Source organism: Phyllostomus hastatus, unplaced genomic scaffold (genome assembly GCF_019186645.2).
Source record: "Phyllostomus hastatus isolate PE091 unplaced genomic scaffold, TTU_PhHast_1.1 phas_contig_150, whole genome shotgun sequence".
In the NCBI taxonomy this organism is placed as follows: Eukaryota; Metazoa; Chordata; class Mammalia; order Chiroptera; family Phyllostomidae; genus Phyllostomus; species Phyllostomus hastatus.
The window spans coordinates 31,201,103-31,343,197 of record NW_025333611.1 but is presented as its reverse complement, the minus strand read 5'-3'; the positions used below and the strand labels follow the sequence as shown (position 1 = coordinate 31,343,197).

At 48.5% G+C, this 142,095-nt stretch overlaps 2 protein-coding genes and 1 long non-coding RNA gene across 5 annotated transcripts; 2 read left to right on the top strand and 1 right to left on the bottom strand.

The window, feature by feature from the left end:
* Positions 1-3,566: 3,566 nt before the first annotated feature.
* Positions 3,567-12,330, bottom strand: LECT2 (leukocyte cell derived chemotaxin 2). Its single transcript, XM_045828949.1, has 4 exons — positions 12,123-12,330; positions 10,603-10,699; positions 8,948-9,093; positions 3,567-3,934 (listed from the first exon to the last, which is right to left on the bottom strand). The coding sequence occupies exons 1-4, from the start codon at positions 12,166-12,168 to the stop codon at positions 3,768-3,770; spliced, it is 456 nt and encodes a 151-aa protein (XP_045684905.1). The 5' UTR covers positions 12,169-12,330; the 3' UTR covers positions 3,567-3,767.
* A 61,770-nt stretch (positions 12,331-74,100) lies between these two features.
* On the top strand, positions 74,101-107,494 carry TGFBI (transforming growth factor beta induced). The gene is made up of 17 exons (XM_045828831.1): positions 74,101-74,300; positions 78,698-78,796; positions 90,097-90,161; positions 91,396-91,556; positions 91,871-92,035; positions 92,271-92,417; positions 94,365-94,506; positions 96,949-97,161; positions 97,974-98,111; positions 98,685-98,830; positions 99,604-99,740; positions 100,521-100,651; positions 102,928-103,052; positions 104,242-104,344; positions 105,171-105,250; positions 106,288-106,312; positions 106,866-107,494. The coding sequence occupies exons 1-17, from the start codon at positions 74,167-74,169 to the stop codon at positions 106,904-106,906; spliced, it is 2,052 nt and encodes a 683-aa protein (XP_045684787.1). The 5' UTR covers positions 74,101-74,166; the 3' UTR covers positions 106,907-107,494.
* Positions 107,495-114,512: 7,018 nt separating this feature from the next.
* On the top strand, positions 114,513-134,146 carry LOC123812530. 3 transcript variants are annotated; one of them, XR_006784614.1, is made up of 3 exons: positions 114,513-114,809; positions 133,315-133,464; positions 133,813-134,146. It is a non-coding gene; the product is annotated as an uncharacterized LOC123812530 (long non-coding RNA). The 3 variants fall into 3 exon arrangements; XR_006784615.1 differs by lacking the exon at positions 114,513-114,809 and adding an exon at positions 116,067-116,108; XR_006784613.1 differs by lacking the exon at positions 114,513-114,809 and adding an exon at positions 130,977-131,094.
* The last annotated feature ends 7,949 nt before the right edge of the window (positions 134,147-142,095 follow it).

Below are 142,095 nucleotides of genomic sequence, written 5' to 3'. Positions count from 1 at the left end.
GTCTAAACCTCTCAAAACAGTGTGTAGTACATTAGTACACACTAAATAAATGCCAGTGGAGCTGATATTACTGGTTGAAAAAAAAACAATTTCTTAAAGACAGTTAATACTATTGCAGATTATATCAGCTGTACCTTAAGATTTCTCTATTCTCCTAGAGTGCAGAAGCAGCAAATGACAGGGAACTTAGGGTCTGACTGGAATAACAGGACTACCAGACAGAAAGGAAGTGGTATAACTGAGATGGAGGGGTCGGACTGCTTGGAGATCAGAGTAATTAATGGTGGAAAAACTGAAGACAGAAACCTCCAGTCGCACCTGGTATTAAAGTGCATATACCTGAGTGGTAAGGTGATAGAATGCCAGTGGTGCTTGCACTGGAGGACAACAAAGCAAAACAGAAAGGGACTAGAAGAGGGGGTAGGTCAAGGGGGAGTTAATTCCTGCAGCCCACCAGCATAGAGAAATAATGACAGTGAGTGGCCTCTTTTACATCGAAGGAGAAATTGCTGCTCTAAATAGTGGTCTTTAGTAGTCAAACCTAGTGAACCAAGCATTATGATTAATAATTCTCAGAAAAAAAGTTAGACTAAAACTCATCAGCTCAATTAAATGAGACCGTGGTTGATCTTACTGGATTGATAAATTGAAGAACAAACAAAAACAAGATGAGGAAATATGAAGTATTCTTGATGTTTCATTTAATGAAAGTGTCTCCATTTACTGTGGAAGTCCATGGAAAGCACTGTTTCCCTAAGAGTCAAGGATTCTAGGTAAATGAAAGAATTTGCTATTAGATGGATTTTGAGCTTTAGGCTTTTAAAAGTATGTTCTGTAAGCAAACTTGTTCATGTTAAATTTGTGGTTTTGCATGTGTTGAAGAGTTCTGGAAAAGTTAGGATAATTTTGTTAGACAACATGTAAGTGGAGAGAATGGGAGAAAAGGTTCTATTGTAGGTATACTGAAGACACACAAAAATAGGATTCTCAAGTTTTTGTTTTTTCTTCCTTAAGAACCTTCCTGGGCTCATTTGTATTGTACTAAATACTAGGGAGATGGACAGATATCAACGCATTGCTGTTGATATGCCACTAATGTGATAAATGTCACAAGGATATAAGAATTCTTCCCTATGTAGACCTAGCCCTAAGTTGGCCGCTTAACTTTTATTTCATAAAGTTAACTTTATTCATAAAGTTACTTTCCTACAGAAAACTAAAAAAAAGTTTCCAAAATAAAAACTGATTTTGTTCATATTATTTACAGTCAGTGAGACTAATACCTGATACCACATTTTTAAGTATGTATTATAACCACTTTCACTAAGGAAAAATAAGTTACTCAGTACTGTTACTTCTCTGTCATTTGAACCTTAGCAATACTTTAAGCTGAACATTTTGACATTCAAACCTAAAAGGAAACTAAAAAAAACAAAAACAAAAAAAAACTCTGATATAATTCACCAGAGGGCGCTGTATTCTAGTTCTTTCTGAGAAAGAAGTCCTTTAGTCTAAAGTTTGCATTTCCATTCAACAGATGTGAGAGTTCTTGTGGAATGCTAGGCAGAAGGAAACATTCTTGCTCTACCTTGGGGAAGCTCTCCATTCCAGGTAATGAGTCTGGTTTTTAAAACAGTCACTTCAAGAGGTTGATTATTTAGAAGACGATGCACATATTTCATTGTTGAAACATTTTAGAGCTCTTTAAAAATTGCCTTTAAAGTCTGTGTTATTTCCTTTTTTGTGTTTTCAAGGGACACAGCCTGTGCCCCTTGAAAACAATGTAATTTTTGGAAATAATCTAAAGTTACTTGGCACTGAGGAGATGAAAAGATAGATTATCAAACCAGATAGTGCTGGTTGTAGTTTTTTTTTTTTTTATAACCAAAACTCCTTAATTTGCTAGCCTTGTATAAGACTTTATAATGTAGTAGAGAACAGTATCTAACTGGGTATGAGGAACTACTAATTGTGTTGTATAGACTCTAAACTATCTGAGAACCATCATTACCTCTCTTTTCTGGCCACCTACCTGCAAGTCCTATTACATCTGTAACATATACATCTGTAACATGCACAGTGGTACCTCAGTACTGGTCAGCTTCAGACCTCATCAAACCCTGTACTCATCAAAAATTGAGGAGAAAAAATGTTTCAGCACTCGGCACTTGCTCACCACTTGCACTTGCTAGAACTTGTATGAGTCATGATGCCAACCTGCAAAAGAAAATGTTTCACCAGTCCTCGCTTGCTCACCATTCATCAGAAGGAATTAATGACAAGTACCAAGGTGCCACTGTAATTCATAATGATTAATACGTAGGAAATCACCTCCTAACTGTAAAACTACAGCGTTGATAACTTAAATTTGAGCGGTCCTTTCCTATCAAGTCTTGAGGTTACTAGTGTTTATTATTTGTTTGATTTTCTTTTTATATATTTTCATCACATACTTATGTGTTCCTAAAGATTATGTTTTGGCTTTAATTGTTTTAACTTTTTAAAAAGTATCATGCTATATTTGATCTTTTGGACTGTTTTTTACTCAATATTGCTATGATTGATTCATTGTGTTATGTTAGCTAAGAATTATTTATTATGAGTGCTATGTAATATTCCATTCTATAACCACAATTTATTTGTCCATCTCACTGCTGATGGTCATTTAAGTTGTTCCAGGTTTTGCCCTGACGAATAATGATGTCATAAATATTCTTATACTATGTCTTAGTGTACAACTGTAGCCACTTCTCACCAGTAGTAAAGTTCAATGAGTCACATTTTCCTCTAACAACTGCACTAAGAATGGAGTCATCCTGCTGCAGTTTTCTGCATTCCAGAAGGATTTAAGCAAAAGTTTATGAAGGAAGTTTCCAGAATGATGAATTCAGCTTACTCATTTCTTACTGACTGACTAAAATCTAGGGAGCCGTATTATTTCTGGTCCTTTGAACATTTGCATGGTTTTATTTCACACTGGTACCTGTTGGAAAGAATAATATAGATATAGAGGGTTGTGCAGAAATAGGTAGCTAGTATATGGCTGCATGAGACTGACTGACTTGGTTCCATGAGATTTTTCAGGTTAGGATAGACCTCTTTCCTTTCTAGTACCCCTTGTCATGCAATCATACTGAAATCTAGAATATTTCATATTTTTTAGACTACAGTTGTTCATTACCTAGAAGACCTACCACTTACATGCAATGTGGTTTGTGTAAATATAAAGACATGGAAATTCTATTTTGTCCATGCAAGCAGCTCATGATCCAACCAATTTGACAAACCTAAGGAAATTGCTGAAATTCTCCAAAAGCTTAACTCAAAAGGAGCCTCCAATTTATTCAGTCAATATTTATTAAGTGCGTATATGTGTCCAATATTGTACAACCCTCTATTCTTACACCATGAAAATAGTTTCAGGCTTTTTTTTAAGCAGAAATCTAATTTTAGAATCATTAAAAATGCAGTCTGAACCAGCTTTAATTTATATGTTTATTTATTCTATGTATTTAGGACTAAGAAATCTTAAAAAGAAAAATCACACCATCCCAGATATCATCGGTTACAGAAAGATAAGCAAGCCCTGAGAAATTAGTTGACATGCAAAAACATGAAAGTGGCAGTGGGTTGAAATCCACATACTGTTTTCTTCCATGCATTTATTCTGTTTCTATTCGAGCATGAATTTCTTGAAAAGCAGGATATGCATTCAGGTTCTAAGAAGATGGCTTTCTATGTAGAAGGTCTAGTCATTTGTCTTCCATTTATAGGTGCACGGTGGGATCACTCAAGTCACAGTTTTCAATGTGTACATGGGACTGGATGCCAGGATAAACTTTCTGCAAGGGCAATAGAGTTCCCAGTTTCTCTCCTTTCTTGATAGAACCTTTATATTTAGTTGGCTTAATGTGGAACATTTTAATACAGAAGCCTAAAAGAAAAGAAGAAGTAAAATTATTTACTATCTGAATTTTAATAGTCTTCAGTCAGAAATTTAAAAAAATAACTGAAATGAAGAAAAAAAACCAAAAAGAGTTGATTGAACTCATTGAGGGAAGAGTAAGATGACAAAATCATGCCAGGAATAAAGACAAAAATTACAAGATGCCCAAGAAAGAATAGATTTAAATGAAAATTAATAAAGATATTAAACAATAGCAGAAATACACTAGGTACCTGAGAAAATTGACCTAGAACAATGTCAACTCTAAGACACATTCTAATTAAACTATTGGACTTTAAAGACCAGGAAAAATGGAAATAACTGGCATGAGAATACAAATATTTCTAAATACCAAAAGGAAAAAAATTAAAGACCCAGCAAATAGAGTAATCAAGTTAATATAATACTATAATTATAATATGACAGTGTTGGGACCAAATACATGTTATATCTATAAATGTTAACTCATCTATTAAATAGATTTTCTTACTAACTTGAAAAGGAAAACTCAGTTCTATACTGTATAGAAGAAAAAACCACAATCATTAAAAAAGGCTAAAAATTAAGATCTGGACAAATATTTGCCAAGGAAATGGAAGCCAAAAAGAAAGCAAGAGTTAGGGTCCTGTTACCAGAGATTGGAATTCAGGCCAGAAAGCACTGAAACAAGACAAAGGAGGACAATTAACGTGCTGAATCCAGTGAAGATGCAACAGTGTCAATTACCCATGTGCTAAATAACACGGAAACCATCTGTACAAAACAGAGACTTCAGGAGGTACAAGGAGAAATAGATGGAAAGCCGGTAGTCATAGAAGACTTCAACACATGTCTGCCATTGCAGACACTGCAAGTGGACAGAAAACATAAGTAAGGCTGTACACATGTGGCTCGTCAGCACTTAAAATGCAGCTAATCTGAGGTAGATGTGCTCTAAGTACAAGGTACACGCTGGATTTTGAAGACAGTACCCAAACTTGGTAAAATAATAATCTTTATAGTAATTGCATTTTGAAATGAAAATATTCTGGAGATAGTGGGTTAAGTAAAATATATTATTAAAATTAATTTCACATGTTTCTTTTTACTTTATGTGACTCCTAGAAAATTTAAAATAACTTCTGTGGCTTTTATTATATTCCTATTGTATAGTACTGCCATAGAAGATCTAAGCAAAATTAATTAGTAAGTTGTGTCTTTTGTACCTACAGGGTCTGGCACAAATAACATCTCTTTTTTATTACAAAATCATAAGCATGTAATTCTGTAACATAACAATATCACACTCAAGCACAACATATAAAATGTTAGGTGAAATGTTCAAATTAACACTGTAAATTATTACACCCATATTATTAGCCCACCAACCATACTAAAGCAAGCATTACTTCTGCCAGACTCTATACATAAACAGAATATATGCAAGACATCTACATTGAAAACAATGCAAGACCTAAATACATGGAGGATATTATATATTCATTGACTAGAGTATTCAGTACTTTTAAGATAGCAGTTCTTTTCAATATGATGCATATAATCAATGAAAATCCAGTCAAAGTCCCAGCAGGCTTTCCAGTGGAAATTGACAAACTGATTCTATAATTGGAAATGCAAATGACCAAGCATTGCCAAGGCAACCTGAAAGATCAAAGTTGGAAGATTTATACTGTCAGATATCAAGATATATTTTAAAGCTGTAGTAGTTAAGTCAGTGTGGTATTTGTGAAAGATTGACACATGATTGATGGGGAGATGAGAAATTGAGCCATGTATATTCACACCCTCATTTATGATAAAAGATACTGAAATGTAGGGGAAAAAATGGTCTTGTCAAGTTAATGGTACTGAGTCAATTAGACATCAGTATGAAGAAAAATTTGACCCCATCTCAAATTTTATAAATCTAAATCTATAAAATCAAATTATATCTAAATATGAAGGATGAAGCAATGAAGCTTGTTGATGAGAACATAGAATATCTTTATGGCTTCAGGGTAGAAATATGTGTTAACAATAAAGGAAAATATTACTAAATTGGGCTGCATTAAAAACAAGAATTTTTGTTTATTGAAAGAAACATTAAGAAAGTAAAGAACACCCTCTCCAGGTATCTCAGTTGGTTGGAATGTCGTCCCATACACCAAAAGGTTGCAGGTTCGATCCCCAGTCGGGGTACATACCTAGGTTACAAGTTCAGTCCCCAGTTGGGGTACATACAGGAGGCAACCAATCAATGTTTCTCTCACATTGATATTTCTCTCTTTCTCTGTCTCTCTCTGTCTGTCTGTCTGTCTTTAAAAATCAGTAAACATATCCTCTTGTGAGGATTTAAAAAAATGAAAACTCAAAGTGGGAGAAAATATTTACAATACATATATCTGACAAAGGACTCATATCCAGAAGACAGTGTGTTGGCCAAAAAGTCCATTTAGTTTTTTCTGTAAAGTAAAAGACATGGTTTTCATTTTCACCAATAACTCTATTGATCTGGATATTTTGGGTATGTTAGCTGTCTCCTGTTGTTGGCTTCTAGTAAGTAGAAGCCGGGGATGCTGCCAAACATCTTCCAATCCATAAGACAGCCCCACAGCAAAGAATTATCTGGCCAAATGTCAATAATACCGAGAAACTTCACACCCCTTTTGACACTGAAGGTGCTGTTCAATCAGTCACAGCACCTTCTCCATACACTGCACAGATCTTTTTGCATTTCAGTTGTATTTTTACCTTTCTTGGAATAATAAAGCATAATACACCAAAAATGTTGCTTATCTTCTTCTATCTTCAATATTAAAATGGTTGCACAAAAATTCACCAACTTTGATAAGTTTTTTTAAAATGACAACTGATATGACAGCTTTCACAACACAATCTAACAAAATTGTTTCAAATAAAGTTAAAGACAACTAAGTACTACTAGAGCCATTGTATGGAAAAAAACTAAATGTACTTTTTGGTCACCTAGTACAAAAAAACTCCTACATACCAATAAGAAAAAGGCTGGCAAGAAAGACAGGGTAAAATACTTGGATAGGCACCTCACAAAAGGCAGTATCTATGTTATCAATAAATATGAAAGGATGCTCAATTGTATTAGCCATTAGGGAAATGCAAGTTAAAGCTAAATGAGATATTACTACACACCCATCAGAATGGTTGAAATGAGAAAGGTAGATAAGTAACACCAAGTACTCTGAGGCAACTGGGATTTTTATACACCCTTATGAGGAGTATAAGTTGATACTACTACTTTGGGAAACTGTGCCAGTGTCTATAATACTAAAATTGAAGGTACGCTTACGCCAAGTGATCCAGCACTTACTCTCCTACAGCACACTGCCAGTTGCTGAGTATATTGATTCTAATTATGCAACTGGGAAAACTATAATACCACAGGGTGGATTTGTGGAGGCACTGGGCCCACTGTAAGAAGGACCCTGGTGAAAGACTGTACTGATTGCCTGAGCCTAGAAGCCCCTAGTCTGACTGGTCTTTTTAGTCTCCAGGAATTAGTATCAGTTTTGAGTAAGTGTCCACTAATCTCTGAAAAGCCTAATTCTTCTTCCCCAATGTACAGTCATTCTGCTAGATGGCTGAAGGTCCCTTTGGGGATAACTAGAAGTCAGGTTTACAGTATAAATTTTTGGCTTTGTGACTCTCTTTCTTAAAGAGAGTCAGCCTCCCTTTCATTCAAGGGGCTCTGGGACTGAACTGGCTCAAGTCTGGGAATTGGGGTGGGGTGGTTTGGAACCCGTAATTGTGATGATGTCAGAATTCTGTTCATCAAACCTATAGTGTTTCCATTATACAAATCAAACAAGGTTTTAGTAGGCCTCCCGTCTCTTTCATTCTAGGGTCACCATAATTAACTGGACAATGCCACAGATCTGTGTGCTTCACATGAAGCTTATTACTGCTTCATCTCTGCTGCCTGTTAGGTAACCATGCCAACCTTGGCTTTGGCTACTAACTGGACTCCATTCAATGGCAGCATCTTGTCATTCAGGCCTAAGCTACCTCATAGCTCCTCACGGATGTGGGCTCTCTCACAAAGTGCTTGCTTGGTGAAGGGATTGTCCTCTGGACTCACTCCCAACAGAAATGCATATTTATGTTCATTAAAAGACATGTGCAAGAAAGTTCATAGCATTTTCATAATCACGTAAAGCTGGGTGCTACCTCAATGTCCATCTAAAGAATGATTGTATAGATGAAAATATATGCATGTAATGGAACACTATAAAGCAATAAGAATTAAGGAGCTAAAATAACATGAAAAATATGGGTGAATCTCACAAACACGATGTGGAGTGAAAGAAATTGCATGCTGTTTAATTCTATTTATACTGTCTTCAAAAACAGGCAAAACTATGTTGGGAAAGTGATTGCACTTGCTGAATAATGACTAAAAGGTGGCACAAAGGGTCCCTTGGGTGCTGCTTTCTCTTGATTGGAGTACTGGTTACATGGGTGTATTTACTTTACAAAAGTTCACAGAGCTATATAATGCTTTGTGCACTTTTCTGTGTGTATATTTCAAACAAATTAAAACAACCAAACAACAAGTCCAGTACCTAAAGTACCAGAAGACCCAACTTTACCTAGAATATAGAGGCCTTTGTAAATATTTCAGTTAATTCTTGCAGAAAGGCCAACATTTTCCAATGTGGGATTCTGGTAAATCTGTTCATGATAGTTAATATTTGCTGAAAGTGGTTTTGTTTATAGATTGTTCAGCAAAACCACTTGGGCCACAGGAAGAAAGCTCCCAGGCAGCTGGAGAGTTAGGAGGAGTGTGTGCATAAAGAAGGTGATTCCACGGAAACCAGGGGAACATCTTTGGAAATGCATTAGCTGTTTTAGTTGGGGACCCTATGTCCTTTATGTTATGGGTTTTGTCATTGTGAAGGAGGTATGGAACTTCTGTTATGGAGCATGCAACAAACATCAAGCATCCGTATGTGTCCCATACATATAAAAGTACACACTAGCTCTTACCTCTTCCAGATATCCGAACACCATTGTTGATGGCATTTTTGGTTTTATAAGGTTTCTCCTGGCCCATGATCATTCCGGTGAAAGGTGCATACACAGTAGATCCATCAGCACACAAGACATCCACACCCTGGTGAGGCCTATGATTTCTAGGATGTAGATAAGAATGAACGGACTGAGGAACTTCCCTGGGAGTGCTGTTGCCCAGCAGTGTGGCGTCAGCCCTCTGTCCTCAGACTAGGGTATCAGAAAATTGAAGCTGCTAGAACATGTGGGGATGTCCCAGGTTTTCTCACTCCATTTTGTCCATCTTTAACCTCCTCTCCCGAAGGTAGTAATAACCATGTTGTAAAGATTAAAGCATTTAAGATAGTATTTGGCACTTGGGAAGCCTTGAAAAATATCAGTTATTATTTTTATATTGCATTTTGGGGGAATGAGGCAATCCATATAAGTAAATTTTGTAGACCACTTAGGAAAGTCTTTTTATGGGAGTCTATCATAAAAGAATCTTATGTTACCCTACGTCTTATTTTTCCCTCAGTGATCCAGAAGTTATTATAAACATCATTTATTGTATATGCTATTTTAATGTAGTGAGTGATACTGCGTGGGCTCATTAAAGTATATATGGCACAAACACAGCATGTTTCTAGATTGTGAGGCTTCTTGAGGTTGTCTCTAATAATCCTCGCTGTTGCCACTGTGCCCACTCTTACTTACCAGCCTGTTCTCCTTTCTAATAGGCTACCACCCGAAAAATCACATTCACCAGCTTGTTCAATTATGTAAGCAACACTGAGCAGGTTCCAAGTGAAGAGCCAGTAATTTATTGTATAAGTCAAGTGCATAAACTTTAGGGTATGAACTAATTGAGTCTTAATACTGGCAATTCAGAGGTCATTTTTCCTTATTTCCCATCTCTTAGGTATATCTCCTATATGCCTAAGTGCTCATGATCGTGTACACTTGAGGTGTTTGAGGTTACTTTGTAAGTAGTATCTGTGTAAGTGAGAGTTCCACTATAATTAGGATGGAGATCAATAATGCAATTGGACACACAGCTATTTCATCAGAGAGTGGTATTCCCAACGTGATACTGTATGTTACTGAAAATTCACAAGTGTGTCTCTCATTGTCTGGAAGAAATTGCCTGCTCAGGGCCAGCCTCTGGTGGTCAGCTCCCAGAGCCTGCGTCAGTAACAGTGGTTTGATGGAAAGAAGATCCTAAAGCCCGAATCTTAGTCCAGCTTTCACCACTTCCAGTTGTTTGGCAGGACCCTTAGCCCTTTGGTACCTCCATTCAAGTGCCTCATCTATAAAATGAGGTAGTAATGTTTGATTTTCACCTTGGAAAAACCTGGTGAACAAGTCACTGGGTGAAAACATTTGAGGGAAAACAGTGTGTTTGTTCCTCTTCCTCTTTTCCTTATTCCATGCTGCTTCCACTTCTGAGCCCCTAGTTGAAGCAGAGTTCTTGGAAGTTAAAGACAAGAACTTGCTCCAGAGACAATAATGTAACTGGTTCCATCCCCGAGTTTTCCTGCTGTCAGAGGGAGACGATCACGAGCACTTTGAGGAAACGTAGGGCAAGGGCACTAAGCGAAGAGGTTAAAAGCCCTAAGAGCTTGTGGTTATTGGTGAAACCCCATACATACCTTTGAGCAGTGTACTGGCCACAGCCATGGCTGTCACACGTCCTAATCTCATTGGAAGACTTGCCAGCACATATATTAGCCCATGGTCCAGCCAGTGCTAAAAAAGGAGAAACATGGGAAGCAGATTCCTGACCTCACATAGTTCTAGTCTCCATTTGCCTTGTAAGTCTTTCAGTGGATTCTGAAAACCTTGTTTTCACTACAGTCTTCCCCTAACTTTATGTAGTTTATGGTAAGATCTTCCTTAACTCCTGATTCAGATGTAAAGTTGGCTTTTTCCATGGCCACAGAAGTCCATTTTATGACATGTAAAGTATTTGTGTGTTTATAAGTATTAGCCTCCATCATTATACTTTCAGATTATCTACCAATAAATGGCATAAATTGTGTTTTCCAGGTTTTCTTTGTTCATTGTTTGGCATGGGGTTAAGAAAAATAAACAGCAGAGCTCAAAGAAATAACTTCAGGAATTCTGAAGTAACACTGAAATGTGTTCCCTTATTGTTAGTCCTAGTAGTCAAATCTAAGAAAATATTTGCATCAAAGTAAAAACAAACTTCAAACTAGCAAAGTTTATTCAACACTAAATAAATCTCTTTAATATTTGCAAACATGGAAGAGGGAGATTCTTAGAAATAGGGACATATGAAACCAATTTAGCTTAGAGTGGAGTGAGAAGATGGGGAAGACGGTAGAAAATTATATTAAGAACTGAAGCAGTAAAACATGGAGGAGGGGACTGGCTCTCTCTGTATTTTGTGCACATTTTGTTTTGAGTGCAACTTTAATATAGTAAGCACTTGATAAATGCTCAGTTGAATTCAATTTCTAGGATTTCCAATGTTAATGTTCACAGAGATGTGCAGTTTGCAAATTCATTCTTTCACATGAAAACTAACAAAAACAAGCAAAAACAAGTACCTGTTCATTTGATCACTGATTTTATTTAGCAATATTTTACTATTAATGTATGTGCTAGGAAGAGAAGGTACAGAATATGGCCATTATGTATATTCCTTAATATTCTTTCAAAAATCTTCTACCTTGAAGTCAACACCTTGATCGAGATACAGTGCCATCACTTTTGCCACTAATACTTATCCTTGGGAACTGAGGCATATGCCAGACAATATGTTACTTGATTGACTTTCCTCTCACGCTGTGACTAGTGAGGGAACATTCCCTTTGTCCTAGTCCACACCAGGCTCTATATTGGGAATTTTCTAAATCATATTCTTACTCAAACTTTTTGTTTTCTAATTATGGTCCAGTTAAGTTCTAGACCAAGAATGAAAGACTTGTCTTAAAGTCCTCCCATCCCCCTTTATGTTTCTCATTAGAGACCCAGAACATTCAGGTGGAAATCACTGAGGACCACCATCCCCACTCTTTTTACTCCATTTTTAATAACCAAGTGCACAAGTTTCTGTTGTGATTGTGCTATTAACAACTTTTAAATCTGTCCTTGAAATCAGCTTTGAGAACTTAGCCAAGATTCTAAAATTGTATCTTTGACTTACCAGTTGAAATCAAAACGGCCAAAAGGAGGACTCTTGAGGAAAACATTTGGCTTTTATTTCTGTGATGTTTCTTCCTCTGATAATTATAATTGCTCCACACTCTCTTTGAAGAATGTTCAAGTCTGAGTAAATATTTTCTAGCTATTTAGCCCCAGAATTCTGCATCTGTCATTTCCTTAATATGAGACAAGAAATATGAGGCTGGAGCACGTCAAATTCTAATATTCTATGGATAGCTATTTGGTTTCCATGTAGGACCTATATAAAAGCTTTTGAGCTGAAAAAGCCAATTTTATTGGAGATGCTGACTAAACATTAACAGAAAGTGATAAGACTGGGTGAAGAGTGACTGTCGTCAGGGCTGTGGCTTCGTGAATAACTGCAGATATAACACAAATACACAAATATGCACAGACTAACGTTAGGATAATAGTTACCTCAGAGCAGGGAAGAAAACAATTGTAGGGGGATGTGCAGGGTGCTTAAATTCTAAAATACTTTATAAAAAGGAAAAGATCAGAAGCAAATATAAAAATACTAATTATTAATTACTGGAGGTGGATACACGAGTACTTGTTATATTGTTCTCTGAACTTTTCTGTATATTTCTAACATGTATTAGCATCTTCTTTGTTTTATAATTAATAGCAGATGAAGCCCTGGAATTTTCTGTGCAAACAGCCCCATTTAAGTCGTTCATCAGTAGCTGTGGGAGACTGACATTGTGTCCCCTACTCCTACCCCTCCCTGCGCCCACACCCTTGCCATGTCTCCCAGAGGCAAAGGGACTCTCTCAGCCTTTGATTTGTGGTTCAGTTATATGATGCACTTTGGCCAATACAGCGAGGCAGACATGACAGTGTATCCATACAGCCTGACCCCTAAGGGGCCTTATGTCTTTCCACTTACCTTGTGTTCTGCCATCTCCATGAGGAGAACATTCCCAGACTAACCTACTGGCCCAGGGAGAGAGTGACAGTCGCGTGGAGCAGACTCACCCGACCTAGCCAGGCCTCCCTAGCTGAAGCCAGCCTAGCAGAGCACATCTCTTAACTTACGTTAGAAAATCCCCAGCTCTCAGAATTACTGAATACAATAAACTCCATTGTGTTTAAGGAAATATTAAGGGAATGAAAGCAAATGTAAGCTAGCTAACTGAACATTGGCTGTGGTTGAGGCTGGCTTATGTCCATTTTGAAGTGGCATCCAGGGCCCGAGGCACTGTCCTAGTTCTCTGTGTGTAATCGGTGATTGTGAGGAATGTCCAGATGATTGCTGCATGTTAGAGATCTTCTGATGGGAAACCCTGGGCTGTCAATAGATGTCTCTGAATGAGACCTTTATCCTCTCTGAGCTCTACTTCCTCATAAGTAAATATATGTGGATGTACAGTTATTTGTGGGGTTACAGTTACTGAAGGGCATTTAACTTTTGCAAGATATCCTCAACTATCAGCATTATAAGTTGACCTCATTTCTCCTCATGTCTTTTGTTTTGACCATTTTATTTTTCTTAGCACTTTTGCCAAAGATAGAGCCTGGAGGAGGCAGAGAGATTCAAATTCGCTGTAATTCAAGTCCAATGGCAGTGGTGATAAAAACTGTGTTACCTACATGGAGACTAAAAGTTACTTGCCTCTTTCAGCACATCATTCTCATCTCTCTTTAGAAAAACTTGAGTTAAATTATTGCAGTAGAGCTCACCCAATTGCCAGGTTTGGCTTTCTCCCCCATCTTACCTCTGGTTCTCTGTACCTGTGTCTTCTACTTCCCACGAGGTAGGCAATGAGCTCATGTTGACATATGAAAGTGAGAAGGCTGGCCATATTCTAGGAATTCATGCACAAATTGATTTTTATGTGTTAATATCTTGTGTTTGTCTTGGTCCATTCAGACTATTACAAAATGCCATTAACTGGGTGGTTTATAAACTAAAGAAATTTATATCTTACCATTCTGAAGGCTGGGAGTCTAAGATCAGGCCGTCAGCACGGTCAGGTTCCTGTGAGGGCTCTTAGCCAGGTTGCAGACTGCCCACTTCTCCTCCACACGTGGCGAAGGAGGCGACGGAACTCTGGGGTCTCTTTTGCAAGGGCACTAATCACATTCACAAGGGATCCACACTTATTACCTAAAGCATGTCCCAAAGGCCCCACCTGCTAGTACCATCACATTGGCATTGGGATTTCAACATATGGTTTTGGGGAGGGACAGAAATATTCAGACCATAACAGTGTTGGTTAATATTAAATCACATACAGAAAACAATGGAGAGAAACTATTTCATAGAGAGGGCAAAATCGTAAATTTGGACGTGACCTCCTAGCATAGAGTCTTATTCTCCCCCCGGTTAAAAATACAAATTTACAGGAAAACATTGTTAGAGATGTGATAACATTTGAGTTAGCTGGAAGAAGAAAAGGCTGGGGAACCCTGCCAGTGTACCTGGCTATACACATATTGTATGGAATATACAGTATATCATTTGGGGCCATTGAATTTGTGTAGCTAACTAGTCTTAACTTTTCTTGAGTCTAAAAACAGGTTCAAGATTAGTTAAACTACTGCTACCATTTATATGCTACAAGTTCAAGAGCATGGCCTCAGCATAAGGAATATAAGATAAAGAAAAATTAGTCTCAATACTGAGATGGTGAGAAAGCTTCTGAGGCCAAACTCCAATACAAAGCCTTGATAAGTGTTCACAGAATTGATCTGAACCAAACTATAACCCCACCAATGAGGAAATAGCCTCCTTGCTTTCCACTTTAATAGAGGTGGACAAGCTCCAAAACTTAGCGTGTGTTAGAATGAGGACTAGCAAGTTCCTAGACTTTTGGTAGTGTTAGTGGCTCCTACCCGTAAGCACAGCATGGGGCGGCCCTTCCTGAAAGTCAGTCATTGGTAGCATTTTTCTGTTAAAATCAGAGCTCATGTTTGTTTTGTCTGGCTGTTTTCATTTAGTGAGGGCAGTGAACTCATGAGACTGGTGTCATAATGGTGACCTCTGCATGGGCTAGTTCCCTCTTCCTGTCCTAGCACCCCAGGCAGAGCCCTTAACCCTGGCCTAACATCTCATGGATGGAGATGGCAGGGGCTTATCCACTGAGGGGCTGAAGTGGAGCACATACAGGAATCGGAACAAGTGTATTCCTACTCTTGAGCTGATATCTTCCTTCTCATCTACTAGGAAGTGGAATCAGACATAAGCCTTAGTCTGTTTCCACTGTCTGGTGGCTGGAATAGGTACATGAAGCCCTGAGAGGATCTCATTAAAGATGGCCTTGTTTGTGGGCAAATTCCGGCAGCCCGTGTATTATGCTTGTATGTGGGATGTGTACTTCAAAGGGACTCTGCGTTCTGTGTTCTGATTCTGAGCCCCGTGCTCTACTGTAGATAAACGTGAAAGATGTTTACACCCCTGGCATGCACAGGCAGACATCCTTCCTTGCCAATTTTCTCTTCTCCGACTTCTCTCTGATAAGCTATAAGCCAAAGTAAACACTTGATTGTCTGCTCTTAAGGCTAATTGTGTTTTTGTTGGTAATTTCCTTATTGGTTTTTAAGAAGTAGTTATATCATTGTTCTGATTATATAAGTAACACCTTCTTCTTGCAAAAATTACTCAAACTTCAAAAACTATTAAAACCAATTTCTCAGACAGTTGGGGTATATGTATTTCTCTATTTTTATCTAGTGTCTCTTGTCAGGAAAACATCAATGTTCTATTACATAGGTACTATCTTCAGCCAAGTGTCACCCTCAAAGTTACATGCAAAACCAAGGGTTTTAATAGAACACTAAATAGCAGAAGAGTTCAAGTGCTGGGTATGTCCAAGGGCTGCCATTTGGGTAAAGTGTAAATGAAACCCTTTTGGTTTTCCCAGCCGTAGGAAACATGAGTGAGAGGGCATGGGAATTCTTTTTTGGTCTCTTGGATCTTTGTGTGGATCTGCAGTGTAACGGCCTTTGTGAAAGGCATCAGGCCACTGTGCTTTGCAGAGGGGTGGCCTGGGTGACCTGACCAAGTACACGGGCTCCCTGCCTCTCTCTTCCTCCTGTGCTTCAGTGGAAGGAATCTGCCTGGAAACACCAGGCTCTGTCAAGCTGCTGATTTATTAACCAAATGCATTCAGACACCGGGGCAACACCCGGAACAGCTCTATGGAAGTCGGCCTCATAATGATGACAGTGAAGAAGGCTTAAATACACAAGTTTTGGCTGGTGGAAGCCATGGTTTAATGGTGAGTCTCCAGTAGGTATCTTCCATGATTTGGAAATGCTAAGTAAACATTTAAATCACATATTCTACCTGCCCTAACCCCCACCCAAGTCCTCTGTGTTGACAGAGAATGGAAATAATTACAAGTATGAGTCATTAGTCACTGCTTTGGAATATGAAATAAGCAAGGGAATGGGATTTGATTACAAAACTAATTTTAATATGAAGAATTGTTTTTAAGTTTTCTAAGGTATGGGATCATTGACTGATCCTAGAAGACAGGAACCTAAAGAGGCATTTTCTAATAAGCCATTTCCTTTTTCATCGATGGAATAATGGAGGGGACAGACTGTGGTCCTTACAATGGGAGTATTAGGTTTGATTTGTTTTAAATTAGGTTGTAAATTACTGAGGTATAAGGCTCTCTTTTTTAGAGGACACACAGTGCAACTTCGTGTCATGTCTAACGCAGCACTGCAAGGTCAGAGGGGTGTGGCCAGGGCTTTTCTGGCTGGAGGCCCGTGAGGAAGCGTCATCTAAGTCAGGGTGGCAGATGGGCGGTGCACATACTATCCTTTCCTCCCTGTGTCCAGGGAGAAGGTCCTTGTCGAGCATGCTGTTCTGCCACCCCACACTCAGACGTGTCCTCATGATCTTGCGCATCCTAGAATCTTTCCCAGTTGTTGGTGTACGGAAATGAGCATATGGATTAAAATCTACTTGTCATACTTAATTGAGGTGAATTTACCTTAATCCAGAGTCCAGTCTTTAGTTGTTGTTGTTTTTTGTTTTTTGTTTGTTTGTTTGTTTGTTTTGTTTTTAGTGTCCTAGACTCAGAATCAGGGAGAGTGATTCAAGTTTATCAAGTTACTAAAAGCCAAATAAATAAACAGAGGTAGAGAGAGAGATAATAGGTGAGAAAGAGAGAAGAGAAGAAAGAAAACTGATTTTCAGTGGACATGATTCCTCTCTAGTGAGGGGATGTGATCCCTTGTTGTTAGAACCCTTGGAGAAGTGGCTTAATGTATGTGGAATGAAAGCAAAAAGAGATGAACAATTTTCAGGACATTTCCAACCAACTGTGTGACCCAGCCTGACGTCTCCCTTTCCCACAATAAAACAGACCAGAAAATGTTTCCCGGTTGAGTGACCCCAAATGGGCCCCTGGACCTTGATTGCCCTTCTGGCTCCCCAGGCTCATGTTTTTCAACCGAGAGTACTGGAGGTAGGCCAGGTAACATAAAACGCCCCAGAATAAACGTGGTGAGAAGGTGTCAGTGTTTCTTTAGGACTTGGAAGTGAAGGAACCGTTATATATGTTAATTGTGTGTGTTTCTTACATCTGCTAACATAATCATTTTTTAAACTGAAATTTAATTCAAGTACCATAAAATTCACTCTTTTAAGTATATGATTCAGTGGTTTTTTAGTATAGTAAAAAAATAATGCAATCATTACCACTATTTAATTCCAGAACATTTTCATCACCCTAAGTTGAAAACCATACCCATTAACAGTCGCTCACCATTCCCTCCTTCTCCCAGGTGCTGGCAACTATTAATCTACTTTTTTTCTCTATGGATTTGCTTATTCTGGACATTTCATATAAATGAAATCATACAATAATGGCCTTTTGTGTCTGGCTTCTTCCACTTAGCATAATATTTTCAAGGGTCACCCATGTGGTAATGTCTAGGAGTGCCTTGTTCCTTTTTATGAGTGGATGATGTTTCACTGAGTGAATATACTACATTCGGTTTACCCATTCATCAGCAGATGAACAGTTGGATGATCTCCACCTTTGGCTGTTAACTTTCATGCACAAGTTTTTGTGCAGACATATGTTTTCAGTTCTCTTGGGTATACATTTAGGAGTGGAATTGGTGGGTCCTAGGCTAACTGTGTTTAACTTTCTGAGGAACTGTTAAATTGTTTTCTAAAGTGGCTGCATCAGTTTACATTCCCACCAGCAATGTATGAGTTCCAATTTCTCCAAGTTCTCACCAATGCTTGTTATTATCTGTCTTTTTAATTACAGCTATCATATGGATATAAAGTGGTATCTCATTGTGGTTTTGATTTGAATTTCTCTCAACTTCTTTTCTTGTACTTACTGCCCACTTGTCTATCTGCTTTGGAAAAATGTCCCTATAGATCCTTTGCCCAGTTTTTAATTGTATTACTTATCTTTTTTATTGTTGAGTTGTGAAAGTTCTTTATAGATTCTGGGTACTAGATTTTTGTGAGATGTGTGACTTGCTGTATTCTGTCCCATTATGTGGGTTGTCTTTTCACTTTCTTGATAGTGTCCTTTGAAGCATGGAAGTTTTTAATTTACATGAAGTTTAACTTATCTGTTTTCCCTTTTGGCTCCTTGTGCTTTAGGTGTCATATCTAAGAAGCCATTGTCTAATCCCAGGTCGCGAAGATTTAAACCTCTTTTTTTTTTCAAAGAATTAAAATATTATCTCTTGCATTTAGGTCTTTGATTCATCTTGAGTTAGTTTTTGTATATGTTGTGAAACAGAGGGTCCAAATTAATTTTTTGTATGTAGATATCGTTTTCCCTTTTTCATTCGTTAAAGATTATTATTTCCCATATTTAATTTTCTTGGCACTCTTGTCAAAATTGAATCGACCGATCTATTTCAATTCTGGACTCTCAGCTCTCTTTCATAGATACATCTATCCTATGCCAATAGCATACGAACCTGATTACTGTAACTTTATAGTAAATTTTGATATCAAGAAGTTTGAATCTTCCAACTTTTTCTTCTTTTTCAAAATTGTTTTTAGTTATTCTGGATCCTTTGCATTTCCATATGAATTTTAAAACCAGCTTTCCATTTTCTGAGAAAAAGCTGAAAGGCACCTGGAATTTTAATAAAGATTGAGTTGAACCTGTAAATCAGTTTGGAGATTATCACCATCTTAACAATATTAAATCTTCCAGTCCTGAGCATGGTATGTGTTTTTATTTGTTTAGGTTCATTTTAATTTCTTCCATGAAGTTTTATAGTTTTTAGGGTACAAATCTTTTACTTAATTTCTTAAATGTATTACTAAGTCTTTTATTCTTTTTGATGCTGTTATAAATGGAATTGTTTCTTTAATTTCATTTCTAGAAATGAAAAGTATTAACTCTAATAGTTTTGATTGACTCCCTGCAATTTTTATTATGTAAGGTTGTGTCATCTGCAAATAGGTTTTTCATTCTTCAATTTCTCTATTACTCTCTTTTTCTGTGTTCAGTGAATTGTTCAAATATGTTCATTTTCTAATGTACTTTTAATTTCTTTTACTACATACATTTTAGTTATTTTCTTAATGCTTGTCCTGGTGATTACAACTTAACTTACAATAATCTAATTCAAATTAATTTCAACATAACTGAAATAGTATACAAAAACTCTGCTCATACATAGCTCCATTCTTTTCTCCCTCTTTTGTGCACTGTTGTACAATTACACCTTCTACATAGTGTGCTCATCAACATAGAGATTTATCCTTATAGCTTTAATTACCTATGTAGTTACCTTTACCAATGCTCTATATTTTTTCATGTGGATTTAAGTTATCTAGTGGTTTTTTCATTTCATCCTGAAACAGTTTTTTTTTAAGATTTTATTTATTTATTTTCAGAGAGGGAAGGGAGGGAGAAAGAGAGAGGGAGGGAGAAAGAGAGAGAGAGAGAGAAACATCAATGTGTGGTTGCTGGGGGTCATGGCCTGCAACCCAGGCATGTACCTTGACTGGGAATTGAACCTGCGACACTTTGGTTCGCAGCCCGCGCTCAATCCACTGAGCTATACCAGCCAGGGTCTGAAACAATTTTTTAGCATCTCCTATGGAGAAATATGCTAGCAATAAATTCTCTTAGTTTTTATTTATCTGGGATTGTCTTAGTTTCTCCTTCATTCTTGTAGGATAATTGTCCCAGATACAGAGCTCTAGGTTGGCAGTCTGTACATAAAGCTGTGTGGCTGTCTCTGGCCATCAGAGCCGTGACCCCATAGGAAGTGATGGTACCTTTGTAGAATGTAAATGTCCTCTGTCTTCCTGTCTACTGTGTGCTAGTGACAGAGGATCAAAATTGCTTTCACAGTTTGCAACCACTAATATTGTATCTACAGCTGCTCTCAAGAACTCTTGTGAACCGATTAACTCTCTGCCTCTGGCATACCTTTGTAGCTAAGTGACATTGTGATCATCTACACAAAAATAAGATCACTGTAGCCTAGGAGATTTAAATTAGACATAAACTTTCCCAGTAAAGGTTTTCTGTATTCTACTAGGTACTGATATACAATCAAGGAACACTAGATCTACTCTATATTTAAAGTCATCCTTTTCAAGTGAGAGTCTCTTGGTTTTAAAATCCTGCCTGACTTCTGGTCAAGATGGAGACATAGGTAAACATGCCTTGCCTCCATACACAACTATAGCAAAAAATTCAACTAGACTACGAAACAAATGTCACCCAGAATTAGAAAACTGAACCATGTGGAAATATGACAACCAAGGATCTAAAGAAGCCACATTCATCCAGATGGGTAGGAGGGGCAGAGACGCAGAGTGGTATAGAGATGGGAATGGGAAGTCCCACATCCATGTGTGCTGGGTAAAAACCAGGAGGGATACCTTGGGATCAAGGGATCCCAGCCCCAGTCCAGACCACCCAGCCCAGGGTTCCAGCGACAGGAAGATAAGTCTCCATAACTTTTGGCTGTGAAACCCACTGAGGGTTGGGGTAGTGGAAGAAACTGCAGGATTCTCAGGAGACTCCTCTTAAAGGGCCTGCAATGAACTTAGGACCCACCCCCTCTGGGATTCAGCACCAGGGCAACAGCTGGAAGGGTACCAGTGGCATATGGGGAGAATGTGAAGTGTGAGTGCTGAGAGACAGATTCTTCTTGGGCAAAACTCCAGAGGCCAGGCAGTGGCATTGTCCCCTCTATGAGCCCTCCCACACACAGAACAAGAGAACAGTGACACAGGTTGCCTGCCCAGTGATCACCTAAGGCTCCACCCCAAACAACTTAACAGGTGCACTTTTCTACAATAGGGCACACTACTAAGTGAGTCAAAGTAGCTCTACCTAATACACAGAAACAAACACAGGGAGGCTACCAAAATGAGGAGACAAATAAATATGACCCAATTGAAAGAACAGAACAAAACTCCAGGAAAAGAACTAAATGAAATAGAGCTCAGAAACCTGTCAGATGCACAGTTCAAAACACTGGTTATCAGGATGCTCCAGGAACTCACTGGGTACTTCAACAGCATGAAAAAGACCCAGGCAGAAATTAAGGTTGCAATAAGTGAAATAAAGAAAAACATACATGGAACCAACAGTAGAGAGGAGGAAGCCAAAAATCAAATCAACAGTTTGGAACACAAGGAAAGAAAGGGCACTCAATCAGAATAGCAGGAAGAAAAAATTTCAAAAAACAAGAGTATGCTAAGGAGCCTCTGGGGCATTCTTAAATGTACCAGTATCTGCATCATAGGGTTGCCAGAAGAAGAGGAAGAGCAAGAAATTGAAAACTTATTTGAAAAAATAATGAAAAAAAACTTGCCTAATTTGGTGAAGGAAATAGACATACAAGTCTGTGAGGCACAGAGAGTCCCAAACAAGGTGGATGCAATGAGGACCACTCCAAGACACAGCATAGTTGAAATGCTGAAGGTTAATGATAAAGAGAAAATCCTAAAAGTAGCAGGAGAAAAGTAGATAGTTACCTACAAGGGAGTTCCCATAAGACTATCAGCTGGTTTCTCAAAAGAAACTTTGCAGGCTAGAAGGGTCTGGCAGGAAGTATTCAAAGTGGTGAAAAGTAAGGACCTACAACCAAGATTACTCTGTCCAACAAAGCTATTGTTTAGCACTGAGGGGCAGATAAAGTGCTTCCCAGACCAGGTAAAACTAAAGGAGTTAGTTCATCAATACCAAGCCATTGTTATATGAAATGCTAAAAGGAATTATGTAAGAAAAAGAAGATCTAAACAGTTAACATTAAAATGTCAATAAATTCACAACTATCAATAATTGAATCCAAATAACTCCTAAGCAAACAAGCAGAACAGGAACAGAACCATAAATATGGAGATCATTTGGAGGGATATCAGTTGGGAGGGGGAAAGGGGAGAAAAGAGGGGGAAGATGTAGGGATTAAGAAGCACAGATTGGTATGTATAAAATAGCAGGATGTTAAGAACAGTATAGGTAATGGAGAAACCAAGAACTTCGATGCATGACCCATGGACATGAACTAAGGGAGGGATTGCTGGAGCAAATGGGGGTACTGGGGAAGGAGGCAAAGGAGAAAAATTGGGACAACTGTAATAGTATAATCAATAAAATATATTAAAATAAATAAATCCTGCCTGATGAGTTTGTGGGGGAAACGACCATTTGATTCTAAGATTCCAGAATGCACTGAGTCCCAGTCAATAGACAGCCCTCACTCTATCAAATAATTACAGGCCCACAGTGGGCATCTTTCCTTACTCAGTTTCAGCATCTGCTAGTACTTTGACCAGCACAAAGCAAACAGCCCAGGGCCACCTAGGGAAACACAGATGACCCCAAATCACGGTAAACAGATGTGATTGGCCCACTGAGCTTTGAACCCTGAAATTTCACCACACACAGACATGGTCTGAGCATTGCCAGAGGTTACAACACACACATTCTTGGCACTATTGTTCTGATGGACTCAGACCAGCTGAACATCTTAAACTGAGTGATAAATGAACTATGATTATGGAAGAAATGATGGTCTCCTATTCGGGGATTAAAGTGCCTCTTCTAGCTGCTGACTTCACCTAGAAAAGAAACTGTCAACATGATTGACTTTCAAAGTTACAACCCTGCTTCATGGTTCAGCACAGCAAGCCATCACCCAGTCAGTGGGCAATGCATGCAAAGCACTTAGTTTAAGCACCGAGAGAATGTGAAGATAGGAGGAAGGCAAGCAAGCCAGGAAGGACTGAGAACCTGGGAGGGCCCTGGATTGAGAATGAGGACAAGTGTGGGAGTGAAATGGGTGGAGGGAGTGTTGGTTATCCACTCACAACAGCTAGCTGAGTCTGTGAAGCATTAGGTTTTATTTATTTATTTTTAGAGAGAGGGAGAAGGGAGGGAGGGAGAAAGAGAGGGAGAGAAACATCAATGTGTGGTTGCCTGTCACTCACCTCACACCGGGGACCTGGCCTGCAACCTAGGCAATGTGCCCTGACTGGGAATCGAACTGGCGACCTTTTGGTTTTGAGGCTGGTGCTCAATCCACTGAGCCACACCAGCCAGCAGCTACCAGCCAGCAGCCACCAGCCAGGGCTCTGTGAGGCATTTTGAGGGCCTTGAACATCAAGCCTCATTGCTGGTTTCCAACAATAAAGATGGAATTTTTTAATTTCATTTGACTCTAGGGAGAGCTGGAACTGCTCCAGGAATATTTGTGTTGGATGCTCTGAGAGAGGATACGGATGCCATTATTAAATATTTAAATACGTTTTTTCAGGATTAGTACATGTGTTTTTATCTGTTTTCAAAGTCTACTTTAAATGTTTTTCTATTATTGCGACACAGGAACTATCAAGAAAAGGAATTTGGTTGGATCTGTTGGACATAAAAGATGGAGAATGTGATTTTTGGAATAGATCACCTCACCTAAACTGTACCTCCCCCAGACAACCAGGAAAACAGAAGTTTCCAGGGAAAATGTCATAGTCCTAGCCTGGAAGCATCTTTTGTGATTCCAAATTTAGGTCATTTCTTTCTACTGGAGATGTTTTCTGTCTGCAGTTAACAAGATTACCCATCTGCACCAGTCAGGATTCTCCAGAGAAACAGAACAGTCAATGTGTCGGTATGTGTCCTCAAAATACCTGTAAGTTCTGGATATAGAGAGAGGATTGTTCTGTGAGTGTGTGTCTGTATGGAGAGAGGGAGAGAGGATGAATGGGAATTGGGAATGAAACGAATTATTTTGTGGAATTTGCTCCTGCAAATGTGGGTGCTGGCTGGGGGGCAGGATGGAGATCCAGGGAGAGGCTGATGTTGAAGCTTCGAGTCTAAAGGCAGTCTGGGGGCAGACTTCCCTCTTCTTTGGTCTTTTTTTCTCTTCAGACCTTTAACTGATTGAGTCTCATGCACATTATGGAGGGTAATCTGCTTTACTCAGTCTACCGATTTAAATGCTAACCTAAAAAAAGAGAATACCTTAACAGAGACATGTAACTGGTGCCTGACCAAGTATCTGGGTACCATGGCCTAGCCAGGCTGACACATAAAACCAACCATCACACCATCCTCGCACCTTTGCACAGGAATAAGAATTTAACTCTGTGTGTTGACGTGGAGAGTTGAACTTGAGCAGAAAGGAAGCTTGGCGTGCTGCGGAGCCTTTGGCTGTGGGAGCCTTCACAGGATTTCAAGAAATTTTATTTTGTTTAATTTATGGAAGCTTTGCATGCCTGATTATAATCTCATTGACAACTTTCTTTATGGTCTGACCAATTTTAAACTTTTAATGAGGAGTCAGAGGAGAAATATGACATATTGAAAATAACCGAGCCAGGGAAACATCCCTAATTCCCATGTTCTGTGAGCACTCTCCACACGTCTGTGTATTTTGCCACCAGACCGCACAGACACAGATGGGCGTCAGCGAAGAGCAGAGGGTGGGTGGTGTGCGAGGGCAAAGGGAGATCCTGTGAGGAGTTGTGCGATTGGGTTAGCCAGAGGCCCCGCCTTTTCAATAGCGAGTAAGAGGCTGTTCCAACTTACTGATTAAAAACAATGTTGGTCGGGAGAGGGATTTCTGGCCCATGGTTTTTGAAACAAAATCACCCACTAAATGACTTTGTGTTTTTGTTGGTCATTATTAAATATTTTAAAATATCTTTTCATTATTTGAAGTTATAGTTTACCCCTTTCTTCCCAAAATTTTGTTATAAAAAATTGAAAATGTTACTTTGCCAAAATTATAGAAGGGTTACATATAAACCATCCATTTAAGACTTCAGGAGACTTTATTCCTTGGTGTGTTTCTATTAAAGAGAACAAAGCACCTCTTTGTATTTGCATTTACTGCCTCATTTGTTCCTGCTCCTTGTCTGTGCCCAAACTGAAGCTCAGATGAGTTAAATGATGACTGGCAGACCTTGATTCCTGGGAAGCACTTCTACATCCATTGTCCTGTCTCCAAGGACAATCTCTCTCGATGACTGCTCCTTCCCCATCTCTTGGAACCATGGGAGCTCCAGGTCCAAATAGGTAGGAGAGGGCTTTTTCCTTTGTATGTCTCACATTCCTCTGAGCTCAGAACACCCAAAGACTGAATGCACAGAGACGAAAAATGTGTGCATCAAGGGACTTAGTTATAGAGCTTACCCGAAGGGGAGTTGTGTGAAGGTAGAGCGAGAACATTTTTAACTGGGGACAATGTATATTGGGGAGCTCATGCAGAAAAGCCCCAATCTTCTGATATGGGGTAAGTAGAAAATATGAAGCTTGTGAGGAAATGGCCATGAGCTTGATGTTCAGCATTGTTTGGACTGGCCACTGCCGCTGAGAAATGGGAAATGATGAAAAGGATTGCCAAGTAGCCGGGGCCCAGGAAGCCAGGCCCCGTGATTCTCCAGCAGTGTCTGGCTGCCCGGGAGTGGAAGCAGAGGACATGGCGAGCAGGGTAGTTAAAGCCCAGGTTGGCAAGCTTGATTGGAAGGGCTGACCTTGAGTTCTAAGCTAGACAGGCAAAAAAGAGGCCAGCTGGGAACATGGGAGGAGTTTGAGAATCTAAAGTTGTGACAAGATAAGTGGTGGCAGGACCACTCTGCACACTTTCTCCCTCTGTGGAGCTCCTTCAACCGCCCAGTGCCTCCTTGTGGGCGTGCGTTCCTGAACACTCTTGTCTTCCTTTCCTTCCGCCTAAACGCCCTTCTCATCCTTAAGGTTCAGGTCAGGTCCTCCCTACTCCATGAAGCTCTCCTAGCTGTTTCTGGATCCGTCAGCACCCTTTCCTGGAAATGCCTCTGAACTCGTTTTCTGGGACACTTAAATTATTTCAGAATTACAGTCATACTGTATCCATTATACTGGGGTGGGCAAAAGTAGGTTTACAGTTGTGCTGTATTAATACAATAATTAATAAATAATAATACAAGAATAAACTCTGTCACATACTCACAATTGTCAGCCTACTTTTGCCCACCCTGTGTGCATCTCATTTCCTTGTGAGGCTGTGCAGCGTCTTCAGGGGTAAGAACCGAGTCATATGCTGTTTCTGTTTTCCTAACATGGTTAAACACTATTTGAATACATATATGCTTCATGTTAAAAGTATTGGTTGATTATCCAGTAAATGGCATTACTGCATACACTTATTTTGAAGCTGTTTGGTGGATTTTGTCAGATTTTTTATATTTGAGAATTTTCAATATGCTGTTCTGGTTACTCATGAGAAGTTCCAAGTATATGTCTATAACTCTTATTTCCAATATTATTTATTTCTATGAACCATTTGATTCCAATAAAATATTCATGAGAGATCCCAAACATTTATTTGCAGTTATTAAATTATGACAGAATCAAAGACATTTTATATTGGATTAACTGTAGAGTAAATTGGCACTTCTTTTACTATGGTGACCAGCATCTAGCAACAAATAAATATTAAATAATAGGTTGGGGTGAAGGAGAACAATTAGTCTATTGTACAGAAGTAACTTCCCTGCCAACAGGTCAACTCTGTCTCTAACTAGCTGGCCGCCTTGGATGAGGCACTTCCTCTTTCTCCCTCATTTTCCTGGCCCTCGAGGTGCATGAGTGGACTTGTGTCTTAAGCAGTGTGGAGCTGTTGGAGCCCTGGCAACCAGCAAGTCCACGTGGCCAGTTTGTGGCCTCCCACTAGTGGGCGCCATTGAACAGACTTTAGAGCCTCTGCCCTCCACAACAGCCTGCCTGCATTTCTCATCCTGACTGACGCATTTGGGTCTGAAATGGCACAGGATTATGAAAGTCGTTGGCATAATTCAGTTCCATCAGCTATTCTGAAGGTCTTTCCTGGTCCTCTGGTTTTGAGTCATGCCCACTCTGGAAGCTTGCAGTTTTGCCCCCACAGGCAGTTGCCATCGAAACAAAGCTCATCTGTTTTGGAAAATGCTGATCCTTACAGTGCATTGCTCTCCTCCTTAGTGGGGCAATTAATCTGTCTACATGGTGAAGGCAGGTAACAGCCTCCCTGGGCTCCTGGACTAATTTTCCCAGGCAAAATCTTAGATGACTTAAGTGTAGAAGTTCAGAACAGTGAGAAAGCTTAGGAGTCGGTCTAGGTAAATCTTCCTGTTTTATAGAAGAAAGTCAAGTCTGGAGAGAAGTGATTGGTCCAAAGGAAGTGAGGCAGGGCTGGAGCCCAGGGATAACTGTGAGGCAGAGGTCGAACCAAAAAGGGACCCTTCACCAGCCACATGGTTCCTGTTATCTTCATTACCTTAACTGCCCTCTCTGCCCCTTCAGTGATGTGGAAGGTATGTGAATCGCTGCTTGCATTAGCCTGTTTTCATGTAAACGTCCTTCAGTTTGCTTTAATTGGCAGCTCATTATGTGCCAAGTGCTGGGCTAAACTCCCATAACACGCTGTGTCTCATTTAATACAGGCTGTGCAGTCCAGGCTTACAAGGACGGGCTCTGGACCCAGCGGCCTGGGTTAAAGTCCCAGCTCCACTCCTCAAGAGACACATGGGTTGGGGCAAGTGATTTACCTCCCTGCACCTCACTTTCCTCTGCTGAATCTGAGGATAATAACAGAACCTTTTTTTCTGATCAATGAGATAAAGCAGCAAGCCACTTAGCAGAGGACCTGACCCATGGGAAGCACTCCAGAATGTTAGCTATTGCTTTAATCAGTCTTAGGCGTGGTTTTCTCCATATGGATATTCACTGCAAGAACCGCCTAAATGTTCTATTTCACGTTTGTAATGTGAATGAACTAGTGAAAACGTATATAGCTATATCAGTGTGTTAATAACTGGATTGTTTTTGCTTCATATAGAAATAATGTTTTTGTGAAATGAATGCATAAAACCAAAGTACTGTATTACAGTTTATTTTCTCATGATGCCTTTTAAAACCCTGACACTTAAAAAGGTCAAACAAAAAAACAAGAAAATACTCCAAATAAAAGACATCATCACACCTCTTTCTGACAGTCTGTCTCCCCTACCACCACCCCCGTTGATCTCCCTCTCTCTTTTCCTTTTAAGATGAGATCGGACACATTCAGAGTGGTATGGCTGTAGACCTTTTTTTTCTTTTTAAGGATTGGCACTCTGTTTATGGCTTTGACCAAAACTCAGAGTAGTAATTTGGAATTATATACTTTTTAGTCTGTAGAAGATAATTAATTGCTGTTAGCTTTTTGCTTCATAGAAGGAGACGGGGAAGACCTTGATTTTCTGTATTGGCTGATGTGAATGGATGTGCTGTCCAAACTATGCATTAGAGCCGCATAAAAATAAAGTCACATGTTTACAAGTTACATAAGTTCTTGCTTTCTGGACAGCCATCAAAGTTAGCACACCACAGCCCAAGGATTCTGCTTGAATGCTCTGACAGGCTCAGCATTCAAAGCAATAGCTGCTTACAGTTTGGTGCATTTTAAACCTGAAAGCCAGGGTTCTAGACATAAATAGTATGCACAGTTGGACAACAGTATTACCATCAGGGTGAGATCACTTCCAGGAAAACACTGAAATGTAGCAATGGGAATAACATCTGGCCTTTCAGCAGTTGCATTTGATTTAGACTTGGACATCCTACATGAAATAGAGGCTGCATTTATTAATAACTTCAGTTTCTATGCAATTTACTCATTTGAACTTGAAAAGCAAGACTCCCACAGCCTATTCATTAAATCTACTATGCTTAGGTATGGATGCAAAGCTTACTTAACTTAATAATCGCTTGCTTGTCTGTGCCTCTCTGGCCCGTTCATGTCTACCTCATACCACACAGAAGGAATATAAACAAGGAGGACCATAGGGAACAGAGCAAAGTTGGTCTGCTTCTTTGTGGTGGTGGTGAGGATAGGCTAGGGCTGCAGAAAAGGCCCATTAGATAAGATCAAAATGTGAATCTTTTTTCTTTCTCTCTATTTCAGTATCTGGATATCATTTTATTTTTCTCTGTGTGGTAGTGATATCCTCAATATTTTTTTTGCTGGGTACATGTCCAACCAAAATAGGGACTCCATTTCCAGCTATACATGCAACTAGATACGAAAGTAGATTGTGGCCAATGGTATGTAAGCAGAAACAGTATTTGCAAATTCTAGAGAGTGTTTTTAAAAGGAGGGTTTGAAGCCCTTCTTCTCCTTCCTGTGTTTGGAATGTGGTTCCAATGGCTGGAATGTCCACTGTCATTTTGGACCGGGGGAGGGGAGGCTTTCAAATGGGAGATACATATAGTGAAACTACGAGGTAGAAAGAGCCTCAGACACCATGGAAGACCTAATAATCCTAGACAGAGAACCTGCCGACTACTGTGGAAAAAATAGTACAGAAACAGTCATGTGAATAAAATAAAAATATACAGCCCAACAATTTATCAAAAAGGAAAGCTTTGTGTTATTTTGGTCATTTTTTGTAACTATTCTATGTATACTTGAGAAACAAATGTATCTTTTGCAACTTGAAAAATGTGTAGAAAACATGTCCACACTGTCAATTTACTAATCGTATTGTTTACGTTTTCTATATTTCAGCTGGCTTTTTGTCTACTTGTTCTTTCAGTTACTGAAATAGGTCGGCAACAGTCTCTGCTACAATTGCACATTTCTGTTTCTCTTGGTGTTTGAAACTTGATCCATGCATCAATATCTTGGTATATAGTTGGGTTTACAGTTTTTAATCAGGTCTTGTAATCTTGGTCTTTTCATCATAACACGTAAACTGTTTTAGCCAGCCTGAACAAGCAGGATAGACGCCTACCCAAAATTTGGTTTTGGCGTTGAAGCTGACAACACATACAGGGTCCAGCACAAATAACACCTCTTTTTTATCACAACAATCTTTTATTACAAAATCATAAGTATGTAATTCTGTAACATAACAATGTCACACTCAAGCACATCATGTGACATTTTAGGTGAAATGTTCCAATTAAAACTATACATTATTACACCCATATTATTACCCTACCAATCACACTCAAGCAAGGCGTTACTTCTGCAGGACGCTGTACACAGCAAGAGGCTGTGAAAAAGCTTCTGACACATAATTGAGGCTGGGTAAACAGGTCAGGCTGCCTGTGCAGGCCTGAATGGCTTGAGAGAGCAAGGAAAGGAGATGTTGGCTAGGGGGCTGGGCTGGGATGAGGAGTCCCTCCTGCAGGAAGGGATTTGGGTTGTTCGAATTTCTCACTGGTGCCAAAGGAGGGAACACCCAGGTTTTTCTTATCAGCTCTCCCAGATGTGGGGCAGATGTATCACCCCTTGCTAGATGCAAGGGGTGAGACTTAAGAACAATCAGCAGTTAAACATCCAGAAATGGAATCAGACTGTTACGTAGACAAATTCATTAAATGTAAAAGCTGATGCATTTTCATTTAAATTTACCTTCTTAGTGCTTTCTATTTTCCTTGCCTGTTCTGTATCCCCCTTTCTCCCCATTTTATCCATCCTTTTGACTAATTATTTTTATATTTACATTTATTCCTCTATTAACTTAAGATTTTTATGTGGTTTTTTATTTTCCTTTTAGTATTTATTCCAGAGATTATAGCATGTGTTTTGACTTTTCAAAATCCAGTGTTTATTTGTGTTTGTTTCTTTTTGGACAATGCAGTGATTTTATTTAACATTTTAACTCCTTGCTATTATTTGTATTTTAATTTTTATATCTTTTAAACTCACAATACAGTCTTGTTATTTTATGCAGTTGAAAGTCATTTAGATTTATCCACATAGTTTCCACTTTCATTGTTCTTTGTTTCTTGCTGCATCTCCAGAGTTCCATCTGGAATCATTTTCCTTCTCTCTGAAAGATACTTTTGAATATTTATTTTAGTGCAAGCCTGCTGGAGAAAAATTTATGTTCCATTTGCCCAAATTTCATCATCTCACTTCTGAATAATTTTGGGGGGATATAGAATTCTAGATTAGCAGTTACCTATTTTCAGCATTCTGAAGATCGCATTTCTTCCATTTCTGTTTAGAAGTCAGCTGTAAGTCCAAAAGTTACCCCTTTGCAGGTAACCACTTTGTATTTGTTTGCTTTGGGCTGCTCTTATAATTGTCTTTGTTGTTGGTTCTGAACAGTTTTATTATGGCGTACCTATGTGTAGATTTCTTTTTATTCCTAGTTAGATTTCCTGCAGCTTCTGGAATATCTTTTATCCGTTTTGGAGCGCTCTCAGCCATGGTCTCTTACAGTGTTGCTTCTGACTCACTCGCCCTGTAATCTCCTTCGGAGACCACAGTTACGCTCATGTAAGACCTGCATCTTGCTGTCTTCGCTCTGCCTCTTACATTCTCTGTTACAGTTTTCTTTTGTTTTACTCCATGCTTTGTTCTGATTTTTTTCCTTTTTCTAACCAACACTTTTCAAATTTCAATGTCTTTAAAGTCATCTGAAGATCTTATTAAGTATTCTTATATTTAATAAGAATCTTATATATTCTGAGATCTTATATATTCTGATTCACTAGGTCTGTAGTAGGCCTAATATTCTTCATTCTAAAAAGCTCCCAGACATAAAAAGGACATTAAGTAAAAACAGTCTCCAGTTAATAAGAACATTATCAATACTGGCTCATTAATTGTGACAAATATACCACATTCATGTAAGATGTTAATAATAGAGGAAATTGTTTGTGGTTATAAGAGAGCTTTCTGTGTTATTTTTATTTTAAAAAACCACTCCCAAGATTATGTCAATGCATCTTGTCTCCAAATCACAGTTTAAGTACAGTATTCTACCTGTCTTACTGATTTCTATTCAGTTATAGCTAATCTGTAAAACCCATTCATTGAGTTCTTAATTTCAGTTATTATATTTTTAATTTTCAAAACTTACACTTGATTCTTTTTTATACTGTTAATTCTCTGGCAAAAATTCTCAGGCTTGTCTTTTAGCTCTTTGAATGTAAATAACATAGTTACTTAAAGTCTATACGGTAACTCTAACATTTAAAGAAGCCCTTGCACGCCTGTTTCTTCTCTCTATTGCTTTCTTATTTTGTTTATTTTGTCAATGCAAAAATTTTTATAGAAATAACTAGAAGACTAAGATGAGGTAATGCTTCTAAAGAGAAATTATAAGCCCTGGCTGGCATAGCTCAGTGGATTGAGCACGGGCTGTGAACCAAAGTGTCGCAGGTTCGATTCCCAGTCAGGGTACATGCCTGGGTTGCAGGCCATGACCCCCAGCAACCGCACATTGATGTTTCTCTCTCTCTCTTTCTCCCTCCATTCCCCTTCTAAAAATAAATAAATAAAATCTTTAAAAAAAAAAAGAGAAATTATGTTTGCTTTTGCCAGATCCCTCAGCATCCCAGCAAGCCAGGCTGAACTCAGAAAAACTTATAAGACTAAGAGGAGCTGTAGTCATTGCAAAGGCCTGTCTACTTCTTACTCCCCTCCTCCTGGGGGCCGCTTTTCAGTGCGTCGACCCAAAGCAAGAGGAATCACTTCTACCTCCAGCTGACAGGCCCTGTCTTTCACCCCTTGATCCCCTTGGGTGTGAAATGTCTCTTCAGACTCTAAGCAGTGGGTTGGATCCGTTCCACCAGAGGCCCCTGAGAGGAATGCCTTCCCCATTCAAAATGACTCCCCCAACTTTAGCAATACCTTCCCTCTCTCCCAAGTCTCCCTAGTGTGTAAGTCTCTCTGTTTGGCCCAAGTACCACTGACTTCAAATGGGAGATCCAAGAACACCATGGGCTTTTTTCTACAACCTTCTTTCTCACTATAGTAAAAAGGCACAGATTTAGTTGGAAGAATACATTGGAAAATATGTGAGCTTTCAAGGTAGAAATGTGGTCCTGAAATGTCTGTGTCCCTTGGAACCCTTGGTGAGGCTGTGAACATGCTCACGGCCGGGTCTCATCCCTGGAGGTTTTGTGTGTGTTTCCTGCCAACTCTCTGGAGCAGTTTCAATGCAGGCGGTCCCTGGACACACCTGTAAAACCCTTCTGTAGTTGTGGATGGACTGAACAAAAGAGCCCTGAACTGGCTGCAATCAGAGCACGTTCTTTGGCTTGCTCTGAGAACTTGGGCAATTTACTGTGTATGCATGCATTTTCAAATGCATGGGTTCCTGACTCACCCCCTGCCCCCAATGCTGTGTGCATGAATATCCAAGGCCAGCAACACTCACTATAACCAGTCTTAGCACAGAAATATCTGCTATTTCAATGTCTACCTGCTGGGATTTCTTCTTGCACTTGAATACCCACTAGGGCTATTTACAATAATGCTCTTTGTCTCCAGGTATGGCTTTACACCTCGCCGTCTCTGACCACGCTGAGGAGGACCTGCATTGTCCTAGCACCGCAGCTCTAGAGAGGTGGATTGTGGAGGAGCTGCACCTCGGGGCCCAGTTGCTTGTCCTTGGTCTGGAGTTGTGTGGATACCTCTCACTGTCTGGGCAAAGAGGAGAGTCAGTGCTGGGTGGCCCATGGGAAGAGGGAGCTTAGCTGACTAGGTTCCGGTTCCTAACCGGGGCCCATTTTGCATTTCCTATGGTCCAGTATGGCCAAGTAGTCTCAGCCTGCCAACCAGTGCAAAGTCAGCCGGAAATCGTTGTCAATTCAGAAATGGCAAAGAGAGATAAAGAAATAAAACCATGTTTCCTCTTTCCACTTTATATTCTAAGCACACTTTATCATTAGAGAGTCATTTCTAAATGAAAGCATTTATGTTGTTTTTGACAAAGTCAGCTCTTTGGAGATGAAATATAAAAGGAGAGAGAAAAGGGTAACAAAGGTCAAAGTCACCTCATCATGGCTGGTTGTGGGGTTGGGGAGTCGCTGTCTGACTAAGTAGTGGGCATAAGGTGAGAGAAAACAACCATCTACCAAGCGTCTATGGGTGCCAGACCCTGTCCTAAGGGCTGAAGATCAAGTGGTGACTCAAAAGCAGTTCCTGCCTTTATGGAGTTTATATTCCAGGGGAAGAGCTGTAGCTCCTGCAGCGTAATTGTTTTTGCTTAATGTCTCATTCCAAGCTGTAGAAAGTACCATAAAGGAAAAGAGCATGATTCTGTTACAGTGAATAACAAAGGAGCCAGGCCTAGACTGAGGCTCAACAAGGCTCCCCTGAGGAGGTAATAACTGCACCAAGGTCTGAGAGAGGGGCGGGGCAGTGGGAAAGGCTGGCACGGGCAATGCCAAGGGGGAGAGAGGAGGAGTCACTGCAGACACAGGGCGGAGCATGTGCCAGGCATGGCCAGGCAGGCATGCTGAGGGAGGAGGACAGAGGTAGATGTGAGACAAGAGCCCCCAGGCAGGGGTGGAGGGCAGGAGAGGAGAGGCCCACTGTACAGCCTTCCTAGGCCCCACGAGAGACTCTGGGTTCTGTCTTAGAATAAAAAGAGAAGCCACTGAAGGGGTTTACACAGAGTGAAGCCACAATCGCATCTGCATTTGAGGAGAGAATGCCGGCCGCAGCAAGGAGAACAGGTCGGAGGACAGCAAATGAGCCCAGCCCTGGGGAAGGACAGTGAGGAGGACGCGGCGGTACCACTTGCTGGGTCTTAGCTGGCCGTGGGGTGGAGAGAAGCAAACAGACTTCAGGGACATTTATGAGGGGACATGGACAGCCAAACAACAGTCACACTTGTCTTTACTTTGCTGTGCTCACTTGCAATCTCTTTGTCACAGCCCAGCAGCAAAGTATCTGGGTGGGTGTCAATAGTCCTGTCATCCTCACATATGGCCCCAGCACAGAAATCAGGACGTCCAGTTCCCACACAGGCCTTCCAGAGTGACTGCTGGGAAGACATTTCCACGTGACACAGCTCGGGGGTGTGAAGAAGCTGAAAGCTGAGCACAGGTTCTGTGCGTGTGGCACCTTGGATACCAGGGTCTTCTGGCTCTTAGCTCACCCATCACTGAGTGGAGAGAACGCTGCCTACCCCCTTCTCTGTGTGCCACAGCTCCCCTCTCTCTGCCCCCCTGTTGTCAGCTGCCCCCATTGAATACATCACTTCACCTCTTCAGCCCCTGCACGCAGGCAGTGATTTTGAAGAGCCTAAACATGGGGGCCCCATGAGCTAGGAAAGGGTTACATCGCCCATGTACTTCGTCCAAGTCAAGTTGTGTGTCCTTACCCCTCTCACTCACCTCTGCTTTAGTTTCCTCTCTCTTCATATTTCTATGCAGCTTTCTCTCTGGATTTCCCATCCAGGCTACGAACAAATGACACGCTAATGTGTTCAATTGGTATCATATGTGGTAGCTCTGCGAGCAGAGCCAGCATGTGTAAGGAGGTGATGGGGCAGCGGAAAGTATCTATGGTGATGCCGGCCTGTTTAGCAAACATGTGAAGGAAATTTAGGCCGAGACCATCAAAGAGTAACCTAGAGGCACAGTTGGTCAGGTCCAGCCTCAGAACTGCTGTCTTGCCCTGGTTGGCTAGAAAGCAGAAGTAATAGTCATACACTCGGTGCCTTGAACTGTATAGCAACGGCGTGGCAGCTTTCTCAGACTAAGGATAACTACCAACGTCATGTCACTGTGGGTAGATCCGTGACGCACAACAACATCAAATTTCATTTAGAACCGGTTCACACACCTTTTCCCTGCAGTAAAATAACCTTTGGTCATCCCTAATTCACCAAATGTTTCGTTTTTATTGTTTTTCTTGCAAAATCTGAAAATATGTTTAGTACAAACATTTACACGAAACCTCCAAGTGCTTACTCAGTGCTGTGAACGTTTACAGGGAGTTAAGTCCCTGGCCCGCCCTCACCGGCGGAGCCTCCCCAGGCTGCTCGGAAGTCCTCGGAGCTCAGCAGCAGGTGTCTCTGCTTACCTCGGCACATTCCCAGTTACCTCGAGTTTATGTTTCTTGTCTAAACTTGGCCCAAGAAAAAAAGATGAAAAGCGATAGCGTGATGCAGTTTTCTGATGGGAAATGGAAGGTCTGGTTTTCATGTTGGCTTTGAAGTTGATGTAAATTCCATTTTCTCACACATAAAATATGCCAAAACAAATAGACATTGACACATGGGCTCTCTGTGACTTGGACAAGGCTTGTCCACCTACGAACTCTACACGGCGAAGCTACAAAGGGGTCTAGGGGGGTCTAAGTGTGGGGCTTCCTGGGGAGAAATCTAGATCAACCAGCTCTCAATGGCGAATGTGGTAAGTGACCAGTTGGTAAAGATTTGGTTGTTGTGGCAACAGATAACATGCTGCCCTTGCTAATTGTAGATGATTCATTGTCGGGAGAACTTTTCCCTGCTAGCCTCCGTCGGACATATCCTGGGTAGTGGTATCTATATTTAAAATGCTATATAAACAGAAAAAATTGCCCATTATAGAATTACCCTAAAAGCCATAGCTAATCTTTTGATTATGTTCTTATACTTTGTGTGTCTTTGTGTGATTCAAACTATTTTTCTCATTCAATCTATTATGTGTAATACACTGTGCTGATGAAAACAACACAGACATCTGCTTAGTTGGGCTGTCACAAGATCACTGAGCTTCGTCTAGCGCTCAGTACATAGTAAGCATTCAGTCAAGTTGAAACCACAAAATGACATGGGCAGCATGGTCTCACTTTGGCCCTGAGCCTTAGTAGGCTTGCACAAATCTCTCTGAACAGATTGATAACATGTACCCTGTTTTCAGTGATCCTTGAAATTACCTCCACCAGAAAAGTGATTTTTGGATTGATAACATTCTTCCCATTCTTCTTTGTCATTTGCTTTGCCAGACTGAACCCAGGCTACTCTGTGGCGGTGCAAGCCAGGTGCTGGTTCTGTGGCTGCTTTTCCAACCTTGGGGTTTCCTGCAGAAACACACAAAGGGTAGGCTTTTCCGCCCCCAGGGCCCAGTGCAGGGAAAGAGGCAGGCTCAGCATCCCCCATCCTCAAACCCCAACATGTACTCAGGGCATTCGGTATGGTCCCTCTTCTTCTGCTCAGCCCCCCTGCACTCCCCTGAAATCAAAGATTGTTGCCAACTGAGGATGTTACTTCGATTACTCAGAACACCAACTTAATTTGAGATCAGCAGAGTTAAACAGCCTTACTCTATGTCAGAAAATCTAATTGAGTCATTGAGTTAAGTCATTTTCCAATCTGTATATCCACCAGACCTCCCACGTTGAACATTGTAGATTTACTTTTTCATTTTCCAAGTTACAAAGAAGAAGAAAATCTATACTATGGCTCTGTAATTCCCCACCCAGTAACATGAGAGGGAAGAGGGGAGCCAGAGGCCACAGGAAGCAGAGTATCACCTACTCCATCTCGAAAGCACAGGCGTTTGTCCTCAGAAGGACATTCTGCCTCCCTAGAAAATCATATCTGGAAAATTATTCCAAACAAGGTTCAAAACAAAGACTTCAAATGAAACAGACTCAAAGGAGTAAACACAGCAAAACAGAGGATTTCAAAAATGTTTGCAATGTACACAGCCAAAGATTTGTTTTATAAATTGGTGGGGTTTCAGGTTTAGCTCACATTTATCAGTTCCCTCTTGGACAAAAGTTTCTGAGGCTACAAATGCATGGGAAGCTCCCACAAAAAGGCCCTGGGAGAGCGCGTCAGCCAGCTAAGAGGAGAAGGAGCCTCAGACCCCACCGACACAGAAGGTACTGGAAAGCCGCCTCCCCTCGGGCCTGCTCCTCTCCGGACCAGAAATGCCTACACACTCTGCTGTCTGACTCACGGGAGACCAGACAATAAGCCAGCACGTTTGTTGATTAAAAATCAGCCCATCTAGACTATAAGTATTCCTTTCAAGCAGTGATATTACTCTGTGAAGCATGTAGACGGTCTGCTCTATGTCGTTTTTTCCATTATAATCCTAACAACTCCAGCTGCCCCATAACATCTGCTCTGAATTTGCACATGATTTATATGTATAAATATAGACAGATTTTGAAAGGGATCTTGTTCTAAACACAAGTGAAAGTGGAAAGATGGGTATTTAACTACATCATCAAATTTGTTTTAGATCTTAGAACATCATATTGTCAACCACATGTCCATATATCCACATTTATCATTGCATGTCAGTAAAACATAAGAGTGCTTTAGATGTATATGTTCCTTGTAATTCTGAATATTTCACCCAAGTTATTTCCGTAACAATTGAGGGCCAGAGAGAAGGAGCGGATTCTAGGCATTCTGCTCTGTGGCGGGTGAAACTCCGTGTCACACAAACAAGTAACCAGCACCTCGTTCTTTTGATTCTCGGCTTACTTTTTGGTTCGTAGTCTCATCTCAAGGTTATACATTTTTTAAGTAAAATTAAAAGTAAGAAGGAAATACATGGCCATGTTTGATTGAGTGGCAGTGTCGCTCAAATGTCAGGAAGTGCCTATGTCAGAGGGGCCCTCTTCTTTGGCTGGGAAATTTGAATTGGCTCACTCTGGCTGCTGGGTGGGGAATGGACTAGACTTTCGGGGGCAAGGTGGGATGTGGGAGGCTGTGCCTCTATTCCAGGTGAGAGACTATAATAACTTGGACTTTGGTGCTTGGGTGCTGACAGAACAACTGAAGAGCAGGAGGCTAGTTCAAGAGAGAGGTAGAAGGCAGATCGAATGGACTTGCTGATGGGTCACTTAGGAAAGATGAGGGAGATAAGAAGGGTAGCTCCTAGGTTCCTGAGTGGATGGTCAGACCATTTGTTAAGATAGAAAATTCAGCCAGAAGCCAGGGGTCAGATCAAGACTTCAGTCCCACACCAACTGACATGACGTGGAGACTTCAAGTGGAGTTGTCAACCGGGAAAGTGGGCAGGGTGCTGGCCCTGACCCCCACTCACATTGAGCCAGCGTTGCACCATGTTATCGGTCAACAGTGTTATCGGTGCCATCGGTTAGTGTTCTGTGCAAACGGTTTTTGGAGAATATAGTCTATGACCACAAAAAAATATGGAAAAACACTGGTGTAAGCAATGGGGAGTCTCTGAAGGATTTTAATCAGGGAAATGATTGGATTTGTATTTCAGCGCACCCTGGGAGCAGCAGAGAAGAGATGGAAGGAGGTTTGAATCCTAGCTGGCCTCTTACCAGCTGTTTGGATTTAGGCAAATGGGCTAACCCCATGTTCTTTGTCAGCAAGATGATGATAGTACTACCTTCCTAGGGTTGCTATGGAATTATAATTAAAATGTCTGGGATGATAAATAATAATGTTGGTTCCCTTCTTTGTGACTGAGTGCCTGCTGATGCGGTTCGGTGAGTAGGGTGGCAAGAGGCTAATTAAGAGTTGCCAACCCTGGCTGGTGTGGCTCAGTGGACTGAACACCAGCCTGCAAACGGAAGGGTCATCGGTTCGATTGGGTTGTGGGCCAGGTCCCCACTGAGGGCGCATGAGAGGCAACTACACATTAATGTTTCTCTCCCTCTTCCTCCCTCCTCTTCTCTAGAAATAAATAAAATATTTTTTTTAAAAAAGTTGCCAGCACCCTCCCTGGGAGGAATGGGCACGCCCTGGCCTACGGGGAGAAGAGAGCGGAGTCCATGGGCTGTGGGGCAGGTGGGGCAGGGCTGTGCCGACAAGCGTGGCGCTGGGGGCTCTAAGGCAAGGTGGTGCTGTGGGTCCTGTTCAGGAATTCCGAGGCGAAGAGGGGCAGTTGGGGTTTGGGGAAGTGGTGGGGCTGCCTGGCAGCCAGTGGTGTAAAGGGGCCCCATGACCGCAGAGCTGCCTCTCCACTTGCCTCTCCTCGCTAGCCCTGTTAGTCGCTGCTACTGCTCTGGCCTCGCCAAGCTCTCTGCCTCCTCCTGCCTGTTCCTCACCAGCTCCCAAGACACTGCGCTTTCCGCACAGCACGAGCCTTTGGACACACTCGCTTTCTTTTCCTACCTCAGAACTGCCTCTGCAATCAAGGGTGCTAACTGCTCCGGTATGATTTCTTTCTTACAAAGAAGAGAATGCTTTTATGTGGCCCTGTCCAGGTCTGGAGCTTCGTGTTTTGGACCGTGTCTGGTGTGACAGCAGGAAGAAGGGGTTGTGGCCAGCCATCCTAGGCCGCCCAAGGCATGACCTGGGCTGTGACCCTGGCACCAAGGTGGCTATCTTTCATTGGTGGGACACCCATGTCCCCTTTCTAGGACTCAGAAGTTAGTCCGTAAGCAGGCTGGTGGCCGGGGCCTGTGCGTTCAGAGCAAAGTGAGGTGGCTGTGTAATGCGGCCTCTGCAAGAGCCTCCCCCGACTGAATGCAGGCGGAGAGCCCTCCAAGTCCAGGCCTGTCTTCCTAGACACGTGGCCCCTTTTGCCCCCCCCTCACCTTTTTCTGGGCCTCTGCTGCTGAGCAATCCTCTTCAAGTCGGCTAACTCGCCTTTTAAGCCACCGCTCTGCTCTCAGTCTGGGAGCTCATGGGTGTGGAGGAAATGACTCGACCCGCTTTCCAGGGACTGGATGCCTGAGCGGGAGTCTGGACATTTTCTTGCGTGAGCCCTTTGCAGATCATGGGCTGATCTCACTTTCAGGAAGGTATGGCCGTGACATTTCCAACAAAGTCTTAGTTGACTCAGAATATACTAAGATTTTAAGTCAGCTAGGTTGAGGCATCACTTACGTGTCCTACAATGCACCCTTTGAAGCACACAGTGTGATGACTTTTGACAGATGTATATATCCACACAGCCACACCACCGTCAAGATGGGGAACATTCTCACCACCCCAGAAAGTGCCCTTGTGCCCCTTTGCAGTCACCCCCTGACCCCCAGCCTTGGGCATCCGTTTATCTGCTTCCTGTCGCTAGAGATGACCATAGTTCACCTTTTCTGTATTTTTATATAAACGAGTCATACGTTATTTACACTTTTGTGTCCTCTGCTCAGCATGTTTTTGAGATTCATCCACATGGTCATGTGTTATTAATAATTTATTTCTTAGCTAAGCAGCATTCCACTGTACGGGTACAATGTGGTCTGTTTCCCTCTTCGCCTGAGACTGGACATTGGAGTTGTTTCCGTGGGGGCGGAACTATGAGTACAGATACCTTTTCTGATTCTGGATGTAGCCCAGAGTAGCCATGGTTGCTGCCCTTAGAGAGCTGGAAATCTTGTCAGGAAAAGAAGATTTAAGTGATGCCACGCCTGGGGGAGTTTATTACTGGGTATGAACCCCCGCAGGAGCCTTCCGAGTTGTGCCGGGGCGGCGGGCTGTCAGACGCTGAGAGAGCGCGGTGGGCCTCGCTTTGTTACAGCGGTCTGGAGCCGACCGGGCCGTCTCCGGGGGGTGCCTGCAGTGTGTTCGAAAGACACCCCTGTCGTGATTGTGTTAGATGGTTTGAATGAAGCAAAGAATGCCGGGAAAGAGTGCATGGTGGGGGTTCGCTTGAGCTTGTGCTCCTGCCAGCTTCAGGCTGTGGTCTGTTGGCCTGCCGCCACGTAGAGTTCACGAGAAGCGTGGGGCTCAGAGTCGCAGAGCCTGCCACTGTCGCGGTGTGTTATTTTTTTCTGTTGCTGTGTAACAAGTCTCCTCAAACTGAGTGGCTAAAACAACATTTTCTTTTTGAATCTCACAATTTCGGTGAATCTGGAGTCGTCGGGGCATGGGTCAGCTGGGCTCTCAGCTCGGAGTCTCGCCAGGCTGATAGCAAAGGGTCAGCGGGGCCCTGTGCTCGTTTGGAGCTCAGGGTCCTCCTCCAAGGTCACTCGGGGGAATCCTCCTCCAAGGTCACTTGGGGGACTCCTCCTTCAAGGTCACTCGGGGTGCTGGCGGAATTCAGGCCCTGCAGTGGCAGGGCCGAGGTCCCGTTTGCGTGCTGACCGAGGGCTGCCCTCGGGTCCTGGCCACGTGGCCGCTCCATAGGCCACTCAGCAGGCCTGTTGGCGTCCATCCAGGCCAGCAAGAGAGAGCCGGCTGCTGCCGCTTTTCGCTTCTGAGGTGTCCCCAGACTTCCAGGCCCACCCAGGATAATCTCCCCTTTGGTTAACCCTAGGGATCACATCTGCGATTTATTAATGCTGATTAGTTACACTGGCCAAATCCCTTTTGCCATATAAAGTAATATAATCTTCAGAGTGATATCCCGTTATATTTCTAGGTCCCACCCACACTCAAGGCGGGGAGGTTATGCAGGAATCTTGGGGGCCAGGTTAGAGTTCTGCCCACCACCCATGGTTCTCCTTTGACTCCCCGTTTCCCTGCCTATAAACAGGGCCATGGGCCAGGTCCTTTTAGAGGTTCTGCTCAGAGTCGCCCTTTCCCTCCATGTTATGGTCATGGAGTCAGGTGGAGGTGCTGTTACAGTCACCAGTCATCTCATCCAAAATGTGACTTGAAGACTGTGGTAACCACATGGGTAGAGATTTCTGGGGATCACTGAGAGGGTGCAGGCTGAGGGGAGGGTCAGCCGAGTGACGAGCAGGTGGGTGTGTTGTGGGGCAGAAGGTTGGTGTAGCGGGTGGTTGGGTGTTCACATGTATTTGTTTCTTCTGCTGAGCAGGGACTCCCCAGCCCCTTTGTGATTTAGCATGGCCATGTGACTTACTCTGGCCAATGAAATGTGACATGTCCCATTCTGAGCACAAGCTTTAAGAGCCTGTGGGTGTATTTTGTCTTTCTTTTCCTCTGGCACAGTGGTTGTAGAGATAGAAATGGTGGCTGATCCATCAGAACAGGCCCCGAAGTGGAAGGGGTACAGGGCAAAGCCCCAGCCAACCTACTGTGGATATGCAGGGGGTACAAATGAGAAATAGACCTTTGTTGTTTAAAGTCTGGAGGTTTGGGGAGGTTTGTTCCTGCATCATGACCTGGCCGATCCCGCTGATACAAAAGGACGGTGTCACTGTTAATGTTGCTGCCGCCTGCCCCTTCTCTCTGGAACCCTCATCCTAGCCACGCTTGGATCCAGCTACCTCTGTGAGGCAGCGCTGTGGGACCCTCTCCAAAGTCTTCATGAAAGGCGATTGTATTGCAGGACAGGCGTGTATTTCTTATCATTCAAACAGAACCGTCTGCCTGCTCACTGAGAGGAGATGCTCTCTCACACCCCGGCGCCTCAGCTATCGTGACAGGCTAGCTATTTTTGTCTGAGAACAAATAAGTGTGATTAGCACATTCAGAGAAAGCTGCCAAAAGCGTCCTCATCTGACTGAGATGTGCCTTGATGCAGATTACCTGTCCTTTCTTTCTGAGACTCTCAGCTACTAAACAACTGGCACCGAGTCCTCTGTTCTCGTCTGTCATTTGCCCATCGTGCAGGCATCTTGGTGAGTCTTGTGTTTCCACACTCTCCTGTTGACGATGTCTTTCTTTTAGGGGACTTCCTTTGTGCCACCACCTCCAGGAGGCCACTGAAGTGTTTCTCCTCGGGCGAGAGTTTTGAAATTTGAGAGTTTTGAGAGTTCTGTGCCTTCCCTGATGTCTCCTCGGATTGCAGCCCCCTCCGACCCTGTGCAGATGCTCCCTGCTTGCTCCCCTCCCTCTGGGAACACCCCCCTCCCTCACGTCACAGGCCTGCCTTTGCTTCCCTCCGCTCCGAGCTTCCTTCTCCCTGGGCTGTCCCTGGACTCCGCTCAGCTGCATTGGGCCATCACACTGCAATCCCAAACCATGACCTGGCTCATCCCAAAGACAGCAGAAGTCATGGGTGACTGCAGCTGGGGACCCACAGGTGGTGCACAGGCAGAGGCCACCCTTAAGCAAAACCTGGAAACAGTTGCTGCTGTGGGAAGAAATTACATATAAGAGCAGGCCACGGTGTAAATTGTGTCCCAGTATAAAGACGAGGGAAATAAGGCCCAGAGAGACTCTGGCAATTGTGATAATGGTAACAGCCAACCGTTAACGAGCACTGACCATGTGCCGAGCACTGTGCCGACACTTCCTGTGGATTGTCTCAGTCAGTTTCCCATCAGGTAACACGAGTCTCATGCCCATCTGTCTGATGAGACAGAGGCTCAGAGAGGTGAAGTAGCTCACCTAAGGAACAGCAAGTAAGCAGAGAGCTGGGATGGGATCCTGCACAGAACAGCCACCACAGAACCCACAGCCCTACCCAGGAAAGGATAAGACCTCAAGGCAAGGGAGGGGAGGGCCCCACAGGCTCAATGGCTGGCCCCCACACACTCTGTTTCGGTGTTTAAAGTGATTCCCTGGCTGCAGGGTGTGAGGCCTGCCACTCTGAGGGCCCTTCCCAGCCCTCCTCCAGCCCCTCTTCGCAAGGCAAAAACCAAAGAAGCCCTGGTTGGAGCTCTCTTCCCCTTCCAGTCCCAAGAGCCTGGAGCCTCGGGTTCCAGGTCACAGGTTCCGGGGTTGGCTTGCATCCACCGGAGGTAGTTTGAGGTGAGTTTGAGTTTACAGGCCAGCGCAGCAGGCGTGTTGCGGGGTTGGACTGCTTTGGGGTTGGACTGCTTTGGCTTTCAGAGTAGAGGAGAATTGAATTATTCTTGCATTAACTCCCCTGACACCTTGAAAACTATGGTCTCCTTCCCTCCTCTGTGGCTTTTCTCTGCCATAAAATGAAAAGCAGATTGCCTTGCTGGCAGCTCGAAGCAGGCCCTGTGTCCGAGGTATGTTCAGGCAATCTTGGCCATCTGCTTCTCATTGACCAGAGCGGGGCCGTGGGCAGACAATGGGCCAGTGTGCAGCCTTCACCCCGGGCAGCCGCTCTGGTGACCCCGGGCCTGCTGCCTGGCAGGCTGGGGAACGGCCCATAGGCTGGGAGCGCATTTCCTAGAGTGTAGGGGTGGTTCCCCCTCATTTGGCCGTTTCTTCCTTCTTTTCTTCCTAGAAAGATGAGTTTCAGCTGTTTCCCCAAGGCTCCTGGTAACCTCTTGGCAAAGTGATATTTACTGTGTATGTCTTTTAGCATTATAGATGTAATCTACATTCGATAAAAAGAAAACCCTAGAAGAGTAAAAAGATGCAAATACTAGTGACAGCCTCACTACCAAGGGTTTTAGTGTGGCTTCCGTTGGTTTATTATTTAGCATTATTTTTAAAAACAATGACCTAATGTGCAGTCCTGAGTTAGGCAGTGCACTAAATACTTTGCTTGGATGATCTCTGGCTGCATTAAGTACAACCCTGTTAGGTACGTACTTTAATGAACACCATTTTTACAGATGAAGACGCTGCAGTGGAGAAGGGGCAGCAAGTCTGCCCAGAAATGCCCAGCAAGGCAGGTGGGGCCAGGAGTCAGTTGCAGGCTGGGTGCTCCAGATTCCACAGCTCAGAACCACCTCATAATACACACCGGTGTGGAATGAAAGCTACTCCGTGTCCTGGTTTACCAAACCATGGATCACACTACTTTCCCATTCAATGTCGTCCTCCATACGTGACTCAACAGCTGCCTCTATTCTATTGCATAGACTCATCTTAACCTGTTTAGCCAATCCCCTGACTTTGCATTGTCCCAATTTTGCCATTATAACCCTGACCTGATCACTCAATACAGATATCTTTAAGCCCACCTCCCACGATTCAGCAGTAGGGCAATTTCTGTGTGAACATGTAGTTGCGAGAATTTTGAAAGATGAGGGAAATTCCTTTTAAGAAAAGTTATACTTGCAACACTGGGTTGTAGTCTTTCACCTGTCAAATTGGCAAGGATTTTTTAAATTTATAGCTCACTTTTTAAACTTTTTAAAAATCCTCACCTGAAGATGTGTTTATTGATTTTAGAGAAGAAGGGAGAGAGAGAAAAAAAATCGATATGAGGGAGAAGCATCAATTGGTTGCCTCCCATAACTGCCATGTCCAGGGATTGAACCTGCAGCCTGGGCGTGTGCCCTGACCAGTGATCGAACCTGCAGTCTTCTGGTGTGTGGAAAGACCCTCCAGCCAACTGAAACACCCAGCCCAGTACTCACTCTTTAAACTTTTAACTCACTTTCTTAGGGATCAAACAGTGAGCTATCTCATTCATTCATTGTCAATTTTAATGTATTCTTTTGTAAATTTGCTGCTTATTCTCTTTACCCAGTTTTCTGTTGTGTAATTCATTTTTAAATTGATTTGTGAAAGCTTATTACATTAAGGATATTGGTCCTTTGATGCCTGTATTGTGTATAGGTGCCTCCGTCATTTGTCTTTTTATCTTATGATGTTTTTGCATTTTGGTCTGAGGTTTACAAATAGAAGAGTAGGCAAAAGTAGGTTGTGAGTGTGTATGCAAAACACAGAGATTATACTTGTATTGTTATTTATTCTTGTATTATATAGCTTTCCATACTAGCAACCGTAAACCTACTTTTCCCCACCCTTGTACTATGCAGCTGGTCCATTAGTACCCTACTCAGTACCTTCTCCCTTGTACTATTTTATTTTTTAAACTTCCTTCTGTCTCCTCAACAATATTATATAAATATGAGTATTAAGTATAGATTGTCATTTTGATGTTTCAAATTGAACTTGTTGTGATAGGAACTGAAGAACCAAGATGTTGAAATAGGCAACTCAGGGACCAAAGAGAGTGAAATGAGGAATCCCCATCAGCTGGTTGCCCAGGAAACCAGCACTGAGAGACCATCAATGGTGAATCCAAGGTGTAGACTAACACAGTTATTTTATTTTAGAACACAAATATAAGAGAAAGAAATGTATTTATGTTCATTTGTGGTCTGATTTTTGAACACTGTAGGGAATATCTCGCCATTATCTAATTAATAAGGTTCATAAATGTTTTCTTTAGATATCACAAAGTGCTGCTCGGTTTTCCTCATAGTTATTATAAAGCTAACATTTTATCACATTAAACGTCTTTAGCATAGAACTGCACCCAGTGTCCACATGTTCAACATTAACATATAATGAAAGTGAAGATCTTTTCTGCACAGAGGACAGAATCCCGGGCATCCCCCCTGCCCTCGGCCGCCAGTCCTGGGTCCCAGGACTCACTCTCAGTTCCTTCCTCACAGGAGGGAAGAGAATTCCTGTGGCACACAAGGCCAGGGTAGGTTCTGGTCTGTGTAACCCCTAGAGGTGATGTGACTGACGCACACACACAGGGAAGCGTATCCAGAAGCAGGAAGGAGAGAGCACGTGTACACGAGTGACCCACCACCGTTCTGCCCAGGAATGCCACAGGGTACCAGCACTATTCCCATGTGACGTTTTTCTGGCCTGTCTTCCCTTCCTCCCTCTGATTTTTTCCAGATGCCCCCATGGGCCAAACCCAACCAGAAGCCAGAGGGCAAGAGAGCCGGGCGATGTGGCCTGGGAGGTCACGGAGCCTGGGCCACAGAGCGAGGCAGAGGAAAGCGAAGGCTGAGGAACACGGGGAAGCGCCAGGATAAATAATAGAGAGAAGTTAAAAATCACTCAGAAACCCACCAGCCAGAGGTAACCTGGATCTACGCTGTTGGTAGATTCCCTCGATTACTTTGTGATATTCATGACTCTCATTGTTTTTTACTTTTTAATTAAATGTATTGAGTTAACATTGGTTAATAACTACAAATTTGAGGTGTATAGCTTTATAATAGGACATCTGCATACTCTATTGTGAGCTCACTGCCTGAGGTCTAGTGTCCTCTGTCACCATACCCTTGACCCCCGGTACCCTCTTCATCCCCCCCACCCTGCTTCCCCTGTGGTTAACCACCATTCTGTTGTCTGAAATGTGCATTACTTTTACACAGTTGAGATCATAGAACATAACTGCTTTCTAAAGCATGGTTAGCCGCGGAGCAGTTAGAGGCCCAAATCAAAAACCATTTTGATGCCATTGGTGACAGACAGTGATTACGTTTGAGTGGTTTAGCGACTTTCCCATCACACACGCGTATACACACAGCCACTCAATGGGAATGACTTCTTTCCCAATGTGAACTTTTTAAATACAGAACATTATTACTGAAGCTTCTTGAAAGGTAAAGGGTCTGTTTTCTTGCATGATGCAGCTCTTCTTTTGCAGACAAAAGTAAGATCTTGTCATTAATTTTCAAACCACAGTAGCCCGAGTCTGTGGTCAGGGCAGTGAATGAGGGGCACACACACCCACATGTTCCTCAAGACAGGCACTTCGCACTGATCCCCCCGTTCTTTCCCATGGGGCTCTGGTGCGCCTCAGAATCTCATCAGCACAGCGACCCCATGCAGTGACTCTGGCCAGTTCAGATTCGTCGCTGTCCTTTATCTTCAGCAATCCTTAAGGACAGAACCACTCTGCCTGAGAGATTAAGTGGCCATCAGCTGTGCAGAAGATCCCTCCCAACCCGGGGGATGAAAAATGAGGCACAAGGAATGCATCTCTTGTTGCAGGAAAACTCCAGAAGCAGAAAAGCAGCTGAGGGCAATAGGGAAGGGTTAAGTCTGAAGTCACAGAATTCTCCAACAAACCAGTCCAACTGGGTTCTGAGTTTGGGATCTCTGCAACAGAAGAATTGCATATCCAGAATTCCCTGTTCTCAAGTTTTTAGATTTCATGATCTCAGCCACCAGTGTTAGTCTGTTTTGAGTCATTGCATATCTAAGAATATCTGGGTAAGGCCTTTCCTCTGCAGGCTGCGAAAGTATTGGGTCCCAGTTTTCCTCCTTCAAAACCCTCTCCAGGCATCTCCATATAAGACAGCAAAGGAAAAGTCTGAAGCCAACCAATTTTGATATTCTCAGTAAAAAGTTTTTTCCTTCCTTGGTTCTCATAAAAGTAAATTATTCTTATAATTCAAATACTTTGCTAGAGTATGCTTTAAGTGAAGCCTTGTGTCAGGGGTCCCCAAGGCCATTGCTGTGTTTGGAAATTCACCAAAATGACTCATAAAACTCTGCATTGAGTGTACTCGGGGTTAAGATTTATTGCAGTGATGCAGTCAAGACATACAACTGCCTTAGAAGGAGAACGGCGCACACAGAGCTCACTCTTCCACAGCCAGGGAAACGAGACGGCATCTGTGAGACGTGCCTGCCCAGGGAGGCCCGTTAAAGACTCAGGACTCAAGTTTGGGGCTGTGGGGGGTGGGAGGGTCTGACTATACAGCCATTCTACCTAGCACACACCCAAATTTCAGACTTCTAGAAGGAAAGCAGGTGTTCAGCAAAAACCATGGTGTCTGTAAAAACAATTCAGGCGCAGTGAGCCACTTGACTTATCATTCAGACAGAGTGTTGTACCGGGTAGGGAACCGTTTACCAGCAAGTTCCCAGACCCCAGCATGCAGGGCTGTCTAAGAATCACAATTTTAGACTGCTTAGTTAACACTTTCCTGCACGGCCCCCTTTAAATTTATTTTTGCAGGGAATACTACCAGCCCTTTCCACTTGTCTACTAAGTAAAGTGTTCTTTGATCATCCCTTCCCTTACTGCTTCTGTCCCTGTTGTCCTGGTGCCCGGACCTGGCCGAGTGGAGCGTGAGGAGACAACCTGCCCTTTCCTCCCCCGTCATTTCCGTCACTTCACCCTTCTCTGCACCCTCCTCGAGTCCCGGGCTGGTCCTCCACGCTGTTAGTCCACTCTTCTGTGGTGTCAGCTCTGCTTCTGTGGACCCAAGGCAGGCGGGCTTTATTGCATTAAAAACTTCTTCACTGCAAAGCCAAGGGCTTTCTTTCTGATGTTCAAGGACCCTTTCCTTGTTTTCTCCCCACTACTCAGCCTCGAACTACGGAAGATCCGTTATCTGCCAGTATCCATTAATCACCAGAAGAGAGGTTGTGGGCGTTTGTGCTTGTTGCTGCCTCTGTCATCAGGGTCATCTCTCAAAAGCCTTGTTCAATCTTTGAGTCATAGATTGTGGTGCAACTTTTCTGGCCTTGTTCCTAATGACTGGGAGGGTTTTTATTTACTGAACATCTGTTGACAGAAATCCTTCTTCTCCTGCACCACGGACATTGAAGAAGCGGAGCATGCAGGGGGGACGGTGCCCGGCATGCCTCTGCGCTCTGCCATCTGTGGGCTGTGGCCGCAGAGCTGCGCCTGCGAAGAGCCCCCTCCCGGCTACCGGGGAGCCGGGTCCTCTATGTCCGCACCTCCCCGGACTCGAGGAGAGGCTGCCTGTGCGGCCAGCCCTCGTGTCCTAGTTTTAGGGGCTGGCTCCCTGGCATGCAGAGTGAGTGTCCTGAAAAGACATTTTTAACCCAGTTTCTTGCCCGGCATTGGTTTGAACATTGATCCCGATTCACAGAAGCAGGTTTTCGCTTTTGTCTTAGGTGTTTTCCTGAGAGGCTCGGGGCAGCTCCGGTGGAGCCTATTCACCAAGCATCATTTAAAACTAAAGTCCTAGGGAACTTTCTAATGAAGGGGTTTTATTGGTGATCACAGAGAATAAAGCCGTGTCCATAACCCAAGGAGATTAGGGCCTCTCTGGGGAGCTGGGACAGACACACGGGGACAGTAACTTGCAGTGCCAGGCAGTGCGCTGTGACGGGCGCGCTGGGAATGCGACAGGCTGGGCTTCAGGGACTCTGGCTTCTCGCGCCTGACTCCAGCGCGGACGTGCTGTGTGACCTTGGACAAGGTGGGGCTCCCATCTGGAACTCTCTTGCCTTGTTTACAAATGAGGGGATTGGTCTACAGAGTTCCCAGCAGGCTTCCAGCTCCAGCATGCATCATCTTTTTGGGATGCTGTGATTCTGTGGAAGTACTGCAGAAAGGAGGGACCTGCTGGTCTTGGGCCGATGGGTCCCTTCCAGGAGCCAAGGAGACAGAAACTGAGATACCTCCCAGTGTCCAGCCTCAGTGTCAGGGGGTGCCCTGTGTCCCCACCATGTGTGCCCAACTCCAGCCTCCCCACCTCATCCCTTCGCCTGCTAGTTTTCCTTAGACAAGATGACCTATAAACTCGTAAATGAGTTTGCAGTTTACGAAGGTCCCAACTATTTAAATCATCCTGCCCGTGTGTGTGTGTGTGTGTGTGTGTGTGTGTGCGCGCAGTGCAGCAGAAAATGGATTTCAGGCATCCTTTTAAAGGTGAGAAATCCGTCTTTTTTTATGCCTGACTCATAGTCCAGCCATAAAAAGTTGGATGTTGCCTCATTCTGACAATGAGCAATGATTCTTTTTTTAGGCCAGGTTTATACAAGGGGCCTGAGGCAACTTCTGATACACCAGGGTGGGCAAAGACCTCGGGGCCCCAGGTGGCTTCTCCTCCTGCATTCAGAATGCCGTAGTCAGTGTGGGTGTGACAGGCGGAGGTGAGCCAGCACCCACGGCAAAGAACGGGGAGGCGTGCTGCTGTCTGTGGAGGCCGGTCTTTCGGATGTACCCCCCTGGGGCAATGGGACAGCCGTCTGAACTCGGGGACTCCTGTGGGGACTCTGCTGGCTGGCCATCCTCCTGAGCACTCAGGGGGCAGGAGGTCCCGCCACCCACAACTCTGTCTCATCTGTCATCTCCCTACCCCAAGCCAGGATAGGAGGGGCCATTAGCTAACTTGGTAGATTATAAACCACTGGCAAAACCAGATATGCAGGTTAATGAAAAGCCACTTGAGGGGCATAAATAATGTAATTGGCTGTTGACATGCAAACAGAATAATCACAAAGTCGCCCAAGTTCCTGGTGTTCCAGCTTTCTCTCCTTTCAAGACAGACCGCTCCTGCTCGGGCCTTTCGCAAGCACCCATGCTTTAGAGAGAGGGAAGAATGGGGGGAACTGCCTTTACAACTCATATCTGGGAGGTGTTGCAAGAGGGGAAAAGAAACACATCCCGAAGGCTCTTTCTCGGTGGCTCTCCTGACCGCGCCGCCTGAATGTGCCCGACGGGAAGCTCATGCTCCTTCTTTGTCCCCCAGCTGGGCTGCAGCACCTTCCACGCTGTCTTTATTGTCTGTGTCTGTCTCTCCTGTCAGTCTGCACTCCTGGAGGTTTAGAATCTTGTCTAATTATCGCCTCAGACAGAGCCTGTGAGGAGGACACACTCAACAGTGGTTTGTTCAGCCGAGTAAATAAGTCAGCTCCAGACTCGGCTAACGAGCCGAAAGGATGACATTCCCCAGAAGACAAGCGGCATCCGTCAACCAAGACAGCCTGTGTACATGCCGCTTGTGTAATTGATAAATGTTTATTGAGCACCTACTATGTACCAGGTATTCTTTTAGATACTGGGGATGTGGCAGTGAGCAAGACAAATATGATTCTACTCACGAGGCATTTAAATATAATGGGAGACAGATGATGAACAACCAACAAACCCAGTCAAATAGCATCTGTTAAAGGAATGAAAATAGGATGACAGAGACGGATTGGGAAGACCTGTCTCCTACAAAGGAAGATCTGAGGTCAAAAAGAAGTGAGACACACGAATGAGCATTCCAGGTAGAGGAGATAGCTAGTGCAAAGGCCCCGAGGCAGAGCTAAACTTGGCGTGTTAAAGAAACGGGGAAATCTAGAATGGTTGATGAGCACAGGGTGGGAGTGAGGGGCAGATGGCATGAGACTGAAGAAGCGGGTCAGCCGGGGTCACATCGCACCCTGAATGCGCTGTGAAGCCGCCAGGGTGCTTTGAGTTGGGTGGAGGAGAGTGAGACCAAGCTCCTGATGGAGACATTTTGAAAGACCTCATGATAAATCCAGGGTCTCATCCTTCTATGGGGATGACCCTTCACACACCCATGGGGTTTTTTCCCCCCAGTGAGGGATATGACTTTTGCTACAGCCTTGCTTGGTCAGCACCTCTGGGGCATGTCCAGAGCTGCAGAGGTGAGGGGCATCCTTGGTCTTGGGACTGGGAGGGAGGGAGTGGCTCCTAAAAGGATAGAAACTGTGACTTTGGTCTTAAAAACACTAAACGGTTTGGCATTGGCCAGGGCTCTTTTAGTTGCAGGTGGCAGAGACGCCCTGCAAGCTAGCTGGTGTGAGAAAGAGAATTTCTTGGCTGCTCACACTGGCCATTGCAGGGGCTGAACAGGTCTCAAGGGCTTAGTGTCAGCAGGACTGCATCTGGCACATGGTTTTTCCTGCTCGGTTTCTCTCTTTGGAGTGACTTTATTCTCTACTATTCTGGGAGAGCTCCCGCCCACATTGCCTTAGACCCACAAAGGGGGGTCTCTGTCCTGGGCTCTATCTCAAAGGAACCCCATGCTTTGGACTAACTTCCTTGAAATTTTCTAAGCCCCGTCTGATGTCTGGGACCCCCTGAAATCATTGGTTCCATCTATATGAACTCTGGCTTTCATGTCTTTCCGGGGAGTACTCTCTGAGGCGCATTCCCTCCGTATGGGGTTGACCAGATGCCCTAAGGAACTTCAGGACCCACAGTCATGGAATTATTCTGGGACCCTAAGACCGACCCCCATTCCAGGAAGACAGCCTGGTGAGTGAATCGCTCTCACAGAGCAGCATGGTGTTTCACAGGATCTCACAAGATCAGGCATCACAATGGTGCTGGCACGCTGATTTGGGAAGACTTTTACTCCCATCTGACACAGGACGGGTTCAGAGCTACGGGCTCCACTGGCTCTTGGGCTTGAGCTGCATGTGGAGGCTGGGGTGTCAGTTTCTCCTGTCCCTGTTCTGATTGTGGTGCAGGTTGGCGACAGGCGTCCTTTGTCCTGTTCTGTGCTGCTGCACTTCGGGTAACCACCCCGCACTGCACCGCACGTCAGGATCTGTGTCACACAACCATGCCTCTGTCCTCCAAGGGTTTCAAGATCATTGCTGTCCCATAACACCAGTGATACCCTCCAGCTGATACCCTCCCTTGCATCTCTTTGACCTGCTCACTTTGAGCCCTCCTCATGGGTTGGTTGTGACCCACGCCAGACGAGGGTCAGACACAACTAGGTGATAATATAGCTCTGGCCTCCGCCCACAACCACCAGCATCTCTCTGCCCTACAGTCTACTTTTCCCCCATCCGTGTTGCATTTGTAACTCTTATAAAGCCAAGACCAAGTGGTCCAGTTGCAAGAAACAGTCCATCTACCCAAATTAACTTCAAAATTTTATTTTTGCTCTTTGCAGATTCTGAAAGGGATCTAAGTACTTGTTCCACAGCCACTCCAGCATTTACCTGACAGGTCACAGCAGCTCCAGCAAATCTCTCTTCAAAATTTTCGCCTTGCCCCTAACTCCTAAACCCACAGCCTGTATGGATTTTCTTCTTCATTTCTAAGCCCCTCCCCAGTAATTTACTATCCGGACCCGAGCTCTCCACTGCGGCAGCCATCAGCCTCATTAAACACTTAAAATGTGTCTGTGAATTCAGATGTGCCTTCAGTGTAAAATACACACTGGACTTTGAAGAGTTGGTCTAAAAAAATGTAAATGAATCATTTTTATGTGGATTACATGTTGAAATAGTAATGTTTTAAATATATTGGGTTAAAATATATATATTTAAGATTAATTTTACTTGCTTCTGTTTACTTTTTTAATACAGCTGTTAGGAAATCTGTGTGGCTCAGGACTGAACAGCACCGAGTCCGTCAGCAAAGACTTGCCAGGGTTCTCCCTTCCCTTCCACTTCCATGGTTCTCTTCCCTGTGTCCGATGCCTTGATTCACAAACACAGACATTCCGTTCAGGCGGAAACAAAACTCCCCTTCGATGGGGATGTCAATGGGACAAAGTATCTAGATACAAAGCCATTAATCATTTTGTTTCATCACACGTGTGTTACAGACAGTTCGGACAAAGCCAGCATTTTAGGAAATCGCAGACTCCACTGCCTTTGGAAGCATAAAACTTTAGCACGCAGAAAACACTGCTGGAGGGAGGAAAGACAGTGATTATTTTTTTCCACGAAGCTCTTAGGAGTCCATGTTTTGGTCTAGAGTGTAAATATTTCATCCGTGACGGGGCTCACCTCTACCATCCGTTCTTTCCAGCCTCAGCCGCGATCCCATCTGTCTTTGTCGACACGGCTCACAGAAGACAATTAGCTCTTTATTTGAAATTGGCAGGCGGTGTTTTCCAATTCTGTTTCTCCTCACTTGGATAGATGTCTAGCTCCGAATCCATCGTCACCGATAACTCAGGACGGCCATTTGTTATTTTCTCCGAGGAGACTGTCCGGTCCCCGAAAGCGGGGCCGCCGTGACTCACGCTTCACATAAAACACGTCTGGGCATTTGGGAAAGCAGCCAGAGCATTACTTAACCCAACCTTGTGATAAGAGACATAAAGTAGTCGGGGGACCATAAGAGGGTTGGCTCTAAGCTTTGGAATACTTTCTCTTTGATAATCTTTTAAATCTTGTGTAAGTTGAAAAGCAATGCACAGTGACAGCTCTAACAGGGAGCTCACTCCGACGTGTAAGTGCTCACACGTGTGAGCACTGGATGCGGGCCAAGTGGACTCATGTGAAAGAAATCATGGCCCAGGAACAAGAGCGGATCTTTCACTCGATAATTAGTCTCCCTGGGTTAATAAGGGAGCAATTTACTCTGGGTGGTTGTAGCCGGAGACTTAAAAAGCTTTTTATTGTTATCAGCCCGTGGTTTTGAAAATCAGAAATAGACTTGAAAAATGGTTTCCTAGACTCGCCAAGGCACTCGGGGCGGGGAAGGACTCGCTCCCTTATTTAGTCTTTTCTTTCTATAATGTCATCCGCTTTTCTTTGTACACGAAGAACACACATGCACCATTTGAGTATCCCTTAGTTTTTGCTGTGGTTTTGTATATTTAATATTTCAGACAATTGCTTGTTCATGCTAATTGAGGAAGAGGAAGTAGAGTATTGTGTAATTAAACGGAATCTCAAGAATTAACGCTGATAGTTGGTAAGCCATTTCCTCTTCTTACTACAAGTGTCTAATCATGCTTTGCCTGATAAGTAGAAAAGTTGCAGTTCTCATCAGAAATTCTGAACTCCAAGTAAAAATTTCTGAGTGCCTTTGAGGTGGCATTTCCTTAAAGAATGTTTGGAAATGAGGGGCGGTTCAGACCTTAGGTCTTTGACAGCTGTGTTATCTATAAGGAGATGGATCGTGCAGGGATGCACGGGCAAACAAAAGTGGCTCGGTGTCGGGCTCAGAAAGCTCAGTTTCTTTCCCCCTGGGCTGCAGTTTCCATGTGAGGGAGGGACCCCACTGCAGAGTGGCAGTGGCACAGTGTGCTGGAAACACGTGTTGAAAGTTAGAGAAGGACACAGACAGACGGCGCCCGCCACAGAGTCCCAGGGTGGGAGCAGCCTTCAGAGGTCCCCCACCCTCCACAGCCAAGTGCAGCCGGCAGCTACATGTTCTTGAAGATCTCCTCGGGACACCCCGGCAGCTTCTGCCGCCCATTCCAGTTCCAGCCGTGAAGAGTCTTTTAAACGTGTCCCCTAAATTGGCCCAGCTCTAACGGGGCCCCGGAGGTGCTTGCTGCCTCCGCATCGCCTGTCTAGGTGAGAGACAGACTGTCTTGTTTCCCTCTCTGCTAAATGTCCTCCCTCTGAAGTTGTACAACTAGGAAAGCAACACTTTCCATGATTTCACACGAGAGCTGTGTCAGGGGCTAAGATGATAATGCAAAAAAACTGCTGACTCTTTCATAAATTTGGCTATACACCTGTCATAGAACCTTGTCAGTATGAATCCTGATCTCAGAGGGAAAAAATGAACTTTCAGCATGACCCGTACTGATACTTATCAGTCTAAACCCCGTCTAAATACGGGCTGGCAGAGCCATAGGAAAAGCAGATACCAAATCACTAACTCAGAAAGACAGCTGCGCCCCTGTGCTTCCTGCAGCATTTCTTACAATAGCCCAGATGTGGCAATGACCTGAGCATCCACCGTAGATGAAGAAAATGTGTGTGTGTGTGTGTGTGTGTGTGTGTGTGTGTGTGTACACACAAAATGACATATTATTCAAAAACAAAGGAAGGGGATCTGCCATTTATGACTGCACGGATAGACCTGAGGGCGTTAGGCTAAGTGAGATGAATCAGAGAAAGACGAACACTGTGTGGGGTGGGGGCTGAAACCAGTAGGGGTCCAAATGCACAGACCACAGTATAAACTAGATGAGTCCTGGGGAAGCCATGTCCAGCATGGTGACGGCAGTCGATGGTGCTTGTTGCATATGTGAAAGCTGCTGAGGAAGTAGATCTTAAAAGCTCTGGTCTGGAGGAAAAAAAGATTTGTAGCTGTGTGTAATGGATGTTGACCAAATTTACTGCGGTACTCATTTCTCTGTGGCAATCATTATGGTGCACACATAAATTCACTGTTACATGTCCGTTACACTGCGATTACAATCCAAGTGGACACCTGGCAAGGGCGGGCAGTAAGGTGAGAGGGCAGGGGCGCGAAAGGAGCCGCCACTGGGAGTGCAGCCTGGAGCAGAGCGGCAGGCACTCGGCAGCCATGAGGGCGAGGGGCATCTCCCTCCCAATGTCCTGCTTCTAGACGTTCAATGTGCCTGAGCTGTGTTGGAGCGAATTAGCACTGGATCTCCACGGCGTGAAGGGAGGGCAGAGGCGTCCAGGCCCAAATGCTAGTGCACATCTCTGCATTGAGAGAACATCTATCGTGGCTTTGAACGGAGGCCAGGCTCGGGCTGCCAGAGGGGGCTGGAAGGGGCACCTGGAGAGTGTTCCCTTTGAAGCGCGGTGGTGCTCAGGGCCCTGCTGGCAGTGGTCGCCAGCCTAACTCGTACCACCGAAGAGGAAGGCTGTTATTTAGAGGGGAGGGGCCCACATTTGAAGTTCTGTATGAACATTGCTACACATCAGAAAACTTATTTCCAGGCAAATTTTATGTTACAAAAACCAAAGAAAATGGCCTCATGTGGGTTTTGCCCACTGCCCTTAGAGTAGCAATTTAAAATAGCTTTAATGTAATAAAACAAATTGGCATGCCCGATGACTCCCAGCAGCGGGGGAGACGCAGCGCTGCAGGAGCTCCGGGACACCGCCCAGATTTTCCAGGCTCGGGGTTTTGCGGCCCTCTGCCTGGGAAAGGATCAGGGTGGGTGTGGGTGTGTGTGGGTGTGTGGGGGTGTGTAGCTCTTATGCGCCAAGAAGTGATGGGGAGAGTGTTTGAAGAAAAGGCTGGGAAGAGTGGTCAGGGCCAGGCGGTGGAGGGTCTGGCCTGGGGTGGGAAAGGGCTGTGGCCACCCCCGCAGCCCAGGTGGAGCAAGGGGCCTGCGCCTGAGCGGGGGACCGACGGTCCGCCACACTGCTGTAAGTACATCTGCACCCATGGCTCTCAGTACTGGCCGCACGTGGGAATCACCTGGGCAGCTTAAGAACTGCTGCTTTGCAACCGCAGGACCAGAGTTCTGGTTTCCCTGGTCTGAGGTGTGGGCCTGAGCTCCAGGATTTGTGGAAAGCTGCCTGTGGGCAGTGATTCCAAGACGCTGCCAAGGTTCAGAACCACGGGTTCCCCACAGACTCTGATTCAGTGGGCGGGGCCTGTACTAGAGGAGAAGCCAGCGACTCTGGTCTGTGGGCCACTCTTCAAGTAGCCAGGGTCTATAGGACCTGGCCGTGCGACGTCAGCAGAGCACCTGCCTGCAATTCGACCTTTCTGGGGAGGAAAGATCCGGAAAAACTGGAGTTGACCTCCAAGGACAAATGGGAACTTTCGGCTGAAGTACACACACCCCTGGGGCTACAGAAGGACCTTCCGGGGCTGTGGGCCTGCAGAGTTTTTAGCAGAATCAGTTCCCTCAGCTTCCGCACAATGCTCTCCCACAGCACACCTGCCTGGGCGCACACCTCCCCTTCCCCACTCTCCTCACCTTTACAAAAGCAAGGTTTCCCTCCCGTCTGCCTTCCTGCACCATGCCAAGACACAAGTCCCCAGGGTGTCTGGCAGATGCAGGCTCCTGAGGTCTAAGCAAGAAGTAGTGAAGGTGTGGCACTTGGTTTCACAGGGTTAGAATTTGTAAGAGGGATGGTTGTCAGGAGGGCAGGTAGAAATATGTTTATTTAAATTAAAAAATGAAACTGTACTTTTCAGACCAAAAATGCATGTGCTTTGGCTAATGTTGACAATGAGGACTGGCCTCACAATTAGATCTTAGAGCAATAATAACATCAAACACAATAACAGCAGTACGGACTACTTCCTATGCTGAACACTACATGAATTAACTCATGTAATCCTCCCAAAAGCCTGTAAGGAGCTACCGCTGTCATTCCTACTGACAGAGAACATTGACATGTAAGAGGTCAAGTAACTTGCCCAAGGTCCCATGGCCAGTGAGCTATATAGCAGACATTTTCTGTAAATTGCATGAACTAAATCCATTGTTCCAATATTTTGACAAAAATGTAATGCAATGTACCTATTCAAAACATATTACTCTGTCATCTTCAGCAGTTATGTAAATGTATGATACAAATCTTTAAATACAAACTTTAAAATCTGGCTCGGTGACTATGTGGTCTTGGCCCAATCCTGCCCTTTTTGAGGTCCAGTCCCTCATCTGTAAAACCAGGGACAATCGTCTCTACTCTGCAGAGTTGGTGAAAGATCAATGAGAGAGCCCAGGAAGTGTCCTGGCCTGCAGCCAGCTCCGGGTGAATGGCAGACATTGTCAGCGTGGTTGGCATCTGGAAAGCTGGCTTGGCATGTGGTGGGAGCTCTTTGAATACGAGCAACCTTCCCACATGCTAATGGTTCCCAGGTTTATTCCCATGGAAGCCCAGACACCTCCTGAGGACAGTAGCATGATGCAGCTAGGTTCCGTGCCTCCCCGTCTCCTGTTTCAAACGTCTTCAAGGGGACTCACAAGGCCCCTCCTCCAACATGCCTCCCCCAGTAATAAAGCCTCACAATGACCTTCCTCTTTGTGTGTCATCCATCAATGAGTTAATGAGTCGATCAGAGTGAATGAATGCTGGGAGCAGGAGTGAAGGAGACAGGCATTTCCCCACCGTCCCCAGACTCGCAGTCTAGATGTCACCAGACAGTTACAACTGGACAGAGGCCACCAGAGTAGAAAAACAGGGGCCAGTGCGTGCCCAGACAACAGGCATCGGGAAGGGAAGGCCTCCAGGAGAAAGCTTTGTCTAAATAGTAAACTTGGCCATGGAGATCAAGGTTTTCCACTCTTAACTTGATTTCTTGCCTTCTGTAGGCCCTCCCAGATGATGGTAGGTGTCTGGAAAACATGAAGAATCTTCCCCATCTTTTGTGTTTTCTCCCATATTTGCTCAGCTGTGTAACACCCACAGCTGACACTTGAACATGTGCTCACTGGGTGTTGAACTTGCTAGAAAAGGAGGCGTTCTAGAACTTCTCTGGAGCTCATCTCATGCATCCGTGGGCCTAAGCAGGACATACAGAATCCATCTGGCCAGGAAAGGAGCTGACGGAGCCCTGTCTGTTGGCCCTAAGATGTGAAGCCCCATGCTCTGAACTATGTTGTCATGTGTAATTCCAAAATCAGGATTATGTAGGAGCGTTCCACCTGCAAGGGGCGTGCACACCCAGTGGCCCTGGGGCTGGGGCTGTGGGCCCGTGGAAAGGATGAAACATGTGGCTTGTCTCAGCCTGCCTTACCCGTCCGAGACCGGGGAGGGCATCGAGTCAGCAGCAGGGATGGGAGAGCAGGACTGTCTTTCATTCTGGCTCTGTTTCTGGTGGGTCAGGCCCTGTCACCAGCAGACAGACTCAGCTTTTCTTGCTTCCCCAAAGTGGCACTGGCTAGCCACAAGCCCTCCTTGTCTCCCTCATGCCCCCAGGGCTTTCTGTCCAAGTCCACAAAATTAACTCCTGCAAATGACCCAGGAAGACAAGTTTGGCCACTGGCAATCAAAGGCAACCGAGATCAGATATATCTTTTGAGGCAGGAAAGTGAATATTTTCTGGGCTCACTTGGAACGTTCCCAGTTGTGAGATTTTCCTGGAAATCCACAAGAAGTGCTGCGCTCTGTTCTAGAAAGCAACGAAATGTGTCCTTACGGGGTTGACTTCACAGCAGTCAGTGATGCCATCGGCCAGGCAAACCTACTCCCTATCTATCTGCTGGAGAAGACCACACTCACGTCAAATTACTTGGTATGAGTTTGGTTTTCCCTGTGGTTGTGATGAGCAAGTTGACCAGCAAGTAACAATTAGCGGACGAGGAAGACTTTCCCAGAAGCCATGAGAACCAAAGCAGAACGTGAGACTGGCCCCTGAGCATGCCAGGACCTTCCATTTTCTCAGAGCGCCTCTTTTTAGCCCCTGAAAAAGGCCTGACTGTCCTTCAAGAGTCCTCTAATGTGTGTGCCCTCCAGAATGTCTTCCCCGACAAATCCCACCCAGTCCCTCCCCTGGTTTTGTTTCTCGGGTGTGCGCTCCGTTTCCGAAGGTAAGCGCCCTGAAGTCAGGAGCAAACCATTTCTCCCCTCCTCTCCTGGGAACTAGGGAGGAAACCTTTGATCGATGGTAAGGATGGGGTCCCAGGCCCATGACCATACGCATCCCATTGCCCACGTGATGGGTGGTCGGACCCCAAGTCCAGCCCCTATCTTCCTCCTTTGTGCAGGACTGCTGTTAGAAGTGTGCAGTTTTCCCCACCCTTTTCCAGGAGACACCTTGCCCTCAGGTTCTTGTGTCTGGTACAACCAACTCTGTGGCCTACGCCAGGTAAACACTCAACAAGGGTGGTGCTTCCAGCCCAGCACGGCCCTCTGCAGTGAAGACGCAAACAGGCTGACTGCTGGGACCGGTAGCTGCCTGCTGATAGCTGGGGAGGAAGGACTTTCATTTGTTATTGTCGCTGAGCTGACACCGCGCCAACCCCTCACATCTGGAAACAGTTATAAAGAAAGAAGAGGCACGAAAGCCCGGGCCTCACGACCCTGCAGTCTTCCTTTCTGCTGCTTTCTTTATTAATTCACTGGTTTGGGGAGATCGACTCCGGTCCCCAGAGTGAGTGATGGGAGCCGAAATTAAAGAGAGGCTGTGACTGTCACAATACTCTGTGAAAACAGGCCAAGGTCTCATTTACAGGGTCTTGGGCGAACTTTGTATCTGAACAAACATGTTTTTGAAAATGAGTGTTGGGTTGGACTTTAATCGCCAAGCCAAGCCTTTGCAAGCTCTGCCTTGGGCCTGAGCCTGGTGCCGCTCCCACCTTGGCAGAATCCGTCTCAGGGCTCCACAGGGTTTGCACCAACTGGGTGTGGACGCCCAGACACAGTCTGCTGTTCGCACATCACACACACTCTGATACCCGTTTGTGGCTCCTCCTCCCCTCCTCCCAGCGGTAAGCGCTGAGCCAGTTTGCATGGATCCCGTGCTGTGTGTGTGTGGTGCCAGAGCGGTGTGCCCCGAACTACTGACGGAACAGAGTCCACAGGGCTGAGGGCCCACTCCAGGGCTTCTTTGGCTTTAGAGCTTGGAAAGTGCCTGCACCGAAGACTCAGGGCTACTTTTGAGAAGGACCAGAAATCAAGCCTTAGGATATTTAGTAGAGTTTTATGCAATGGATGGGGATGGGTTGATCCTAAGTGCAATAATCAGAATGGCATTTTCCTTGGCCATTAAGAATGGACACACAGGAGGGCAATTCTTTCAGGCTCTTGTGACTTGGGAACTGTGCATAGTACTAACGAGAACCAGAAACCCAGCTCAGCGGCCTGTCTCCAGTTGCTGGTTGGATGAGTTGCCGTCCACCTTGCTGACTTGGCTTCCCTCTCTGCCACATGATGAATCACCTCTTCTGGGAAGAACCCTGACCCCCTGCCACTCTTTCTCCCCGCTTCCCCCGCCCCGCCCCCGCTGTGTGGTTGGACACTTCCCTTTGGAGTTCCTGTTGCCCAGAGCCGTGTTTTGGGCACTTATTTCATTGTATATGTGCCTGGTTTCCCCACCAGACTGTCTCAGGGCCAGAGAGTGACTGACTCATCTCTGGAACCACAGCCTGCAGGCCACTGCCGGGCTCGCAGCGTGAGTTCAGTTAGCGCTTGTGCAGTCGGTCCAGAACCACCTCTGGAGCAGGCTGGTTGTCCACACGTTGTCAGTTGTAGTTTTTTAAATGTAGAGCAATAGGTTTAACTCAAACCCCTGTTCAACTGTGACCTCATAATGCACTCACTATTAATGTAGGCAAATCTTGTCTACAGGCCCTGTGGGTGGTTTTGATTCTTTTGTTGTCCTGGGATTTTGTTGCATAAAGTGTTAACCAAGATGACCATGCTGTTAGTTTGAAAAATTCTCAGGCACAGATAATTAATGTTTGATCTGTAATTAAACAGGAATACAAGTTTTTTTTTAATTTTATTTTTAGAGACTGGAAGGGAGGGAGAAAGAGAGAGAGAGAAACATCAATGTGTGGTTGCCTCTCATGTGGCCCCCACTGGGGACCTGGCCCACAACCCAGGCATGTGCCCTGACTGGGAATGGAACCTGCAATGCCTCGGTTCAAAGTCTGCGCTCAATCCACTAAGCTACACCAGCCAGGGCAAGTTTGTTGTTTTTAACAAGCCTTGCTGAAGCGTTGTCACACGTGGGGTTGTGTCAAGCACCCCCCCAAACAATGACCTTTCACTTCTTAGTTTCCATCCGGTAGCGCCCTCCTCATCCACAGTGTCACTTTCCACAGCTCCATTACCCACAGTCAACTGCGGTCTGCAAGCATCACGTGGAAAATCCCAGAAATAAGTCATTCTTAAGTTTTAAATCCCACGCTGCTCCGACGAGCAGTGTGATGAAATGCCGCACCGTCCTGCCTCATCCCCCTGGGCGCACGGCTGGCTCATCTGTGCTGTGTCCACTGCCTGCCCAGCAGTCACCTCGTAGCTGCCCTGCCTGTCAGATCGACTGTCGCTGTGTCACAGTGCTTGTGCCCGAGTCACCCTTATGTTGCTTCCTAATGTCCCCAAAGTGCAGGAGTGGTCAGGCTGGCAATCCAGATTTGCCGGAGAGGAGCCCTGCAGTGTGTCCTTTAAGTGAAAAGGGGGGAGTTGTCAACTTAATGAGGAATTTTATCCTCTCACCTTATCATAAGAAGGGGGCGTGCACTAAAATATTTTGAGAGAAAGACCATATTTACATAAATTGTTCTATTTTGTTCTTAGTTATTGTTGTTAATCTCTTACTGTGGCCAACTTATAAGTTAAACTGTATTGTAGGTATATGTGGGGAAAACCAATATACTCAGGGCTCAGTACTATCCATGGCTTCAGCCGTCCACTGGGGGGTCTTGGAATGGATCCCCCACAGACAAGGGGGGTCTACAGTACTTTTACGGTGCTGTAAGAGAAGTAATGATGGCTTAGCATATATCGGTCCATCCCCAATGTGACATTTGTTGGGAAAGAAGATGATCCATCTTGCCAACCAAGAGCCACACAGAGTCACGGGGAGATACAGCTGGCTGCAAGAAGGGCTCTAGATAATTAAGATGAAAGGAGGGACCTTGACATTGCCTGCCTCAGTACGTTCACAAATCTCTCGTGGACAGAGACCATAAGTTAGCCCCTGGAGCCTAGCAGCTACATAATGGTAAACTGGGGAGCAGCTGGGAGGTGTTCCCTTTGGGCGGTCCCAGGCCACAGAGAGCCCCGATGTCAGTGCCACAGGCTCCCTCAGGTGTCTACCCAGACACTGGGGGGAAACACAGGGATGTGCTTTCCAGAAATTCAAGAACGAAATTCCCCTCTTGTCCATAGTAGCTGTGTGGCATTTTTATTTGACTCAAACTCTCGAGACTTTATCAGAGGAGGGTACTGCAGTGGGATGACCTGGAAGAGGCACTAGGCTGGCAGCCCCTCCCTGCACCTGGGAAGACTGGCTCCCTGGATTCCCCACGCAGCCCGTACAGAGCAGCACTCTTTTTGCAGGCTGGGAGTGGCCCCCAGCAAGGCTGCTGAGCATTGCCAAGCGATTCTACCTGATCCACTCAAAGGAACACTGAGTTCATGGTCCAAGTAAACGGTGGTTCAGCAGCTCATCTCCCCTGCCTGTGTGGGGTAGGAGGGGCGTAGCCACAGGGAAGGAGGGGCGTGACCACGTGTTGGCACTTTTCTCACCAAAGCTGCCTCATTCACCAGCAGACCGCTGGGGACTTGCAGGAAGTTGTTCAAAGAACATCTGTGCAAGGGAGAGAAGGTTCCAGGCTCTCAGAACATGTGCAACTAAACTACCCAGGAGAGGACCATGGTGCGGTGGGATCAGCAGGGCAGGTGCTGGGAGCCGGGCCGCCTCTGCGGAAATGCTGACTCTTCTGTGACTGACTCTGTCACCACTCCGGCAGGTTCCTTCACCTCTCTGGTGAAAAAATAACAATACTCAACCCATAGGATTATTTCAAGGATGAAATCACTTCAGGTGTGGAAAGTACCTAGGATAGTCCCTGCCGTCATAAGCTGTAATTACTCTTTAATAGGCTGGTATTCTGCATGTACACATGCATGCATGTACCTGCTCTCCCCTTCTGACGGCTCTCCCTGTGTGGCTGTCCAGCTCGCAGCCTTCCCTAGACAGCCTCAGGTGGGGGCACCTCAAGCAAACCCCTCTCTTTGCTGCGCTAGAAGCAGCAGTTGAGTCCCCTTTATGTGCCTCCTCTCGTCACAGCATTTACCCCACGGAGGACCTGGAGAGTGAGCATGCTCCCTGGGTGGAAGATAAGCTTCCGGAAGAGAGTGCTTCCTCAGCAAGGCCGGGAGCGGGTGTGGCAGCGAGAACCAACACTGCCAGGCGGCCCTGGGAGCCTGTCCTATGGGATGGGCCCAGAGCCTGACTGCAGGGGGCTGGGGCGGGGTCCCGGGGGTGAGGTGGGGATCATGGGGCCCTCCCACAAGGGGTCATTTTGTCCTGTTGCCCCAGGGTGAAGCTTCTGGGCTGGAGAAGGAGCACATTTCAAATGTTAAAAGCTGCAGGCAAAATTCTGTGGCTCTTGTCTCACAAGCATTTCAGCTGGCACAAACCGCCTTCTGTACCCTGGATTCTAATGTCCAGGGTGGTCTTGGGCGGGGCAGGGTGGTGTCAGCATAATCTTAGGCACTTTGAACGAGGCTCTTAGCTTCAGCCTCTTGCCCACCCTCTGCTCTGCTCTCCGATGCCAGCGCCGCCCTGTAACTAGGAGGTGGGGGCTTTCTTTTCCCCTAGCATGGCAGACAGTCAGAGAGTCAGGATGTGATGTTGGGAGAAGCCGGATTCTTCCTGCTGGGACCGCGTGGGTCCCAGCTGGGGCAGCTGGGCAGGGAGCCAGGGCCAGTGTCCTTGCGGCCCTTCGGAGTCTCTGCCTGACCCAGTGGGCCACAGGCTAGTCCCAGGTGTGCGGTGGAGCAGCCCCCTGAAGCAGTGGCAGCCCCTGTCTACCCGGGACCGATCCACTGGAACCACCCGTGGCTTTAGGCCAGACCTTTCAAAACACAGCCAGCCAGTCAATTAACAAATCCCTAAATGTTAACGGGGCTCCGTGCTGAGTTATGGGGGGCCGGGCATAAAAAGAAGCACAGGCGCACACTGTGATCCTAGACCCCAGGGCTAGAAGTGCTAGGCGTTGAAAAGGAGAGCCTCCCATGGAAGGCCTGGAAGGGAGACCAGCTGAAAACAAACAAAAAACCAGCAGCCCCAATGGGTTAAAGATTTACAGGAGGGCACAACCCATCTCAGGAGCAAAGCTGGTCTTGAAGGGAGAGTATTAACGTTAAGCAGAGACAGGGCGGAGGCAGGTGGCCCTCACAGGGAAGCCGGTGGGGCTGTGGGGGCCGCGTGTGAACAGGGTGGAAGGCGCAGCCCCGCCCGCAGCAGCCCGGCCTGACGCTGCCCCGAGGGGAGCGGTTCTGCAGCGGACTTACAGGCCAGACACAGCAGAAGGAGGGCAGTACTGGAAAGTGCCTTTTGATACAGGGATTATGGGTGGATAATTTTTATCCTCTTATCTAACCTTTTCAGTATTTTCCAAGCCTTGCGTGACAGACATGTACATATTCCTTTTTTTTTTTTAAACTAGAGGGATAAAAAGATATTTACTAAATCCAAACAGGCAGAGCAGTCTGGATTTTCCCTGATAAACAAGAGAAGCCACTGGGAATGAGCTTAGCGAGCAGTGTCCTGGCAGAAGTGGCGTTTGTGGGAGATAAGACAGGTGGCGCTGGGAAAGGTGGGTGGCTGGGTGGGGGCAGGGGTGGGAGGCGATGATGAGGAGCCTGGCTGGGGGCTGAGAGCTGAGGAGGTGGGGGTGGGGTCTGGGCACTTGAGCAGTGGATGGGGGAGAGTCAACCAGGTGACATGTGAGTAGTGCAGGGTCTTGGTGACTGATTTCAGGGGGGTAGGGCAGGAAGAGGAGATTGGGCAAAACTGGCTGCACTGGTTTCCCACCCCTCGGTGCCAGAGATGAGACTAAAGAAGCCAAGAGCTATGCGGATGCCTAGACTTTGGAATGCGTTGCCCTTGGGGGTGGGGGCGCTGTCTGTTCCTCGGAGACCTTTGCAAGAAAGCTTGAGGGAAGCAGAGAAACCGCTTGGGCAAGCTTTGCTCCTTCGGCCAACAATCATCTGGTAAATTCTTTACTGTGGACATCCCTCCACAAAAGTATTTGAGGTCAGGCAATCGATGCAACATCAAAAGCGACTCTTAAGATAGTTTATCTCAGCCAAATCAATGGAAGTCTCCTGTGAAAAATCAGTTTCCCTGGAAAATAAAGTTGGGTTCTACCCAACAAGTAGTAGCATTTGGCAAGCTCCAAGGAGGAAAGCCAGCATTTGGAGAAGTTCTGGGGAAAGCAAACACTGGGGACTGGATGCCACTGCAGGGCTGTGCCAGCTGGTTCTGTCTCCGTCGGCTGCGGCTCCCGACGCCACGGGTTTGTTCTGGTTCTTGCTGCTACAGACCTGTGGCTCAGCCAGGGCCCTGTGCAGACTCTGAAAGGGGAGGAGAACCGAAGGTGACCCAGACTGAACACAAGTTCCTTCGCCCAATTGTGGTGCAGAGGACTGAATACCCAACAACGGGTGGGTGAGCAGAGGTTTCCAGTGTGATCATGTCATTTTGGTACGCATTTTCAGGTGTATTTCTTTTTTGGCAGTGGTTATATTTCTTGAAAAGCTTTTATATAAATGGAAACCTAGTTGAAATTCATCTGAGCTTTAACTATTTAACATACTCCCCACCCCTGCCCCAGGCCTATGCCTTTGACCTTTGACATGCACACAAAGGACCTGGTGACCTTGTTAAAACTTAGAGTCTGATTCGGAGCAGGGGGTTGGGGGATGGGAGCGGGGTGCCGGTGCTGCTGTTTGGCAAGTCACACAGCAAGATTATGGAAAATTCTTGGAAAACCAAATCTGAATTCCCTAAATGGCACTACAGCTACCTCTTAATTTTAGTAAATGTGGGTGTTTCTTGCATTTAAACAAATGCAAGATGGATGAATACCTGCTGTGTATGAAGTACTATTTTAAGTGCTGTGTGTTGTGTAAAGAGTGTAAGTTTGCCCCAGGCGTGATTCGTGCACTCTTTCAAACCTGCTACCATGCCAGAACCAGCCCTCCTTTCTCCCCAGCAAATCTTGGGACACTGAGTTGTAAGAGCTCTCTGATTCAGACACAGTGGCAGGTTACAAAGGCAGGGTGCCCTCTGGCTATTATTTTGACCATGTCATCTTTCCAAAAGATACCCAGCATCACCAAGAACCCTGGAGAGGATGACAAAAGGCAGGCATGGAGTTAGTGAGGCTGAAATCGCCAGCTTTCCCCACAGACCCAGACTAGCTCCTTCTTTCACTTCCTTTGTAGGAAACTCACTGGAGCTACTAGCTTACCTGATGTCTAAGGCTGTGACTGAACACAGGTCCGACTGCCTGCCGCTGCAACAGCCAATACTTGAGAAGCCAGTATTTATGTAAAGGAAAGTGGTTTATTCAGGTGTTGGCACCCTGGAAGATGGGGACTCGAGTCACAGAGCCCGTCTCCCGTCTCAGTGCAGGCTGAGGTTTCTATAAGGAGGGAGAAGGGAACAGAACAAAGCAAACAAAGGGAGGGGCTTGCAAAGTGCTGTACGTGCAGAAGAGCACAGTGCAGTCCGATAAGACAAGTGACGGTTGGTGAGCGTCATCCCTGGTTAGTCATCCCGGCTCCACGTCATCCTGGTCTTATGTTTGGAGACCAGCATATCTCCTGGGGCGGGGATGCCTGCAGGCCGGGGTCTGTATCTTTTGAAGTTAGTTCCTAGGATTCTTGTGCAAACATGCTGTCCATCTACAAGCCACGTATTAGTCAGAGTGAGCACTCACAGCAACAATGCCAGGAGAACGGTAGGTGGGCTGGACTTCCCCACCGTTACAATTTCCCACTGTTACAAGGCCTGTTGTCGAGCTCACCAGGGTTAGTTTCAAAAATCAAACTGTTTTTAGTAATCTTGTATGAGCCACAGAATGTGAAAGTACTCATTTTTATAAACTGCCAGAAAAAGTCTAGTAATTATTGTTCCAAACAAGCCTCTCTTTCTCTTCAGTTTGTCTGACATGGAAAGAAAAAGAAAATCTTCCCAAATGAAAGGTCTCGCAGTGAGCTGTGCTAAGCCTGGGTGGCTCCGGTCATAGTCATGGGCATCCTGCTCCCTCCTCCAGCCACAGCTTGTTCCCCTCGCCCCCTACCACAGCAGCGTCTGGTGGGAGGGCCAGTTTGCAGTCACTGGGTTCTGTGTTTTATGGTTTGGGGGAGGGGGCCGTGTTGGGGCATGGAGGTGTAATTCTTTTTCTTTTTCTTTTTTTTTTTGCATCTAGACAGTAAATGAAGTATTACTGTAATTCCTCTTTCTGAGCTCATGGAAAAACTCAAGTCATGGAATGTTAGTCTCACAGAGGAGGAAAGTTTGACGGCGAGGTTACCTGACTTGCCCCAAAGCCTGTAAATCATGCCGGAGGAAGAGCTGGGCCGGGCAGGGCTCCCAGGCCCTTACACACAGATGGCATTTTCCTAAAGCTGGGATGCCGCCAGTGCTCCGGCCCCAGGGGACACTGCAAGCCCTCGTTTGCATAGTTGTGAAGCTTCCCAATGTCCCGTGCCAAGTGGTCACAATGAAACAGTAATGTTTTGCCTTCCATCAATTAAATGATCATTCTCAGATGCTTGCTTCTATACTTGCTAAATTACCCTATCTTGTCAGTGCCCTCTATCACGTGGAACAATTACTGGAGAGAAGTAGCCGTCTCATTAGCCGCTTTACTGGGATTATGTCTCTGGGGTAGGTTTTATTGTCTCCGGGCCTCAGCAGCAGAGTCTCAGAGGAGTGGAGCAGCTTGCTCAGGACCACACAGCTTCTCAGTAGCGGGACTGGGATTCCAACCCAGGATGTCCGCCTCCACAGCCTTGGAGCAGCAGCTTGTCACACCAGCGCCGCTCGGGCAAGGCTGCCGTCTCTCCAGGTCCTGGCTGGGGACTCAAGACCCTAAACCACCAAGAGAAGTTGCCAAAGGCCACCTCCTCCTTTCTCGGTGCTTTTCCTTCCCCGAAACTCCTTCTAGTTCTTACCCTGCCCTCCTTGGTCAGGACCACCCTGTTTTATAAAGGGGGTGTTTTACAGCAGCTCGGACTCCGATGCCAACCCATGGAGGCTGCTGCATGCTCAGACTGCAGCCCGGGTTGACCTGAGGTTCATCCCCATGGACCATAGAGCAGGGTCATTGCCAAAGACACCTCTCTCTGCAGGATCACTGACTGAGCAAAAGTCAGCAGGTAGGATTTGTTGATATGGAAATCATCAGAATAGGGTTTCCTATCCTGATCTCTGGATTTTCTCCCTGAGGCTCCAGGAAAAAAAAGAAAGAAAATGATACTAACACCACAATGAAGAAAAGAATTCTAAGACAAAGCGGAGCTAGATCCCAGGATCCCAGACGCAAAGCCTCCAGCAGCAGAAGAGGCATCCTCCTCTCTCAGACAGCAGTTTTCAGAAAAGTCCCATAATTCCAGCCTGAGATTCTCACCAGCCAACAGAATGAGCCCCATCCGGACAGACAGACAGGCAAAGGGAACACTTTACCCAGTGTGGCCGGGTTCCCAGCGCTGGGACTGGCTCCCACAAGAAGCCGGGACAGTGAAAGTCCCAGCTCTCCTTTCTGGGAGATGGGAGAAGGGGAGGACATCCAGGAAAGACCTGACTCTCTAAGGCTAAAGCCACTCCACAACACCTCCTAGTCATCAATGCAGACAATACCAACTGGGGTCAGGAGTGTTCCAGAAAACTCTGGAGCCTTGTGGTTGTTGGATTCGTGAGTGCCAATCATAGTCAGGAACCACTCAGAGACAGGGTCCAGCTTGGATTCTCCTCTCCTGTGGCCATTCTGGACTTCTGCCACTTTGGGGTTCCTTCTCTGCCTTCCCCTCAACCTCTCCAGATGGGTACTGCCCCCTCCTCCTCTTGACCTTTCTCCTCATTTCCAACACTTGCTCCCGAGGGACGGTGTCCAGTCCATGGCTTTAGCCACCACCTGCTGGTGTGGCGACTCCAGCCTGCATCTCCAGTCCTTGTACCTCCCCTGACCTCCAGACCTTTGGAGGTAGCCGCCTCCTGGACACGTCCTGCCGGAAATGCAGGGAGCCATCAGGCATGATGGGGACACCTGGAGTCCTGCTCCCTCCCCAGAGGGGCCCAGCACGGACCTTCACCAGGGCCCAGCACGCACCAGTCAGTGTGGTCGTCTCCCACTTGCCCCTCCCTGACCCTTCCTGCCCACAGTGTCTCCAAGTCGGGTCTGTGCTGCCACTGAACTGTCCCCGGAACCTGTCCCCTCTACTCCACTCCTTCCAACCCCATCTCCCCCCGCAGGCCCTCAGTGGCGTTTGCTCCCTGGGGACCCTGTCCCTCCTCTGGCCCCCACACTGCCACTCCCCCTACTCCTCTCCTGCTTCCCCTCCCCCCACATGAGCCCTCTCCCCCATGCTCTTGACCAACTCCTCTCCCTCAGCACCCCAACACGGCCAGGCCTCTGTGACTTTGCCTTCCCCTAGCTTCCACCCTGACTCTCCCCTTCCTGTCTCAGACAGGCTTCTTGAAAGACTCATCTGCATACTACACTCGCTGTTTTTCCATCAGCCCACCTCCTCCGGCTTCAGCCCCCTGCTCACCACAGCCAAGTCCCCGGCCAGGCGCCTCTCCACTCTTGTGCGAGACACGGGACGCTGGCTCTTTGGATGCGTCTTGGGGGCAGCATTGCTGCAACCAGCTCCCTCCCTGGGGGCCCCACCGCCCATGTCCTCCTGCCTTCCTGTCCGCACCCCTCCCCTCCCGGTGGCTGCTCTGTGCCGCACCCCCTCCCCATCACCTGTCATCACTCACCTCTTGTTCCACACTCGCGTGCCCCGAAGAATTCTCTCACTCCCACAGCGGCGGCTTCTTACAGGCCGAGGATGACTCCCACATCTGATTCTTCACCCCAGTTCTCAGGCCCGCGCTCCAGATCCTTATATCCAACTGCCCACAGGACACTCCCTCTGGGTGAATCACAAGCACCTCAAACTCAGCAAGTCCAACACCATTCCCCTGGCAGATCGGCACCCCCTCCCATACCCCTTATTGTAAAACTGGTGTCACCATCTACCAAGATGCCTGTGCTAATAGCACCTTAGTCACCCCTGACCCCTCCTCCTTCTCCTCCACACCCTGCATGCAGCCTCCAAGTTCTGCTGGGTCCCTTACTCTAGACACCGCCCAGATTTATGGACTCTCTTCACACTCGCCTCCACTGCCAAGGTCAAGCTTCCACACAGTCCCCTTCCACACTACCCCTCGAGGGTAGTTACCTGACCCTCTTGCCTCCAGTCTCACCTTGGTTTGTTTCAGCAGATCTTCTCAGAGCCTGCTCCTGACAGAGATGGAATCGCTCACCCGCTTCTCCATCCCCTGCGGGACTCCAGGCTTGGCTCTAGGCCCTGCCACAGGGCCTCCCTCTTTCTCTACCCTTGACACCACCACCCCTGTTTCGGCCAACCCCACCACCTGAGTTCCCTGAATGCACGCCTCGTTTTGCCTGCAAACTCCTTCTCACCCTTCAGGCCAAAGAGCAGATGTGTCTCCTGTTGGGCCTGGTGCCTCCTCCCGGCCCTCAGGCCCCAGCTGCCCCCTCCAGGCCCTCAGGCCCCAGCTGCCCCGCTGCTCCGTGGCACATTGTCCACAGCCCACAGATCTGCAGGCTGTGAGCTCTTTCAAAAAGAGCCTGGATCCTATCCACTCATCCATCTCTGTCTCTCGCAGGCTAGCACAGCCAGGTAGCTAAGTGGTGGGTGATTGATAGGTGCTTGGATGCATCCTCTCTCCATGTGACTGTTTACAGTTCCAAGCTCCTCCAGGGCAGAAATCTTTGCAGCATCCACCTGGCCGCAGTGCCAGACATATTTATTGCAGGAGAGAATGAGGTACCAAGGTGGCGGGCCCCACCCTTCTCCGGCCTTTGCAAGAGGAGCTTACATTCTTTGGGGTTCTTTCAATCACAAGATTTAGTCCTTATCTATCTTTTAGCGAGCAAGCCTGGGGAACAGAGGGGCGCTCCTGGAATGCAGAGGCAAGTCTGCTGGGGAGAGTGCTGGGGGGCTCAGCATTGCCTTTCCCCACTTGGGACAAGGGTTTGTAGCCTCATGACCAGTGGAGGATCTTGGGGTTCAGAGACCCGCCGGCTCCAGGACGGGAGTGCGGACTGCTGAGAGCCTCTCCAGTCCCGGGACCTGTAGCCTTGGTGCCAGGAAGCGGGTTGGGGAGGGGAGAGGAGGAAGAACTGGGCGGCCGGCAGGGGCGGGGAGGCAACGGGGCTCCCGCCCTCCGCCAGCCAGCCTCCCCGCCCCTCTTGGCCGCTTATTAGCCCGGCCGAGGTGGAGGCGCCCTCACTGCCCGCCGTCTGCTCGCCGTCGCTGCGTGCATCCTCGCTCCATGGCGCTCCTCCTGCGGCTGCTGCCCCTCGTCCTGGCGCTGGCCCTGGACCCCGCCACCACCCTGGCGGGCCCCGCCAAGTCGCCCTACCAGCTGGTGCTGCAGCACAGCCGGCTCCGGGGCCGACAGCACGGGTAAGCCGGCCGGCCGCCTGCCGGGGTGGCTTTGGGATGGGCTGCGGGCACCAGGACAAAGCCGGCGGAGTGGGGCGCTCCCTCCGCAGGACGAACCTGCATAAAGTGGAGAGAGGAGGGTAAGGTGGAGGGAAACCCAGCCGCGGAAGCTTTGTAGAGGAAGGGGGTGGGAGAGTCGACCAGCAACCCCAGACTCAGGCCAAAAACGTGAGACCACCCAACCCCTGCTTTCCGCTTCTCCAACCGGCGAACGGGAGAAGAGGGGAGTCCGCAGCTCTGCCCAGAATCACCATGGGAAGTTGCCCGGCAGAAAGGAAGCCCACCCAACAGCACACGTGTTCCAGTCCAGCCAGGTCCTTGTCCAGCACCTCCAGGCGTGACACTGGGGCCACACAAGTTGGTAGCATCCAAGGCCGCAGGTTCCTATTCACCTGGCCTGGCTCCGTGCCACCACCTGGCACTAGACAGAGCTCTCTGCGCAGAGCTGGGATAGTGGAGGCAGTATCTCCCCTGCCGGATGAAGAGCGGGAGAATCCCATGGCCTCCCACCCATTGCGCAGACAGGGAAACTGAGGCCGGAGGGAGCACAGCACTTTCCCAGTACTGGGATCTCTCTTAAAACACTAGCTGTGTTTGTAAATTTGGGACGTTTTCATCACAGACATTCCTCAGGGGTAGATCTGCATAAGATGTGTTGGCTTTAGAAGGCAAACACAAGCAGAGGGTCTGGCCTGGCAAGGACCCTGGCAGACCCGGGCAGAGGCGGGCAGTATTTCTGCATCCCAAGCTGGGCTGTCCTGCTCACACAGAGCCGGGCCGTGTGCAGCTCCCAGCCTGCCCGGGTGCCCCAGCTCCTTTCCCACCACCAGGTACAACCACGTGTGGGTGGAGTCGTGTACCAGCCCAAATGCCGCTGGGTGCAGGCGTTCGCACCCAGGGAGGTCCAGACCACCTCGTAACTAGGGACAGCTGTTCTCAGATCAAAACTCACTGGTAGGGGTGATTAGAGGTGACTTCATAGGACTTTACAAAGCCTCAGCTCCCACCCCAGGACTGCTGCGGGGTTTGGGGTCATTCCCTTATTCCCTCTGCCTGTGTCCCTACGCCCTTACCTGGCCTTTCAGGTGCCCAGGCCTGCAGGCAGGGAGACAGCTGGGAGTGAGTCTGACAACTCTGCAGAGTGGAGTGAAGCCCGGCTGTGCCACAGACCCAGTGCCCTTCTAGGAGGAGGAGAGCACCAGGGAGGGGTGTCCTGGGGTCTTCAGGGAAGGGGGAGCATCACCTTGGACTCAGGCTGGTACTAAAGGGTGAGGGCACAGGTCAGAAGGATGAGGGGCTCACATGGCATTAAAGCCCAAATGGGAGCAACTGGCATTTTCATTGCCTCTGCCCAGTTCACCTTTGTCCTTCTGCCTTTCTTACAAATGACATTATATACTTTTTGTTATAGTTTTATGTTATAGTTTCTGCCTGGAGGTTTGTGTTCCTTTGTGTTTTTGCTGCAAAGTAAGGAGAAGCGCCCCCCCAAGATTCCCCCGTAGCCCCGTCACCCAGAATGGTGTCTGCACACCACAGTGAAACCTCCCCAAGGTGTCAATCTCTGTAGCAAACCTTCCTGTCAGAGCACTAACCAGCCTGAAAACAGGTTCGTTGTTTTAATGCAAATGCTCTTTGTTAAGAATTGCAGGTATTAGATGGACTTTCCACCTCCCTCCCCAGTACCCCTGCAGGCTAGCCCTCCTGATTAGCTTCTGCGTGCAGTTGGCGCGCAGTAGGAGAGGCCTGCATGCGGTGATCTGTGATGGGTGATCTGTGATGGGCAGAACGGTCTAAGAAGGCACATGTGCACCCCTCCCCCAGGGAGGTCTAGATGCTCAGGCAGACGAACTGTGACAAAACGGCTGTAGGTGCCATTGCGTTCCTTCTGATCAAACTGTCCCTGAGAATATACCCCAGGGCTGCCTGCCTGACACAGGCGTGTGCGCCCTGTACAGAACAGATAACCTTGTTCAGGCTCCAGCCCTCCCCTCAAAGTGAAAACCGGTGAAGAGGGAAGAGAAAGCTCTCTGCTGTCTGAAGGAAGGACAGAGTGCTCCGAGGTGGCGCCGCTGTTGCAGCCACGGCTCGTGGTCCCCTCCCACAGGTGGGGAAAGTGCCGCTCAGCGACACATCATGGCATAGACCGAGGCAGACAGCTGCTGGGAGAGTAGTGACGGTGACAGAGTCCCTCCACTCCTGCTGTATCTGTGTTGCCATAGGGAAGGCAAAAATAATGCTGAAAGAGAAGCGAAAATGCAGTCGCACTTCCGAATAACACCGACCAAAACTGGACTGAATTTCCTGAAGCACTTGCTTTTCAACTCCAAGTCATGCAGCCGAGCTGCTGTGCTCGAGGCAGAAGGCCCAGACATGGCTTGCTCGCTTCACCAACTGCTGTGTACACCGCCCACCCTGTCACCCTGATGTGAGGGGGGCGGGCTGCAGAGCCCCCCAGCCCCTGCTCCTGTCTCAAAAGGCAGCAGCAGAGGAAACTCACTCTGCCGAGGAATGTTGGAGCCCCATTCAGAAGAGACCCGCTCAAGGCTCGCCAGACGCCCACGGGAGCCACAGGGAGCTGGGCAGTAATTGTTTCCTGCTTGGTCAGATGGAAGAGCTTCGGAGGCTGTGCACCTAGGGCTGGAGCGCGGCCAGCAGGAACTCCCCAGGGCTTGGCTGGGGACTGCTGTGGCCTGTGAGTCTCAGACAGCAAACAGAAACAAGGTGACTTCTTGTTACAATCCTCTGGGAGCTGCGGGCATTGGGCCAAACTGAGTCACCACTAAGGGGACCTGGGCTCTCCTCCCGGCCCGCCTGGGCTTCCTCTGCAGCCCTAGCCGCTCTGGCTCTCGGGTTCTTACACCAACTCAGCTATTGCCTCCTTGTCCCACTCCCCTTTGCCTACTGAACCACTGGGCAAGAAGTGACAGCCACGTGGCCAGAGAAATAAAGGGTCAGCACACTCTGTCACCTGCTAACCTGGGGATGGCAGGTATAGGTGCCCTACATTATCAGTGTCTTCCTGAAAAATGCATGCACATCAAGTGATGCCCGTTGGTTGCATTTTACAGCAACAGAGGAGTCAGTGTGAAAGAATGACACCCGAACTTCTCCGGCCCAGGGCTTGTGTGAAAGCCCTTGGCCTCTTCGCTTTGCTTCCTCTGACTCAGGATTCGGCCGCACGGACTGCCTGCCCCCAGCTCAGGATGGGCCCCTCCCAGGGGCCGCCAAGAGGCCCAGGCACAGTGCGGGGTGGGACTCGGTGCACCGGGCTGGAACACACGGAAGCGGAGCCCCACGGCTCTGGGAGAGAAGGCTTCTCAGCCTGACCCTGCGGCATTTGCCCTCGGCTCTTCCACAGAGTTCCTGAGGATCCTTCTGAACTGGGTGGTCCTGGGAGCGGTATTTTCATTCTGTTCATTCAAGTTCTTTCCAAGATGCTCCTTCCCTCCGGCCCAGTGCTAGGCCCCGTCTAGAATAGACCAGAACAAGGCAGAGCTCCTGCCTGAAGGTTCTTTGGGAGGTAGGGGACGGAGGAGACAGACACACCCTGGTCAGTTCTAGGATTCGGTTTAGTGCCCAGGGCCAAACAAGGGCTGTCTCCCAGGTCTGAAGTAGACAGAAGACTGTCGCCTGGGGCACCAGAAGGCTTTCTGGGGGAGGTGGAGCACGAGCTGGGGCCTAAGTATGAATGACTGAGTCCAGTGGGAGAGTGTCTCACATGAAGGTCCAGCCGGCAGCTGGCCGTGCCCTCTTGTCCCCAGGGCGGCACTGGGGCAGCTGCGTATGGGGACCAGGCAGCTGGCCTAGGGACTTGGAGTACGCCTCTGTGTGGAGCTGCCTGGGGGATGCGGGGCCCAGGCCGCAGCCACCCTCCCGGCAGTGTGCACTGGGATGCCCGCCTGGAGCCCATGGGTGTCCGGCTCAGTGTGGGGCGGAGAAGCAGAGGAAGGCTGGGGCTTCTCAGAAAGTTGCTTCATTTACTTAGCAAAGGTACAGCTTTTACTTAACTAGTTATCTCACTTAGTGGCGTGCAAGCTAAAACTTTTAAGATGCTTTTACTTCCACTTGCCAATTGTCCGTGTCAGAGAAGGACACTCGCATGAAGAAATTATGTCCCTCCCTGTGTGAGGTACTTTGGCGGTTTTTAGTTCGGAGGGAAGCTTGCAGGAGGGTGATGGAAATCCAGGTCAGGAGGATCAACGTCTGCCCCAAGCCGCCCTCTGGTACCAAGACTGAAAAGACTGTATCTTCTATGTATCTAGAATGTTCCAATGTGCCAGGAGGGCCCCCGGGGAGGGAAGGACGTGGAGGTGGGTGGACGTGTGGTCATCTTGCCAACGCCGCTGTGTTGTTTGCAGCCCCAACGTGTGTGCGGTGCAGAAGCTCATCGGCACCAACAAGAAGTACTTCACCAACTGCAAGCAGTGGTACCAGAGGAAGATCTGTGGCAAATCGACGTGAGTATGTGTGACCACCCAAGACCGCCAGGCGCCCAAGAGGCTGGGCTCTGCGTCCGCCCGCTGCAGGGACCCCTGGGCCTGGGCTGGCCTCTGGAAGGCCGGGCTGCCTCCGGAGCTGTGCGGGTGCCTGTGCAGACATGCCAGGGAGCTGCGTGACTGGGAGTGGCAGTGTTAGTAAGCTGGCCAGTTTTGTTTTGCATTTTTAAGGCTCCTGACAAGACTTGGCTGCATTTTTCATGGGCTGATTTGAGATTACAAGAAGCATGAAATGTGGTGTGTATGTGTGAATTTTTTAAATGTTCTTTTAAAAATTTTATTTCTTAAGTATATTTTATTGATTATGCTATTACAGTTTTCCCAATTTTCCCCCTACCCCCCTTACCCCTGGCATTCCCCAACCCTCCAGCATCCCCTGCACTTAGTTCACGTCCATGGGTTAAACATATAAGTTCTTTGACTTCTTTGTTTCCTATACTATTCTTAACCTCTCCCCGTCTATTTTATGCCTACCAATTACACTTCTTATTCCCTGTACCGTTCTATCCATTCTTCCCCTCCCCCCCACCCCCCACCCCCCGCTGAAAACCCTTCATGTGATGTCCTTTTCTCTGATTCTGTTCCTGTTCTAGTTGTTTGATTAGTTTTTGTTTTCCTTGGGTTTATTTATTTTAGATTCAGTTGTTGATAGTTGTGAGTTGCTTGTCATTTTACTGTTCATAGTTTTTGATCTTCAATTTCTAAGATAAGTCCCTTTAACATTTCATATAATAAGGGGTTGATGATAATGAACTCCTTTAACTTATCTTATCTGGGAAGCACTTTATACGCCCTTTCATTCTAAATGAAAGCTTTGCTGGATAGAGTAATCTGGGATGTATGTCCTTGCCTTTCATGACTTGGAATACTTCTTTCCAGCCCCTTCTTGCCTGTGAGTTTTCTTTGGAGAAATCAGCTGATAGTCTAATGGGAACTCCTTTGTAGGTAACTGTCTCCTTTTCCCTTGCCACTTTTAAGATTCTCTCTCTATCTTTAATCTTGGGTAACTTAATGATGATGTGCCTTGGTGTGCTGCTCCTTGGGTCCAAATTTTTAGGACTCTATGGGCTTCCTGGACTTCCTGGAAGTCTATTTCCTTCACCAGTTTGAGGAGGTTTTCCTTCATTATTTGTTCAAATAAGTTTTCAATTACTTGTTCTTTCTCTTCTCCTTCTAGCACCCCTCTGATTTGGATATTGGAACATTTAAAGTTGTCCCAGAGGTTCCCAAGCCTGTCATTTTTTTTGAATTCTTGTTTCTTCATTCTGTTCCAGTTGGATGTTTATTTCTTCCTTTTATTCCAAATTGTTGATATGAATCCCGGTTTTCTTCCCCTCACTGTTGGTTCCCTGTATATTTTGCTTTATTTCACTTTGGGTGTCTTTCATTTCTTCCTTCATTTTGCTACCAAACTCAATCAATTCTGAGCATCCTGATTACCAGTGTTTTGAACTGTGCATCGGATTGGCTATCTCCTCATTGCTTAGCTCTTTTTCTGGAGTTTTGATGTGTTCTTTTATTTGGGCCATATTTCTTTGTTTCAGCACACTGGTCTGGTTGACTGTTTCTTTAATTCGTTGGTTCCATGCAGTTTGATTTTCTGGAATTTCTGGTTGTTTATTGTTTTTAGATTGGTAGTTATCTTCCTTTCAGTTGTGCAAGGAAGTGAAGGGTTTCTACCTACGCCTCCTTCTTAGCCGGAGCTCCTTGAATTTCTGAATCCTCACTAAATGGCACAAATATTATCATTAAGGAGAAGTGGGCAGCCTGTGACTCTGGGACAGAAGGCCCCCTGGTGAGCCGACACTCCGGGCTTGCTCTGCAGCGCTGAGGTAGATGTCCCAGAACTGCTTTCGAGAGCCTAGAACTATGCACATTACCAGTCAGTGTAGCATTTGAAGAACAGAGGCTGCAAGTCCCTCGTTCAAACCCTGGCTCTGCCGCTTCCCTGGGCAAGTTGCTTCCCCTTGGAGCCCTCAGTTCCCTCATCTGTGAGATGGAAATAGCACGGACCTACAGGACTGTTAGGAGGACTGAATGGAGTAGTGCATGTGAGAGGCTACCTGCCGTTCTCAGCACCACTAGGCCTTGCAAATCTAGGCCACGCGAACAGAGGCCAGAGTGCCAGCGGGATGTGGGCCAGCGTGGTCACGGCGGGGCTCGGCGGCGCCTCCGCCAGCGTGCAGGGAGGCGCACTCACCCGGCCACCTGCTGCCTGGCGTGGACAGGGCGGCATGCATGTTCTAACAGAAGCCCCTGGAAACCTAATCTGTTTGGGCGCCAACCGTCAACAGAACTCGAAGCTGGCTCTCTCCCATAGACAGCAACGTGTGAAACCTCCCGAGCCTCTTGGGAGGGCCTGACCCCCCCTCGGCTGCATCACGGGAGGGTTCTGAGACTGCAGGCTACTGCCTTGAACACGTTCCACGTTAGGGATTTTTAAAAGTGTTGCTTTTGAGCAGATAACTCCTTCAGTTGCATAACCAACTAAGGGAAGGTAAACTGCTCTCTTTTTAATATGTATATGGAAATAAATACCCCAACTGTGATCCTTATTATGTTAGTCAATTATCCATCCTAGTATGCATTAAGAGAAGTTAGGGATCATGGCAGAGCTGGGGAGAGACCAGCAGCTCCCTGGGAGCCTGTCAAGGGCAGGTGCATGACAGCTGGCTCCCCACGTGCCCAAGCCCAGCTTCAAAGGTAAGGGCTGAGTGAGCTAAGAGGACACACCTCCCGGGTTCATGAACAAACACCCAGGGATAGTTCTCGTTGCTATGGACAAAAGAGATTATGCAGGTTCTGGACCACAGATCCTTTCATGGTGCTCAAGTTAAAAAGAAAAGAAAAGAATATACCTTGGCTGGGTGGCTCAGTTGGTTGGAGCATCGTCCTGTACACCAAAAGGATGCAGGTTCGATTCCCAGTCAGGGCAAATACCTAGGTTGTGGGTTCGATCCCTAGTCGGAGAACATATGGGAGGCAACCAATCAATGTTTCTCTCTCACATTGATGTTTATCTTTCTCTGTTCCTTCTTCCCTCTCTCAAATTAATAAACATACCCTCTGATGAGGATGTAAAAAAAGAATACCTTTAGTACTCTGATTTTTCCCATGGGCAAATATTACACACTCAAATAAACCAAGTACTTAAACACAAAGCCAGGCCCCATATAATTGCTTCTTGGAAGGTGACCAAGCATCAGTACCAAGCAGAATGAGAACCGTGGGTTTCAAAGAGCTCTACCTTTGTGTGAGTACCTTTGTGTTTCCCTGAAAATGGGACCTGCTTGTGATGTCAAGCTGGCAACAGAGTGGCATTGGCCTTGGTGTCTGGGGGGCCCTGCATGGAGGCCTGTGCCTGAGCAGCAGCAGTAGATTGGAGACGTGCCCCGCAGTGCCCAGCGGACACTGCTGTGGACAGTGAGCTGTCCTGGCTTATTGGCTCTTGTTCCTGCGTCCATCTCCATCTGTGTGCTAGGACACGGCACAGGCAGCACAGCGGTGTGCTGGCAGATGTCCTGGTGACCCAGTCCTCCCCTCCAGGCAGGCCTGGCTTTGATAGGGTGGCCATGTCATGGTGCATCCCTGCACACCAGTGCGTGCAGGGTGTCCCGGGCACTGGGACAAGGAATGGATGGGTGGGGCACGGGTGTGGAAAGTGCGGTGTGCAGGGGAGTCAGGCAGAGCCCAGTGCCCAGGCCCAGCCGTCGCCACGGCCTTATGGAACCAGAGGGGACCATAGGTACATTCAGCTCTTCAGTGTGGCCGTTGCTTTGGGCAGCTTCAAAAGAGGAAATGAGGGTAGAAAAACACGGGGTGAAACAAAACTTCATGATCTAGGACAAGAGGGTCCCTTCCTGGAACACCATCGCGTGTGAGGCAGGCAGAGCTGAGTTGGTGGGGGTGCAGAGAACCCGGGAGGGAGAGGGGAAGCAGCTGACGGTGGTCCCCGGGAGAGCTGAGGAGGAGCAGCCTTGCTGCTCACTGCGGTGCCCAGGACCGAGAGCCACGTTGGAGCCGCCATCTGACCCCCGGAATTAAGTGCCCTGGGTGGCCAGGACAGGAAGGGGAGAGAGCTGTGCTGGCTGGAGTTGATGTCACACTGGTGGGAATGGGTCCCTGCACACCTTTGTCTGGGTGAGGACCAGACTGGGCAGTTGGGAGCACGAGGTGGTTGGAGGACCCTTCCACGCGGGGCCACCTTGGGCAGTGGGGACTTTCTCAGCAAGTCTCCAGGGAAGAGGATGGAGCAGAAGTGTATGTTGTCACAGGGAAGGGGAAGCACAAGTCACCAAGAGCCCAAGACCAAGGAGAGCTTGAACTTGAAAGCAGTCCAGTGACACCAAGCAGGGATAGGAGGCACCTGTGCACATGTGTGCATGTGAAGACTTTGTAGTGTCAGGTCAGACCCAGAAGCCTGGAGCCACCTCCCTGGAGGGAGGGAGGGGACGCCCCACACTTAGCACTCCCTTCAGGAGTCCTCCCTGCATTGTCCTTGACAATAACTTCTCTGCTTTTCCTGAAAGAGAAGAACCAGAGTCTTTGGTGCTATTTGTCAAGCCAACGTGTGGACCTTATTACCAGAAGAGGTTACCAGTGGGCCTCTATTTAGGGACTTGAGTGAAACTTCGGACTGGGACATTTCAGGCAGCTTTCATTTCGGACCCCAGGAGCACCAGAGTGGTCCAGTAGCTAAGGAGACAAAGAGAACTGAGAGCGAGCAGCATCCCACTCCAGTTTTAGGCCCCAGTCGGGTCGGCCACCAGGACGTTTGTACATGCAGCGGCTTGAGTGACAGTGTAGGAAACTGGTCAGAAACCTTGCTGGCCGTGCGACGGGCCTCCTTTGTGAGAACCCCGGCGAGAGGGAGGCCTAGTTCACAACCAAGTCGGAGCTGACATCGCCAGTGCAGGAGCTCAGATGTCATAAACGTGGCACCCCGAGGCCAGCAGGAGCTAGCAGGTTGGAGTGGCAGCTGTCTGTTCCAGAAGTCGTGAAGTTGCTTCACCAGCAATGCATTTCACAAGCACAGTAACCCTTCTCCAGAGCCTAGCTGAGCAGGCAAGACATTCCCCTTTCTCAAGGAGCAAGCGGCGCTTTGCCCCAGGCTGAAGTATTGGTGCTGCTCAGCATGCATCAGCACTTCAAAATCCACCTCTGACCAAAGCCGCCGGTGGAGTTGAGCTGTTCGTCAGTTGGCAGGGCCATTTCAAGGAGATTTCATCCCAGCGGGGCAGCTGGGGGCATCGACATGAAGCTGTGTAAGAGCTTCCTTATCCTCCCTTTTCTGTGTCCCACAACTTTGGTCCCAAGAGAAGAAAGAAGAGGATGGGGAGAAGCCGTGCAGGGAAGCCAGCTGTCCCCAGACCCACACCAGCACCACCTTCCCTGTTTCCTATTCGCCACCTTGCCTGCTGGGACCTGTGAGTGACCTGCTCCGAAACAGCTGAGATTTGACATACACCCAACGCCAGGGGCTCACCAAACCTCTCTGCTGTGCAGGGCTTCCTGAAGGTTCTGTCCCATTCTGCAAACTCCTGGGCAGCAGCGTAGCTGACGTGGAAGTTTGTTCCATTGAGTATTTTCATGAATCCATGTACCATCTGGGACGAGGCCCTGTGGTGGACCCCTACACACGCCCAGGCCCTAATCTCTGAACCTGCAAACGTGCCCCTTACAAGGAAAGAAAAACTTTGCAGATATGATTAAGTTAAGGGTCTCAAGAGGGGGGATTATCCAGCATTATTGGGGGAGCCCATTGTAATCACAAGGGTCGTTATAAGTGGGAGGCAGGAGGGTGGGAGTCAGAGCAGGGCGTGGCAATGAACTCTGAAGTAGGATGGAGGCGGCCAGCGGGCCCAGAAACCCAGGCAGCGTCTGGAAGCCGGGAAAGATGAAGGACGGATTCGGCCCTTGAGGCTCCCAAAGGAATGCTGCCTTTGAGCTTAGCCTCACAAGGCCAGTTCCTGGCTCCAGGCTTGTGAGTTCATAAATGTGCGTTGTTTTAAGCTACTAAAACAGTGCAGATCTGTTATAGCAACAATGGGGAACTAATGTGGGCCCTGCCTAGTGCTTTCTATAGATGTGCTGTGGGAGATTTGCGACCACGTCACTGATTAATGGTCTCATGTAGGACATTACTTTTAGTGAAATTATTAACCTACCCTCAATTTTAAAGTTTATAGCTGGAGTTTTTAAAGAAGAAGCTCAACAAGTGAGCAGTCGGTAAATACTGAGCATCTGTTAAGTGCCCTTCCTGTGTGAGCTCCTTCAGGCCTCACGACTACTCGATCGCATCAGTCTGGCCATCAGCCCATTTACAGAGGGGGAGACTGAGGCTCAGAAGGGCTAAGCAACCTGCTGGTCAGCAGGGTAGGTCTGCTGCCCTGCTCTGCTCAGCTTCCCTGGGGGAATGAAGCCCGGCGGCTAATGTCAGTGAGTGGCCCTGTCGGGCCTGGGCGAACAGCCCCGGATCACTGCCTATAGCCCTACGACCTGTGGCTTTGGGCCCCAGGGAGAGGCCTTCTCAGGGTCAGCAGAGGCCATTTGGCCCTGAGTCACCAACCTTCTCCTGGTTGTTCCCCCCAGTCTGGTGTCATTCTGATCACCAGCTATGAGGGACCTCCCCAACACCCCTGGTGAGGTGGTGAAGGGCCTGGGAACAGAGGAGGCACAGTCAGCATCCAGGAGCCCGCGGAATGCCCTCACACTGCACACAGATTGCCACCAGAGAAGGTAACTACATTTTCTGAAGATAGCCTCATCGCTAACCAAGCTGCACCCTGGTGGTTGGGGGTGGTGGGGTCTTTGGGGATGGACAGTCAGTTAGAACAAGCCCACTTTCACTAGCCGGCTCAACATTTTGATCTTCTGCTGGGAAGCTCAAGAAAGCTCAGCTGTTTCCCAGGCCAGCGTGCGGAAAATGGACCACTGCAGGCAGCCCATCTGTGGGGCGCGTTGAATGTCTAGACAATATGGGTCTGTGTTTGCTCTGCGATTCCTCTTGGAAATCATGACAAGCTGAACAGTTTACCTTCTGTCACAGGAAACCAGCTCTCGGGCGCTGCTCCTTGCTCCACCTCCTTCCAAGGTCTAGTTCATCCCTAGGGTATTTACAGCTGCGGTATCCAGCCAAGAGCATGAAGCACACTTGGGCGAGAGTGATTGTTTTAACTTGTTATATTAACTCCTTGGAAAATTATTTGGGGAGAGAAACACCAAAAATTTTCTCAATTAAGTCATGAGTTAAAAATCTGGGGGGACTGGAGGGGAGCTTCCGGAGCACCTCTGTTCTCAGACTGTGGATCAACACTATCGCCGTGGCCCTCCTGAACCTCCTCTCACTTTCTTCCTCAAGTGGGTCTCCTGGTCAGGGAAGCTGAAAGGTCTCAGTGTCCCTCCAGGACATACTTTTTCTGACCCAAGGTTTCTCCTTACTGGACAGTGTCAGGCCAAGGAGAGCCAGACACCTTCATTAGAACAGCTTTTGCTGATGGGATTCAACTTAAAGCCCAACAAGTTGGTCCTCTCCACACAGGGAAGCCCAGGAACTTGGGAGACAGAGATGGGGGCTCCCTGCGGTCTCCATCCTTGACTGCCTTCATCCTAGAGGGATGGCATCAGGCCTGCGACCCTGTGGCTGCCCCCGGCTCCCCTCAGTACGGGCATTCTCCCCAGGGCCAGGGCTGCACACTGGGCTGAGAACAGACCGCTTGCCCAGGAAGATTTGGTCAAGATTGTCTCGACGAGCAGTCTTCTCAGACTTCAGTTTCCAGCTGCTCTCTGCTGCTCGGGGCCATGCAGACAGGGTCCGAGGACAGTAGGCATTGTTGGGGCAGCTGGCAGCAGGGAACCCCCCCGCTGTGGCAGCATCTCAGCTCGTAGGGCTGCCAGGCTCAGGCTGAGAGGCTGGGCTTCTACCCGCTCACCTCCAGTGCCACTTCGGGTGCTGGACTGGGCAGCAGGAGGGCAGGGGAGGGAGAGGTCAGCAGGGTGAGGGGAGTGGGAGGAAGCTTCCTGGCAGAGGACGAGAAGGAAGCCTTCAGCTAGGGAACTGAGCCCCTGTGGGGTAGCGTGCTGGGGACACAGGTGCGGCGAGCCCATCTGGAGAGGCACAGGGAATGCTGACAAGGGGTGGCTCTTGTCACACTGGAGAAGATACCTGTGACCTTTCACTGTCGAACTCTGCAAATCCGCCAGCTTCCCCCTGTATGTGCAAGGTCTACAGCACTGGGGAGGGGGTTGGACTTGCTGAAACCTGGAAGGAGTCCTGGATCTGCCCCTCCCCAGCTGTGAGCTCAGAGACCCCTTGTCCCTCGGAGCCCTTGCAGCTTTCTGACCCCCTGGAAGTGTCCTTCCGGAGGAGACTTTTCTCTCAGATCTGCCCCTCCTCCCACCCTCTGTTTCTCCTGTGTCATTCTGACCACTTCCCCTCCCCCACCCCCATACACTGTTTTCCCTGTGTCACTGACCACTTCCCCTGCCCCACCCCCATACACTGTTTCTCTTGTGTCATTCTGATCACTTCCCCCCCCACACACACACACATTCACACTTGGCCACAGGAACCACTGCACTCTTGGGGGTTGGTTTTCCTTTGTCCTCAGTGAAATCCTGGTGAGGTCACCTGGGCTGTTGAGCTCTCTTGTGGTTTTTTGGGATGAAACTCAGGTGCTAACACCCTGGAAGAAGAGTCCTCTGGTGACTCCCGTGGCTCAGCAGGGCCAGCGTGGCTGGAGGCTTCGAGGCACGGAATGTGCAGCACCCAGGTGTATGGGGTCCCCAGAAATAAGGAAGGCTTGCAGGAGAAGACCCGTCCTCCCCCTGCACCTCTCCAACTTCACGGCATGTCACCCAGGCACTTTTGGGAAAAAACTAAGCTTTGGGAGACTTGACTTAATCCCCCCTCCCTACCCCAGTCCCAGAACCCCAGTATTTGTTAGAGAAAGCCTGGGATCCTGTGTGTGGGTGCCCGTCCCCTCGTCCTGTGGGCTCAAGGCTTGGTGCTGTCCCTGGGTTTAGCTGGGAGACGCTGGCGCTGTCCTTCTTTCAGAGTTTCTCTGCCCCTGGAAATACTCCCACTGACTAGAATTCTGAGTGGGAGATGGGAAGGGACCTTAGAGGTCATCTAATTCAACTTAAGGATTGAAGTCAATCCAATTTTACTGTAGTTTTCGAAGATAAATTTGTGGGTTGGTCCAGTGGAGTCCTGAGAGCACCGGCCTGTTCCGCCCGTACAAGCACAGGGATAAAGGGTCCGGAAGGACCGGGATGGCGAGGGGTGGGGGCAAGGGGCAGGAGAGGGGCAGGACGGTGGAGAGGCCGGGGCAGAGAAGAGTGCACAGGGCTTGTCACTCCTCGGCTACGCCCTGGGGCCACGGGAGCGTTTCTCCCAGTGACACGCGCAGCTCCCTGGCGGCCCGAGAATCCTAGCCAGTCCGCCGCTGGAACAGTTGGATCACAGAGGAACGGGCTTCATCTCCTCAGGACTCACGGGGCTTCCCTGAAGCGAGTCCGGTGCAACCGTGAGCAGCCAGAGCAGACGCCTGGGCTCCCTGAGAGCACGCCCCCCTCCGCTCCCCCAGGGCAAAGCCCGTTCTCCCCCGTCCGCCCGCCCCTTCTGGTGACGTCATCAGATGGCCGCGGTCAGCGGCTCCAGTAAAACCCGTAAAACCTGCTGCAATTAAAGTCTGAGTTCTCTGCTGTCCCAGAGGGCACCTCCGTGGGTAAGAAAGGAAGGGGAGCACATGGCTGTCTGCATCTGGTTTCTGGGCTGCCGAGGAGGGGCCTTAGGGGTGGGAGGGAGTAAAGGGTGAAGGGGGCCAAATGGGTGGTGACGGGAGATGACTGGACTTCGGGTGGTGGGCACGCAGTGCGATAAACAGATCACGTGTCATAGAACTGTACACTTGAGACCTATGTGAGCTTATTAAGGAATATCACCCCCCATAAATTTAATTTAAGACAAATTTTTTAAAGAGAGAACACCTACTTCCTTGCAGTGATATTTTTAAGTCTTGGGGTTTCCCCAGAACATGGGGTTAGCTGAAGCCGGGTGTTTCAGACGTCCAGAGGAGGTAAATGCCCCATGATGGACGGGCCTCAGTTAGAAGAAGAGAAATTTGTGAGTTTCTCTGCCAAACGATTTCAAAGTTTACAACTGTATGCCGCCAGGCTCGCTCCTCCAAACACACAGACTTGCCAACTGGCGATGTCGGTTGACTCCTGGAAGGCGGGTGGGGTTGCTGGGGATCAGGACGCATGGGGAACACTTAACTATGGAATCCTTCGCGTATTTCCAATTTGAAACCATACAAATGTTTTCATTGATTAAAGTTTTGTTTTTGGAGCCCTGGCTGGCGTAGCTCAGTGGATTGAGCGCGGGCTGCGAACCAAAGTGTTGCAGGTTCGATTCCCAGTCAGGGTACATGCCTGGGTTGCAGGCCATGACCCCCAGCAACCGCACATTGATGTTTCTCTCTCTCTTTCTCTTTCCCCCTCTCTTCCCTCTCTAAAAATAAAGAAATAAAATCTTTAAAAAATATTTAAAAAATTTTTTGTTTTTGATTTTTACAAAATTTAAAAACATCTTGATTAAATGAAAACATCTGTTTTCATTTTCATTTTTTTAAATATATAACCTTTATTATATTTTTTCCATTATCATTTAGTCCTCTTCTATGCCCCTCCCCCCAGCCAACAAAAACTTGATCACATGCACACCACCCTCCTGGGTCATTACATTGGAGAGCTAGAAGGACACAGAGGTTTAACCCAGCGACCATCACACGGTACACAGATTATGTTTCACAGATGAGGAAACTGTGACCCAGAGGGTGGGGCAGGACTGCCCGGGAGGTCGCAGGTAGTGAGTGGCAGGCTCAGAGCCAGGACAGGTCTGGGGCTCTTTCTAGGCCTCCCTGCTGTCTCTCGGGGACGCTAACTCCTGGGTCCCAGGAACTACATCAGAGATAAGTTCTTGGTGTGTTTTTCGAATCCCACTGTTGAACATGCCACCGCCGTCCCCTGACCATTTCCCAGTTGGCAGCCATCAGGAACACTCCACAAAGGGAGGAGGAGTGACAAGCCCCTGGCCGACGAAAGGCACAAGCGTGACGCAGCGAACAATCTCCGGGTGCAGGGTGTTCTCCTCGCCGTTTCCCTCGTCGATGGAGGCCGTCCACTTGTCCTGGGGAGAGGACTGTTGCACGAGCTGGAGGAAGCCCTGCCTAATGCTGCCTCTGTGTGTCTCACTGCAGAGTCATCAGCTACGAGTGCTGTCCTGGCTACGAGAAGGTCCCGGGAGAGAAGGGCTGTCCCGCAGGTGAGTGAGCCAGGCCTTGCCTGTCGGTGCGGATGGAGGACAGAGGTCAGGGAGGTGAGCACCCACGTAAAAGGCAGCAGCGCCTGAGCGGGCCCGAGGGGTGAGGTCGGGCAGACCTCCCTGCCACGTCCCTCTGACCTCTAGGCTCCATGCAAGGGCCAGAGGACAGACGTTGGAGACTGAGCTGCTCGCACTGCTCCTTCCTGCTCAAGCAGACCTCCTTGATGAGTTCCCTGTCCGTGTGCATGGGCTCAGACCTTGTAGGCTCCAGCTGGGAGGGATTCTAAACACAGCCAGCACTTCTGGCCTGCCGTGCCTGAGAGCAGATGGGACAGGTGTGCTCTCCAGCTGGGCTGAGTGCCAAGCCATCCCCACCTTGCTCGATGGAAACCTGGCCCATTGGAGCACCGCAGCGGGGAGAGCAGTTGGCCAGGTGGGCTTCCCGCCAGGCGACAGAGGGTGCCACAAAGGACCACCTGAGACCAAGGGCTGTGTGGCACCTGTGAATGCCGGTGGAGCCTCCCTGTTAATTCCCATGCACCACCAGGGACTGTGCAGAGGAGATTTTTTATAAACTTTGAAATATTTGCTATTTTACTAGTTGAGAATGTGAGCCCAAGACTTAAAAGGAAGGGGGCCAATTAGGTGGGTGCCAGGGTCACCAAGGGGTGTAGTTGGCACCCCCGGGCCATGGCCTTCCTGGCCTATGTGGAAGGACAGGTGGGGATATGGAATGGGAAAGGAGTGTGACTGCAGAAGAAGGGAGCCCGGCCTCTGTGCCCGAAGGCCACGCCCCGGGCCCCGAACAGCAGGCGCGCTGTGGGAGGGAAGGCCCCCGTCGGCTGCTGCAGACACACAAAGTGCCGCAGAGACTCGTGGGCAGTTCTCGCACTCCGGAACGAGTCTCGATGACTGACAAGCCTGGAAGCCTGTCTGGTGACACCTCTGGTGTGCATTCCTGCCTGCACCGTCTCAGTGCCTGGGGCCTGAAGCTTTGCTCCCATGTGGTTAAAATGATTAAAAATTACCAATTGGTCCAGTTCCAGTAGGGAGGCATTAGACCGAGTTATTTTAAGAAGCTTTAGACCCCCACCAGCAGGCCCTTCCAGCCCTTTCCACAGGCTCCTTCCTGCAGAAGCGCCATCCTCTCTCTGCAATGGGAAGGGTGTGGCCTGGTGGGGGTGGCCTCACCCCCATCCCCCCCAAATCCCCCATCTGTTCTCTGCCCCTGCAGCCCTACCGCTCTCAAACCTTTACGAGACGCTGGGAGTCGTTGGATCAACCACTACTCAGCTGTACACAGACCGCACCGAGAAGCTGAGGCCCGAGATGGAGGGGCCGGGCAGCTTCACCATCTTCGCCCCCAGCAATGACGCCTGGGCTTCCTTGCCAGCTGTGAGTCGACCTCCTTCTGCGGGGTGGGGGGGCTCTTACTGGGACTGCCTTACTCTCCAGAGGGCAGGCGTGAAGGACAAGACTCCTCAGGGATTTCTCACTGTCTCAGGAAAAAGCCAGGGACCTCCAGCTAAAACAGACCTCACCAGGTTCTTCCAATTGGACAGCCCACCCCAGTATCCTCTGAGGAGGGCCCTGGCCGAGTGGAGGCCTGGGTCACTGGGGCTGCAGAGCGTCTTGTCCTGGGTAGCAACAGCCCATCTCTTGAACCCGGGGTCCGCAGCCCCCTGAGCGCCACACTGCCCTTCCCCCAGGAAGTGCTGGACTCCCTGGTGAGCAACGTCAACATCGAGCTGCTGAACGCCCTCCGCTACCACATGGTGAACAGACGCGTGCTGACGGACGAGCTGAAACACGGCCTGGCCCTCACCTCCATGTACCAGAACTCTGACATCCAGATCCACCACTACCCCAACGGGGTAGGGCGTCCCTGCAGCTCGGCACAGGCTGGGCCCCGGGGGCTGGCACCTTAGCTGTGGTCCCGCAAGGGGGCATAAGCTGCAGACACCCCTGTGCCCCCACCCCTGCTTCTCCTCGGGCTCTCTAGTCCCACAGCTTGTGGGGTCCCCATGCTGCGCTGGGTCTTCCCTGCCTGGGGCTTTGAGACGGTGCTTCCGAGTGCTAACCACTCGTCTTCGCTGCTTTTCTGGGCAGATCGTGACCGTCAACTGTGCCCGGCTGCTGAAAGCCGACCACCACGCAACCAACGGAGTGGTACACCTCATTGACAAGGTCATCTCCACCACCACCAACAACATCCAACAGATCATCGAGATCGAGGACACCTTCGAGACCCTTCGGGTGAGGTGCTGCCCAGGGAGGGGCCCAGCCCGCACTGCTTCCCGAGGGGGCTGCCTCTGCGGGAGGGGCCGAGGAGGTCTCCCTGCTTCAGGCATTCAGGGGACGTGAAGCCAGTTCCTCTAAAGGCCTGTGAATGTGGAGAATCCGTGAATCCGAGCCCCAGCGCGGCCACACCGCGAGACGCTGCGATCGCGTGCTGTAAATCCCCTCAGCCTATCGTCTTTCGTGTGAAGCTTTCCTTCCCTTCACTGCCCTGCAAAGTCAGCGGCTTGTGGCTGCAGCAGACCAGGGTCCTCTGAGCGTCCAGGCCTGCCCTTGGTTCCTCCCAGTCGGGGTTCCCACATGTGGGACTTGGGCTGCATGGTCTCCTTGACATGTCCCCACCAGGGGCCCCTGCTCCCGCCCTACCCATGTTTCCTTGGAGCCCAGGCCGGCAGCGAGGGGGCCGCAGAACACTGCCCCTCCCCCACTGTCCAGCAGACATTTGTCTTGCAACCGGAGCACAAGCGGGTGTTCCTCTTGGCAACCGCTGCCCAGAGGAAGTGAACACAGGCTGCCCCGTCAGGGTTTTTGCCCTGATTCAAGAACTTCCTGACCACAAAGGATGCAGAGTGGGAGTGGGGCGGCTCCGCCCCTGGAGATCTCCAACACACAGAGACAAACACCCCCGGGCTGGGCTGGCACCACAGGGGCCTCAGGAAGTGGCTCTGGAGGGCCCCGAGGACCCTGCTGTCTAAGCCCTTCCCCTGCTTCCCTCCCGGGTCACTCACAGGTCAGGAATCTGCTCGGGAACGATGTTCCCACAGAGTGGGTGGCGCATCTTTTGATTAACATCCTTTGACCCCACCGAAGGACCTCTTACTGTTTAGGTTTGGCAAATATGCCTTCCTCGCTCTTCCCTAATGCCCATCTTTTCTTCTGTGAACACATTTAAGCACCTGCTACTTCCCAGGTGTTGCCATGCATGCCAAGGGTAGCGAGGTGAACAGGACACACAAATGCCTGTCCTCCGCAGCTCGTACGTTCTTTCTGGGCCGACAGACAAGAAACGAATGAGGTTCCCGCAGATTGTGCTAAGCATTTGAAGTCAGGAAGTGGCAAGCAGAGGAGGCTGGTTGGGACCAGGTGGTCAGGGAAGGTCCCTGGAAGAGGTGACTTTTGAGCTGAGGCCTGAAGGATGAGAACAGCCAGTTATACAAAACTCGGGGTCAGAAGCCCAGCGGACAGAGGGAGGGCAGCAGTGAACACGAGCAAGGGCTCGGAGCCAGGCAGGAGGCCCATGGAGCCAGAGGGAAGGCAGCCAAGGAGAGGGGCATGGCCAGGCGGGCTGTGGGGAGGGCAGCTCCTTCGGGGCCGGCAGACCTGGCCCAGGAGCGCAGCTTCATCCCGAGGGCAGTGGGAAGCCACCTGTGCTTGCAGATCCTTCTGGCTGCTCCTAAGATAGCAGGTGACATGAGGCTTATACTCACGGGGCTCACACATGTTATCGTCACCAGTAACTATTTAATTATAAAGTGAGAAGGACAGCAAGCTGTGTGAGTGTGTGTAACAGCCCATTTCATGGGGGCAGTGGTGAGGCGGGGGCATGAGGCAATGTCCCATTGACTACCTAGAGAAATGACATTTTAGTTGGAGCCCAAAGAAGGACGAGGAATCACAGGAGCAAAGATGGGGAAGGGCGGGGGTGCAGGCTGGAGGCGGGAGGGGAGAAGGCACATGCAGTCCCTGAGAGGCTGGGCTCAGGCTGGGCCAGACCCCGGACAGCCCCCACCGTGGTAGCAAGTGAGCTTCCGCTCGGCCTTTCTTTACCCCTTGGGCTTCTGCGAAGGCCTAGAGGCCTCCAAGGGAGCACTGGCGAGGCTGCGGCTGCGGCTGCGGCTGCGTGGGTCCCGTCCGCAAAAATTCCCAGAGCCTTCAGGGACGCTTGTCCTCTCCCCTCCCCAACAGGCTGCTGTGGCTGCCTCGGGGCTCAACACCCTGCTTGAAGGCGACGGCCAGTACACACTCTTGGCCCCCACCAATGAGGCCTTCAAGAAGATTCCCGCTGAGACCTTGAACCGGATACTGGGTGACCCAGAGGCCTTGAGAGGTGAGTACCCTTCAGCTTATGTTGTGGACTCGTGGGTGCAGCCACACTGAGCCCAAGGCCTGCTCCCATCCAAGGTACACAGGCCGCCTGCTGTCCTGTCCCGTTGCTCCCAGAGGCCCCATCTCTGCAGAGGCCTGGTCAGAGGTGCACACGGAACTGGCAGCCCTTTCCCAGGGTCAGCGTTGGGCTAAGGAGGGCGGCAGAGCTAGAGGCTGACAGCAGGCCCAGGCCAGGCACAGGGAGAGTTGAAGACCCCAGGGATCGAAGGCAGAAGAACAAAGCAGCCGGGTGGGTAGCAGCTCGGTGATATGGGGAGGGGCTGGCCCGTCCTGGCATCCTTGAAATGGAGTCATCATGCTGACCCCTGAACTCTTCCCATGTCTGCCCAGGCGTGTCATGAGTAATCTAGGACGGTGGTTAAAAACTGGTAACTGTCAGCTCTGGACTGTTCCTGGCCCGGCCCGTCCACTCTCCTCAGTGGGCCTCGGAGCTGGGGGCACACTGATTATCACTGCAGGGGCGGGGAGGGCCAAGCATGTGAGGAGAGTAGGAGGGGAGACCGGGCTCTGCGCCAGCCCCCAGCCTGTCCCCTTCTGTTCCCAGGCCACTGAGCTGCTGCGGGCTCAGGTCCCCCGAGTGCCCCAACCACCCCTCTTCCTCCTGGATATAACCCAGGGGGGACTTCGTTTCTTTTGAATCTATGTAAGCCCACCTACGACCGACATGCCTGGTGCATTTCCAACACCCTGTAAACTCGAGGGGCTCTCCTTACAGCCACGCAGGGTCAGGAAAGGGCGCATTGCCAAATGCACAGACGAGGACGCGCCGTGTCCCGATGGTGTGTGGCCTCTGTGTGTCTAGCCTGAGCCAGGAACTGAGCCTCAAAGGTGAATACAACACCACCTTCACCTGCAAGGAAGTTGAAGGATAGTGGGGATGACAGGCTTAAAAATGGGCCTCGGTGACAGAGATACTCACCATGAGGGCAGGACACCGGTGGGGCACATGCAGACTGAGGGGTCTGGAAGGCTTCCTGGAGGAGGTGAGGTGTAGGTGCTTCTCAGCATACTCAGCTTTCCATTTAGAACTATGTTTTCTTTAAAATGTGTTTTTATACAGCACACTTTTATCTTGTAGATGTCAAAACTCACTATAAAGTAAAAATAAAAACCCACCCCTAATGTATCCTTTATGCACATCTGCCTTTTCCCACTCAATGACCCATTTATTCCAAGCCAGAGCCCTCTGTGGGGCCTGGGCTGGCAACTGGAAGGCAGAAGCCACAAGTCCATCCCACAGTGTCCTGTGGTTCCTCGTGGGCTGGCAGACAGGCGAGACACAGCCCCAGGCCGGTGTGCAGAGTTGGAAGCCTGGCTTCCAGCTCTGGCCCAGCTCACCCCGCCAGTGGCCCTGGCAGGTCCCTTCCCCCGGCCCTGCTTTCAGTTTCTGTGCTCAGGAAGTGAAATCCCCAAGGCCTCATAGTGACCCAGCCGACCTCTCTCTTCCCCACTGGCCAAATTGGGTCAGTGCCGGCTTTCAAGTCCCCCACATTTCTGCAGGCACCCGAGGGCCCTGTGGGGCCCCCGAGCTCCCCTGACCATGGCAACGTGGTTTTGGTTCCCACATGCAGGACAAACAGAAACTCGCCTCTGCAGTGGGAATAAGATGGGTCTTGGTGACTCTGGTGAGCGGCAGGCCCAGAGCCTGCTCTGCTGGGCTGGGGCTGGCACGCACCCCCCTCGTCTGCCCCCTGCAGCTTCCGCAGGGCCCCCGGCCCCTGTCTGGTCCCTAAAGCAGCGCTTGGGAAAGTAACTGGATGATTGTACTTATGATCCATGTGGGGGTAAGTGTGGCGGCCAAGACCAGGCCGTGCTGGTTACCATTCCCAACCCCTAAGGCAGCCTGGCAGCTAGCAGACCTTTGGGTAGAATGTACAAAAGCAAACAAAATGTACAAGTAATTCATAACCTTATCTACTAGTTTCCATCTTTTCATACCACATTTTACATTTTCATTAATGTCTGTAGATGCGAAGTCCCAGGGTAAACTCCTTTGAGTTTTCCCTCTCCCCCTGAAGTTCAGGCATGAACAGGCTAATCACGTACACGCACTGGCTTCTACTCTGTCACACTGGGTGCCTCACACCCAGCTCATCCTCGCCCCAGCCCTGGGAGACGAATGCTCTGCTGAGCTCCACCTGCCTCTAAAAGGCCAAGTGACTTGCCTCAGGTCCCACAGTTGGCAAATGGCCGAGCTGGAATTCGGACTCAGGCAGCCTGACTACAGAGCCCCGGCTCGTTTTAGAGGGGCAGCAGGCAGGAGGAGAGGAGGGTCCAGGCCATGAGGTGCCACGGCTTTGATGGAAGGTTAGCACCACAGAGGACAGAATCCTCAGAACCAGGGGTGGGCTGCGCTGACCTGCCCGTGTGCTTCGGCCCCCAGACCTGCTCAAGAACCACATCCTGAAGTCGGCCATGTGTGCGGAAGCCATCGTCTCAGGGCTGTCCTTGGAGACACTGCAGGGCACCACGCTGGAGGTGGGCTGCAGCGGCGACATGCTCACCATCAACGGGAAGCCCATCATCTCCAATAAAGACGTCCTGGCCACCAACGGCGTGATCCACTTCATCGAGGAACTGCTCATCCCAGACTCAGGTAAGCCAGGCCTCGGGGCGCCCTGGTCCTACCAGGCCCACTGTCCCCTCTGCCGTCCATGGTGGCAGAGCAGGGGGAATTCAGGGATCTCCGGGGCCAACTCCCCGCCTGCACCCAGCTCGCACAGCCCCTTGGAAGAGAAGGCTGGGCATGCGGAGGTGCTGCAGCCAGAGTGCGGGGCATCCTGAGCTACAGGCCTGGGGGCCAGTGGAGAGCCACTGGAGGCATCGGGGGAGGGTGCGATGAGATCACAGGAGCCTTCCAGAAGATCTGCCCCCGCTGTAGCTGGGCATGGAAGGCCTTTGCTTTCTCAATAGTGCACACGCATCCCAGGGTCGGTGGCCCTGAGAGAAATGACCGGACTGTGGCTTGGGTTTCATTCAGCATCCTAGCCCCATTCTGAAATTCCAGGAAGGTCTATGTCCCACGAGTGCCAGATTTTCAAAGGAAAGACCAATACAGAAGAAAACTCTTTCCATGGGTGTGGTCACCGGCCTTCTCTGCGCTTCAGAAGCTGTGACACAGACGGTGGTGCCTTTGTCCCTGGCATTCCACAGTGCGCTAACCAAGGGCTGAGGTGACGGCCGGCCCCTGCCCCGCCGAGCACCCCCTGGCTGCCCCGACCAGGGAGGGTTTCTGGGCGACCGTCCCCTGAGGACACGAGCCCCCAGTGCCCCAATGCCACAGTGTTCAGAGGCATTGTTGACTCACGAGGTGACAGTCCTGCTGGTGTATGTCAGGCTCTGGGGTGCACAGATGACAAACGAAAACAGCACTTTTAACTTTTGAACTCACTGTCTCCTTCCTGGTAGCCAAGACGCTGTTTGAGTTGGCTGCAGAGTCCGATGTCTCCACTGCCATCGACCTTTTCAAACAAGCGGGCCTCAGCTCCCATCTCTCTGGAAATGAGCCGCTGACTCTCCTGGCCCCCCTGAATTCTGTCTTCAAAGGTAACATAGGGAAGGCACCCCTGTGAGTGCGTCACTGGGGGCAGCTGCCCCGCCGCTGTCACCTCCCCGATTTATAGCACCCTGAGAACGTTAGCGCTCCCGCCCAGCTCAACTGAAAGCAGATGTGACTTCACCAGCAACTTCAGAGCCACTGCTGTTTTCTTTGGCAGAGCAGAGAATGCATTTGGGGCTCTGGCCCTCAGAACTGAAGAGTCTGCATCCATCGGGGGAGCAGAGCGCTCCCCTGCCTCTTATTTGCAGGGGCAATGGCCAGGGTGATAGTCAGGCGGTCAGAGTGGGGGATGCAGCCGAGTCGTGGCCACAGGGATGGGGGAGACGGGGGCCAGCTGTGCCCATGCCTTCCTCTCCCTCTCAGGCCGAGACTCCAAACTGCCTCGACTCCCTGAACCTTCTCGTATTGTTCTCTAATTTGCAGAAGCTGCCAGATGTTAAGGAGTAGTGTGGCCTCGTTTGATCTCTCAGTCTTCGTCTCCAAAGTCAAGGAGAGCTGGGCTCCTGGCCTCTCTTCCTCTCAGGGCGTACACCTGCACCTGACTGCACCTTCTCTTACAGATGGAACCCCTCGTGTGGACGCCCGCATGAAGAACTTGCTTCTGAACCACATGGTTAAAGACCCACTGGCCTCCAAGTATCTGTACCACGGGCAGACCCTGGACACTCTGGGTGGCAAAAAGCTTCGAGTTTTCGTTTATCGTAATGTAAGTCTTGGGTCCTTGATCACGCTCCTTCTTCTCTCAGCTACAAGAAATAGAAGAGCTGTGTTAGTGCAAAAAAATAAGGAAGGAAGGAATTTCTACAAAATATATCTGATACCAAAGGGTCAAATAAGCTTTTGCAGAAGGATTAGAATCTCTTTTTGTGGAGGCCTTTGGGAATAAACCTCACCCCTGGCCGGGCTGGCTGGGCGGGCAGCGGTCTGCCTGGAACTCAGAGTGAGGAACTCAGGGCGGAGGGACGGGGGTCTGAATCCGCCCTGGCTTAGGCAAAGAGACGCCCCCTGGACTGAAGCACCACCCTCCTTGGTCCAAAGGTTCTGTCCTCCCTTTTCCTGTCCCCTCTCTCTCTTCAAACCCAGCAGTGACCCGGGAGTGTCAGGCAGGAAGCATAGTACAATGTAGCTCTTGCTCCGGACCAGCCTGCACCATGTGACCGAAGGCTGTTGACATCTGTTAAACACATAAATCAATAGATTTGGCCTACTTATTTGGCCATTGTCAATGGACCTCATGTGTCACGTGATAGTCTCATTGCGGGGCCTCTGTGGGACTTTACTGGGGCCTCTGTGGCCCTCTTTCCGAATTAAGGAACACATTTTTATGTTTTTCTTTCCTCGAGAAAAGACATTATTTCATCCTAGTCGTGAAAACCCATCCCAGTGCATGTACTCTGGCGCTCGTGGGTGACCCCATCAGCGCAGAGCAGGGGGCTCCTTCTCGGGGGGTAACCGGCCCTCCCCACTCCCTCCACCCAGAGCCTGTGCATCGAGAACAGCTGCATCGCCGCCCACGACAAGAGGGGAAGGTACGGGACCCTGTTCACCATGGACCGCATGCTGACCCCTCCGATGGGGACCGTCATGGACGTCCTGAAGGGGGACAATCGCTTCAGGTAACCAGCCCCATCCCAGGGCATGGCTTCTGCCAAGGGGTCGTGCTGGGGAGGACACTGGGTGGTGGCTGTTTGTCGAGGTCCCCCCTTCCCCTGGGCATCAGTGAACACTAGTGACCCACTGATGTGACCTTCCAGGCTTGTGGGAAAGAGGACCTTGGAAGCCGCAGCTGAGAAAATGGGTTGCTTCTGAGAGCGTGGCCCTCGCCCATGTGGGGAATGGGGAGGGGCTGCACTTTTATTACTCGAGTTCAGGGAAGGCCTCAGGCCTTCGGTTCACAGTCCCGGGTGAGCCGAGAGCTCCCGGTTTCGAGCGCACAAGAGCCCCACTCTGTGTAGTGACTGCCAGTTGCACTTGAGGACTTCTTGCCGCTCCTTCTTGGGCTCCCTGTGCCAGTCTCCTGGCCTGTGTTTTCCATTTCTGACCTCGCTCACCACTAGGTGCTGTGACATTGTGTGTCTCCTGTTACTAAGGTCAGCCACCTGGGCAACAGCCTGGGAGACACACCCAGGGCCCAGTGGCTCAGCCAGGCTCCGGGTCAGCCATGCCGCTGCCCCTTCCCTCCTCCTTCCCCCCTCTGGCCTCTGACTTCTCGCTGTTTAGCTGAGCTTAGCATTTAGGAGAGAAGATGCTGACTGGAATTAATTGTCCCTTTTTGTGCCCAGGGTGGAGGGGGGAGTCCCAGTGCTCTGGGCCCCAGCTGCCCGCAGTGGGGAGGTGTATGAGGGAAAGACACGGCCCCACCAGGCAGGTGACATTTTCTGTGCATGTGCCCACAGCATGCTGGTGGCCGCCATCCAGACTGCAGGGCTGACTGAGACGCTGAACCGGGACGGGGTCTACACAGTCTTCGCCCCCACGGATGAAGCTTTCCAAGCCATGCCACCGGCAGAACGGAACAAACTTTTGGGTAAAGACCAGCTTGAGTCCATGTTGCAGCTTTTCCGAAGTCCCTGTGTCAGTCAGGGTCCCCCAGGAAAGAGCTGGCCCATCACAAAGAGTTTGAAGAGTTTGACTGAAAGACACGTAACGATGAGACTGTTGGCAGAGATGGGGGCAGGATTAAAGATTCTGCAGAGGGTGACGGCACCTGGGGACTAAGAGACCTGGGAAGCCTCTGCCGCCCCAGGCATAGGACAGGGTGGTGGGCGGGACCAGGGAGAGCTGGACCGGGGGAGCACAGGACAATAGGCAGAGCCACAAACAGCTGCCCTCAGAGCCATGGTCACTGCGTGCCTCAGCCCAGCTCCCTTCCCACACGCCCACGCCTGCCAGGCCACCTGATGGCTGGCTGCAGGAGGAGAGTGAGGGAGCCTGGAAGACACATTCCCGGCACCTAACAGGCAGAAAAGAGCAGAGAGGACTTCCCGGTGGGTGACAACCAGCCAGTCACCGCAACATGGCTTTCACTCAGGGCCTGTGACTGGAGGCCATCTACCTGCATCACATGTTTTATCCTCGGGACAAAAGCTATACTGAGAAGGGGGTCATGGCCCTGAGAAATGAGGTTAAGCATGTTTGAGCAGAAATCTAGTGGTCAAGAGCTCTGGCTCCCAGATGACTTGAACACCGGTTCAAATCCCAGCTCTGGCATTTGCCAGCTGAGTGGTCTCTATCAGGTTGCTTAACTTCTCTGAGTCTCAGTTTTCCCATTAGAAAAATGAGGACGATAAGAGTACCTTGCTCGGTGCATTGAGGATTAAGTGCAGTGTTTCCCACAGTGCTGAGCATACACCCTCCATCAGTAACGGCTGGGGTAGAGGGGAAGCAGGATGGGGTTGTGGTGCCAAGATCTGGCGCGTGCTCGTGAGAGACACTTCCACCCGTCACGGAAGGTGGGCCTGAGAAGCAGGAGGACGAGGAAGGACCTTGGCCAAACCCTGGGGCCACATAGTCTACACCTCCCTTCCTGCTCTGGAACAGAATAGAAGGTTCAGGTTGCAGGCAGCTGTGAGCAGAATTTGTGTCCTGTTTAATTTTCTTTACTGCTGAATGAATGCTTATGTCTCTGACGCTGACGTGTGTTCCTGAGAAGAGGGGAGAAGTTCAGTCTGAACATAAACTTTCCACCCTCTCTGTCTGGCAGGAACAAAATATTCCCCAGGGGGCCTGAGCCCGCTCGGCTTCCGTTTCAGTTTCAGCTGTGTGGGAGCAGAGCGGGGTGAGGGCCGAAGGCGCCCTCCTATGGGCCTGTGGGCGGGATCGGACCCCAGCACTCCGGGGCATGGAGGACCAGCCGCATGGCAGACACCTCGAGGGCTGGCAGCGTTTCTGTGGGAGGGGAGCTCTGGCCAGCCGCAGGCTGGCTGTGTTTGGAAATCACTTGGTACCTGGTGGCTCCGTCCCACAGCACTAATGTGGATGTGTCGATAACCAAGCAAACTCTCCAAAATGCTTTAAAACTTCCTGTTTCCTCAGTTCCAAGATGCTGGAAATAGCCCTGGGGAAATTCAGCCATTTGGCTGGTTATGTGAGGACCAGGGGGTAGCCTTGATAGAGATGAGAGAGCAGCTGGCGGCTTGAAGAGCTGCCTCTCACACTTAATTTGGGAAATGCCTGTGTACCTTGATGAGCCGTCTGATGCTTTCCAGTCGGTGGGGAGGCTGATGTGGGCTGGAAGGAATGCTGGGGCGTGCGGCGGGGGACCCGGGGCGGGAATGCCCCCTCGGCCCTGACCTCGTCGGCTCCATGGCTCCTCCAGATTGCAGCTGTCGACTCTTTCAAGTTCTCTCTTCAGGAAATAGCCAGTCTCTGAATATGCATTTGAGAGCAGAATGTGTAAATATTTCACTACTGTTATAACTATCGGGAGCCACGCTGATGATGAAATGTCCCAGATGCCAGTGCTGGAAGGTCCCTGGCTTCCCAAGCAAATATTTAGCTCATGGAAACATGAGTCACACTCACAGAGGGGTATGGATTAACTCCTTCTCAGCACCACAACTCAGCAGCCCGCCGGCTGCAGGGGAGGTTCATGGCCATGGACTTATGCTTGTTCACCTGGTCACCGAGGAATGGTGGGGCAGAGGGCTGAGCACACAGCGGTGCTCAGTGAGTATCTATCTATTAGCCAGGCAAGTTCTCCAACTCAGGGGTGACCCCTGTATCTTTTCCTCTGGGCCCTCCTTGGCCACGCCAATGACCAACCTTGGCATTAACTCTGCTTTCTTTCCCACAAACCTGTAGGCAATGCCAAGGAGCTTGCCAACATCCTGAAATACCACATTGGTGATGAAATCCTGGTTAGCGGAGGCGTTGGGGCCCTGGTGCGACTGAAGTCTCTCCAAGGTGACAAGCTAGAAATCAGCTCAGTAAGTGTGCCTGTAAATTAAAAGGCTGACTGTGGCCTGCCACCCAGGCTCCAGGGCCCCCCTCTCCCCCGGAACAGGAGTAGACACACACACACAGCCTTTAAGACATACCTTGAATCTCTGAGTGCATTTTGTCCAAAAAAAAAAAAAAGAAAATAGAAAAGGGTCTCCAGGGGAATCACTGTAGTTAAACATGAATAAGAACTTCCAGATTTGTGGGAAAATAAAGGCTCTGATTGGCATCTAGGAGAGGCTACTGGATCTTCCTTCCCTTAAGGAGATGATGGGCAATGACTTATATGTCTTCAGAGATAAATCCCCCTTCCCCTTCTCACTTCACGCAAATCCAGGGCTCACTGAATTGTGCCATGAGCCAGACCATCTGAAAATGCTTGCTCTATGAGCCTTCCCTCGCTCTGCACGTTGAGACACATTCCACTTCGAAGCTGCCTGAGGCCTCCCTGGCTGCCCCAGCCAAGGCCACTGACCCCCCTGCGGAGGGACCGCTCTTCCAGTGTGTGTCTGGCTCAGCCTCTGTGCCTGGCTCTCTCCTGCCCTTCAGCCATCCCTTTGCTCATCAGCCTCTCCCCAGAGCATGGGAGAGTGTGTAGGGAGGCAGGAGGGTCACCTGAGACTCTCCTAGCTCTTAGATTTGGCTGTTAGGTCCTGTCCATCATGGGCTTCCATCCCCGCTTCCTGCCGTGGGTCTGATATGTAGGTTGTCCAGGAAAACCTAGATAGATCTACCCCAGTGTACTTCCTGTGAGAAAGTCCCAACCAGGGCATCGAGCCAAAGTGCAAAGAGCCCTTAACTCAGAGCTGGAGGCCTGGCTTCTGTCTCCATCGATCCAACTAACTTAGCTTAAAGAAGGCCCCTGGCTTCTCTGGAGCCTCAGTTTCCTCTTCTGTGAAGTGAGGCAGTACTGCCTGCCTCATCACCATACACTGCTGTGAGGACGAGGTGAGGAACACCGAAGAGCATATTGTGAATCCTGACTCTCTGAGTCCTCATGAGGGGGAGGGGTGAGTCCAGCAGACCAGAGGGTTGCAGCGGGCAGGGACTCCTTTCACCAGGGCATCCCCCACACTTAGCCCAGGGTCCGCTCTCCAGACGTGCTGAGTCAACACTGGCTGAACGAATGAGGTAAGCATGCTCTGCGGTCAATGATTGTTGCTTTTTTTCTCCCAGAAAAACAATGTTGTGTGTGTCAACAAAGAGCCCGTTGCAGAAGCCGACATCATGGCCACCAACGGTGTGGTCTATGCCATCTCCAGTGTCCTGCAGCCTCCAGGTAAGGCCCCAGAGCAGCCCCCCGCCCCTCAGTGCACAGCTGCCTTTCTCTAGCGTTTGGTGTGTGATAGAAAAGCTCTTCTAAGCAAAAATAAGAATGAGGTGTGACCTGCAAACCCGCCTCTGTGGATGGCATCGTGGTGGCTGGGTGAAAGTGAGTGAGGAACTGTCCTTTCAAAGCCATCACAATGAGATGCGCAAGGCCAGACTTGTCCTTCTGCGTGGCCTGGCTGGCTCAGCCCACCCAGACACAGCCCCGTCTGTTGTCCCGTGTGGACTCTGCGAATGTGGCTCTCACCGCGTAGCTCCCCGAGGGAGCTCTGCACCTCCAGCAGAGCAGAGCCTGTGTCCAGCCTCCGCCCTCACGTGTGCATCCTCCTCCCTTTGTGCTCTCTCCCCATGGGCCGGATTCTGCCCTGCAGTGTGAACCTTGTAAGGGAAAAATTCAGTGGAAAATGTGGGCCAGAAAGCCCCATGGGGCCCCTCAGTCGTGGCGGTTAGGCAGCGACTTTCAACCTTTCTCCTGTCACGGCACACGTAAATGAGTTACTAAAGTTCTGCAGCACACCAAAAAAATGTGTTCTTTGTCACTCTAACAAAAAAAAAACAGGTATGATTTTGATTCTTCCACATTGGACAGCTATTGTTGTATTGGTATCTTATTTTTTTAATTTGACAATCTAAGGGAGAAGAAGTCAGTCCCCCTGACTAGTCATGTACTGCATGTTTTAAAAATTCAGCGGCACACCAGTTGAAAATCGCTGGTATTAGGAATGGCATGCTAATAGTTTCTCCCTCACCAAAGCTGCCTCTTCTTTCATCTCCAGCCAACAGACCTCAGGAGCGAGGGGATGAGCTGGCAGACTCTGCACTTGAGATTTTCAGACAGGCAGCAGCCTTTTCCAGGGTAAGATGCCTGCTAGGTTGGGCCCTGGCCTGAGCAGCCTTGGGCAGGCCCCCATCTGTCTTCTTGGGCCCACAGAGGGGTCCTCTGGGTCCCCTGTCTTCCTCAGCTGCTGCACCAGGGCTCTCTTGAAACTTCTTCCCTCTCCCATCATGCATCCTTAGCCCTGGCCTGTGTGGAGTGCAGGGACGGGAACCCAGGCAGTCCTGGCTTCCCAGGCCTTCTAACAGAGGCCACTGAGCCCCTGTCTGTGGGAAAGCTGCTGCTGGTGAGGACACAGGCAGCCCCAGAATCCATCTCTCCAAGGAGGGCCACCCATCCTGAATCCGCCTGATGGTGGCCTGGCCTGCCCTCAGCCTGGCCTATTTACCATGACGTGGCCCCTCAAGGGTGCTGCGGGGGCTTCATGGGCTGTGGTGTGGGTTCTGGACACAGGGCCAGCTCCGTGTGGAGACTCCACCCCTTGCCTCAGCCCCACCCTCCTCAGGACCCCTGACTCTTTCTGCTGCTCTTTCTGCCGGGCCCAGGGCCTGGAGCCCCACCCAGGTTGCTCCACTTCTTCGGGGCAGGTGGAGCCCCTTGGGAATATTGAGCACCATATGGAAGGCTTACATTTCAAATAAAAGGGTCTGCGGGAGGTTGCCCTTAGTGCAGAGGCCTGCAGTTGAAATTTGTCGCTTTCCTTTTGCACAGAAGGGTGTCCTTAGTGCCCCTCAGGAAGGTTCTCGATTCTGAGCCCTGACTCTCCTGTGCAATCCCAGCTCCCCAAGCTCCAGGCTGGGGTCCTGGTAGAAGCCTGGCTTTGGGGTCTCCTGGGAATGTTCACCTCAGGCTCCACTTGGTATGGGTTTGCACCCCACTTAGGGCTGCCGAGGCGAACTGAGGGGCTCCCCCGGGGCCTGGCAGTTCCACGTCCCCCTTCCTCTTCCTCATCCCCAGCATTCGTTCCGAGGAGGGATGGCAATGAGCAAAGCCACTGCCATGAGTGGGTTTAGGCACACCCGTCGCTCAAAGTCCTGACGCCTTGCATTCTCTTTTAGGCTGCCCAGAGCTCTGTGAAGCTAGGTAAGTCTGGTCCGGGTCCGAGGTCCCCACAGGCCTGTTGGGGCATTGCCCCCAAGCAGGCCGTCCCTACCATCTGCTGCATAGATCCGCCCCTTGCCTCAGCCCCACCCTCCTCAGGACCTGTTGGGGCATTGCCCCCAAGCAGGCCGTCCCTACCATCTGCTGCATAGAGATGAAAACCTTGGGGTGTGAAAGCCAGCCTGGTCTTGGGGCCAGGCGCAGAACACTCTGTCTCCTCCTCTATAAGATGGGGATGAAAAGTTCATACCAGCCTCTCAGGGCTGATGTAAATGTTTGGCTTTGGGAGCCCAGAAATAGTGCACAGGGGCTCAGCAGGAGCCCGCCATGAGGACATGGCTCCTAGCCGGCAGTGTGGGAAATCCTGGTTCAGAACCTCATTGGGGCAGGAGGTTTCACAAGCCACAGGGACCTGCTGGGTGCAGAGGGAGTGGCAGAAAGAGACCCCGTGGGCCCCACGCTCACGAACCCAACAGGTCCTAGACAGACGTGAGGAAGTGTGCGTCCTTCTCGCCTTCAAACCCCTCTCTTTCAGCCCCAGTGTACCAGCGGTTACTGGAGAGGATGAAGCACTAGTGCCAAGCACTGCAGGAGCAGTGCACCTCTGCAGCTCCTGGCCAGTTTCTCCCAGTTCGCCAAAGAGACTGAATGTTTTCGAAACCAAATAGCACACTTCAATGTACACGGGCCACACCAGAGTGAGCTCTGAGCCTTGGGCGGGTTGGGGGAGGAAGGGGAGAGATGTACTTTTCATTTTTGTCCTCTCGAAACATGGCCGTTAGCCCACTGCGTAGAGAGACCTGGATGTCCCTGCCTGACATTCGCTTTCAGAAAGGACCTGTCCCAAACATGGAACTTCCTGCCTATGCCCACTGCTCCGGAAAAGGGAACCGAAGTTTGTGGTGTTTCCACAACATGCATTAAGCAACCCAGCACCGTGGGGTGTCCTGGCACTGTCTGTGTTAGCTGTTCACGCTGGAGAAATGGCGTCACTATAAGCTATGAGTTGAACACTCTGTCAAATGTGTCTCGAGTCTACACGTGGCTTGGACACTTCTGTTGGCCAGGTAGATAAGAGAGAGTGGGTGGAGCACGCAGAGCCCAGGATTTCCCAGGCATGGCAGAGCCATGATGTGTTTGTAATAATAAAGCCAAAGAAACGTGTGCCCGTGTGGATGGGGACTGTGCTGGCCTGGGACTTTCTAGGGACAGGCTTCTGTCCTCGGGGCTGTGATGCTCCTTCACACCGACAGCACCCTTGGGAGCGTGTCAGCTGGGAGTCCTGAGGACAGGCTGCTCCTCAGATACCCAGACAGGACGTGGGGTTTGCACCTCAGTCTTTGTGGCACCTGTGTTCATTTCTGCTTTCACCAGCCCCGGGGCCCTGGGTCCTCAGGGTTCACTTCGCCAGCATTTCTCTTATTGGCCCGAAGCATCCCTGTTCCCTTACCACATTGGGACCCTGTGAAATGGGTGCCTGTGCAGTCCCATTATACAGATGGGGAGACTGAGGCTCTGCAAGGGGGGAACCACTGGGGACAGAAAATGTCTGAGCTGGGACTGGAAGCTCAGTCTCCAGACTCCCAGAGGCCACCACATGACGAGCGAGCAAACCCAGGTTTTCCAGTCACACCCTCTGGGCTGACAGTGTGCCAGTCCCCTCCCCTGCTCCTTTTGTCTTCTCCATCGTCCTTGGCACCCAGAGGCTACTGTGGCCATGGCATCATTGCTCCCCAGCTGTGTGGCCTCCAGTCTATCACTTCACCACTCAGTGCCTCTGTTTCTTCATCTGTTAACGTGAGTGACCGTCCCATCTACTTCATAGGTCCATCATGGCAATGAAATAAGATGATACTTACAATATGCTCAGCACAGCAGTAGGTATCCTTTTTTAAAAAAAGATTTTATTTATTTATTCTTAGAGATAGGGGAAGGGAGGGAGAGAAACATCACTGTGTGGTTGCCTCTCGCACACCCCCTACTGGGGACCTAGCCTGCAACCCAGGCATGTGCCCTGACTGGGAATTGACCGGCAACCCTTTGCTTTGCAGTCCGGCACTCAATCCACTGAGCCACCCCAGCCAGGGTGGAACTCTTACTCTCATCATGCCGAGGTTGCTCAGGATCAGGGCAGCTGAGGGCCTTGTTGTGTGTGTCTTCCCAAAGTCAGCCCTCTTTCTTGGGAAATGGGACAGCCCTGCCCTCCCACACTTCCCTGGGCCAAGGCTGCTTCTCTCCACCAGGCGGAGCTCATTTCACTCACTGGACCCACTGAGCCAATACCGCTGCTCCTCTGTCCACTGCTGGGAACAGCGGTGGCCAAGCAGACGGCCCTGCTGTACAGACATCACACGTCATCCAATAAAGGCACTCATTTCACAGCTAGAAGAGAATTGTGTCAGCCAGTGGCGCTACCTCCTGCATGTGTATCCATGTGGACTGGGAAGGGCAGCCCTGTGGTTCTGTGCACAGAGTGAAGAAATCTGAGGGCGTGGGGGGCGGGACACACAAGAGCTCCACAGAGTGGGGGGACTCGGGAGGAGGTGAAGGAGCTCACCTGGGAAGTGGTCAGGCTCGGGAGAAGGGGTCCTGTGAGGGGAGATGTCACTGGTCCTGGTCACCGGTCCTGCTCCCCGGCCTGGTGGTCACACGGGCTGGGGCTGGGGCGATGGCCTGGCTCAGTGCTGGGTGTGCCCAGCTTCACCCCACTTTCAGCATGCAGAGTGCACACAGTGGGCTTTGTAAGAAAGTCGGAACCCAAGTGATGAGATATGAAATAAAAATCACAGGACTCCTTAAAAAAGCCAAACCCCCTCCTTCTGTCACTTCGACCTCTGCCCTGCCCCGACCCAGCCTCCCCAAAAAGGAGATCTCCACTCTTCTCTCAGCTCCCCCTGGGAGTCTTCCTTGTGACTGCCATTGCCCCACCTTCTCCTCACAGCCAGAGAAGGTCAAGTTCCCATTCTGGGGTCTAAACAGCGTACACACACACACACAGATTTTTCCTGGAGACTCAGTGGGCTAAGTATTCAGTGCTGCCACCAGGAGATGGACTCCCCGGTTAAGGGGTCAGCCACTGGCTGAGGCTGGGGGTAGGTGATTGCTGGAGGAAGGGGCGTGCTGCCCCTGCCCCGTCTGTCAGAAGGCCAGTGGAGGTTGCCAGGCCTTCCTTGTCTGAGCCCTGCCCGCTGCATCCCGACCGGGAGAAAGAAGGAACGGGGGACAGGAAAGGGCTCTCTGCTTGGGCCCTTCTCTCTTTGCTGTCACTCTGGGGCTACGAAGCCTCTGGGGTGTGTAGAGGGGACTGCAAAGATGCTCTGCACTGGGGTCCAAGGACCGACTAGCCTGGGTGGGCCTTCCGCACACAGGAGGCCAGGGCCATCTAGACCTGGCCTCACTGGCCAGCGGACAGGCCAGCCCAGCTGTGGGCACAGAGGCCCACCACCGTGCTGGGCTGTGGACCGAAGTCACGGCCTCCACTCTTCCTGACATCAGTGCTGTGAGACGGATGAGTGCTGGTAGAGCTTCCATTTCACTGCTGTGGAAATAGAGGTTTGAAGAGATTGAGCAGTTTGGCCACAGAACAGGGAGAGGCTGGCACACAGCCCAGGCCCACACAAGTCCAGGTCCCACCCTCTTGTCCAGTCTGCCCCATCTGCCCCACCCCACAGTATCCCTGGAGGAGGAGCCCAGGCAGCCCTGGACAAGCGGGACATGAGTGCCAGGGTGGCCAGAAAGGACTCGAAAGCCCCACCCCTCCTGAGAAGCCCCAGCAGCCTGGTCTCTGCTCGAGCAGCCCGACCACATCACAGTCACAGGCTGCTGGGAGGCTGGGAGGGGGACCCACAGCAGCCAGGGACACCCCCACCATGTGCATGTCAGGAAGAAGAGAACAGAAAGGGATTCTAATGCAGAGGAAAAGACTTCTATGCCTGAAACCACAGCTCAATGTAATGCTCTGAGAGGCACAGCCCGGGACACTGAGCTCTGGAACTTTCCACAGCTGGGAGGGAGGACCATGAGGTGAGGGACAGGCCTGGTGCCCTACCTGGAGAGTCGAGTGGGGCTGCCCCTGGCCCTCCCTGCCCAGGGTAGAAAGAAAGCCCCACTGCATGTTGACCTTTAGCCAAAGCTCAGATGCAGGTAGTTTAGAGAAGAAGTGGTACGGCCGTGGGAGTGTGGGACAGCCCCTACACACGTCCACCGGCCTGGGGCCCAAGGCAGCCTCAGGCCTGAGTAACTCCCACAGAGCCATCTGCACCCTGGCCGGCTGCTTGCCCAAGCCTGCCCTCAGTGCAGCGGGCGGTGGAGCTCACGCTGACCCCTGGAGGATGACGAGGCTGGGGAGAGGATCTGGCTGAAAGAACAGTGTGCAGAGTCTCTGAGGCAGGTGCTACAGAGATTTGTGTGACTAGAGAGGCAAAAGTAGAGAAAATGCCATCTGGAAGCGAGACAACGCCAGGTCTCATAGGCTGTTGTCAGAATTTTAGGCATTTTTCTTAATAGAAAGCCATTGGAGGGTTTTAGATGGGGAAGGTGTGCTATGATCAGATATTTTTTTTTTTACTGTGGTAAAACATGCATGAATGTATCATTTTAAGGCCAGAAAGATAGGCAAGAAATATTCAAAGTGATGAAAAGCAGGGACCTATAGCCAAGATTGCTCTACCCAGCAAAGTTATCATTTAGTATTAAAGAGCAGATAAAGCCCTGGCTGGTGTGGCTCAGTGGATTAAGCACTGGCCTGTGAACTAAAGGGTCACTGTTTCGATTCCCAGTCAGGGCACATGCCTGGGTTGCAGGCCAGGTCCCCAGGAGGGGGTGTGCAAGAGGCAACCACACATTGATGTTTCTCTCCTCTTTCTCCCTCCCTTCCCCTGTCTAAAATAAATAAAATATTTTAAAGAAGGGCAGATAAAGAGCTTCCCAGACAAGGAAAAACTAAAGGAGTTCGTCATCACCAAACCAGTATTATATGAAATGTTAAAGGGTCTCCTTTAAGAAGGAGAAGAAGAAAAAAAGACAAAAAATGTGAATAATAAAATGGCAATAAGTGCATATCTATCAACAATTAAATCTAAGAAACGAAACAAACAAGCAGAACAGAAACACTCATAGATACAGAGGACGTTTTGCTCGTTGCCGGGCAGAAACGGGTTTGGGAGGATGGGTGACAGGGAGAAGGGGCTAAGAAGCACAGACTGGTAGTTACAGAGCAGTCCCGGGGGTGGGAGTACGGCACAGGGAACAGAGTCAATAACCTTCTGGTAACCGTGTGTCTATCGGACAAAGAAGAGTGCCGGGGACAGAGGCCTGGCCGAGGGAGAGAAAGCTGCGGAGGGCCTGAGAACTAGTGTGCGCACCCCCGAGAGCCAAAACACGAGAGCCTTTCAGCAAGGAGAGAGTGTCAGCTGTGTCAGATTACTGGTGTGCCCACTGGACGTGGCCACACGAATGTCGTCAGCAACCCTGGCAAGGTCATTCTCTAGAGGCAAGAGGGCTGCCTCTAGAGAGCAGGGAAAGAAGGGTGAGGAGGACAGGTTTTGTGGTTTGAGTGCTTGCTGGGTGCCGTTTTCAGGGACTGAAAACCCTGTAGGGGAACAAAGAACTGGAGATAATCTAGTTGCTCAGTCTTACCCCTCGAGCCTGGGTCAGAAGCCCTCCCTCCTGCCTGTGCACCCACCATTGCCAGGGGCGGGCTGCTCGGAGGTGGGGTCCTGTCCCTCTTCTGGGTGCCTGCACCTAGCACAGGGCCTGGCACACAACAAATACTCAAAAACTGTTACCAGGGCCTGGTTTCCAGAGGACAAATGGCCTCTGCATTTAAGAAGGTGGGCCCAGCCTTGGCAGGTGTGTCTCAGTTGGCTAAAGCGTCGTTCTGCTGATGGGAGTTCTCGGGTCTGATTTCTGGTCAGGACACACACCCAGGCTGCACTCTCCTCAGGTTGCTTGCAGGAAAGCCGACGGTGGCCTGGCGGCATCACCGTGCCCAGGGCAGCCCAGCAGCTGTGCCTCTGACCACTTTGTCTGAGAAGAGTCCCCAGCTGAGAGAGAGTGCTCGTGGTCAGCCGGCCCCGGGGCGAGGAGAACACCCGGGGCCTGAGAACGGACACTGGCTGCTTAATCACACCGCAGGGCGGGTCACCTCATCTGGACCAGGTGACCCAACCCTCCGTCCCCTTTGGAGAGAAGTTTCATGCTTACAGAGTGCCTCCCAATTCTAGGATCCTCTGCCTCCAGTTCCGTTAGAAGGAAGAAGTTCTGAGATTTGCGACCAGCACAGACCGAGGGGAAAGCCGTCTGATTAAATACCCTCATTTGGGCGGAAATGAGTTTCTGAGTGAACAGATGGGAAACCACTCTCATTCCCGCCAGTGAGTCCCCATGGCACCTTGGCAACAGCTCCTAAATAATTTGTTCAAGGAAGCCGCCTGCCTGCAGGGACCTTCCCCTGCTGACAGCTCTCAGCCAAGCTCCCAGAAGTGCGGTCCAGGGAAACAGCCCTGGTGACGGAGGAGAGGCTTAGTCACATGGCGGGGGCGGCAGGGCACGAACACCCGGCTTTGGGGGAGCCCCCTTGTCCTCCGTTCTTCAGTCGTGCGGGGGCAGCTCCTCAGAACACGGCTGGCGCTGGCGACGGGAAAGAACAGGCTGAAGTGCCCGGACAGACGCAGCTCAGGACGCAGCTCGGGAGCTAGTCCCCCTTCATCCAGATCCTGCTGACTTCCGTCCCACAGTGGGGGTGGGAGGGCGGGGTGAGGGGTGCCTAATAGAACCAGGCACCCCTGCTCGGGGTCCAGTCTGGGCCCTCCCCTCAGGATAATGAACAGTATCTGCAACGCACACTTTTGGTGACTGGCCACGGCCCCAGAAGCCCTGCTCTCAATACATTTCACGCGGACCTGAAATCTGCAGAGCTGTCAACTTCTTGAGGGCAGCAAGCAGGTCGTCTGCCGCATAGCATCTAGCTTAGCCACGCAGTAGGTCATCAATAAATAGAGAAGGAGTAGGCCATCAAACTGCAGCACAGTTTCTTGGTCTGCAGCAGGGCCCAGAGGCTGTCCCTCAATGGCAGGGCAAGAGAGAGAGAAAAACCACAGCCAGGTGTGATGTGGGGAAAGGCCTCCCCCCGGAGCCCGCCTCGGCACGCATGCCCGGTGAGAGGCCAAGGATGTCGGGGTGAAGCATTTCAACATGGCAGAGCCCATTCGGTGGGAACCCCTGGGCATCCGGCAATGTGGAAACACCTTTATTTGGGGCTGATGGTCTACACACTTGGGAGAACTCAACCAGGAGAAATGCCCCCAAATGAAGGAAATCTTTGAAGGTATTTTATCAATAGCCTATACCTTATTTTTTGAAAATCATGAAATTTATACCAGTGAATAATTTAAAATCACTTGGTCGTCTTTCCAGTCACGTTTTCAGCTTTAGAAAACTCATATTTCTGGATTTAGTTTTGTTTCCTAACCTGCTTATCATTTTCTTGTTACCTTTCAAATCCAGTTTGAATGTGGTTAACTCTAAGATGAGTGAATTATTCACACTGAATAATTTCACCCCCAAATTTTTCTCCCACCGCCTGGAGTCCAGCAATCATTGCGTCCCCACTGCGCATGCTGCCCTCCTGGGCATGCCTCTCCCTCTCAGGCACGTCAGCAGCATCTTGGGGCCACATTTTCCCTCCCTTTGATCTGCAAAGCTGCGCTTGCACCGGAACCACACCACTTAAATTGGTGTTAATTTAGTATCTTTTAACATCAGGTACAGTTGACTCCTTTGCTTTTGAAGATAACTTTTTCCTTTTCACAAAATCAACACTTTCTCCAGGCAAAAGTTTTACAGACACTAGAGGAGCAGAAAAAGTTAAGGTTTCCTCTACAAGTTAAGACTAATTCCAGCAACCAGTGACAACCATCATCAAATTATTGGAGCTGGCACTTCCAGATGTTTCTGAGGAAAGCGTGAGTGTACATAACATATTGTAATCTTTCATTGTGCCAAAACAAACTGTTAATAAGTTTCAAAATAAAAACAAGGCAGGCTTCGTGGTAGGTCGAATTCTAACATGGCCCCTGTGACCTTTGCCCCCTAATTTACTCCCCTGAAGGCAAACTGGAGATTGTCCAGGTGCATCCAATCTAATCACATAGCCCCTTGAAAGCAGATTGTTTTTCCCCAGCTGGTGGCCGAGGAGGAAATCAAAGAGATCTGAGTGCTGAGAAGAGCTGGGTGCAAAGTTGCTGGTTTGAACGTGGAGGGGGCTTCCAGCAGCAGAGAGCAGTGGCTGGCAGCCAGCCAGGAAGGGGGGACCTCGGAGCCACACCTGCAGGGAACGGAATTCTCCGACCACCTACGTGAGCTTGGAAAGGCTTCCTCCCCGAGCCTCCAGGCAGGAGCCCGTCGGCGCCACGGTTTCTGGCTGGGAGATCTTGAGCCGTCCACCAGCGCTCTCACTTAGAGAACGGCGAAATGATTGGTGGGTATTGTTTTAAGCCACTAAGTTTGTGGTGACTTGTTACACAGCAATAGCAAACTAATCTAGGCATTTCAACCTGTGAACAAGTTTTAAAGCCCTTTTATTACCTTTTTAATGGTGTGTTCAACATTAGAAAAGTCGTATTTAGGAATAATCCTGTGGATGTAGTTTATTTTCTTCACTCAGCCTCTGCAGAGGCCTCGCTCCATGGAAAGCCCTAGTTCTAGTCCTGGGCTGGGGTTAGGGGTCAGGCCCTGCGAGGCCCCAGTGTGTTCTGGGAAACGGGGTGACTCCCACCCCTGAAACTGCCCCAGACCCACCAGAGACCTGCTGAGACCTGGGGGTGTGGCAGCATCCCTCCTCCACCGGCATTCTTCCAGAGGGCGAGCCCTTGATCAGAAGGGCTGCATGTGACTGAGGGAGAGTGAGCCCCACATTCTGGTTTATTATCTTATCATCGTTCCAGTTTGCAAAGGGGGAAACTGAGGCTCAGAGAGGTTGTGGAACTTACCCAAGGAGAGCTCACAGAATGGGCAAGGGAGCCAGGATTCGGACCCAGCTCCGATGTGGACTCCTAGCCACTGCCTTCGCAGCTGAGGGGAAGGTGGACATTCCGCCCCAATCCTGCATGCAAGAATCCTGTGGGGCTTTGTAAATTCCTCAAGCCTGGACCTCAGTGCCAAAGATTCTGATTTTCTTTTCTTTTTATCCTCGCCCAAGGACATTTTTTCATTGCTTTTACAGAGAGAGAGAGGGAGAGAGAGAGCGGAAGGGAGAGAGAAAGGGAAAGAGAGAAACATCAATGCGAGACAGAAGCATCAATTGGTTGCCTCCCCTGTGCTCCAGGACTGGGGATCAAACCCACAACCCAGGCATGTGTCCTGACTAGGACTTGAACTTGCAGCCTGCAGCCCTTTGGTTATGGAACAACACTCCAACCAACTGAGCCACACTGGCCAGAGATTCTGCTTTTAATTGTCCTTAAGGGAGTCAGACCTCAGTAGTTTCAAAACCTCCCCAGGTGATGTTAACATTCTGTAACTCTGCCCTGTAAGAACCCCCTAGGGAACTTTGTTACCTGTGCACATGCCCACCTGTGAAAATCTGCTTCGGTTTGGGCCATGGGGGCAGGGAGGGCCAGCCCAGGAATTTGCACATTTCCCCCCTCCCTCTGTGCTTTTCAATCTTGTTGAAATGAAGAGTATGATGCAACAGGTCAGATGGAGCCTCAGATTCTGAATTTCAAAGAAGTTTCCAGGTGACACCAGTGCCACTGATCTTGGGGACACACTTTGCATGGTAAGTGTCCCAGCAGACTGGGAAGAACTGCCCTTCCCAGTCTTCCTAGATCCCTGTTTGCCTCAGTGTAGTCCCAGGACCAGCAGCATTGCCTGGAAGCTTGTTGGAAACAAAAATTGGGAGCCCCAGCCTGAGACCTACTGGATCAGGAACTTGAGGAGCATGGAGCCAGCAGTTTTAATAAGCCCCCCAGGTGACTCCAGGCAGGGGACAGTGTGAGAACCGTTATTAGAGGAAAGGGCCACATCTGCTGGGCCAGAGCCAGCAGAGAAAGGGTGTCTGGCTCCAGGCTCTGCTCTGGGCTCCACACCCCGGAGGCCAGGTCCCGCTGAGCAGGAAGCAGACGGGGCCCTGCCAGCCACATCTGGATCCCAGCAGGCTTGCTGCAGTTCCCTGACAGAGTCAGGGGCTGCCACGTTGGTATCATTATGCAGATATGCAAAAGGCAACATTCTTGGAGGAAAGCCATTGACTTTGGGGTTTTAATGAGATCTGGCTCAGCCTTCCCACCAGATGTCCATTTATTGGTTCACCAACAGCTGCCAGGGAGATGCAATACAGAGTTTGTCAGGGGGTTTTTGTTGTTGTTTTCTCAGTTTAATGCATCCGCTTCTGGAGCCCATACACTCATTTTTAGAAAGCAGTGGAATTTCCCTGGTCTGGGGAAATAGGGAAAGCTGGCATCTCCCTGAAAGGAGGGGAGTACAAGTATCACTTTGGACATTTCAGTATTTCAATAAATATGTATTGAATGCCCGTGTGTGCTAAGCACTGAGCCACACACTGGGGAGAGAAATGGTAATACCATTCATTATATTAATGAATGGCATGTTAACTAACATATGTACGTGTTAAAAGTTTTAACTTCCATGGCAGCAAGTCTTGTTGAAAGAAAGAGTATGTGCCCTGGCTGGTCAGTGGATTGAGTGCAGGCCTGAGAACAGAAAGGTCAGCAGATCAGGGCCCAGTCAGGTCACATATCTGGGTTGCAGGCCAGGTCCCCAGCTGGGGGCGTGGGAAAGGCAACTGATCGATGTTTGTCTCACACATCAGTGTTTCTCTCTTTCTCCCTGCCTTCCTGTCTCTTCAAAGGAGGTGAAGGTCCCCTTTCTCCTTTTCTGGAGAACAGGCCCAGCCCTCCAGTGCCCCACCCCAGGGCCGGGGAAGGTCACAGGAGGCTCTCAGTCAAAGCCTAGCTCCTCTGCTTGGCCCTGCGTGGAAGCTTTTAAAAACCAGGACATCAGCAAGATGAGCCAAAGATGCAGCAGGGTGCAGCCTCACCCAACCCGGAGGTCTCTGAATAGCTAAGGGATCTGGTAGTCACAGAAAAGACGAGAAGCTGATGCCGTGTTTCAAGTCTGAAACAAAGGCAGGACCAAAAGCCACCACCGATAGCAGGAAAGACAGAGCAGAGGAGAGTGAGTCTCCACTTCATCCTCTGCCAGAGAGATGTCTGTAGTTTCCCACCTGAGGATGGGGTGTCTCCAGCCATCCTCCCGAGATTCAGATTTAGGGATACAAGTGGTCTCAGGTCATCTCCGTACGCTCCTTGGGACCAGCTAGCTCCTGTATCCTGGTTTGACCCCAGTAGCGTTGAACGTTTCCTTGCTTTTTTTAATAATAGAAAATTGGAAAGGAAGGTCACTGCTGTGCAAAGAATGGACTAGAGGGTGGAAGAGAAAGCAGGAAGCCCAGCCGGATGCTGTCAAGGAGTCTAGGTGAAAGGCACAGTGGCCATGATAAGTGATTGGATTACTGATGCACTTTAGACGTAACAACAAAAGAACTTAGTGGACTGAATGTTGGGGAGTGAAGAAAAGAGGAAAATCAAAGACGGCAAGTGTCGGATATCCTGGCACCTTCTGCACTGAACTGTTAAGGAAGCAGGTGAAGAGCTTAGGGCCCATGCGTTTGTTACAGAACACAACAAGGCGGGGCCTGGGACGATATACTATTATTGAAAGAAGGCCCCGGGTCCGTTATGTCCGCCGCCCTAGGAAAGACGTCTCTCAACGCCAGAGATTCGTGAAAAGGAAAGGAAATGTTTATTTAATGCTATACTAACTTAAAGTAGTGACCTAATGTCTTTATCAAAAATCCTAAAGTCCTTAAACACCCACAAACAGGCACAGTCCTTCCTTCCTTCCCCCTTTGCCCAGTCCAGAGTACTGTATCTCAGGAAAAGAAATAGAAGTCCATGGCTCAGGCAGTCCTCTGGTTCTTAGTTAGTACTCCATCTCGACTGGGAGACCTCCCTGGGTTCCCGGCACCCTCAGCTGAGTCACCAGGATCTCTGCTAAAACCAGGTGGTGGTTCCCCCTTCTAAAGCTGTGGGGGTCCCCACTCTGGCACAGGCACGTGGTCCTCTCTCCCAGGGCCACGGGAGTCCCCACTCTGCCAGGCCGAGTGGTTCTCCCTCTCTCAGGGCTGCGGGAAGGGAGAGTCCCCACTCTGTCCAGGCCTCGTGGTTCTCCCTCTCTGGGATGCAAGAGTCTCCACTCTGCTAAAGACAAGTGGTTCTCCCTCAATGGCTGCCGTGTCTGGGTTTAAATCCCCCAAGCCAATCTTCTTCTGCAGCCCCATTTCCAACTCCTCCTACACTCGGCACACTTGCCCTCAATCTGCTGTCTTCTCCAGCTTTTCTGGTCGCCATCGTGGGTCTGGGCAGGTGTCACCCCATGTCATGGAGCCAGTCTTCTCCCAGATCCCACACAGGTGCTGTAACTCAGGGGACCTGCCTTCCAGGTCCCATCTTGGGGGAAGATCCCTTTCCATCCCCCTGGCCTTGAGCATGGCCATAGCTATTTAGCATATCTAAATGACCAGCCAAAGGCTATAGGTATGTTAAATGATCATGCCATGGATTAGCTGCAAAACTGCCCTGCGTGTTCTTGCTCTGTGTGCCCCTTCCCCCAACTCACACCTGTGGGGGAAGGGGTGAAGACACCTTAAAATCTCCTGGACACCTTGAGTTCTGGACCCCATTTCAAATGCCTATTTGGGGTCCCCCCTCTTGGCTGCACCCTGTAACACGTTGGCTTCGGTGGTGGGAAGGCGAGGAGATTCTGTGCTTCCGTGAACTCATATGAATTACAAGGCAGGGCCACCCACTGGGGAGGAGGTCTGAGGAGAGGAGCAATGAAATAGCCTCCCGAAAGTTCTTTACAAATGCAGATTCTGGCCACCACCCAGGATCCCGACTAGTCCTTCTGAGGCAGAGCCTGGGAATCCGAAGTTTTAACCAGATCCCTAGGGGTGGGGGGTGAGGGGGGATACCTGTGGGGGGGAGGGGTCCTCCTCCAAACTACAGCCAGAAGGGTTTATTGTTTGTCTTGTTTTACATTAAATAATCTGTGTTCTTTATGGAAAATTGGAAAAGAAGAGTTGGTCAAAATGTCAAGTTTAATCCCCACCCTCATCTCTGCTAACATCTCATCTTCAAAGCTAGGTCTAGCTCAAGTTTCCCCTCTTGTTTAGTTTCGTTTCTCTCTGGAAAGGTTCAAGGTCTCTGGCTCTGGGGTGGGGGCGGGGACGGGGTGGGGGGGTGCTCCTCTTTGTACGCAAAGACTGTTCTCTGCGCATTGGAGGCGCCTGTTTGCCGGCGGTTCGCTGCCGCCAGCCCCCTCTCAAGGTCCTGCGGCCGCTCACCTGGGAGCGGAGGGAGTGCGCGAACCTCCGAGGGCCCTCTCCGCTCCTGCCCGCTGGAGTTGCAGCAGGGTGCCGCGGAGGCCTGGAGACCCAGCGTCCCAAGGGTGCATGACCCTGGGGAATCTCTCTGGCTGCGGCGGGGGCTCAGAGATTGCGAGGCCCACGGACTTGAGCCCAAGCTGGCAGGCTCAGCAGTGTGCGGTGACGCGGGGTGGGGAGTGGTGGGGAGGAAGCCCTGTTGCTCAGACTTAGAAGCGTGAGAAAACGTGGCGTGATCGAAGGTGTGTGTAGCAGCTTCAGAGCCAGGGGGGGCAGATCGCAAGCCCAGACATCTGGTCCAAGGTCCTCAAGAGCTTCCCCAGGAAGCCTCCCCACCTTCAGTGACACCCCTTCGTCCCTGGGACGCAGGATGTCCTACCCTGAGAACCAAGGCCCATATCAGCCCCACCTTTCAGAAAGGAACTTGAGCAGTGCCAAGTGCTGGCCCTGCAACTGCACTCACGGAATTCCGGGGGTGGGGGGGGGGGGCGGGAGACCTAGACGTGCAGCCCTCCTGAGGCTTCCATCCTACAGAGGACCATGCCCCCCACCCCAGTAAACAAAATCACATAAAATGTCTGGAAATGTGCAAAAATGCTGTGAAGGAAACAAGAGGAGGAGGGAGGATAGGAGAAATCTTTTGATTGGGAGGGAGGCTAGCTGGGGAACGTTCTGTACGCGTAAGCCCCCACGCAGGTGAGCCAGGGGCATTCAAGGACCTGAAAGAATCGGGGGTGGCTCGAGAGTAAGGAGGGGAAGGTATCACTAGTTATGGTCTATTGAGTAGGTTCTGTGGACATTGGTGCGTGCAAAGGAAATAGTCTCTAAAGATGAAATAGTAAGTGGCAGTGATTGTTAATAAAGTTCTGGAGTCTGTCTCCTTGTAGTAGTTACCCTGGCCTGAGTTCCTGGGGCTCTGACCTTAAATGAGGCTTCTGCTGCGTGACTTTTTTTTCTTTCTTTCTTTCTTTTTTGGCCATCTTATATCTAACTTTGGCCCAAGGGTACCCAACTGATTAATTAATTGGCCAAAAGTTAGAGCAATGGAGCACACATTTAAAATCCTCAAAGAGGGAGCTACACAGAATCCAGAGCAGAGAGTTTGGAACAAAAGGGTCAGAAAGCACCCGCGGGTCTCGAACCCCAGGGCAGGAGCTAGTGTCTGCCATGACGAAGTAACCGCTTGAGCTAAAGCCGACCCAGGAGGCAGGGTGCAATCTTCGCCTCTAAACTGTAGTGGAGTGACGTGGAGGGGCTGGGCTGCCTCTGCTCCACGCCTCTGAGCTCTTTGCGTCACCGGTCCCGCCTGCTCCCTGCTTGGTGTCCGGAGAGAGCCTGTCCGAGGAGCAGGGGAAAGCCTCTAGGTTCTCTTGCACGCAGAAAGGGGCCGGCATGTGCATCAGGGGAAAGGTGAGGGTGGTCCCTGGGCAGGCAACCAAATGGCAGAGGCCTCTCCCAGAAACTTTTCAGGGTGTCCCTAGGCAGATGGGGGTAGCCATGGCCTCACATAACACGGCCCACGAGCAGCCAGTGAGCTTTTCAAGGGCTGAAGCTAGCTCTTTTCGTCTCTGGGTCAGGTCCTGAGCTGGGCCCCAGAGACAGGGTTTCAGGTCAGCAGATGATTTTGGGGGTGGGGAAGTGAGTGAGTTGTGAATGATTATCAGAGCACCAGGGCTCAGGATGGAGTCTGCAGGCTGAAGACTTTAAAGCCTCGTAGCCCGGGAGAAACTGCCTGTCCTGGATGAGGTGGGGTGAATCCTTTCCCTGCCCCCACCCCCACCCCCACCCCTTCCCTATACTCCCCCTTAGGGAGGATTCAAGGGACACATGGAGACCTTACCCATACAATTGCTAACAGAGGGACTGGCACCTCAAGGACAAATGTCCCCATCGTTGGGCACACATCACAATACCAAGCTCTGAATTAAGCATTTACCCATTGAACAGCCAAAACAACTCAGTTTGGTAATGTTGCCCTGTTTTGCAGATGAATAAACTGAGTGAGACTCAATGTAAACAATGGGAATGTTAGGAATTACAAAAAGTGACACAACTATTCAGGGACAGAACCAAAGTCTGAACTCTCAGGAAAAGGGAAGTTACCCATGGGGTCTGTCTATCTTGCTTCGAAATGTGTCAGTGAGTGAACTGCACTGGACAGAGTCCTTCCATTTTATTCTGTGCTGTTCCCTTGTACCTAGCACAGCACCTGGTCCGCAGCCGACATTCAAGAAGCATTGGTTAGGTGAGCAAGTCACTGCCTGGGAGAGCAGGACAGTGCTGTACCGGACACTGTGTCTGTCATCCCCAACCTGGGCCGCAGCCCAGCTCCTTCTCTTCCTTGCTGTGTCCTTTCAACTTCAAGCTCATTGTAAACTGGTTTTTTATAATCATTTTGTGAAACAGAAACCACTTGAAAGATTAAAAACCATGCAGGTAATGAAAGCCACTCTAATCCCAGCTACATACCCAGACCCATCCCCAGAGGAAAGGGCTATTTTTAAAAGGTTTGCTTTGCCTCCTGCCAGTTCTCTATCAATTTGCATACGAAGGTAAATAAAGCTCTGTAGCTTGTTTATGGCTGGGTTGTGTTTGATGTCCTGGGACTGCACTGCACCAGCTTTGTGGGAAACTTCAGTGTATCTGGGAGACATCCCCACGGCGACGTCTGGGATGCCTCATTATTTACAACAGCTCCCAGAGAGTGCGTGAACCCCGATTTGTTTGGCTCTTCTCCTGGTAGGACTGGACATTTAAGTTATGTTTTTTCTCGTCTAGTTTACAAATAGTGCTCCAATGAACATCCATGCACAAGCCTCTTCATGAAAATGAGCAAGTAGAACAAGCATTTCCCAAGGATGAATTCCCAGAAGTGGAATAGCTGGGCTCAGAGGCATACACACTTAAAATGGCAATTGCCAAGCTGTCATCCAAAAGTGGCCCTTTTAACAGTGTGTCCCTGACGAAGGTCTGGACGTTATACTATAATAATGCACCTCATTCAGGCCAGGCACATAGTAGGCTCAGTAAGCAGCTTCCCTTTCCCTTCCTCTCCATTCCCAGCCCTTGATCTGATTAAGCCCTGGCTTTGGGCCTGCAGCTTGGGTGCAGAGAGGAGAACAGGCCCCAGCAAGGCGAAGACACAGCGGCTGCGTCCCAGGCACTCCCCCTGGTGGGCAAGTGCCCCTGGACAGTAATGAAAGCCAGGTCTTTGTAAACCCCGAAGCAGAGCACCTCCATTCCCCCTCGGAGGGCTGAAAGACCTCGCACTCTCAGACTCCAAACCAGACTCTGCGCTCTCTGCGCTCTGGTGCCCGCCTCCCTTTCCGACGGTGCCCCTCTCCTCTCCCCTTGTTCTGTTGCAACGACATTGCCATCTCTGGTTCTCCAGGCAGACCCTTTCTAGCTCTTTCACTGTTTCTCAGCTCTCCCCACCCTCCCGTGGTTCTTTAACACACAACTCATATGCTGCCTCCGAGGGGGCCTTTCCCTGAAGACTGTGGAGAGGGCTACCTCTCTCCCTTCTACACCCCCCTCCTCCTTCCTTGTCCCATCAGCCTGTGTTTTTCACTTATTAGCAAGTGTACACTCAAGTAAACCCAGACATTTCTTTTTCTTCCCCCTTCTCTTCTCACAGGAAGTGGAAGGGAGGGAGACAAACACCAGTGTGAGAGAGAAACATATGGTTGCCTCTTATACGTCCCCAGCGAGGGACCTGGCCTGTAACCCAGGCATGTGCCCTGACTGGGAATCAAGCCAGCAGCCTTTTGCTTCGTGGGAGGATACCGATCCAACTGAGCCACACCAGCCAGGGCTTAACCCAGGCATTTCCAAGGGTGGCAGAGCACAGTGTCGTGAGGGCAGGGAGACTGTGCCTGTCTTATGTAGGACCCTGGTCTCCCAGGACCAGCCATAGCACCTGGCAGTAGCAGGCACTCGACTTTGTGAATGGATGAGTGAATGAATAAATGACACTGACAAACAGAAATAGAACTGACATTGACAGCTAGACTTGAGAGGCAGGACATGACTTCCAGGGTTTTGGCTCTTTTCCCCTCCATGATCACTATGAACATTTTTTGCTGGGGTAACCTTTAGCCACAGATAGTATCCTGAGGTGGAGGGAAGGAGACAGAATGCAGAGGAAGTTTCTGCACCTTTGCTTTGGTATTCCTCTCCACAATCTGTGTGGCAGTCCCTATTATTTGCTGGATGAGGAAACTGAGGGTCAGAGAGCCAGAATAGGGTGCCAGAGTGCACAGCTAGCATCAGGCCCCATGATTGGGACTGCTTGCCGATTGGAGGGTTAGCCAGCAGTCCCACCCTCTAATCCAAAAGGACACACAGCCCAAAGAAGTACAACCCACGTTTATGTCTTGGAGGCCCTTCTCAATGGAGAAATCCACCCTGGCTGGCATTAGTTGGTGGGCTCATCCATTCAACACACTCTTGAAAATCATCTATCATGCTCCAGGTCCCTCAGAGAGGATTGAGGGCTGAATTCAGCCTTCAAAGGCCGTACAGCCAAGAGATAAGAGTAGACCATTGTTCTGTAGGACGTCAGGTGGCATGTTTGGAGCATGTCCAAACAGGAAAGCCCTGTGTGGCCAGGTTGTGCACACTCCAACCTGGGCATCTTCCGTCGGAATGATTGCAATGTGAGCGGTGTGCTCTGTGGTTGTGACATGCGCAGCCTGAGCAAGTGCATGTGGCTGCTGGTGGGGATGGGGTAAATCATCTGGAGTCAGGTGATCTGTCTGAGGAGTGAGGAGAGACTAGGTCTCAGGTGCACACCAACACGTAGGTGTCTGGGGAAGAAGTAAAGCCAGAAAGGCAGGAGGAAGACTGGGTGTTAGAGAAATCAATGGAAGAAGAAGCAGGATGGAGGAGCAGGCAGTAGCACCAAAGGCTGGGAATTGTCAAACAGAGAAGGGCTCCCAGGGGATGCAGTGCTTGTGGGTGGTTTCAGCAGGAGTGAGGAGGATGAGAGATGTAGACAAAGACCTCTCCTGTTTGTCATGGGGTGCATGAGATGTGGAAACAAAGGGAGGGTGTTCAGCCCTGTCTGGAATTTGGGCTGTGGAAGGAGAGGGAAAGCAAGGGTGGTAAGGGTCTTAGGACTGGGGAGGGGTTTGTTGTGCTGTTGGTTTTTAAGAGAAGAGCCTGGAGCGTGTCTAAATGCTGTTGGGAAGGAGGCAGTCACAAAGAGAAGTTGAAAACCCACTAGAGAGGATTTTTACCAGGGTGAGTGGCACAGGGAAGTTTCTAGGAGGGAGAGAGGTTGGATTCATAGTGGGCAAAGATTCCAGAGGATGGCTAGTCAGGATTCCAGAAGGCTTTATGCAGAAGGCGTGCCTCAATCCTGGGCAAAACGGGCCCCTGCCCTGTGCCCTGTGCTTGAAGACCCGGCCTGCTATACTCTCCACGGTGCAATAGGAATTGTCCAGGAGCCAAGGAAACACGCATACTCAGAACTCTGCCAGGCTGTGTTCCAGGTAGCCGGAACGCTTAAGTCACCTGGCAGAACAGCCCTGAGTGTCTTCCAGGATCTGTGTGCACCTTTTCCTCAGGGATCCCTCCCAAGAATGGACCACACCCAGGGGGAAGCCCATCACACCCAGGGGAAAGCCAGCCACACCCAGGAGGTTCTATTACCCTAATACCACACCAGAAAAACTCATTACCAAAAACAATAGGCCATTATCCTTCATGAACACAGATGCCAAAATTCTAAACAAAATTTTAGCTAATAGAATCCAACAGTCTATTAAAAACATATCATGACTAAGTGGGTTTATCCTAGGAAGGTTGATTTAACATTTGAAAATTATTCACTATATTAAACTTTTTTTAAAAATCCACAAAACAAACAAATACATTAAAAAATAGCATTACAGCAGTAGGTGCAGAAAAGGAATTTAGAAATCCAGGATCCATTCCTAATTTTTTAAAAAAAACTCTCAGCAACTTAGAAACAGTAGGAAACTTCTTCTACTTGCTAATGGGCACCTACAAAAACCTACATCTGCCATCACACTTAAGTGTGAAAGACCACCTGGCTTTCCCCTCCCCCAAACTGAGAACCAAGCAGGATGTCAGCTCTTCCACTTTTATTTAACATTATACTAGGTTCTAGTCAGTACAATAGTCAGAAAGGAAGGGAGAAGGAAGGAGGAAAGGAAAGAAGGAGAAAAAGAAGGGAGGAGGGAAGGGAGGAAGGGAGGGAGGAAGGGAGGAAGGAGAGACATGAGGAAGGAAAGGAAGAATGGAGAAAAAGGAGCCCAGAGCCCTGGCTTGAGTGGCTCAGTGGACTGAGCCACACCGGTGGTACATGAGAGGCAACCACACAGTAATGTTTCTCTCCCTCTCTTTCTTCCTCCCTTCCCAAATCTTTTTTCCCAAAAATCCCTCTTTTCCTAAGATTTTTAAAAAATATTTTATTTATTTATTTTTAGAGAGAGGGGAAGGAAGGGAGAAATAGAGGGAGAGAATCAACCTGTAAGATGTCAGTGGCCTCTTGTGCACCACCAACTGGGGACCTGGCCCACAACCCAGGCATGTGCCCTTGCCAGGAATCGAACTAGCAACCTTTCACTTTGCTTTGTGGGATGACACTCAACCCACAAAGCCACACCAGTCAGGGCCCTTCCCAAATCTTTTAAAGTTGAACTGATTCTAAAATCCATATAAAAATTAAAGGACCTAAATTGGCCAAAACAACCTTGAAAAAGAAAAGAATAAAGTTAGAGGGCTAACACTCTCTGATGTTAAAACTATAATAATCAAGACAGTGTGATAATGGCATAAAGATAGACAAATAGATCAAAGGAACAAAACGAAGACCCCAGAAACAGAGCCATGGAAGCAGACAACTGATTCTTGACAAAGTTGCAAAAGTGATTTGGTGGAGAAGGTGTAATCTTTTCAACAAGTGGGATGAAAACAATTGGTTGTCCTCACGCAGAAGAAGTCTGAGCTATAACTCCCACCATATACAACATGGAATTATTAAACAAACAAACAACAAAAAAACTAACAATAGATCATAGACCTAAATGTAAAACCCTAAAATCCACAAAACTTTCAGAAAAAATCTTTTCACCTTGATTTAGGCAAAGATTTCTTAGCTGTGAGATCAAAAACATTCATAAAAGATAAAAATGATAAATTGAATTTCCTCAAGATTTTTTTTGAAAGATACTGTTAATGGACTAAAAGAAACTGTGAACTCAGAGAAAAATGTTTGCAATCATATACCTGGTAAATGGCTTATATACAGAATATAAAAGAATCCTCCAAACTCGATAGTAAGAAAACAAACAGATCATTGGCCATTTTTAAAAAATAGGCCAAAGGTTTGAACAGACATTTCACCAAACAAGATACATGGATGACAAGCCCATGATAGAAAAATTCTCAGCATCTGTGGTCTTTAAGGACATGCAGATTAAAACCACAATAAGATAACCACTACACATTTATTATAGTAGCTAGGATGAAAAAGACAAATCATTCCAAGTGTTGGCAAAAACATGAAAGATCTAGAACTCTCATGTGCCACTGGTGGGAATGTAAAATGGCTAACCACTGTGGGAGAAAAAAGTGGCAGTTTCTTAAAAAGCCAAACTTAGACATATCATATGATCCAGGCACTTCACTACCAGGTGGTTACCCAAGAGAAAAGAAAGCATAGACAGAAATAAAATCTCATATATGAATATTCCTAGAGCCTTCATTTACAATAGCCCCAAGCAGGAAACAACTTAAATATTCATAAGTATGTCAATGGATAAATAATTTGTGTTATGTCTGCACAATGGAATACTACTCAATGGTAGAAGGGAATGAGATATTTGTACATGGCCCTGGCTGGGTGGCTTATTAGGTTGGAGCATTGTTCTGATACACCAAGGCTGAGGATTCAATCCCTAACTGGGGCACATGCAAGAAGCAACCAACGAATACATATAAGTGGGGGTACCAAATCAATGTTTCTTTCTCCCTTCCCTTCTCTCTCTTTTTAAAAAAACATATTTTGTTGATTATGCTATTACAGTTGTCCCATTTCCCCTCCTTTATTCCCCTCCACCCTGCACACACCCTCCCACCCGCATTCCCCCACTTTAGTTCATGTCCATGGGTCATACATATAAGTTCTTTGGTTTCTACATTTCCTATACTATTCTTAACCTCCTTCTGTCTACTTTTTATCTACCATTTATGCTATTTATTCTCTGTACCTTTTCCCCCTCTCTCCCCACCCACTCCCCTGCTGATAATCCTCCATGTGATCTCCATTTCTGTGGTTCTTTTCCTGTTCTAGTTGTTTCCTTAGTTTTTGTTTTAGGTTTGGTTGTTAATAACTGTGAGTTTGTTTCATTTTACTGTTCATATTTTTTATCTTCTTTTTCTTAGATAAGTCCCTTTAACATTTCATATAATAAGGGCTTGGTGATCACGAAATCCTTTAACTTGACCTTATCTGAGAAGCACTTTATCTGCCCTTCCATTCTAAATGAAAGCTTTGCTGGATAGAGCAATCTGGGATGTAGATCCTTGCCTTTCATGACTTTGAATACTTTTTTCCAGCCCCTTCTTGCCTGCAAGGTCTCTTTTGAGAAATCAGCTGACAGTCTTATGGGAACTCCTTGGTAGGTAACTGTCTCCTTTTCTCTTGCTGCTTTTAAGATTCTCTCCTTATCTTTAATCTTGGCTAATGTAATTATGATGTGCCTTGGTGTGTTTCTCCTTGGGTCCAACTTCTTTGGGACTCTCTGAGCTTCCTAGACTTCCTGGAAGTCTATTTCCTTTGCCAGATTGGGGAAGTTCTCCTTCACTATTTGTTCAAATAAGTTTTTGATTTCTTGCTCTTGCTCTTCTCCTTCTGGTACCCTTATGATTCGGATGTTGGAACATTTAAAGATGTCCTGAAGGTTCCTAAGCCTCTCCTCATTTTTTTGAATTCTTCTTTCTTAATTCTGTTCTGGTTGAGTGTTTATTTCTTCCTTTGGTCCACACTGTTGATTTGAGTCCCAGTTTCCTTTCTGTCACTATTGGTTCCCTGTACATTTTCCTTTATTTCACTTAGCATAGCCTTCATTTTTTTCATCTAATTTGCGACCATATTCAACCAATCCTGTGAGCATCCCGATTACCAGTGTTTTGAACTGTGCATCTGATAGGTTGGCTATCTCTTTGTCACTTAGTTGTATTTTTTCCTGGAGCTTTGATCTGTTCTTTCATTTGGGCCTTTTTTATTTTTTTGTCTTGACCGCCTGTTACATAGTGAGGGGTGGATCCTTAGGTGTTCACGTGGGCAGGGCAACCCAGTTGCTGGGTTGTGATGCTATATGTGGGGGCGGGGTCCGAGAGAGAACAATGGTGCTTGCTCTGCTCTCTGTCGGATTTCACTCCCTTCCGCCGCTTCCCCAAAGCAAATGGGGCCCTTCTGGTGCTGATTCCTGAGTGGGTAGGCTTGTGTACATTCTAGGACCCTGTGGGTCTCTCCAATGGACTCTCCTGTGAAGCTGGGAGTTTCTCCCGCTGCCACAACCCCCACAGGTGTTTTTAATCAGAGGTTTGAGGCTTTATTTCCCTGCACTGGGCCCCTGGGTTGCAGGGTCTGTCTCACTCCCCAGTTGTTCCTCCCCATTTAGCTGCACTGGAATGTGGGACCACCCACTCCATCAGCCTTGCCTTGCCTTAAGTCCTCTCCGCCCAGCTTCCCATCTCTGCCCCTCCCACCCATCTGGATGAGTGTTTCTGCTTTAACTCCTTGGTTATTGGACTTCCATACCATTTGATTTTCTGTTAGTTCTAGTTGTTTTGTGTTTTTAAATTTGTTGTCCTTCTTTTGGTTGTGTGAGGAGGCATAGTATATCTGCTTATGCCTCCATCTTAGCTGGAAGTCCATTCTTATTCTCTCTCTTTAATTCAATAAATAAAAATTTAAAAATATTCATACATGCATTGTATATCAACTTGGATGAATCTCTAAATAATTACGTAAAAATAGAGTAACCAAACCAAAAGGGTACATCCTATATGGTTCCATTTATATGAAACCCTAAAAAAATGTAAATTAACTTTGACAGAAAGCTGAGCAGTGGTTGCCTGGGGATGGCAGGGGTGGGTGAGGGGTATAGGAGGGCAGAACCATTAAGGGGGAATCTTTGGGGAGTATTAAATGCATTCACTGTCTGACTGTGGTGGGGGTTTCATGGGTGTATGCCTGTGTCAAAACCTGCCATGTGTACTTGATTATACTATTAACTCTACCCCAGTAAAACTGTTTACTATTTAGGCCCATAGTGTATGGGCCTCTCTATCACTCAGCTTTTTGTCCCACAAACATTAGGAGCAAGCTTAGTGATGGGACATCAATGAAGGAAAGTTCAACATTAAGAAAGATGACGAGCAAATGACCTTTCCGGAGTGTGTACGTGCGAGTGTGCTGTACTTGTGAGAGAGAACGAACAAGAACATTTTTCTCAAGCACAAAGTCTCCGGATGATATAATAAACAGCAAGTATTTCTTTAGCAGCCACTATGACCCACACTTTAAGTCAGATTCTTGGCAAATATATACAGTAATCCCAACAAATCCACAATATTTTGACAGTGCAAAAAACTGAAGCTCAGAGGCCTGGAGTCAACTACCCAAAACTGCCCAGCAAAGAAATGGCTGAGTGGGGCCAGGACATTGGAGCCTGAGGGGCTGGCCTTGTTTGCCCTCCCCACTGTGGGCCCCTCCCTCCTGGCCGCTCCCAGCTGGGGCTGCAGGCCTCTGGCTACGCTTGTGGGCAGCTGTTGAGACAATAGGCCAAGACTGTCCCAGCTCTCAGTCCTCCAAGGTTAGCTATTGTGCGTGGAGCTATATTTAGCTGACCGTTGGGAAGAAAGAGAAAGTAAGATTGATTTGGAGGCTCAGATGATTTAGGCAACTTGAAATGTCCTGAGGCTTTTGCAGACCGGAACTGAAAGATCACTGGCTAAGCCCAGTTAGAATGTGGTTTCTTGGCAAGGGAAGAGGTGTCCTGGCCCAGGGAGGTGTGATCTGTTCCTCTGCTCAAAATAGAGACTGGCCGCTTCCTGAGTGGGAGTCAGCTGGGGGTGGGAAGGCAGGCCCAGCCCTCTTGCCTCCAGCCTCGGAGGGCCTGGAAGCCTTGGCAGCCAGTGGGAAGGCGGCAAACATTCAGGGCCCCTGGGCATCTCAGGCTGCCGTTGGGGGATGGCCGACAACAGGGATGGATGCCTGCTATATTGCTGACAGGGGAAGGGGGACTCCCGCCTCTGCCTGGTAAGGCTGGGACACAGGGGAACACGAGTGAAACTTAAGGACAGGGAAGAGTTTCCAGGGAAAGGCCACTCCCTGCAAAGTGCAATAGTAGGGGTGTTGCTGAGGCTGCGAGTCGCTGAGCATGGAGGGAGTCGGTGGTTCCTGTGCCAAAGTAACCAAAGAAGCATCCAGAAGGGGAGGCCGAGGCCTGACCGTGACCCTGGCGGGGTGAGGGAGCACTCACAGGTGGATTAGAAAACCGGGTGAGCACCAGCAGTGCCGGAGGGTTTAGATCCCACGGGATCTAACTCAGTATCAGCTCCAGGGCTCACGGTGAGCTAGTGGGCAGTGGTGCAGCTGCCTGGCTGTTAAACATAGAATCCCTTCCACACTGGTGGGTGGCCAGTCACAGCCCTGAGCCCCAAAATGAGCCCCACCACCCAGCCATCCCTGCCTCCTCACCACACCTCTGTCTCATGGTACCTGGCTTTTTGCTTCCCACAGATTTAACCACCGAAAGTTGAATGCTTAGCTTCCCTCTGATTGGCTTGTGCCAGGGTTGTTAAATATTTGAATATCACCTTGGCTGGACCCAAAGGAGTAGCAGTAGTCAGCTGATATTTGCCATGTGTCTGACAGCCACCAGTCTGGATACTGTGTCTACATCCACGATAGCAATGACAATAAGATAGCAATAGCTGACTATTGTTGGGTGCTCATTGGTGCCAGGCACTGTATTTTGCGCCGATTAGGACATTTTAATGCCCACCGATTCACTAGAACCCTACATGGTAGGTTCTGACATTGTTCTCCATTTTCTGAGAGGAAAAATTCCTGCAGGCCCAGAGAGGTTAAGCAACTTGCTTTGGGTCACACAGTAAGTCGCAGGGCCCGATTCAAGCCCAGGTCTTGCTGACTCTAAAGCCCTTACTCTGGCATTACTCTATACTTTGAGAAATAATACAAAAATGCTCATAAATTTTTAAAAAACATGTTATCAATACTAAAAGCACCCTCTTCCCTTCTGATCTGACAGTCTATCACCGTCATCAGGCAGTTCCTAGAACTTTGCTCCTTAGGGGTTTCTAATATGTCCTCTGGCTTGAATGGGTAACACTCTCATACTGTGAAAATAAGTGAGATTGTGCCATGAGTCACGCAGTTAACCTGGTTGAACAGTGGCCCAGAAACATTCCATGTAGAAGATACAGGTGAATTCTAGCTGACGTATGCAAGAGACTGATGGGAATATGGAGCCTTCCTCAGCTGCATGCCGCACATGTACCTTCCAGACTCCAGAACTGTCCTCGAAACTCTCCTTCCTGACTCTTTTTTAATTGTTGTGTTTAAGTCAATGCAAGGGCCATTAATCTGGGCAGTGTCTCATTGGCAAGCTCGTGAAAGATGCCCTATTCCTGAAAGCGGACCTCTCCTGACTGCGTTCTAGGAACTGTCCAGTGTATTCACGGCTGGCCATGAGCTCACACTCATCCATTCAACAGCTACCTAGAGGGGGTTCACTGTGGGCCAGACACTGTTCTGGATCCTGCGGTTAGAGCTGTGGATACATTAGCACCTGCCCCTGCCCTCAGGGAGCAGGTAGTCTAGGAAAAGAAAGAGGTATTAGACACATGATGATGAAAACACAGCTAACTGTGTGTAATTATATTTTGTGATAAATGTTATGAGAAAAAAGTAAGAGCAAAATGAAAGTTGATGCTAGATCTTAGGTTGGATTCTCAAAGAAGTAGGAACAAGGAATATTACAACTAATATTTCAGTGGATACACTAAGAGGCAGCCAAATGAAGAAAGGAAAGGGTCTCAGAAGAAAGTTCCAGGCAGAGGGAACAGCGTGGGCGAAGGCCTGGAAGTAAGGCGAAAGCCTGGCATTGCTGAAGTCGTGAAAGAAAGAAGCAGGGTGTCCAGAGTTCAGTGAGGAGGGACAGAGTGAGAGGGGATGAGGCTGGATGCTGGGAGAGACAGACTTTCTATGAACAAGGCTCTCCATTTGAGAAGTACAAATGAAGCCCTGGCTGGTGTGGCTCAGTGGACTGAGTGCCAGCCTGCAAACTAAAGGGTTGCTGGTTCAATTCCCAGTCAGGGCACATACCTGGGTTGTGGGCCAGGCCTCCAGTAGGGGGCATGAGAGAGGCAACCACACATTGATGTTTCTCTCCCTCTCTTTCTCCCTCCCTTCCCCTCTGTCCAAAACTAAATAAATAAAATATTTTTTAAAAAGAAGTACAAATGAAGAACAAAGCACAATGAAAAAAGATCAAGCCTACCTACCCTTCAAAAAAATGCAGATGAGAATTTGGAGCCTGAAGAGGTCAGCGGCACCATTCCCAAAGAACACCCTTTGGTGGAACAGAGGAGCCACTTGCTAAGGGTAAGAGGAGTCCCCAAAGCTCTCTTTATTCACACGGAGAGTACGAAGGGCCGATGCTTTCATAGAAAAAAGATTTATCTTGGGCTGAACTCATATCATAGAGGGAAGGAAAGCATTCTTAATCAAAGTAAACCCAGACAGGCGGTGCTAGTAAACATGCCCCACACTTAGAGGGGCTGGGACATCGCCATAGTCACAACTTCAGTTTACAGTGACAGAATCCAACTCTCATTAGCTCGAGCTAAGATAAATGCATTGAGTCAAACAACTGGGGGGTCTAAGGGGTAAGCAAGCAGGGGAGGGGGGCTCAGACCTGTCACCAGTTGTCTGTCTCTTTTGGTCTTCCAGGCTCTCTCTGTTCCTCAGTTTCCTTAGTGATTTTCCCTGATGCGGCTGCATTCCAGGTCAGGCAAAGATGGCCTCGTGCTGACTTCCGGTACAAGAGCTAGATCGTTATGGGAGTTCTGAGTCTCAGCTGGGATCACGTACCCGTCCCTGAATGGACTGCCAGGGGGGCAGAACAGCCTGCCCAGAGGGATCTCAACCCAACCATGTGGACGAGAAAATGGGAGTATGGAACGCCAGAGGGCTCATCCCCCAAAGGAGGCCAAAACAGACCTCAGGTGCCTCCCGGAGCCAAAACTTGTCCTGCCTCCACGTGTAGAATTGTATTGTTCCATTAGTTTTCCTGAATTAAAGAAGAATGAAGGTACCCATAAACCTGCCACCTGTTGCTGATACTTCGTTGTGTGTCCTACTCATCACAGATGCACGCACATAGAAATGTGCGTTATGTTGTTGTTGGCTTTGTCTTCCTTGGTAGTCATTTGGTAGGAGAATTTAACTCCCATACTATTAACTTTTAATTTTCCCAAAGAAACTGAAACCTGTATTCCTCTAATAAGTGACGTCCCACATGAAGCTTTTGCCGACACTCCTCCGTGTGAACCCCGTTCACAGCTTTTAGTCATTCCCGACTTTCTCGACATTTACACTGATGTCATTACCCTCAGTCAGCTTCTCATCACTGGTGTTCAACTCAACCACAAATGTGACCACGCTCAGGTTCCCAAAGTTTCTTGTCCCCTTTAGCTCATCTTAACTGGCAGTCTTTAGTTTCTGATTTGAACTTCACCCAGCCCCCAGAAAATACAGTTTACTTTCTGAGTCCTGGCATATACAGAAAAGTAGCCTTTCCACATGAATCAGTCATACCTTGGTTGGGTATAAGATTCTTGGGATGTAGTCCTTTTCTTTCAAAATCTAAGGTGATGTTCCACTGTCTTCTAGTTTCCACTGTTACAGATGAGAAGTTTAAGACCAATCTGATTTCTTTACCTTTGTAAGTTTCCTCTGTGCTTAGAAACATTTTGAACTTTCTCTTTAACTTTGAATTTGAGAAACTTCACCAGGATATGACTAGTTTTTTTTTTTTAATCAATTTGTGAGAGAGAGAAAGGGAGGGTGAGGTGGGGGCAGGGGATGGAGAGAGAGAGAGAAGGAGAAAGAGAACCATTGATTTTATTCTTCCACTTATTGATGACTCATTGATTGATTCTTGTATGTGCCCTGACCAGGGATTGAACCTACAGCCTTTGTGTATTGGGATGATGCTCTAACCAACTGAGCTACACAGCCAGGACTAGTTTTGTGGGGGGTGTTTAATGCAACTTGGAAGTTGATGAGCCTTTTAGTCCTAAAATATAAGTTTTTCTAGAATTGAGGGTTTTCTCTCATTATTTCTGTAAATGGTATTTTTCTCCTTCTATGCCTCTGGCCTTTAGGCACTTCTGTCACTTGCATACTGACCTTCCAGAGCTACCCTCTGTGAAGATGGCCTTGTACCTCTGACTGGCATTACTTTGGTTTTTGCCTCTGAGTGTTTGTGATGCATCTTCCCTCATTTGGTTTTCCATCATACAAATTCCACTCTAAGCAATAATTGTTCTCCTTTTCTAGTTCCTTGGTTAGTTTTTTAACCGAGGTTTCAGGTCACACTGTAAAGTTTTCCATTTCAGAGATTTCTTGTCCTTGTTTCATTAGATCTGCCTCTGGAGGTGCACAGTACCTGTTGGCAGCTCGGCTCCCCCCCTAAAATGGCTGCAGACTTTCCTCCCCCACACTGATGGTTTTGCTCCCTTGCTTTCTGCAATATGGTATTGTTGAGAAAAAGTTTGACACAGCCTGATTTCTGTTCCTCTGTGTGACACCAGTTTTCTTTTGCGCGAGTGCCTAGAAAGCCATGCTCATGCTGGGGCTGGAGATGGGTGGCTCCTTTCTGTAGTTAGAGAAGGCGACATCTAACCAGTGGGGGGCCACACTGAACACAGGCAGAAATCCTCCTCGTTTGGTCTTTCTGCCCGTGGCTTCAGTAAATGACCTCTGGGCTTGCTCCAGGCTCTTACGGAGAATCCTCCTGAGTCTCGAACCATTGCCCAGCAGTCTGGTGTCTAATATTCTAATGAAATATTCATACAGTCTTTATGTGTTTGCATGGATATTTCTGTAAGGAGGTGGTGTAGGAGAAGAAAAATGATTCCCGATAGTAATTAACCTTCTTTACTGCAAACAACATAAACTTTCTCTCTGTTGTTTCATTTGAAAGCTATTGGGAAGCTCCAAGGATTGATGGGCATGGCAGAGAAGCAGACTTGGAAAGCACTACGGTTTTAGTTCACAAACAGAGAGTCTGATGAATAGTTATTGAGAATCTTCTATGTACCAGGCTGTTATTGTTCCATTTAAAAAAAAATTTCATCTGTTCTATTACCTTAACTGCGTTGTCTTTGAAAAATGGCTTCTCTTCCAAAAGTATTCAAGAAGATGAGATGGAGCACTCAGGAGGGTGCTTTTGAAAATTGTTTAGATTGACTAGTTTGAATACCTTATAAAAGCATTTCCCCCCATTTTAAAATAAGAGATCTCATTTGAAGATGGACACTATAAATGAATACATGTACATACAGGGTCTGGCAGCAGCACGGCCTGCTCGACTGTGGTTGGTATAGTTTTAATTTGCACATTTCACCTAAAATGTCATACATTGTGCTTCAGTGTGATATTGTTCTGTTACAGAATTACATGCTTATGATTTTGTAATAAAAGCTTTTGTAATAAATGGGTGTTATTTGTGCTGGGCCCTATATATCTGATTTTTTGACAGCTTATGGAACCCAGCTTACCTATTCCCTCTGTACTGTTTGAATTTCTACTCCAAGGATGAATTACTTTTATAACATAAAAAAGCATGAGTTCACAAAAGTTTTACACACACACACGTACACACGCAGTTTTTCTCTCTGACGAGTTGCCCTGGTTAGGGACTCTTCTGCTCTTCGGAAGCCTCGCCCTCTGTCACCTGCCGAGGCTCCTGTGCCCCTCTGCACGGTCTGCCCCACCCACCGGGGCAGGGACCCCACTCCGCCATCCCGATGTGCTGCTTTCTTCTCTGACCCTGACCCTTGTATCTCTTCCAAAGATGTTACGAGAGCGGGAGGAAGAATGCAGGGGGCGTTTTAGAACCATTCAGAGCTCATGGCTTGACTACCTTAATAAAGGCTTTCAGAAGCGTTTTTCCATAGATGTTCGTTGAAAAACATACCATGTCATATTTTCCCTGAGCCCCACTCTGCCTGACTGGCATAAAGCGTTGCTCATTGTAAAGCATTTGGTTGTTCTGACTCCTTCCGCAAATTAATTTACCTCAGGAAGCCACATTCCTCCATCAAGGGGGGCCGGGTGCAAAACAAAGAGGCCTTTTACCTTCTCAGTAATATGGTGCTCGTTAGCTAAATGCTGACTCTGTTGGGCTCTGGAACAGAACGTAATATCCTAAAGCGAGGTCATGACTGTAGCAAACTGGAAAGAAAGGGGGCCCCACACCTGTGTCTGAGCCCTAGGTGGGGAAGAGCTGGCTGGGAGTCTAAGGCGGGAAGGATGCTGCCCAGGTGGCCTCCTGCTCCTCCCCGGGGCCCCGGGCCCAGAGGGAGCGGCGGCAGTGACAGAGCACCTTACAGACCAGTGGCCTCCACGCTGTCTTCTTCCCCATGCCATTTTGATCACAGCCACTGTATTGGTGAAAATGCTTGGGTTTATCCTCCCAGTATAAATTATGGTATGTTACATATCTCATGAGCTGAAAGTCAACATGCTAAGGGATGAAATTGAAAACTAAACGTAAAGAGAAATTTAAATATGAGACCATTTCTGTAGATGCGGCAGGAGGAGTCCTGGGGTCCCCGTGGTTCTCGGAGGAATCAACACGATTCGTGGAAGTGGCAGCTTTAAGTACAAGGTAGCAGAATGTTTGGGAAGATACCAAAAAGGCCCAAGGTTCACCTTGCCTGAAGGACAACTAGAAACTGAATTTGGGGAGAATTTCCACCAAATCTAGGGCTAACGGAGCAGGGTAGACAGGAAAGTGACAACCCTGCTTCACCCGTGAAACCAAGGATCCCCGCTTCCTAAAAGAAGGCAGAGAATCTTCAGCAACCTCCACTGCTGACCCCCTGGGGTTCTGCAACAGTCTCACAGCCAGGTAGACCTTTCAGAAAACCCTGAGGCTGCCTTTGAGGAGCTCTGAGGATGATCAGGTCCCACTCCCTCCAAACCCACATGTTCTACATCCACCCAGAGACGGCAAATCACAGAAAGGGGAAGGGCAGGGAGTTTGGGGGTGGGCAAGAGAGGAAGAGGGAGAGAAGTGTGGGGGATTTTGAAGGGGTGGGGTCCCTGGGTCAGTGCTTTGACAATAAGGAAGAGAGAAGAAATCTTCATGACAGCCCCTGATGAGGGTTTGCATTTCTCACTTGAGGGCCAACAACTGGGAAGTAGGAGGAAGCTCACCTTCGGACAGGAGAGGTGCATGGCAGGAGTGATATTCTTCGCCTCTATTGCTCACTTCAATCAAGCTTTTATGATTTCGTGGACTTTTCTGTTGGTATTCTAAGATTTTTTTTTTCTGATAAAGGGTCCTGCTGAAAACCAATACGGTTATTCCTACTGAACGCTGGGAATTAGGTCACGAGCTATTGTGTCCACTTGCTCTACCGGTGAATTCATGATATATGGTGCGGAGCCGTTGACGCACTCACCTGCCTCCACAGTTCATTCTCTCTTTGTGCAGAACCAAGTGGAGAAGGGGGAACCTGACAAGACGCAGCTAAAACTCTAGTGAAGAATGTAGGAACAGATAACATCTTAAACATTCAGAGGACAAATGTAACAATGAAATAATGATTTATGGCAAAGCACAGAAGAAAATTTTAGAAAACTGGAACCTTCATTAAACACAGCTTCTATAAAATGGAAGTAGAAAATCATGAGAAATAAACAAGATGAGATGAAAAGGGATATAAGGAGGACTAGGAAACTCATATATTAATGGTAAGATTAAAATCGTCTGAAGTGGAGGTAATAAAAAACTAAATGCCCAGAAAATTAAATCATTCACATAGAAGATAAACTTTAGCAGTCTTTAGAAAATTCAAAGGAAATGGGGAAAGCAATAAAGATTATGAGAAAGGAAATCATCTACTTGAAGGATAAATAATAAAGACTAATTTCAAGAAGTGTAGGCTATTCTAAATAAGAATCAAAATAAGTGCGTGAGAACCAAGAAAACATAATTGAAACATTGCAGGGATTTAAAAATTTTTTATGAGTATGCAAATCAAAAATAAAACCATAAAAGAGAAAATACAGACAAGTCTTTATCTGATATTAGGGGCAAGAAATCTCTAAACAGACAAACAACACCAACAATAATAAATATGCTCATCAAAATGTGAATAGAACAATGGCCGGCATGGCTCAGTTGGCTGGAGCATCATCCTGTGCACCAGAGGGTTGGGGGTTTGATTCCCAGTCGGGACACATATGGGAGGCAACCAGTCAATGCTCCTCTCTCACAGTGACGTCTGTCTGTCTGTCTGTTTCCCCCGTCCTCTCTCTCTCAAATCAATTAGCATATTTTTTAAATTAAAAATATGAATAGACTTGGATATAATACTTTTTCTACATTTTAAGAGTATTACAAAATTGAGATAAATTACAAATTTGGAAAAATGTTGGAATAATATAACAAAGGGTTAATATATGAAATATATAATGAGCTTTTAAATAAGTAAGAAAAATAAAGTACAGACCTTTAAAAAGAAAGTTGGATGAAGACCATAAATAAAATAATTAAAGACTTAAATGACCAATAAATATTTGAAAACATCTTTAACCTTATTAATAATCAAAAATACACAAATATAGGACAGTGTTGACACATAAATATTAGCTTTATACATTTGCAGATATTTTTAAAAGTTATAATACCTAAGCACTACAGGGGATTCTGACATAATTGGTTTTTGCAAAGCATAATTTGAATATTTTTTGTTTCCCATCTGAAGGATTAATCTTATCTTTTGGGTCTTAGCTTTACCTTCACTTCCACCAAGGACTTCTCTCTGACCACCCAGGCTAGGCTATGCTCTGCTATTATAATTTTTTACTGCATCTTACACTTTGTGACATTTATGTCAACCATATTGTGACAAGTTGTGTGATTTATTTATTTAGTATTTGGCACCTCAGTGCAACTGTCATTATAGCTAAAGTTTATATTAAGAATTTACTTTGTGCTTTTACTTGTTCTATCTCATTTAATCCCCCCACCCCATAACCTATTGGTACAGAGTCTCTAATTGTGACTGTTTGTAAGGGAGGGGACTGAAGGCATTTCCCTGCTCTAGGGGATGGGGCTGGGTCCTGCTTCCTGGCTCCAAGGCACCGCTCCTGCTGTGGAGGCTCTGGGCCTTCTTTCTAGGCCTTTACCATCCAAAGGGATCACACAGAAGCAAAGCCCCCTTTCTCCAGAAGGGACCTGGTCTTTCATTTTCTGAGCCTCAGGCAGCACCATAACACCGTCTTCTGAGGCTACACCCACAGATCAAGGTTACTTCTTAAAGATATAAAGCAAGTGTCTTAATTAGAAAACAGAATTCACCTTCATTTTTTTTTTGTCTCAGTAAGCAAAACCTTTCCCCATGACAGTCATCTCCATATTTCAAAATGTCACATTCCCCCATAAAGATTCAAAGCAAAGCTGGGGTCACTGAGGAATTCACGACTCAAGGGTACAAATTCTTTCTTGGATTCCAAGGGAAATAGCTTGCTGCTTTCACGTCTGCACTGTGAATGCCAGACAGATAATGAGATAAGCAACAGTGGTGAGGATGCATTAGAATCAAGTCAAGTGAAGATGGGGATGGCACCCTTTTGTTCACAAGGAGATAGCCCTGAGTAGGGGCTTCCAGTCTCAGGAAGTGGAGAGTGGGCAGCTGGGAATGAAAGGAGCTTTTCTAATTAACATCTGCAACCAGCAGGGAACAAGGAAGGAATCGCCCAAGGCAGGCATGCTGTTTTGTAGACGGAGACACTCCTCTGAACCTCTCCTCTGCCTCAACCCCCTTCACACAGCTATTGACACAAGAAACAAAGCAGTTCAGGACACTTGTTTGAGAACTGGAGCTTTGATGTTAGGAAGGTCTGGGTTCGAGTCCCAGCTCTGTAGCTTTCCTGTGGGCCTGGCTGCGAGCTTCCCAACCCTGTGAGCCCAGCTCTGCTGCACGTAAAACCAGGACTGTGAAAGGGGCTGCTCACAGGGCTGTAGTGACCTGTGTCCGCAAAGTACGTGGCTCAGAGCCTGGCGTGTTGTTGTCCCTCAGTGTGTAGTAAGCATTATCATTTCATAGCAGCAATTTGACCTGCCAGTGAGATGGCCCTTTCCTTTGCATCTTAATTATTTTCTTTAAACCTTCATTACTTTTATGAAAACACTCTCAACTGAAGTGCGTATTTTTCAGGTTTATTAAATAGAACATGTGACCTACAGTGGGTGCTTTGGCCTTCGCTGTACTAAACGGACCTCACCACACAAAGACAGTGCAGGGTCTGCAGAGCGGAGGCTACACATCTGCCCCACTTGCCCCGACTCTCCAGTTTGTGGCATGTCCTCTCTGCCTTGGAATTTTCTGGAAAGTTCCATCAAATGCTGTGATACAGGGATGCTCCTGTCTGGAGCTGTGACAGGGTGTGGCGTGGTTTCCCTGACAGTGACTGTCCCCAGCCAGCCAACCCCTAGGAGCTGCTGTGGTCCTACTTCTCAGCCTTTCCTCCTCTCCCTTGATGTCAGCTGGTGGCTTTTCCCTACTGCTCCTCCCCACGGTGGGGTTTCTAATCCCCTGAGTTTAGAAAACAATAAACCCAGTTGATTCTAAGACTAGGCTGTCAGGATCATCATTCAGATCGTTCAGATGCATAACAGACCCCATATATGTCTGAGCTCATGGTTATGCCATAGAAAGAGAGAGGTATCCCAGAAAGAGTCCCCAGTGTTGAGAAATCCAAAGGCCTGATTTCTAGTTCTGGCTCGACTGCCTAATACCCGCCTGGCCCTGGAAAAATCCCTGAACCTTGCTAAGCCTCCGTCGCTCCGTGATTTAATTAGATTCATTAATGAGTTCATCAAACTCATAGTGATTGCTTCCTAAGGGTCATCAGTGAATTCACCAAACATAGTTAGTGATTGCTTCCCAAGGGCCAGGCATATTTCTAAGTGTGGTGCACACAGCGGTGGAT

Excerpts from the sequence above, each read along its gene's own strand:
- TGFBI (XM_045828831.1), top strand. The coding sequence starts at position 74,167 with ATGGCGCTCCTCCTGCGGCTGCTGCCCCTCGTCCTGGCGCTGGCCCTG. Across the intron at positions 90,162-91,395 it reads AGAGAAGGGCTGTCCCGCAG|CCCTACCGCTCTCAAACCTT; the intron begins GTGAGTGAGCCA and ends CTGCCCCTGCAG. Across the intron at positions 97,162-97,973 it reads ACTGCTCATCCCAGACTCAG|CCAAGACGCTGTTTGAGTTG; the intron begins GTAAGCCAGGCC and ends CCTTCCTGGTAG.
- LECT2 (XM_045828949.1), bottom strand. The coding sequence starts at position 12,168 with ATGTTTTCCTCAAGAGTCCTCCTTTTGGCCGTTTTGATTTCAACTG. Across the intron at positions 10,700-12,122 it reads GGCCGTTTTGATTTCAACTG|CACTGGCTGGACCATGGGCT; the intron begins GTAAGTCAAAGA and ends CTCCTTTTTTAG. Across the intron at positions 9,094-10,602 it reads GGCCAGTACACTGCTCAAAG|AAATCATAGGCCTCACCAGG; the intron begins GTATGTATGGGG and ends TCTACATCCTAG.